This window comes from Pan paniscus, chromosome 7 (assembly GCF_029289425.2).
Source record: "Pan paniscus chromosome 7, NHGRI_mPanPan1-v2.0_pri, whole genome shotgun sequence".
NCBI classification, from domain to species: Eukaryota; Metazoa; Chordata; class Mammalia; order Primates; family Hominidae; genus Pan; species Pan paniscus.
Window position 1 is genome coordinate 126,224,505 of NC_073256.2, and position 144,179 is coordinate 126,368,683.

Genomic DNA, 144,179 nt, shown 5'->3' on the forward strand with positions numbered 1-144,179 from the left:
TACTTAATAGTAGAGTTACACAAATTACGGAGGCATTCTCTGGGGGCTACTTCATCTGTTAGCTCTTCATCAGTGCCAAAGATATGGCATCTAAAATGCTAGAACTTTTCTTAAAAAAATGGCTCTGGGCTGTTTAAAATGCATAAAAATGTGCTCAAATGCCAACTGATTGAACCATGAAAAAATGACCATTATTTGGAAAACAAGTCAGAGATCAACACTTAAGCAAACTATAGTAGAATTAGAATATAATCCTAATAATGGTAAATTTTGAGCAAATCTGCAATCCTGATGAACTTTGAGTCAGATAAGATAGTTCCATATTGCACTCCCAGATAATGAAATAAATTAACATGTTAAACAACATTTCTTAATTATGCAAGTATGACAACTTTATTGCAAATGTCTCCATTCTCTTCTGTACTTATGGCACACATTCCTATTGGCATTCCTCCCTGTTGATCTTGGAAGCAGCCTCTGAACTTCTTAACACAGTACTCCAGATATTGAAAAGAATAAGATGCTGCAGGTGAGTTGAATATTATTGGTTATTATTTGTATGTCTTAACCATCTAGATGAGAAAACATGGCTGCCGAAAATAATTTCTTCTCACTTATACGAAACAGACCACAGATCTCACAGTGTCTTCAGGCTGCTCCTGGGATACAGGATAAAATTTGTTCACTGTATTCAATACAGAGAACAAATGAGTGTGAAAATAGAATGAGATTTCCAACCTAAATCTAAGAATCACAAAGTTGTAAGGTTTTCCATCTGGCTTAAAAAAGTGTTGATATATGGAAATATGAGACAAATCTGAGGTGGAGGAAGATTCTTTACCTAAATGAATCACTTTGCCAGGAAGATAAGGCCCACAATAGATATAAATGTCCATCAAGTATTATAATAGCTATCATTTCTTTAATAAAAAGAAGGCAGCAGCATGACATAGCATGCCTCCCATTCAGAAGAATATTTCCAAAGATTCCTCACCCCACCAGCTCTCAACTCTCTCCACCATCTCAGCTACAGGTTAGTGTGGGACAGGCACTTAGAATTCTTGAAAATACGATTGGCAAAGAGAAAACTCCATCTGCAAATGTAACAAAAATAACCAGAAGATGAAACTCTTCCTAGATTATCTCACATTTTTCATCTGATAATATTAGGGTAGGACCTTCTCCATGAAACACAAATCACATATGTTATTCATTTCCCATTCTTAATTCCTGAAATGTCATGAGCTGCTACTGCTCAAAGAAGCAGCTCTGATTGTTGTCATGGGTGAGATGTACAAAGGAAAACATATATTCTATTATAGACTTTAAATGGAATCCTCTTCATCTTTAATGTGAGTAGATTAATAAAATGTTTGCAAAGTGACTAATAGTAATAGTAGAGAATATTAGTTTAAAATAAATGTATGAAGCTTCTTTGGAATAAGTAATGCTAAAACCAAATATTGATTTATTAAAGTTCTAATGTTATACATATCCTTTATGGTTTATAGATATTAAGTAATCATACATAGCTAGAAAAAATTAACAAGAGTAAAATCAACTGCATTTTAGGTCAATAGAGGTTACATAAAGAGAAATATTAAGTTGGTGCAAAAGTAATTGCAGTTTTTGACATTACTTTCAGTGGCAAAAACTGCAATTGCTTTTGCACCAACCTAATAACATAATCAAGTAGTTTAAGAGTTACTAAGTTAGATCACTGTAGACAGAGGTCTTTTTCATGAATAGTATGTGAAAATATTATTATTGTTTCAATAGCCCTCATCTGTTAGTCTAGTAATAATATATTTTATGCCTAAATTTCTTTCTGGTCATGGATAATTTTCAGGGAGATTAATTCTAGGTTACTGTTTTGTCAATTTTTTAAAAAGGAAGTAAATGTCACAAGCATAAAGAGAATCTCAGTTACTTCATCTGTGAAAATGAAAGGCATCCATTTATTTAGAGAAGTGTAATTCAGTGTGAATTATTTAGCACTTATAGTCATAAGCTGTTAGCAGTAGAAGGAACCTTGGGGATTTCCTAGTTCAAAGATTTTCAAGGACAATCTTTGGATTCCTTGAGCTCCTCAGTTGGGCCAGGGGCTTGCCCGCTCATCTCCTTACTTGGTTAGACCAGATATATAAATTATATATATATATATATAAATATAAATTTTACTTAAGTTCTGGGATGCATGTGCAGAATGTGCAGGTTTGTTACCTGGGTATACATGTGCCATGGTGGTTTGCTGCACCTATCAACCCATCATCTAGGTTTTAAGCCCCACATGCATTAGGTATTTGTCCTAGTGCTCTCCCTCCCCTTGCCCCCCACCCCCTGACAGGCCCCAGTGTGTGATGTTCCCCTCCATGTGTCCATGTGTTCTCATTGCTCAGCTCCCACTTATGAGGGAGAACATGCTAGGCCAGTTATATTTTTAACTGTTTTATGTAACGGTATTACTTGTAAGGTTGAATTTGAAAAAATAATTCTGCTACTAAAAAATAGGCAAATAGCCCATATATCCCCCCTCATTTTACCAATAATTATAGGATTCTCAAGAAATAAAAAGACTTCACCATGAAGATGCTGTTTTGGTAGTAGAGCCAAGTGCCGATGATCCTTCCACTGAAGTGTGGCACTTTTATCTGCACAGGATTTAGGAAAACAGCTTCTGCTCAAAAGTATGTGTATAGATTTTTAAGTTTTAAAGCTCAGTTAAAGAAAAAGAAATGAGTGAAAATTCTAAGTTTCGGTCAAGTTTTTATGTATGAATATTAGTTGTTTCAGAAGTCAGAAATTCTAGGCTATTTTGATAAATCTGATTAGTCCAGCAAGTTTGAAAAAAAAAATGCATGAGGAAATAAAGGAAAAAAGGAACAGGGAAGGAGGAAGGAAGAAAAAAAGTAAGCAAGCAAGCAAGAGAAAGAAAAATTAAGAAGAAAGAAAAGATTTTAAAAGATAACTTATTTTTTTCAATATAGCTACATTTGAGGCTGATAGCTCCAAATCTTTTTTTTTTATCTTAGGTAATTAAAATATTAAATTTCCTTTTACCTAATACCATACAGAAAATGAACATTTGATGATAACTACTTTTATTTGGGTTGTGATTATTCTACTTTTAAATTTTATGTGTCCTGTTCTATGTGTGTGATGGCATTTTATAAACTAAATGGCAAACTGTTCTAAAAGAAAAAATATGAAAAGTTAATATAACTAATATAACTTTAAAAAAGCTCCACATTGGACATTCTCAACAGAGAGAATATATCTAGAGCAAAATTAAAAACATAACTTAAAATTATCTAAGAATTTCAAGGACTGTTGTTATATATATGAATTAAGACTTCCAGTTTTTATGAAAAGGTGAGAGATGCTAAAAAACTGCTCTGCAAATCAAATAGCCTAATTTGTTCATATTATAATTCCTTTTATATTGCATTGATGTTATAGTGCTTCTTTACTTATTTGTCTCTCCTCAAAGACTGTAATTTCCTTAAGGTAAGTATATCTTACCCCTTAGTAATTTGTTTTCTATACCTCACAACTCTCACAGGCATGCTGTAGATGTGTTATTAATATTTATTTAGTGAATGAATGCATGAATGAATAAACATGAGTGACTCTGCACAATGAGGTTCTGGGTTACTTGTACTTTCTGGTATCTCTTTAAAAGTCTGTTTTGTTTAGACTATTCTCACTTCAAAGTAACTTGGTAACAAAAATAGAATTACATGTCCAGATTTCCTCACTATTCTCTACACTACTTTAGTGACTTAAAGACACTAGTGGAAACCAAATTCACATTTTTCTAAATCATTTATAATAGCACAGAGGAGTAGAATTCTAGCCCAATCAAGTACAGGTGGGTAATGTACTTAAGCACCTTTACTTTCAATTATAAAACAAAATACACAGATATAATCACACAAGTACATAGACACATACATGAGAGTAAGTCCAGTACTTCCTCTTTTTAAGTTCCCAACAGATTATTTACTTTAAGAGAAAATAATAATGTATATTATGTAATAAGTACATACTACGTGCCACATTCTATGTAAGCATTGACATATATTGCTTGATCTTTACAACATTCTTATGAAATATGATCCACTATTATTCCCATTATATAGTTGAGGAAATCAAAGTTTAGAGAGGTTAGTAGTCATATATTGCTTTTACATTGAAAGGCTTTGTTTCAAGCCCAGGTGTATCCAGTCTTGTACATTTTTACATATCACCTAAGCATATATCAGAGTCTTGTCTGGATCAGCAAAGAAGGAAGGTCTTAAAATGTCTGAAAGTGTTTGGAAATGCCTCACTTCAAAACAGAGTTGCAAGTCCAAAATTTTTTGTTTTTTGCTTTCTCCTGTTTGACTTCAGTGATTTTCTAACATCAGAGAAAAAAAAAAAATTCATGTGCATTTAAAAAAATCTCCGGTTGGCATTTCAACCAAAGCCAGGATAAACTGGTGGTCTTCTTCCCACATATGCACCCTTTAGATAGCAGCCCTCTGGCTTTTTTTAGTAGGTAGCTCAGTTTAGTTTCATTTGAAACAGAGTCATCTCTTTTGTTAATTTACAAATTTAAAAGATCAGTGAAGTGTGAGAGTGAAATGGATATAAAAATACAAGAACATATGCAGAGGGTGCTGAGAAGAGGCAGACAATACAGTGTTTCTCAGCATGAGGGCTGCTCTGTCGCATTACTACTTGGGACATCTGTGCCTGCACCAAGCTGTCTCAGAGATAGGCTTCAAGCCAAACCATCACGCAGACTTTGTCCTCCACACATAGTCATGGCAATTTTGCTATTCAGAAGCACCTGCCTGCAAATACAATTTGCTCACTGATGCTGCAAGGGGCATGAGAATTATGCACTGTCTCCATCTAATAACACCTTTGCAGTCTCTCCACAGCAGGGGCTCTGCACGGATCTTTTAATCTTCTCGCCCTCTGTAGGAAGTAAGAACTATGATTTCTCTTCCCCTCACACATTAAATTGTATTACCAGGTAGCAATGGGGCAGTGCCAGCTGAATAAAATTGACAGCAAAAGCAGACAGAAGAATTGCAATGTCCTCAGCTGACTTCAAGGGAGAGAAATTTTATTTCAAAAGCAATAAGTCAATGAGTCATGAGCCCCAGTGCTGTGCAAGCACTCTGGTGTTGCTCACCAAATCTGCAGCTAGGGATGGCGTGGGATAGACATCACCTGCTATCAGCCAACATAACTGAGGTGGCTTTGTCAGACAACTTACCTGAGGTGGCTCTATCAGCAATAGAGCCTCATCACCCTTGTCCTTTTGCAAACCTGTACAGTTGCTATCCTCCTGCATTTTTGGATTGCACTTATGCTTCAATAAATAGCTGCATTAAAACAGGATATTGCCTTCACTTATTTAAATATTCCTGAGCATAGCCAGTAGGGATGGCTTTTCGATTACTAAATTCAAGCTCATCAGGAAGGTGCATAAGTGATATATCACTGAGGCATATTGTGAGAAATGTTTTCTAATTGTAGGAATCCTGCTGCTTATTCCTGACAAGAAGCTGTTATAAAAGGTTGAATAATATCTTTGGGATTCATAAATTATGAATGCAGTCCTCTCTCTGCCATGGATGCCATGGTATGTATGTTGCTTATAGCCTTTCAAATGCCGCAGCTAATGTATGCATTGCCAGTGTCGTCACCACTATTTCAATTTATAAAGGATACTAAGATAACTTTCCCCAAAATACATTCCTTGGAACACCAATACTGCGTAATACGGTTCTACGGAAACATCATATCAAGAACTGTTCCTGTGAATTGGTAGGAGTAAGATAAACTCTATCTTTTGCATTTTTCAAAATTATTTAGTAAGAAACTTACTTTTCTCAAAATATCTTGAGGGATAAAAACCCATTAGAATCGCCATTTGAGGAAAGAATGTGAAAACAAAGAGCAACATAATTGTTACCATCCAAATATTCATGACGGGATATAGGGATGAGAGCAGCGCAACCCGTTCTCTATTTGAGTATTACTTTTCCTCCTCAGATTAAGACCCAGTACACTGATTTCCATTAAGTTTTCTTTATATCATAATAGACACGTAGCAAAAACAGCAAAGACTATGTCTATATTGTTCACTCTTGGATTCCCAGAATAAGGCACATACTAGGTGCTTAGTAGGTAAATGCTTGTTCAATAAATGAAGGAATAAATAGATGAAAGAATGGCTGAGTCTGCACATGGCTGTTTACATGTGTGGTTACTTATGATATCGCACTATTTTCAGAAATATGTGGGCAGTATTAGGACAGATGTTTCTAAGCCACCACAGTGGCTCTGCTCTCCTCCCTATAACTTGTAAATAATAAAATCACATGCACATTTCAAAATGTCAGCCTCTGTTGCTGGCTGTGTTGTTGCCTTGGCAACATAGACTATGACATTATAAGCTATGGTCTCTGCCATGCAGTTATTTGAGAGTTACCCTGCAGAGTTCCACAATGAGATATTGTTATTATGGATCGCTTACCACCCCCTGGTCTGAACATTGATGTGTGTGTGCCTGTGAGAAGGAGGCTTACCTTATGTTAATTCTCTTTATTATTTGGGCCTAGTATTCCAATGGCTAAATAATTATTTTATCCTCCTTCATTTGCTTCAATTATGCTCATAGTGGATAGCATACTGTGTATGAAAATATACTCGACTGCTGATGATCCGACTTTGGGATTTTACAGACCAGAAGAACTCATTAAACAGAGGAACAAGTCTATGCTTGTCCACTTTTATTATTGCTAAGTAAAGGCAAAAAATAAAAATAATTACCCAGTATCCTAGTTTTATTAAAGAACAGGCATTTTGTTTTCCCCAAAGAAAGAAGCATACTTTTAAAATAAAGGGCAGCCTTGAATTTGAAGAGCCCTATAAAATATCAATCACATTGCCTTTATTCAATTTATTAGACTTGAAAATTTCCCCATGGACAGACCATATTCTGCAAGCACATAAGTGACAACCTCTTTTAAAACAGGATAGTAGGAAAAGAAAGGTGACTATGAAATATAAGAATCATTATTCTAGATAAGGGCAATGTCCTGTACAACCTAAAATTCTATCCCGTCAGTGGCACCAGGGAACACAGAACAAGGCTCAGCTCATCATGCCAAACTCCAGACTGCATGTGTTCAAGTTCACAGGCATTAACTTTCTCCACTCTCCTCAAGGAGTCAGCCCACCTCTGAACTCTCCCTCTTGCTTATTCCCAACAAGAATAATATACAAGGAATATACAAGGAGTAAGGAGTATACAACCCCACTTCTCTCTTGAGAAAACTGAGGCCAAACATCTTGTGATTCCATAGGTACCAGTTACCTAAATCTCTACTCATCCTCTCCAGGCTTGGACCTTCTATTATGTCCACTTGTTTGAATTTTCTGACTCTTGGCTGACACCTGTGTTTTAGTATTTACTTTGCTCCACAGTGAAGTACTAAATTTGGTTTGTTTTGGTCCATATTGACTGTTCATGTAATTACTATGGCCCTGAAAGAAGATGTTAACTCCATTACCTTTCTCACAGTGGTTCTCAGGTAAGGTCTCCCTCTGGTAAACCCACCCAGGTGTGTGCCCTCTCTGTTCCAGCTCCTCAGCTCACCACGGATGGGATAAATTGGGTCAGACAAGTTCTTGTGCATCTGGTTTTATGTGGGGTCAGAGATGTATTTATGTATTGGGTCAGACAAGTTCTCGTGGATCTGGTTTTATGGAGGGGTCAGAGATGCACTGTGTTTTCCAATCTAGCTATTTCCAGGGATCCCTGAGTGAAGCATAAACCATGATCTCCATCAGGCTTCCTGTTCTTTGTGTATGTCCAGCACTTCCCAGAATCTTGGGGAGTCAGAGTTAAGTGGTAGGATTACGACATAAACCCCACTCCCAACCCCTAACAATTTCCATTCTCCAACTCCATTTCCTTACATATCTACCCACTGCAATCTGTCTTCACCACCCACAGGACACCCCAACCACTCTGGCAAAATTCATCAGTGTCTTTCTAATTGTCAAATCCAATGACGTGTGTCAATATTGTAATTTTTTTACATCTTCAAAATATTTAATTTTAAAAAAGTAAAATGTAACTTTTTTTCATCTGGAAATCTTTAAAAGTTGTTTAGCTCTTATTTTATTCTACATGATTCTGACACTCCAATCATTTTCTCTTGAAAATTCTACACCAAGTCTTTTCTTCCATATAAAACACTCTTTCTGAAGTGTACTCTAACCTACTTCTCTAACCAGTTCTTCCCAGATTCCTTTGCTTAAATGTTAATGTTCTTTTAAGTTCTGATCTTTACCCTCTTCTATTTCTGTTAGTCTTCTCTCATTACTTCTGTCCCTAGGTTGACTTCCAAATCTTCATAACCAGTTTAGGTCTGTTCCTTGACTCTCAGTTCTGTGCATCTTTCTGCCTGTGAGAACTCTTCACCCAGATAAATCCCAACTTGCATATTCAAAATTAAATCACTTACTCTCACATGACAGCATGAGGAGCTCTGCTGACCTGCTCCCTGATGAAAACTGGTGAAAATCATGTTAAAAAAGAAAACACCAAAAGCCTTTAGAAATAACATAAGAGCAAAACAGCAAATGAAAACAAATATTCAAGAAAATCTATAAAATTTCAGCAAGAAAAGCGAGAGTCTGTAATATTTGCACCAAAACAGCTCTACTCTTCCCCATCTCCCTGCTTTTTTATTTTGTTTTGCCTTTTTTTTTTCCTCCTGGGAAGAACAAGGCTTTGGCATTTCTTGTCCTGCCCCTGGCTGCCTGGTGCTGAGGCTAGTCCTGGTGAGTGTGGTTGAAAGGTGAGGCTTTATTTTTCTGCCCAACCCCTACTCAAGATTGGAGGGTCTACCTTGGGTGTGGCATGCTGAGAATCCTGGGGCATTAGTACCCTTTCCCCTGGCTTGTGTTGTAGTCCCTCCATGCCAGAGGGTCAAGCCAAGAAGACATTAGCCTATTGTTCCCTTTTTCACTGAGTGCTCTCCTCAAATGAGGGTTTTACTCAGAAAGAAAATTGCTGTTGTCCCTACTTGCCACTTCAGAGCTCTGGTTAAGAAATTTTTTCCTGGGAGGAGAAGCAGGCAGTAAAATAGTGACTTCATCTGCAACAGAGCAGTGGAGAAATTTAAACCTAAGGACACTCTCAAGATTAGTGTAGATTGTGCTGAAAGGCAATTAGGATGAGCTCTGTGAATCTAATGAAGATACAGCCTAGGCTGTAGGCCAGCTAGTTTGCAGGAAATAATAAGGGAATAGGACAGCTGAGAGGAGCTCTCCTGGGTTCAGAATAAACATCAAACACTGACATTGGAAGCCATTTCTTCAAAGGAGTTATAATTTAATTAGGTTAGTTTGTAAAGAAATGTATGCTCAGGGTATTGTAAACAATAAAGCAATTGCCAGCAGTGGAGCAAGGGGAAGAATTAGAAGAGAGGCCCAACAAATACACTGTTATCCCAGGTTGGCTCAAAGCTGTGTCTAGTTGAGGAACAACATCAGAAGCTTAACACTGTGTGTGGGAGGTGGGAGTGTACTTTGTTAAAATAATCCAACCAGTCACTAAATAAATAACTAAGCAATTAACAATAACAAACCATGGAAGAGAGTACCTAGAACTCCTACAATATGCCCAATATCTAGCAAAAAATATGAAGCTATGAAGAATTTTGAAAATATGATATATACTCTACCATAAAAAATAAAGCAACAGAATAAAAAATAAAAATAAAAAATAAGGTAATAGAAACTGCCCACGAGAGTGATGAGATGTCAGATGAATCAGAAAAAGATTTTAAAGTGCCATTATAAATATATTCATAGACCTAAAGGAAAGCATGATTAAAGAAATAAATGAAGGTATGATGACAATGTTGCATCAAATAAAAAATACTAATACAAAGATAGAATCTATATCTATCTACACACCAATATTAACATTTGTGTCTGTGTACACACACACACACACACACACGAGACAAATGGAAACTCTGGAATTGAAAAGTGCAATAGCTAAAATAAAAAATGTAGTGGAGACCCAATAGATTTGAGCTGTCAGAAGAAAGAATTAGTAAACTCGAAGATAAGTTGATAGAGATTATATAAGCCAAAGAACAGACAGGAAAAAAAAAAAACCAGCCTCAGAGAAAGGTGGGACACAATTAAGCACACCATATATTTGCAATGGGAGTTCCAAAAGAAGACAAGAAAAAGACAAAATAATTCAAAGAAACAATTGCTGAAAAATCCCCAAATTTGTTGAAAAACAATATCCTATACATAGAGGAAACTCAACAAACTCCAAGTAGAACAAGTGCAAAGAAACCAGCAAACAAACACATCAGTAAAAATACTGAAAATCAAAGACAATGAGGATATCTTGAACGCAGCAAGAGAAAAATACATCATGTACAAGGGAAACCTAATAAGATTAACAGCTGGCCTTTCAGCAAAAACAATGAAGGTCAGAATGTAGTGGGATGACATATACAAAATGCTCAAAGAAAACAAAAAGTCAACCAAGATTCCTGTGCTAGCAAAGCTATCAATCAAAAATAAAATAAAAATAAAGAATTTCCCAGATAAATAAAAACAAGAAAATGGTTGCTACCAGAGCCATCTTACAAGAAATACTACAGGAAATCCTTCAGGCTGAAAGTAAATTACCCTAAACAGTAATTAGAATTCACAGGAACAAACATGAGCACCAGTAAAGGTAATTATACAATTATAACAGACACTGTAAATTCATTTTTCCCTTTCTTAACTGATTTTAAAAGGCAATTTTATAAAATGATATGTGCAAATATATTGTTGGGACTGTAATAAATAGAAATACAATAAATATGTAATGTATTTGCCAACAAGAGCATAAAGGAAGTGGGTGGGAGCAAAGCTGTAATGGATTAAAGAAACAATGACAGATGGTTAAGCAGTAAATATATCAATGTATTGTTGTATTTGTAACATTAGTACATGTAATATGTATAACAATAGTACCACAAAAGGGGGGAAATGGAGTAGAGCTATATAGAAGCAGCACTTTATATATTATTGAAACTTAGCAAATATAAATCTGAAGCTATCTATGGTAAGCCCTAGAGAGACCACCAGGAAAAACAAACTCAAAATGGTGGAAAAAAAATTGATGAAATTATAATGCTACATTAGAAAATATTCACTCATTGCAAAGGAAAGCAGTAAAGGAGGACTAGAGGAGCAAAAAAGACATGTGACAAAGAAAGCAAGAAATAAAATGGCAGTTATAAAACCAATTATATCAATAATAACAGTAAATGATGATTAAACAATCCAATAAAAACCAGAGATTATCAAATGAGATAAAAAAGCATGATCCAACTATATGTTACCTGTAAGAGAAACACATAATATTCAAAGATACAAATTGATTGAAGTAAAAGGATGGAAAAAGATATATCATGCAAAAAGCAACCACAGGAAGCCTGAAGCAGCTATACTAATTGCAGATTATAACAAACATGTCACTTGAGATAAAGAGAGGTAATAAAAGGGTCAATTCATCAGGAAGAGATAACAATTATAAAAATATATGAGCCTAATAAAGGAGCACTAAAATACATGAAACAATCTTTGACTTAAGTGAAGACACAATTTAACAATAGAAGATGGAAATGTCCAATATCTAGCAAAAAATATGAAGCTATGAAGAATTTCAGTAATAATAGAAGAACCAGACAAATGAGCAACAAGGAAACAGAAGACTTGTGCAATACTGTAGTCCAACTAGACCTAACAGGCATCTATAGAACACTCTACCCAACAGAAATAGAATGTATTATTCTTCTCAAGTACACATGGGCCATTTTCCAGAATAGACCATATGTGAGGCCATAAAACAAACCTTAATAAATTTTAAAAAGAATAAAAAATACAAAATATTTCCTTCAGCTATAATGGGATGAAATAAGAAATCAATTATAGGGAAAAATTAGGAAAGAAACAAATATGTAAAAATTAAACAAGACGCTCCTAAATCATCAACAAGTCAAACAAAATCCAGACAGAAATCAGAAAATATGTTGAGATGAATGAAAATAAAGACATAGCATATCAAAACTAAGGGATGCAGATGAAACCGTGTTTAGAAGGAAGGTTATAGCTGTAAACACCTACATAAAAAATAAAGAAAGATCTCAAATCAATAACCTGACTTCTACCTTAAGACACTGGAAAAAGAAGAGCAAAGTAAAGCTAAAGGAATCAAAAGTAAGGAATGAATAAAGATTAGAGTTCAATTTAATAAAATTAAGTTCAACTTAAGAAAATAGGACAATGAGATAAAATTAATTAGGCCCAAACTTGGTTTTTGAAAAGAGCAAAAAAACAGAGAAACTTTTAGCTAGTTTAATAAAAAAAAAATAGAGAAGACTCAAATTACTAGAATCAGAAATGAAAGAGGGGACATTATTATCAACCTCACAAAAGCAAAAAGGAGTATAAAGGAATACCATAAATAATTTGTATTCCAACAAGTTACATAACTTAGATGAAATGGTCAAATTCCTAGAAAGACACAAACTACCAAAACTGATTCAAGTAGAAATAGACAATCTGATTAGCCCATAACAAGTGAAAACGTTGAATTAACAAAACAAATCAAAACAAAACAAACCAACAATCCACAAAGAAAATCCCAGACTGCGATGTCTTCATAATTTAATTTTACTACAAATTCAAAGAAGAGCACTTCCCAACTCATTTTATGAGGCCTGGTATACTGAGTATAATACTGATTTTGTTTCAGTATTATCCTGGTACCAAATCATACAAAGATATCATTAGAGAAAAAACGAACTACAGACCAATATATCTTATTAATATGGACACAAAATTCTCAACAGAATGGTAGTAAACAAAATCTAGCAACATATAAAACTAATTATACATCATGACCAAGTGGAATTTATCTTGGAGATACAAGGTTAGTTTAACATCTGAAACTCAATGAAATATATATATTTTATATATACATATATATATATATTCCATTCATATAAAAGCCCAGAATCTATAGAGACAGAGTATATTAGTGGTTGCTTGGGTGTTTGTGGCTGGTAGAGAAAGAAAGAGGGATATGGAGTGGGGGAACAGGTGAGAACTAAAGGATTTGCAGTTTCTTTTCTCTTCTTGACAAAAATATTCTAAAATTAACTATGGTGATAGTTGCACGTATCTTTGAATACACTAAAAATCATTGATTTATAAACCTTCAATGGATGAATTGCACAGTATGTGAATTACATCTCAATAAAGCTATTTGAGAATTAAACAATCATTTCCCCCCGATCTGCGTATTGTCCTGTCTTCCTCATGACATTCTGTTAACCACACAAGGCACTAAGTACCCTGGAAGTTATTCTAAACTGCTCTCTTTACCTTTTCCCCAGCATCCGATTCTTCATCCTATCTAGTCTGCTTCCTAAAAATCTCCCTGACCTACCCCATTCTCTCCGTCCCTCTAGCATTCCCTTACTTTATGGTCTTATAAATAAGATTTCCCTTGATAGGCCTTCCTGTGCTAAAAGTTGAGTATGAAGGGAATGGTATTGAAATTGATGGTGTGTGTGGAGGCAGGATTAATTGAGGGATACGTTTATTTGCAATCCAGTAAAGCTATTTATTTATTCATTTATGCTGTTTTATTTGAAGAGTTTTAGATAATGACAATGATATTGGCAGGGGTCTACTCCCATCTCTACACCACTTCTTAATATTGCTCACTGTTTTTCTACATTTGTGTGATATTCTTTGTTAGACTGATACATTTTAAGCTGAATAGGGAAGCTATGGACATCATCTAGCCCAATTTTGTACTTTTGATCATGTACTGGGTTCATTTTATTTCCTTCCTCTCATTACTCAGTTCCAAGCAACCAAAAATGTCTATTTTACTTTAATAGTGAAAGAATTAGCAAAATATTTATCTTCCTATATACATATATGCATAATTATTTGGCATGACAATTTATAATAATTATTTGAGGAAATTACAAAGCAAGAAAGGAGAAATCTTGGGAATAAAGTAATTTGGGGAATTTGACTTATAATTAATTTTCTGTAAAGGGGAATATTGTGAGAGTAAAGGATTTTACTAATATAGGATAATATTACCTATGAAAAAGGAGATGGTCAGAACTAACAACAATGATTAATACATTAATCATTAAAAGAAAATCATTTTACAATGAGTATTATTGTGGTCAACTTGTCTGGAAGATGAAATGTACAATGTTTAGTAGGTTGGAAAAGATTATTTGGCAAAACAGATGGCAGCTTTGGAAAGCTTCTATTCATTTAGGTGGTTTTAAGGAGAATACCTAGATTGGATTCACTACATCTGAAAAACAAGGATTCTCAACTTTGCAAATATAGAGACTGGATTTTTTTTTAATATCCAAAGATGATTTGACACTAGAAAAACAGCTCATTGTAAACCAACAGGAATGTTCCTACCCCCAGGTATGTGTACTCTCACAATAAGTAAGCTCTATGGGCAGCCAGCGTAAAATCAAAGTTTTGCCTGGTCAGTACAGAAACAGAACATAGGGATTTAGGTCATCTTAAGTCTCTCAGAGCTGAGGCAACCTAAAGTACTCACTTTAGGTTCCCCACTCCAGGGAGAGCCTGTCAAGAGCACAGTGCTTGGCTTCATCAACCAAGACTCTCCCTGAAGAGAGAATGCCTTTTGCATCTTCTCTTCAAGACTTCATCTTCCCTGCATGGCAATATATAGTGTATATTCATATACAAAACAGCACACAACCAAATTGATGTTGCTTCTGTCTGGAAATAACAACTGATTGTGATTAATCTAGTATCAACTGTTTCCTGTGTCTGATTAGACTGCAGTTTGCTTTGGTTATGACATCCAACATGGGTCCAGTACTGAGAGACATGAGTACTGTTCATTTCCTCAGCCACTAAGATGTCAGACCTTTATATATGTGTTTTATTAGCTAAACTTTTAGAGAACACATTTTTCTCTGTTTTGAAGGTATTTCACCTCAGGGTCATCGATATTCTTTTACCATTTTTTTCTCTTTATACAAGAAAATAAACTTCACTATATATTCCAATATATAAAGAATATAACTTGACCTGCACTCACATGAAAATGTTGACACATTATTTACTTTCCGTAAAACAAATAAAACTAATTTGCACATTTAAATAACTACAGTTACATATTTACAAGTAAGACTTATACTTAAATACATAGTGCTTAATTAATAGCCACCTCCATTAAAAAATAAACACTTTGTTAAAGGCCTAACCCAGCATCTAATATCTGTATATGATTTTTAATCATTTATTTGTCCTTACCTATAATAGAACGTTCTCAGTCTAAGGAAGCTATCTCACCAATTGTCAGAAAGGATCAATCAGGTACACTCAGAATGAACAATTCACGCAATGAAGGGCAATTGGCCGACTGCTGCATGCCTGAGATGGGTGACTATTCCAGGAGAAATTACTCTAGCCCCTGCCCCCTCAAATTTTTTTCCAGACTAATATTGCAGGAGACAAGAAAGCTAGACAAAACAAATCAATGTTTTGTCAAGATGTTACTGAATGTAACAAAAGATAGCAAATGAACAGGATTGAAAGCATAAAATACATGCAATTCAGTTAGAATTGATTTATCTTCAAAACAAAACCAGAGGCTAAAAGATGTGTCTTTTCTATATCTATATAGATGTGCTATATGCTATGTGCGGTGTGCTATGGCCTTCTGGCATCTAGGCAGTCTGTATCTTGGGTTCCTGGGAAAAAGGCAGAGTACAAACTGCGTGTGTGTGTGTGTGTGTGTGTGACAGGACTTTGGACCTAGATTCCTATGTGGCACTTCTGGTCCTGGCATGGGTCTTGCGACCTCCTGTTGCCCCTCTAGTCTAATACCCAAGTAAGGTTTTTCCAAACTTTATGTCCCAAGCAGCACAATTTACCCAAGAAAGTATAAATCATAATATTCAGTGCTCAAATTTGGAAAACAGTATTAAACAAAGGTAAGGAGGCTTCCTTAAAACTTTTCAAATGCATTTAGTTGCTATTGTATGTTGGGAATATTCACAGCTGAGATATTATATTTTCTGTTTACCTGAATTCTTTCTTTTAGCTCTGTAATTCCCATTAATACCCAAGTAAAATATCCAGTGGAACCTTTTGACCTAGAGTAAACTCTGAGCTCTTAGGGCCCTTTACCCAAGTCTCATCCACTGTCTTAGCACTTGAAGTTGTGCCGGTCAGGAGGAAAGAAGCATAGCACAACCAAATGAAGTTGTCCACCCTGAGGCCTTCCATGTCTACCAGTATGAGGTAGTCCCAAACCTATTTTACTGAATGATATGTGCTGGGAAACCCTCCATAAATGGAGCTGAGATCATAATCCCCAAATGAGGAAATCCAGACATAAAAGGGCATTTCAATAGAGACAAGGGTTCTTAAGTATTGCTTCTCATACTGAATCTCTACCCAGAAGCACTGTGGTGGTTGGCTTACCCCATACCAGCCCTCCTCCTCAGGCACTTCTACCTAGGGGGAATAGGTCTGGTGACATAGGGAATGTTTAGCCTTCCCTGTTGGTCATAAGACTGTCACTACAAATGTACTCATTCACGGATACTGAATTGCAGCTGTCTGTTCGCTATTATTCTGACCACAGCGAAAGATAAACTTTGATGCAGCCATAAAAAATGATGAGTTCATGTCCTTTGTAGGGACATGGATGAAATTGGAAATCATCATTCTCAGTAAACTACCACAAGAACAAAAAAGCAAACACCGCATATTCTCACTCATAGGTGGGAATTGAACAATGAGAACACATGGACACAGGAAGGGGAACATCACACTCTGGGGACTGTTGTGGGGTGGGGGGAGGGGGGAGGGATAGCATTGGGAGATATACCTAATGCTAAATGATGAGTTAGTGGGTGCAGCGCACCAGCATGGCACATGTATTCATATGTAACTAACCTGCACATTGTGCACATGTACCCTAAAACTTTAAGTATAATCATAATAAATAAAAAAAGAAAGATAAACTTTGCAATATACAGAGAGCTTTTAATGATATTTTATTTAATTAATATTTTATTTTAATAAAGGACCAGTAGAGGAACCCTGAAATGAGTATGTTCTAGCTGAAATATTGAAGAATATCCCATAAGGTATCAGGAATCAGCTAATGCTTCACTTACAAAGAGTGCCTGCTGGCATGCAATGCTAAAACTTTCTACAGATTGGCAGAAAAAATAATTATTGTGACTCCACTGTGCAAGATGCGTGGGAAGGAAGGAGTCCTGGTACATAGGACTTCATTTTCAATAAAGTCTCCTAAAGAGATAAAAGAGCAACAACTGAACACTCAATTTTATTCTTTGTTCAGCTTGCTGGATCACAAGCAATGCTTCTTTCTGGAGTATTTTTTCTTAGAAAATAATAAGACATAACGTAAAGTAGGCTGGAAGAGTAGGGATTACACTCATTTCAGAATCAAACAAATCAGGGATTGAATAATCATCTCTTCTACGTTCTAGCTACATACCTTGGGCAAATTCATTAACTTTTCTTAGCCTCACTTAGCCCACCCCATACATGAAGATAATGATGCCTAATGTGAATGATTAACATGTGCCTATCATCTTGAAATGTTTCTGGATCATAATAGGTATTCTATACATTAGGTCTCTACTAGGCTAAAGTGAGAACAAAGCAAATAAGAAAATACTAAAAGCAGAATAGCATGAACAAGAATGATCAGTCTTGTGTCTATGATTGTTGTTACTCCACAGAGAAATTTTACCTGATTTGATCATAGGTCATATCATAATCATCTTTGACAAAATACAGCATTTTATGGTGTGAAATGAGCGATATATCTGGCAGTCAGATCTAGCATTGATAAGGGATAAAACTAATCATTCCATTGGTGGATAGGAAGATGTCTTAGTCTGCCTGACTTTAGGAAGTTTTTGAAAGACAATAGATTCATTATCTGGGAAGCAAAGTTTGGTGTATTTTAGGTTTTACTTTAGAGCCAGTATTTGAAAAAAAAAAAGTTCTATACTATTTGCCAAATATAAGAAACTGATGAGATAAAATTGCAAATAATGATTGAAATGTTAGAATCAAATGCCCAGTAGCTAGTTTAAATGTCAATGACAGTTGTTTTTTAAACATTTCCACTTACAATTTTAGGATTGAAGAGGCCTTGAAGGTTGTTTTAACCTAGACTGCACTTTTAGTGTGGCCCTGAGGTCATTATCCTGACACATTTGATGCTCAATTTTTATGAAGCATAATAATGAATACCAGCATATTAAAGGTGAAATAAAACCAGACTGCTTGAAAGCAGATGTATTCTCCTGGGGATACTTCAAGAGAATTGGAATGTGGGTTGGGGTACCCTATATCAAATAAGTATTTGCTAGAAAACACATTAGCCAGGAGATATAATGTAAGTGCCAGGGTACTCCACTGCAGGGGTCCCCAACTCTCAAGGCTGGACCAGTACCAGTCAATAGCCTGTTAGGAATCAGGCCACGCATCAGGAGGTGAGTGGCGGGCAGCAAGCATTAGTGCCTGAGCTCCACCTCCTGTCAGATGAGCAGCAGCATTAGATTCTCATAGGAGCACAAACCCTAGTGTAAACTGTGCATGTGAGGGATCTAGGCTGTGCACTCCTTATGAGAATCTAACTAATGCCTGATGATCTGAGGTGGAATAGTTTCATCCCAAAACCATCCCCCGACCCCAGCTCCGTGGAAAAATTGTCTTCCACAATTCCTGGTGCCAAAAAGGTTGGGGGCTGCTTCTCCAGCACATCAGTCAATGTTTGATTGGAAAGCCAGAATCACCATAAGTATCAATGGAATAAGAAAATTAACAGAGGGATGAAGGCTTACACAAATGTAGAAGTCACTAGGGAAGTGGATGTTTGGCAGGCTGCAGCTGGAGGATTGGGAAACAGTCCCTGATGACTTTAGCCTGAAGCACTGGAGTGGGCAGAGAAGCTGGAGCTCACCCAGGAGTCTGAGCAGCTGCTGCTCCCTGTCACCATGATCCAAAACCAGGAACCCACAGAGTTGTCCATGGAAAGCTTCTCCACCACACCTTCTGGGAATAGGGTTGCCTCTTCACTTTGGCCCTCTAGTCGCAGTTCCTCTCTTTAGCAGCCTCTAAGCCAGAACCATAGAGGGAATGGGATTTTGGGAAATGTAGTTCTCAGTCTTGGAAGGGCATAGTGCTGCTGGTGCTGAGTTGGTAAGAAACAACCCAGCTCACCTGGTTACGGTATATGCTCAGATGTGCTGACTCTCTCTGGAGAGCAGTAAGAGTGTCACAGAATGTTTGGAAAGATGGATGTCCCATAGTATTTCTTTTAGGATTCTTCCTGTGAGAACTCAGTGGATAAAAGTAGAAGCAAAATAACTTGGTAAAATAACAAAATGAAGACAAAAGAGAAATCAAGAATGTATGGAGTAACATTTGTGTGGCAGGCATTAAGTTATTTATGGATATTATTTCATTTACTTTCACAACATAGATTCTCTTTCTTTCACTTTATGGACAATGCAACTTTATTTTAAAGGTGAAATAAAGATCTCCTGAATCATTAAACCAGTAGATGATAAAGTCAATGGAAACTAAGTTTGGGTTTAAACACACAGCTACTGCTACCACTTCATATCACATCCCATCAAGGGGCTAGAAAGATTGATATTGCTTTTGGTAAGACACAAGTATTTTCGCTACTAATTCAAGTCTACATTGGCATTTATTTAACTTTTAATGTGTATTTCGTGGCCTACCTGCATCAGAATGACTGTCAGAATCTGCCTACTTTTGTTTTTGAGATGGGGTCTCACTCTGTTGCCAGGCTGGAGTGCAGTGGTGCCATCTTGGCTCACTGCAAACTCCACCTCCCAGGTTCAAGCGATTCTCCTGCTTCAGCCTCCTGTAGCTGGGACTACAGGCACACACCACCACATCCAGCTAATTTTTGTATTTTAAGTAGAGACGGTGTTTCACCATGTTGGCCAGGATGGTCTCGATCTCTTGACCTCGTGATCTGCCCACCTCGGCCTTCCAAAGTGCTGTAATTACAGGTGTGAGCCACTGCGCTGGCTGAGAATCAGCATTTTAAACTAGCTCTCTGGGTGATTAATGTTTAGCTTTCAGTTTAAGGATTGCTGATTTAGACATTTTCTCAATCATCAGGGTGAACGCAGAATTTTGGTTAGGGGAAGGAGACAATTTTACTGCAACGAATATATAAGGATATACTAAAATACAGAATTATATAAATTTTCTGCAAAATACAGAATTAGAGGTAGTTCAAATTTTTGCCTTCTTTGTCAATATCAATTGCTTTATGATTGCCTCCTCGAATTAAATAACATGTTGTGATTATTTCCAAATAAACAGAAATCTCAAATAAAAAAGTATTAATGTTTCCTTTTTTCTAGGAAAAAGCAGTAGTCATAAAAGGCTATAATATTTTCAAATGTATATTAAAGTTGTCTGTGGTTCTTTTTGTCCCCAGCTAATTGTTATCCCTTTTGAAAGCAGCTGCATTGTTAAAGTCAATTAACAATGCACTTGAATCCATTTTGGCTTCCTACACAATGACCTAGTACACTCAGCACTCCGGTGACCCTGGCAGACACAACAGTACTTTGAAGTACTTGCAGTCATTACTCAGAAACTTTTAATACCACCTGTGCCACTGGTCCTAGTTTCCAAGTAGAATATAATAACCTTAATTGGAGAGACATCTCTTTTTGACTGAGATCTTTGCTAGATTGAAGCTGACGTTTGAAATGAATTCAGCAACATAAGGAAAATTATATTTAAGAGAAAAAATATGAAATTTCAAGTGCGTCACCTAGAGGATTTAAGCAGGTAACAAATTTCTCATTATTCTGTTCTCTGTAGAGCTAAATGTTTGTGCTTCTGATTTTCTCGTCTGATAGCCAATATATTAAAACAACAACAGTTCTTAGGCCCAGAATGCCTTCACAAACTGAAAGCACAAAATATTTAGATTTGATAGCCTAAAGAGCATATCAGTTAATTTAAGATAATTATTATAATTGAGAAACATAATGGACATGACTTTTTTCAAGGCTTCTTCAAAAATTATAAATTAAAGGAAGTTATTATAGATATGTCAAATTGGAAAAATGTGGTCTATCAGACAGTTAACTTTCTTCTTCCCAGAAATTCCACCCCTGACTCCGCCACTCTCAGTTGCTTGATTTCTGACTGCAAGATGGGTTTCTACCACCTGGAAATCATGAACAACCAGAACTTTGTTCCAGAACTGCCTTCCCAGTAAAGCCTTCTTATTGGTGATTTTCTGTGTGCTCATTGACACCATGTTCCCTCAATTCCTATAGGATAGGTCTTTTTAATAATTTAATATGGATTTCAGATTATAGATCTGTGGCCTTTTTATCTTCTGGTTTTCTGGGACCCATCTCATCTGACTTTTAATATCTTTGATTTTTCTTGATGCTCCTATTCATGCCCCAGACACCTGACACTTTGTTCTTCCCTGGAGGTCCTGGTGGTTTCTCTAACCCACTCAATCATCTTTCATTGCAGTGAGAAATATTAGGAAACCAGTCTTTCCCCAGACCTCAATTTTTCTCACGTGTAATGTAGGAGTTTTCATACCTTTCTCCTAACTTAGCTTTGAGAATTAAATGAAATGACACATGAAAGGCACCCAGTGTCTATATCCATACAGCACCTGTCGCTTGGCAGGTCCTCAAGAACTGAAGCTAATTCTTCCCCATTTTGTTATTCTCATAATGCTTTGATGCACAAAAAAAATTTGTAATTTTTCTGTTTCATGCAATAGTTCATCTACTGTTTCTAAATAAATGCAGCATCCAATAAATTTTTTAAATCTCCGGGGTAAGAATTATATGCTCTAGTTCATTTGAAAGCCCCATTGCCTAGCACCAGGCTGGGCGTGATAGTATGTGTACAATAAATAATTACTGAAATGAATTAAAGTGAATGGGGAGCTGGAAGGGTTTGGATGGCAGTTGCCAGGCTGCCTGTTACACGTTATTCCTGACAGAATGTATCCCATGAATTAATGATTCAGAACACCAGGTGGTCAGCCACAAGCTTCCTAAAAAGGGAAACAAGCAGGAGGAGAGGAGGATTTAGCACGAAAGCCTAAGTTTTACCACAGTGAATTCAAAATCTTTCTTTATCACTTTCAAAACTAGGCAGCTGGTGTCACAGCTTCATTCCAACTGTTTGTGATGGTGGCTGTGATGTTCTGGGGCACAAGGCAGGATGTTCCTGAGCCCCATCTCACTCCCACCCCGATTCCAGGTTCTACTGATCTCAATGATTCATTTGCACTTACGTTAACGTTAATAGGTACAATACTTGTAAAACTACATCTCTAGTGTTTTTTAAAGTCAAAGTTAATGAAAAACTGTGAATGATTTTTAAACTCCCTGGGCTTCAAACTTGGCAGGAACACACTAAGTTTGAAGGAAATTGTTACTGGTACCAGGACTCTCCTTTATTTTATAACTGTAGCCTTTGGAGTTCTGAGAGTCCAAGGGGTGGAGAGAACTTTGAAAATTTTTATTGAACTCATGCCTGCCCTGACAGTGAGAATTAAGCCTTGGATCTCTCAATTCAAATACAAAGAATACTTTTTTTTTTCTTTTAACTAATGCCTATTTAAGCATTCACAAGTGCACATACACATACATACATAAAACACTTTCCTCATTAAAATATTGAATAATATTCTTGCATGTAAGTATCCCTTTTCATAGCCACAGCAAACCATGGCCCAAGAAGATGAGCTTAAAGGGCCTAAAAATGCAACCTCCATCCAGAATTTGACTTTGGAGGTCTTACTTTAGCTTTTGGAGAGGTCTGGGTATCTTACGGTGTATAGCATCTGTCTATAAACATGAACATTTTCAGACAGACGGCACACTACAGCTGAGCTTCTGTCTTCTTTTATTTCTAGCAGAAGTAGACCACACAAATATACAGATTACACAAATCTACACAATAACTTGACAAATGGAGAAGAAAAATGCTATAAGACAAGAGATTATCACTAGCCGGTCTTATTAATTAAGAAATTATAGGATGGAGTACAATGGAGAAAAATTCACTGACTTATATTTGAACTCAGACACCTCAAACCTAAGTGAAGGAACAAACAGAGCTCCCTAATTCTAATTAAATCACTTTATTCAGTGGGAATTACTTCTGCAGCTATGTCAGAACTCCTGCAAATTGCTTCATATAACTCTATTCTGTACTGATACTGTAGTGGTGTATCTTGAGGAATGTTCTTATTGAATGTAAGGGAGTAAGGGACTTTGATCCAACACCCTGGTACTTGTATTTCCTAAGCAGTACTGTTACTGTCAGTATGTTTGAAATATTGATATGTAATTTTCAAAAATGAAGACACCAGATAGCAGCATCATACAATCAGTACAAATTCTGGACAAAGACCAACTGTTGGTAAGGATGCAATTGGAACTCTCCAACATTGACAGTAGGAATACAAAATGGTACCGCCACATAGGAAATAGTTTGGTATTTTTTTACAGTGAAATATACACTTACCACACAAGAAGAAACTATAATCCCATGTATTTACTCAGGATAAATAAAAACATTCTGTATGTTGATACAAAGGCTTATAGTTCAGTGACCATAGCGACATTATTCATAATAGTAAAAAAGAAAACTGGAAGCAACTCAAATGCCCATTAACTGAAGGATCAATTTAAAAGTCATGGTATATCCATTCAGTGAAATACTACCGATCAATATAAAGACAAACTGCTGATATGTGCAAGTTAGATAAATCTAAAAAGCATTAAGCAAGGGAATAAAGCTAAACACATATGACTGTATTCTGTATGATTTCATTTCTATGAAATTCTAGAAAAGGCACAGGTTTGTAGTGACAGAGCAGATTACTGACTTCTAGCAGGCAGGACAAAGGAAAGAGATTGAATTTAAGGAGGCACAAGAAAACCTTTCAAGATGATGAATATGTTTTACAGTCATGACTGTAAGTGGTGTGTATATATATATTTTTGTATATATATATTTGTGAAATATAGTATATATATTTACTATATACACAGTATGTATCTACTATATATACAGTATATATTACTACATATAATATGTATTTACTATATATACATATAATATATACTTTATATATTTATATATACTTACTATATATATACTGTATATATTTGTGAAAACAATCAAATTTGACACTTGAAATGGGCACATTTTGGTTTTTTGTAAATTATACCTCAATAAAGCTAATTTAAAAAAATATGAAGTAGTTATTTGTAAGAAAATGCATGGATTTCAAAAGTTTGATTACTGTAAGTCTCTAAGAAATACTTCATCTTATTAGGTGATGAGGGAGGATTTCCTCAAATTCTATATCTCAATTCAGTTTGTTCCAAGTTGCATGGAACTACTGGTGGACAATATATGGGGATAAATATGTATATAATCCTGAGGAGGTGTAAAATAAACATAGAGATAAAGAAAAAGCATACCAAATCCATGTTATTAATACTTTTCAGCTTCTGAGAAAAACTGAAATAATTATTGTGATTTTTTTGTTGTTACTTAAGATATTTGAAATGTTTGAGAATACATCACATTAGAGAATCTGTGAACTATCAAAGAAAATTTGATTGTTATTAGACTTGTGATTTATTTTAAAATGAATAAAAGAATTAATGTTATTAGATTTTTAAATTTTGATTCAGATTTTAATTTTTAAAAATAAAAACTAATTCTAAAATATAACCTAGGTCTTTGGGTACAAAGTCTTCTAAATTTATGGACTAAAAATATTCTCATAATTTGGCAATAGGCACTAATAAGAGTATCAATATCAGTCTGCAAGAGTAGGGTTCAAGATATATATATATGTGTATATATATGCATATATGTGTATATATATGCATATATATGCGTATATATGCGTATATATATGCGTATATATGCATATATATGCGTATATATATGCGTATATATATGTGTGTGTATATATATGCGTATATATATATATATTCAACTTATTTCTATACCAAGTTCTAATTGTAATGAAGTGGTGAAATTCCCTTCCATCTCTTCTCTTTCCCCTTTGCCAAGAATTATTTGTCTCCCTAAGGCTTCAGGCTTTTAACAAAAAAAGTAGCATTCCTTTTTTTTCTTTGTTTTCAGATACAAACACATTATTTCTTTGGGTGCCATAGCCAAGTAGCTTGAATGAAGTGTGAAGCAGGCAAGGAAGGAAGGCAAATACGTGGATTTTAAGTAGAAGGATAAATCTATACATCGAAAATATTATCCTGCTACAGTACAAAACCATAAAATTTTGTATGTTCATTTATTTAGCCATTCCACTTCTAGAAAACACTTTTCAAGAATTACTCACTAGTGAGAACCATGTCTTAGCTGAAGACTGTCCATTACAGATTACACTCAAGGACAAAAGCTATTAGCAATCTAAATATCCAATGAAAGACAATTAGTTAAATAACTATGAGACAATTGCCCAATGGAACATTATTCAATCATGAAAATAATGTAAAAGAATATTAAAGAACATGGAAAGCTTCAAGATATACATTTAAGTTGGAAAAATCAAGTTATGTATGATTCTCTACTGCAAAAAACATATAAATATTGAGCAAAGCTCTGAAATATAGCTATTTCTGGCGATGTATCTCCAGTTTAGATCTCCTTCCTAAACCCCAGATCTATGTTTTCAGTTTCCTGATAGACATTTCTGCTATGAAATCTCACAGCACCTCAAAATCAACATGTCCAAAACTGAGCATATCTTATATCCCTCCAAACCTGTTCCTTTTGTAGAGTTCTCTCTCTCAGTTAATGGTATTCAAACCAGACATCTGGGTGTCCTTGAATCTTCAATCTGCCACCCACATTCATGTTCAGCAAATTTATTCAGCACCTGCTGTATGCCAGAAACTAGTCAGACCCTGGGTATTCCATATGGAAAAAAATAAACATGGTACCTGAATTCATGAAGCTTATTGTCTAGCAAGGAAAGCAGACACTAATTATATCATTGCAAATAAATAAAATAGTCACGTTTTGATTCTTTTATGAAGGAATAAAATCAGTACTCTGAGAGAGTGAGGACGGAGACATTTTAAATAGGGTGGTCAGGAAAGTCCTCTCTGAGAAGATGACATGAAGCTGAGAGCTGAAGTTTCCAGCCATGTGAAAGGCAGCGTGGCATGGAGGAGAGAATTATTGATAAAAGAAAGAGAAACAAGAAGCCTCCAGAAAGAAATGTAGAATTAAATTTATTTTACCTTCTAAAAATTTATTGAATATGTCTTTTTCTCTCTATCATTGCAGGCTTAACTCTTTTCTAGATCAAAATTATCTCTTGCCTCAATTATTCAAACATCCATAAAATGGCATTTCTGCTTCTGGATTTGTCTCCATCCCATCCACCCATCACATTGTAGCCAAACTGATTCTTTTGAGGCAAATTGGATCATGTCACCCCAGTGCTTAACACCCTATAAAAGCACACCATCACTTCTGGAACTAAGCCCCAACTCTCCTCTGTGGTTTATAAGGCTCTGCAAGATCTCACTCCAGAATACTCACTCAAACTGTTTCCATTAACTGCCCTCCATTCTATACTTCAGACATATTGAACTTCTTTTATTTCTTCACACAGACTATTCTCTTACACCTTAGAGCCTTGCCAAAGCTGTACCCTCTACCTGAAGCACTTCCCCACTTCACTGTTTTATCTGATTAAATCTTTTACGTCCTTCAGGCCTCAGCTAAGATATTATTTCATTGAGATAGGCTTCCTTGAGTACCCAAGTTTGATGCCCTGGTTTTACAGCACACTCTCTTCCCTTCTCTTCCATTATCCTGTATTATAATCGCCCATTTACAGTCTGGTTCTTCAGACTGTAAATTTCACAATTTAGGGCCTTTTCTTTACTTTTTCCTGCTTTATCTTGCAAACCTAGCCAAGGTCTTGAAATACAGTAAGTGCAAAGGGATTACCTTTGCACTCTGGCAAAGGTGGGTTGATCGCTTAAGTCCTGGATTTCAAGACCAGCCTGGGCAAAATGGCAAGACCCTGTCTCTAAAACAATACAAAAAAATCATTTGGGTGTGGTGGCATGCACCTATAGTTCTAACTACTCTGGAGGCCATGATGGGAGAATCACTTGTGCCCCGGAGGTTGAGGCTGCAGTGAGCCGTGATTACACCACTGCAGTCCAGCCTGGGTGACCAACACTCTGTCTCAAAATAGAAGAGTATGGATGGCTTTGTTTCTTTTCAAAATTCTTCGTATTCTAAATATTTTAAAGATTATTTAAGTAGTACTATTCTACTGAAGAAAGAACACAGGCTTCAGATGGCTCATCAAGTACTGATATGGACATAAGTAAGACTTCCCTGATTATCCCAGGATATTAGGCTGAGCTGAGTCTAGGAACAGTCCCAAAATTCAAGGTCCTGAGAGTGAGCAGGATCTGGTACAGTGGTGCAACATCACCTGTTTCAGAGCTGAAATAAATAAGGCTGAAATGGGAGAGCCCAAGGGAGAAGAAGCCTGTAGGGAGAGACCTAATGCAAAGCCAGGGCAGCCCATCCAATAGGTCCTCCTTCCACAGGGACTGGGAAATAGACTGTATCCTATAGCCAGGCAACTGGACAAATTTTCAGATATCCATTGAAAGGAATGTGACATGAAGGGGTAAGTGGGAGAGCAAACCTGGAAAACATTCCTGAAGCAGGAAAAAGATCACATCAATTCCGTTTTTGTGGGGAATTTACATCCTCAGCATCGGTGGAGAGGAAACATTTAATGCTACTGACAGAAGAATAATTTTATGGTTCAAAGACCATGGGAATGGGTGTCATGAGACCAGTATTTAGGCTACTAGCTTTTTGTGTGATCCCCAAGAGAGAAATCTACCTCTGTGCCTTGCTTTCCTCCTTTGTAAAATTAATGGATTACACTAGCTGATCTCTTAGGTTTGTTTTTTTTTTTTCAATTAAAACATTCTGTGTTCTGTCATTCTGGGCTGAATGCCCAAGGCATTCAACAAAATACATTTGTTTTAAAGAGATAGAGGAGGGAAGTAATTCACCTGTACTTATTTATGAAGCACAAAGTAAATTTTCTGACTTTCAGATAACACCTTGACACATGCTTGATAGTTGCTGAGTAAACTTGCTTTATATGTGATGAAACATACTAAATTTAAATTGACTCTAGTTTAACCTAAAAGCCATGGGAATCTGACACATTTCCACCCATAGAAAATATTAGAAGGATTTCATTTACTGCTAATGCTTGGTGCTAGAAACACTTGAAAGTCAAACACAAGTCATTTATTTTATGACTCATTTCTAACAACTTGGGAAAAAATACATTTAGTAACTCTGCGTCAGTGCTATGAAAAGAGGCAAAATAATGCTTCTCTAAAACTTAGAGAAAGCCACCTCTAAAGGAATATTTTGGGCATATTCTGCACTGGCTCTTTACTCCCAAAGGCTACTTGTCCCTGAAACAATCCCATTATGAGGTATCTCCCTCTGGTTGCAGGCAGAGGAAAGAAATTAGGTTTTTTGTTCCAAGTTAAGACCATCTTGCTGCAAGCCTTGTTCTGATCTTAGAGACCTAGAGACACCTGCTCCAACACCTGTGTAGTAGTCTGTTCTCACATTGCTTTAAAGAACTCCCCAAGACTGGGTAAAAGAAAAGAGGTTTAATTTACTCACAGTTTCACGTGGCTGGAGAGGACTTGGAAACTTATGATCATGGCAGAAGGCACCTGTTCACAGGGCAGCTGAAGAGAGAATGAGAGCCGAGTGAAGGGGAAAGCACCTTATAAAACCATTAGATCTCATGAGAACTCACTATCATGAGAACAGCATGGGGGAAACTGCCCCCATGATTCAATTATCTCCATCTGGGTCTGCCCTTGACAGGTGGGGAGTATTGCAATTCAAGGTGAGATTTGGGTGGGAACACAGAGCCAAACCATATCAATCTGACATTCTAAAATATGCTCCAGTCTTGGTTTACAATATTCAAGGCTGGAATTTCCCTGACTCATATCCCTTCCCTAGATATGTTTTCCTGATTGGAATTTTCAGGATCCTTAGGGTCGCAAGGAAAAATTACACACAAATTACCTTTAGTAGGTTTATGTTAGGAATTCTCCCCATAGGGTAGCATGTACAGGAATGTTACATTGCACTCAGACCATGCAAGACTGAGATGTACAACGGCCATAATGAGTACCAGAACAATAGCTAAGCATTGGTTGGAAAGACAACTGCTCTTTCTTCTCCTCATCCTACTTTATCTATTAACTTTACCCTAATGAGAAGAAACAATGTGATTGGCCAAGTTGTTACCATTTAACTGGAGTCTCAGGGACACCTGACCTATCTTACCTTCAGACATTATAAACATTCTTTCAGATCATGTACCAAAACCTGGTGAAAATAGCTAGGGACCGAGTAGCAAGATTGATGTCATTTGACCCAGAAGACACTATCATATCATGTGAATCAGAAGAGAATTTAGGACCTCTTATAGAGAATAGGGCAATATAAATGAGCAGGTACTTTGAAGCTTTATGAACTTTCTCAGTGATAAGATTGCAGATAAATAGGAAGTACAGTTAGTAAACAAAAAGGTACCATGAAACCACTAATGATCTCTGCATGTCCACCCATCTGATATAAGAGCCACTTCTCCCCTCCTCAGGGGATTTGAAAATCTTGTATGCTGACTCCATTCTTATATATTTAGAGACTCTCTGAAATATTAGTTCAATTATATCTGTTCTGCAAAGAGATTTCACTAAGGAGAAGAAATTGTGAAATTATGCCCATATGTTTTAGGGTGTGATTTAGTCTACAGAAAATTATAAAAAATTGACATAATCCCATCAAAATCTAAACTATAAGCAAAAAATATACATTTCACTTTTTGCCACTGAAGTATAGAAGCCTTTTAACCAGAAGCATATCCAAGGCTTTCTAAATTCACTCTCTGAAAAATGAAATACCAGCTCCACAAAGTTGAGCCAGGCCTCCTGCTCAAACCAGCCATTACAATGATAAATCCATTATGTGGGTTGAGGTTGAAGTGTTGGAGAAATCGTGAGAGCTTTTTAAATAATCTGTATATAATCTTCTATTTATATTCTTTGTGATTCTTGATTACTTTTTTGTCTCATATTAAGTTTCCTATTTACACTTTTTTTTTGCTTCTTTTTTGGTCTTATTTTCTACTTTCTTTTGGATTTGCCAAGTTTTGATTTTTTCTTCTCTTTGCCTTAAATTCATTTGGGATATTATCCATGTTATTTCTACTATTTTGTGATAATCCTTACATTTCTAACATACAGACTTCACTTAAATATTGTCTTAGTCCATTTTGTGTTGCTATAATAAAATTTCTGAGAATGAGTAATTTATAAAGAACAGAAATTTATTTCTCACAGTTCTGGAGGCTGGGAAGTCCGAGATTAAGGTGCCAGCAGGTTTTGTCTGGTAAGGGCCTTTTGCTACAGTTTTCTCAATATGGCAGAAGGAAGAAGGACAAGCTAGCCAAAGACTGCTGCCTAAAGCCTCTTTTAAAATGGCCTTAATCCCATTAATGGAGGAGGAGCTCTCATGGCCTAATCACCTCTTAAAGGCCTCACCTCTTAATACTATCACATTGACAACACCTGAATTTTGAAGGGGAGTAATTCAAATCATAACCACTGTCAATATATCTTAATTTTGTCTATAGTTCTGCATTCATCCTTTATAAAAAAGGATCTTAAATTCCACAAATATGACCACCCTTCTCTGTCTTAAAAATATTACTATTGTCTTTAGTTGTACTTTACTTTGTTTTTAAATCCCTGTTAAAGCAAACTAAATATGGCCAGAGAAGGACTCTGTACTTCTATATTTGAGTCCTTGTGGATGAACTGTAACCTAGCTTAATAGTCAAACAAAACCGAAAACCTAACTTTGTAGTAAGTAGCACCTGTAACAATAGCTGAGTGTTGGCCAGTCTCAGCGGCTATACTTCAACCACTTATAGACTGCGGAATGTTCAAACTGCGTTCAAATAAGGCAAATACCGAGCTGTAACCAATCTCACTGTTTCTGTACCTCACTTCCAATTCCTGTATGTCACTTTACCTTTTTTGTCTATAAATTTGCTCTGACCGTGAGGCACCGTTGGGGTCTCTGTGAATCTGCTGTGATTCTGGTGGCTGCCTGTTCATTGCTCAAGTAAACTCCTTTAAATTTAATTTAGCTGAAGTTTTTCTTTTATCATCCATAATACTATTTTTACGTTGTTCAGACCTGTTAATATCTTTCTCAGTTTCTTTACTTATCATTGCTTCTTACATTCAGCCCCTTTCTTCTAGCTTAATTCCTTCTTGCTGAAATATACATTCTTTAGTTCTTTCAGTAAGTGTATGCAAGTATAAAAACTCTCATAGAAATGACCTTTAGCTTACATTCACTTTTGAATCATAGTTCCCATAGAATTCAACATTGATCAGTATTTTGATTCAGTAGTTTAAAAATATTCTATTTTCTTCACACATCTACTTTGCTGACAAGAAGTCTGTTGTGAGGTCTTATTATCATTCTTTAAAGACTGTTTTCCTCTAGTTCCTTTGATTATACTGTTTTTGTGTACACTATATGAAGCTTTATTTCTATACCTAGGGAGACAGGAGGAGTGTCTGAATAAAATATAATGTTTGGGATTAATTTTCTTTTCCTTTTTTTTTTGAGGCAGAGTTTCACTCTTGTTGCCGAGGCTGGAGTGCAATGGCATGATCTCGGCTCACTGCAGCCTCCGCCTCCTGGGTTCAAGCGATTCTCCTGCCTCAGACTCCCTAGTAGCTGGGATTACAGGCACCTGCCACCATGCCTAGTTAATTTTTTATATTTTTAGTGGAGATGGGGTTTCACTATGTTGGCCAGGCTGGTCTCAAACTCCTGACTTCAGGCGATCCACCCGCCTCAGCCTCCCAAAGTGCTGGGATTACAGGCGTGAGCCACCGCGCCTGGCCAATTTTCTTTTATTCACAAGGAAATCCGTCAATGTTTTTCTTTATGATTTCACTAGGTCTGCATTTGGCCTCTTCCATTCAATGCTTTGTAGTGGGTAGGGTCTATACCACAGCTAGGGTAATCATTTAAAATGTAAATCCAATTATTTCACATTTCTGCTTAAAATGCTGGAGATTTTCTTGTATTCCTAGAATAAAGATAAAGACCCTAACCCAAGCTAAATGCCATATATGATCTCTCTAGAATAATCTTGGGCCTTTTTTCCCCTTTGCTTTTTGACATACAGCCATATAGGCCTCCTCTTAGTTCTTTCCCACTTTCGCCCAGTTAATCCCTAGTCACACTTGAGATTTTATTTCAATGTTACACCTAAAATGAAGTCTCCTTTGATCCCTTAGAATACATTGGATCTCTTGGCCCGGCGCGGTGGCTCAGGCCTGTAATCCCAGCACTTTGGGAGGCCGAGGCTGGTGGATCATGTGAGATCAGGAGTTCAAGACCAGCCTGGCCAACATGGCAAAACCCTGCCTCTACTAAAAATACAAAAATTAGCTGGGCGTGGTGGCGGTTGCCTGAAATCCCAGCTACTCAGGAGGCTGAGGCAGGAGAATTGCTTGAACATGGGAGGTGGAGGTTGCAGTGAGCCGAGATCGCACCATTGCACTCCAGCCTGGGCAACAGGAGCGAGACTCCATCTCAAAAAAATGAATAAATAAATAAAATAATAATAATAATAATACATTGGATCTAAGATATGCTCTCACAACTGCCTGCATTTTGTTTCAAAAAGTGATAGAACTATATAAATATATGACTAGGTGATTGTCTATCTTGTTTCTTTGAGGGCAGAAATCACTTCCTGTTTCACCCAACCTTGTAATCTGAGCACCCAGCATAATTCTTGGCAGTTAGTGGTTATTTTAAAAGGCTAAATCTAAAGCAATACTTTTTAAAACTGCCAGTACATTCTTCTTTATTTCTCTTACACACATAGAAAATTCTATTGCCTATTAACATAAGAAAATTGTTTGCTAAAACTTAGAAGTCTTGATATATTATTTCCACCGGCCTTTAAGCCCTGCTACATTTTCAAATTGCATTACATGGAACTATGCTTTTATGTAGTTAATCACCACTTGTCAACCTAAAAAAGGTGAAGGTCAACACCATGATATTTTGCCTTGAAAAATGCTTCCCAAAGGAGATCACTGATGCCTTTTTCTTTATAAATATAATTCCTTGGTGTTTGACTTTATTTTTGTCAAGAATTCATGCAATTAAAAATTAATTACACACACATATAAGTAAATATGATTAAAAAAAAATCTACTGTGGTTATCATGGTCTCAGCTAAGCAGGAAGCTGCCATCTGGAGAAATGATTTTCACACTCTGATGACTGAAGTGGCCTCAAATCACTAAGTGTGACATGCTTCCTTCACTTATTTTCTAACTAAATGCAATTTGCTTTGAAAGAGTTTTTAACTAAAAATATAATTCTACTGATATAATCCAAGTAAAATATAGCCTGACAGATGGAGAAAGAATGGAAAGTAATTCTAATATCACCCTTTCAAAATAAAATGTGACCATCCAAAGATGTGGCAAATTATTATCCCTTGTTTTAAACATTGATTTTTCCCTTGGGTTCTACTCCTGTGGAAATTATAATTTGAAATCCCTAGTTCACTTATTTTAAAAAGTAAATAAAAATGGCAATCTGCATTTTTCCACTGACCAAATTTAAATGATTTCCTTCCTAAGGCTGAACACATGAAAAATAAAATCATTTTATTTATATGTTTTTAAAGTGAGCATTACTAGTGGCATGGCCAAAAAATTGGGATAGCACTTGTCACTTCAGCACAGCAAATATTCCACAGCAATTACAATTGGGTGACTAGGTCAAGTTTGTCCATCCTAACAATTTCAGGGGACATACAAAATAATTTGTATGTATGTATATAAATATATATGTGTGTGTGTGAGGTATACCATATATATTATATGGCATGTGTATGTGTGTATCTATGTATATGTGTGTACATTACATTATTACATATTATGTATACATATTATGTGTGTACATTACATTATTGAATGTAATGTGTGTGTTTGTGCATGTATTTATATATAATTTGTGACATCTGCCTCAAAATACCTTTTTCTTTATTACATAGCATGTTTGTCTCTGTCAGGATTTGCATTCAGTTGCTATGTCAGAGACTGGAAATAACAGTGGCATATACATAACAAAAGCTTATTTTTCTCTCTAGTAGTAGAAATCAAGAGTCAGGTGTTCTGAGGCTGACATGGCAGCTCCAAAGTCACCAGGGCCCCATATTCCTTCTATCTTTCTGTGCTGGCAATCTTAGTGTTATGGACTAAATATCTGTGTCCCCCACAAACTTGTATATTGACCCCCCAACCCCCAAAGTGATGGTATTTGGAGATGGCACCTTTGGGAGGTAATTAGAGTTAGATGAGGTTAGAGGGTAAGGACCTCATGATGGACTTAGTGCCCCATAAGAAAAGACAATAGAGAGCTTGCATTCTTTCTCCATATGCAGGAACCCAGCAAAGGCTGTAGAGAGGACCTAAAGAGAGGGCAGCCATCTACAAGCTAGGAAGGCGGCCTTCACCAGGAAACTGAATTGGCTGGTACCTTAATCTTGAACTTCCTGGTCTCCCGTACTGTGAGAAATAAATTCCTGTTGTTTATGCCACTCAGTCTACAGTATTTCGTTTTGGCAGCCCAAGCTGACTAATCCATGTGGTATGTTTTTCCACTGTCACCTTCCCTCATTGACCTAGATTTCTGCTTGAGCTCCAGCTTAGAAGTAGGGTAGTAGAAGAGGACAATGTGACCTTCCTGGAAGCCCCACTCAATGAGGTTTGAATTCATTTAAATTTCAGGTATGCAAGAAGGCTGGGAAATTTAGTTTATCATCAAGGCATTCTCCCTAGGGTTATATAAGGAAGAAAAACATGACTATTGGGCAGGCAGCTGAAAGTATCTGCAACAATGTGTATTTGTCTCTTCTCTAGAATCGATGAGGGCATGTGTTTACATGCCAGCTGAATTAGTCTTTTGAACAAATTTGATTCCAATCTTGAACTCTAGAAGACAAGTTTCTAGGAAACCTTGATCCAGGCCAATTAATTTGTTTTTCTGAACCATAGTAACATCTATTTTACTCATTAAATGTGGTCTCTGTGTCTAAATACATTCTTTTTGGTTATTTAAGTCATATTTAAAATGTACTAGGAAAACTCAAAAATCAGATAAATCTCATGAGAGAATCTTTTGAAAAATACAATTGATACGCTAAATTTCCTTTAAATTTTTTTCCATTTTTTTCTTTGTTTTAGTAAAAGTAAAAAATATTGGTTCAGGTACAGCAAACCAACAGGTTATATCAACTAAATTGTTAATGATACTTAATTTATGGAGTAAAAATGAGGATTTTGAATGCATGTATACATATTCTGGCTGATGCCAGAAACTTTGCAAATAATTATTTCCTATTCTCCCCATACCCCAGTAAATAATACAAAATAAAATAGGAAAATATTAATGTAATATTAAAACACAGATTTGATATTTAGAACTTGCCAACCTGGAAAAAGAAAACTTTCTACATCTTCATCATAATAAAAACATGTTCACATTTCTCTCTTTCCTTTCACCAATGACTATATCTGTAGATAACCAAAGAGAGTAATGACAGACCATTAGCACCAATAAGATATAAAATACTACATAAAATATGGAATGTAAGATAAAAATAAAATGTTGAGGTCTGTTCGTCCTGATAGAAAGTAAGATAATTGCTCTGATCAGCTCTGTCTTATGTGTGTCCCATATTTGTCCTTTGAGAAATACCCATTTCTTGCCCCAGAACAGTCTGTAAATGCTGTGTGGCCCCAAAGTCATCACCTCTCTTTTACACATTGTCAAAGCAGCCAGGCAGCCCTGGCCATTAGATTTTCTTAGTGTGACTCAGACCCCTGTCCACTGCATTACATGAGACACATACTGAGCTTCAAAAAAACCCCTTTTTTCAGTTTCAGAGAACAAGATCCTTCAGCACTCTTTCTTCAGAATCAATATGTAGATTTCTCTAAAGAAACCTTCTCATTCTAATTTCTAACCCTTAATATTTTTATACCATTGTTGAGTAAAGGGATAAGAGTCACTTAACTTGGTGTTAGGTTTCTTGGTGTCTTGCTTACACATTTTGCATGTGGTCCAGCATCTCCTTTGAAATGTGGTACTTTTAGTCTCATGGTATCTCAGCAAAATTTTTATTTCAAACTAAATAAGTATTAGTTGTTATTATTGTCCAAGGAAAAAGGGTATCTGTGTTAGCACTGAAGGTAGTAGCTGAATAAAATTTTAGTTTTATATGTCACATCTTTTTTATAGAATAATTAATTCATATATTATGTTTAAAATGAGAAAATATTTTTTAAAAGTAATCTTTTTCTACATGAATACGTTTTTCCAGTATTATTTATTAGCGCCTTCATTTTCTCAGAGTCTGCCATGTTACCTCTGCATATATCAAAATTCTGTAGATGTCAGTCTGTTTCTAAACTCTATTTCATTTTTTGTCAATTTTCTTGTTTTTGTGCCAGTGTTGCACTGTCCTAGTTATTATTGCTTTATATAAACATGATGTCTAATAGAGAAAATCCCCCCACTATAGCCCCTTTCTGCAAGAAGTCCTTGACTTTTCTTGGATGTTTTGTCCTTCATAAATGTTTTAGAATCAGAGTCTCATAATAATAATCAGTGATTTGAAGACCATCCCTTATCCCCAACCCTCAACTCCAGGAGATAAAGAAGAAAACAGTTTTTGATAATCAAACATATGGGTCCAACTTGTTTCTCTCTCTTGAAGTGGCTGTATCCCCCTTTATTCCCAGATAATTGATGGTGATGTTAGCCAATCACAAACTTTCTCATGGGAGACACTAAGCAGATTTCCCTCCAGTCTCAGGTAGACGTTAGTATAAAGGAGCATTGCATGTAAGAATGACTCATGACTTCATTCACAACAGAGGTAAAGGCCAGAGAAGTTCCCATGTTTGGTTTCATTACCCTTGTTACATTACATATGAATTACCATGTGGAAATAGAGTGTCCCATATCTTGCTATATATCAAACACTTTCAGTGACTGTCTAGCAAGCTCATATCTTCACAAATGAACAAAAAATTGTAACAAAGCAAATGGCTTACAAAGCCCCTAATTTATTTTTAAAAGATCTGCCAATAGTTCCTGGCATACTCTGTCTGTTGCTTTTGTCATTTAAAATCATGGTCATATTTCCAGGTCAACACATAAAGAAAAAGATTCAATTTATATAATTATGTGATATTCACAACCAGGGATATGGCAATTAATAAAATAGAAAGGTCCTCTGAATGCAATTCTGAATACAATTTTAATTACCCTCTTCTTCGAGATGCATTACCAGAGCCTCCCTTACTCCTCCCTCCTCCCAGGTAAAATTGATTGCCACATTCTTTCTTTCTTTCTTTTTTTTTTTTGTGAGACAGTCTTGCTCTGTCACGCAGGCTGGATTGCAGTGGCCCCATCTTGGCTCACTGCAACCTCCGCCTCCTGGGTTGAAGCGATTCTCCTGCCTCAGCCTCCTGAGTAGCTGGGACTACAGGCATGCACCACCATGAGTGGGTTTCTCCATGTTGGTCAGGCTGGTCTCAAACTCCTGATATCAGGCAATCCTCCTGCCTCGGCCTCCCAAAGTGCTGGGATTACAGGTGTGAGTCACCATGGCTGTCCACCACATTCTTTTTGACATTACTTTTTTATTCTCCGAATTTAGCTCCATGCTGGCACATTTGTCTTTAACACAATTAGTTATTCCATGCTTTGATGCTCACTTCATGAATTACCTCTCCGAGACCTCCTCTCTTCTTTTTCTTCCACTGAGCCTTGAAGATTATTTTCTTCATTGTGCCATATTTTTTTCCAAGTCTTTTTCAGTAGCTAATTGTGTTTATAAGGTCCTCTCTTGAGGGTCCTTCCTCAGGAGAGCGTAAACCTCGTCATTCTTCTTTCTACTCTCAATTTCTCCCCTAATGCAAAGAACATCAGAATCCATAAGTAAGGGTTAAATAAATTCTCTCAAGTTTTCACAAATCACCTCCAATAAGAGGACTTAAAAACCACATCTACAATATTTTAAAGTCGTATTTAGGTATTTCTATCTGGATGTCATTTTATCTCCAAAAATCCAATATCTTGAAAACTGAATTCATCATCTTTTCTCACCATTATCCTTCTCCCCTGCCAACTCCCTCTATTGAATTTTTATAATATTTAACCATCATTGTTTTGAGTTAGTCCAACTCATTGACTCTGTTTTCTCTTACCTTATATCCTGTCAGTTATCAAGATCTGTTGGTGATTTTTTGTCCTAATATTTTCTAAAACCATCCCTTTCTTTCTTCTCTGAAATGAAAAGCCAAATTGTAGTTATGCATGTTCTCAAGCCTGGCCTATTGCTATAGTTGCCTAACATGGTGACTTATAGACACTCGAAAGATGATTTTTAGTGGAGTGACCAGATGTCCACATTTGTACAGTAAATTATGTGGTCCCCATACTTTTGGAAATAATGGAAAGTTGTCACAAAGGTGTACATGAAGAGATCCATGGTCCTCATGTGTCAGCCGTGGCATCTGTCAAAAGCTGAAGAAACAGAGCCAGGTGGATTCCCTAGCGATGTTTTTGCCACCAAGCTGGTCTTAGAGGAAATTATATAAGTTCACTGAAAGGGACATTATTAGTAAATCTGGAGATTGTGGTAGTCCTTTTGACCTCATTTATTTACTTGTTTTGCCTTTTCAGGAGCCTCTCTCACCCTTTCCATGTCTGCAGAGTCTTCCCTCTTCTTACGTGCTCCCCTTAAGTTCTCACTATCCTGGGGTATGGTTCAAAGCTCAGGACTTCCCACGTTTCCACTGAGTTCCATCTTCTTAAGTTTGTGATCTTCGTATAAGACAATAGCTAGTCATATTCATTCATCCATCCATTCTATAAATACTTAATGAGCACCTAATATTACCAGGATTGTTTCAGGCACAGAAAATAAAAAGTAGACTTTGCAAAGACGAAACTAACTACTCTCCCTGACCCCCTCAAAACTTCAAATTCTTAGAAAGGCAGTATATCATAGTTAAGAGCATAATTGGAAGACAGATTGTCTGGGTTCAGATCTTAGCTGTACCCCTCTCAGTATGAGAAGTAGTGCAATTACTTAAACTCTCTGTGTTTCGTTGCATCATCTATAATAATAATAATAGTATTTACCTCACTCAAAAAGCATAGTGTAAGCATTGCATCAGAAAATATCTCAAACTCTTAAAATAATTCTGGTACTTATTAAGCACTCAGTAAATATTGACTATTAAGAGTATGCCCTAAATACTCTCGGCATTTCAGGTCTGGAGATCTGAAGACTATGCTGAAAATATGGTAGTCACAGCAATGTGTGCTGTGACAGTTACAACTTTTTCTCTGCCTACGTATCAAGTAAGCTTGATGAATATTGATTGTTTGATTGATCAGTTAATGGCTTTGGGATTTTGAGAGGGTTTCAGTCATTAATTGATACAGAGGTTGAGCACAACTGACCTTTGGTGTCAGACAAAACTGGGTTCAAATCTTTCTTTGCTGCATATGTGCCATATGATCTTGCAAGAAATTGGGTTAACGATTCTCCTGATCATTTATTCATTTAAGTGATGTTTACTTACTCTCTGCTGGACACTATTTTAGTCCCTGGGGACACAGCAGCGAACCAAACAGATGTGATCTCGGCACTGTGTTGCCTACAGTTTAGTGAGGTAAGGGGAAGAAAATATGCAAATGAGTGAAAGAAATAGTTTTAGCCATCTCCTATGGTAATTGTGAGGAGTTGTAAATTCTCCAGGAATGTAATTGCCAGGATAAAAGGAATTCACAGTTTAATGTAAGAACCAATCATACAAATAGTTATTTGTCATTCTATACGGAAAAAACAACAGAAGCATCACTATGGGGACAGAGAGAAAGTGTGATCTAGAAAGTGGAAGATTCTGGACCACAGGCAGGAGTTGTAGAATGGTGATTGGCTTCAGGCAGGAACTGCAGTAAGCTTCTTGAGACCAGTTTTGCTGTCAAAGACCATTCTTTCTTTCCTTTTGGCTTAACATTGCTGCCTGAATTGTTTTCCAAGTGAGTTTGTTTCACCATATTAGACCTCTCCTAAAATATTTCATTTTCGTAGCTCACTCTTTCTCAAATGCCCAAGGAAACATTTTTGTAGGTGCATGCTCTTTTCTTTTTCTTTCTGTGTTTCCTTTTCCTTTTTCTTTTCTTTTCATTTCTTTCTTTTGGAGACAGGGTCTTAATCACACAGGCTGAAATGCAGTGGCACAATCATAGCTCACCGCAGCCTCAAACTCCTAGGCTCAAGCAATTCTCCCACTTCAGCATCCTGATAAGCTGGGACTACAGGTGTCTGCAACCATGCCATGCTATTTTTTAAAAATCTCTCATAGAGACAGGGTCTCATTATGTTGCCCAGGCTGGTCTTGAACTTCTGGGTTCAAGTGGCCCTCCTGCCTTGGCCTCCCAAAGTGCTGAGATTACAGGCTAGATGTTCTTTTCAATCTTTCTGAAATGGTTATTGAATTTGAAAGCCCAAGCCAAAGGAGTTAAGAAATGCTAATCTGCAACAAAATTCCCTTTTAGTTCTGTCCTCTCATCAGGATAAATCTTTTTGAGGGATGCTGCCTTTTCTTTACATCTTTGTATCTCTTGCATTTTCTGATATCAAGTTCACTTTTGGGAAATTCCACCTGGTGAGAAATTACAGCAATTCCCGACCTAACACTTACGGCAAGAGTCCAATCTCCTAGCAATTGACTGATCACTCTAACCTCTAAGCTGGACAGTGCAGAGCCACCTCAAAGAGCTCTTACAGGAACCCCTGGTGGATATAAACAAAATGAGATCATTGAAATGAGTGGAATGCAAACACCAAAACCCACATCTGGACTTTAAAAACATGCACTATCAAGTTCTGTGCAAAGCCTCCAGGCCCACATAAAAATCTGAAATGATTTATAGGAAAGGCCTAGAAAATCTATGTGGACGAAAACCTGTGACATTAAGCCTCTTCTTTCTTCTTCAGGATGGGTTGAAGCATAAGAGTCTATTTCACGTAGAACTGTAACAATTTGTAATTTTGTAATTAACAAATGGTAAAACTAGCAAGATTTCTTCCAGATATAGATGCCAGGAGCCTTTCTCCCATTTTGACCCTCTCATGTTGATTTCAAGGCCTGCATGAATCTGTGGTTGGTTTTTCACCTTTTAACTCCACCCACAACATCAGATGTCAAATTGAACACTGTAGTCAAAGAGTGAGACAAAATTTAGATTGGAATATCTTCAGCTTGCTGAAAAGTTGGTAGTCTGTATGACTGCTTGCATTTTCCATCAACATTTCGTATTAACATTATGCAAAGTGCTGCTTTAAGGTTGCAATTATTGTAGACACATGGGCTGGAAAAGTGATGTCAACCAATTCCCATTTAGTTGAGTTTCTTGATTGTGTGCTCATGACACTGATGAGAAAAACAAGTAGATTGAAAGGAATACTTCTGTCTTCTCTCTGTCTTCCCTATCCCTGGGGGATTCTTACGATTGGCTAATGACTCTCAAATCTATGTCATCTGTATAACTGACAGCTCTCTCCCTTGAACTCCAGTCTACACCTGTAGCTGCCACCAGAGGTCCCTAAAACTCATCACATTCAGAACTCAAATCCATTATTTTTCTTACTAAACCCTGCCTACCCCCCTTCATGTCTTAGATTAATGCTATACTATTCAGACAGTTATACTAAACTGAAATCTGTTATTGCTTTCCAGGAATTCTGGAATATGTAACAATGTCCATATTCCAGCATTCATGTAAATAGACAATTGTAGAGGAGTAAAAGTGCATACAGTAGAGAAGACCTAAATATCTAACTTTAAAAAGTCCTTTGATTTGAGTAGCATTGCCACAATTCTCTGCAGGGTTTTGATAGTTTACTAAAGGGTGTAAATAATTAAGTACAATTATCACCACAATTGAAAAATCAACCTCAAGCTTGTTGTCCACTCTTATGGGTTCAGAAATGCATTTTTTAAACAATTAAAAATTTTAGCAATTAAATCCAGATTTATTTGAATTTCACTGGCTTTCCCCTTAATAACCTCTTTCTGTTCCAGGAGCCAACCCAGGGACCACACTGCATTTAGCTGTCATGGCTTGCTGTGTCTTCTGTTCTATGACAGTTTCTCAGCCTTTTCTTATCTTTAATGACCTTGGTAGCTTGAAAAATACTGGTCAGGCACTTGTACACTGTCTCCCAATTTGGGTTTATCTACTATTTTTCTCATGCTTATACTGGGGCTTTTCATTTTTGGAGAGAATGTCATAAGGTGAAGTTCCTTCCTCATTATATATTATCAGGGGATACATGATATCACTTGTTATGTAATATCACCTCGTGAGAGTGGTATTTGCCAGCTTTCTCCACTTGAAGTTTACTATTAATATTTTTCCCTTACCTTACTTTATCAGGCATGTACTTTCATGCTTAAAAGATTCAAGTTTTCTAACAATCTTTCATTTACTTACCTTTCTCTTTGTAATTCTCTAACACATAGCACTGTCTTTCAGATAAAAAGGAAAAAACAAACTTAATTTGAATTTCTTTCTGGACTCTAACATAATTCAAAGTAATCTTTGCAGCAAATATTTTTCAAATATAAAAATTTAACTCAACCTAGTGCTGACTGTTTCATATATAGCATTTACATCAATATCATGACTCATGGTTATAGTGCATTTGAGCTACTCTTGTCATTGATTGACTAGGTTTCCTAGAACTTATAAAAGCTCACTTATATGAATAGTCTTTATGACATTAATCAATCAAGAAAGCACTCAGAATAGCACTTATTGTAAAAATAAGAAAAGCATATGTAATACGTTTATGTAAAGTTTTTTAAAGATCTAACAAAAAGATATATATCTGAAATGAGTGATAAATTCAGATTTAATTCAGATGAAAATGTTAATTTAAAAGTATAATTTTATTTAAAATTATGTATAATCCCCAAAACTTCCTCTTGTCAGTGAAAAGATGCATATACAATAAAACATTTATATCCACCCCCTTCTCCCTAATGGTTGTCTGGCTCAAGGTTTGTCAGCCATGTTCAGCTGAGCTGTATCTGTGCACTTTCTGAACCTCTAAAGCTGAATAAAATATTTGCAGACACGGCTCAGACCTGATAGAAACAAGGTCAAATAACTGGAACATTAAATTTATCCTCATAATATTACACTTGTCACTGACCTAACATTTTGATAAGATCCTCAGGAAATATACGGTCATGTCTTCTTGTATCTGTAGAATATTTGTGTAATTGCTGCAACAACAGAATAAATTTTGAAACCTAGAGTACATGTGAAAAGTGTGGAAGATACACCAGCTTAAGACTAAGTGGTATTTACTGCTGGAATTTAAACATGTTGGTGATGGACTTCCAGGAATCAATTTCCTTTAAAGTTCTGTTAGACACTGGGGAGCAAGGCAGTGCTTTGATGTACATGAGACATTGTTGTATAAAAAAGAACAAGAACATCCTTCCAGCTTTTGTGGGTAATAAAGCATAGCTTCCATCAGATGTGTAGTTCAAGAACAGCGGGTCCACTGGCACAAAGAAGGTTTCAAGGCATTAGCTGTGGTTGAGGAAGCATTGATAATGCCCAGCCTTGGGAACATCAGCTGGTGGCCAAGATTTTAGCAGTGATGTCCTATATATGCTGCTTTGGGATAAGTGGCTAAAAGAGGCCTCAGCAGTACATAGGAGTTGAAGAAGATGGGGGGGAACCAAGTTCATCTGATGCTAAAACTAGTTTTTCTTAATTGCCATACTATAATGTTGGTTAGTTTGCTCAAAAGGGATCATACAAAACACTTGGCTTACTGTCAAGAAATTGAAAATTGATTACATCTTTCTAAAAGTACATGCTGACACCAGTAATAAAACTGGGAATAAAGGCTTAACGTATAGATATGAAGAACTTGATAATCACCCGCTGGTAACTTCTATAATAATCTTCAATTTTTAAATAGATAAATGGCAATAAATGATATCTTGCATCTCACAGTATGCATTTATTTTATTGGACTTTTCCTGTGGCAGGACCATTAGTCTTCAAAAATGTTAAAAGTAGTACATAAAGTGACCACATGGTGTCAGGAGCGACATACTGTTCTTACTAAGGAACCAGCTTTTCAATCTGGGAAACACAACGATATTTTAAAAATGATTTGCCTTACTAATTTTCTCCAATTTTGATGCTTCAATTAATCAACATTTTAATACAATTTCCAACAATTTGGCTCAAGATGTTTATAATTAAAGCCGTTCTGATTTTATTAAGACGACCAATAAATTTCTGTTGCAATTTAATTTTAAAGTTGTGTTCATCTTTTATTGGAGTCTAGCTGTACTAAGTAACCACTCTAGAGATACCCGAGCGTATTTTCTCCTCTTCACTATTATAGGGCTAACCTATAAGGAGCAGGGTATAGTAGAAAGAGAACTAGTTTGGAGTTAAGCACCCTGCCTTAATAGTCCAGCTATTTTCTACATCTATAATCTTAATTATGTAACTCGAGTTTCTGTCTTCTCATTTGCAAAAATTTCTGACTACTGTCCTAGTATATAGGTATAGAGGCATTTGCTGTGATTGGAATTTATTTAGTGATTCATATAACAGCTCATTAGTGATGGATTGAGCCAAGCTTGCCCTTTGATTTCTGACTAGGACAGTCTGCCCAGTTAAATTTGAATTTTGGATAGATCATGAGTTTTTGTTAACATAAGTATGTCCCAATTATTGCATGGGACATACTTATACTAAAAGATTCTTTGCTCTTTATCTGAAATTCAAATTTAATTGGATGTATTGTACCTGGCAACCATACTTAAACATTATATTAATTGTGTTTATATGTTAGTAAGAAATAACTATAGTGGGGTGTATCTGGCTCTTCTTAGAAGCTCCTCTAGCACCTAAGAAGAGGTATATTCATTCACATCAAACAAAGTTACAGGAGATTTTTCCACCAACAGATTAAGTATCTGGGCAAAGCAAATATGAAATAATAAAAACCTCTTTTATGAGGTTTTACAACAACATTGAGGGAAAACATCATAAGACATAAATGAAAAATCTAGAGAATTTTTCTCTCTTGGCTTATGATCAATAAAGAGAATGTTAAAGCTACCAAAGAAGTATAGCAATAGAATTAATAGGATTGGCTGTTGCCACTAATGTAATGAAGGGTAGGGAAATAGAAGAAGTTTGGAATGGTTCTCAAATTTCTGATTTGGCTGGACAAATAGTACCAAGAACAAGAAGAGAAAGGGGCTGATTTTGAAGGAAATATTGAATTCCAGTTTTAAAATGTCGACGTTGAGAGACGTCCTTTGGTGAACATAAGCATATGGAGCCCCGATGAGAATCTACGTTAGAGATATAATTGGCAATTGAAGCTGTAGAAATGGGAATAATCATGGAGGTAGAATGATAGACAATGAATAGCAATGGGCCAGTGACAAAGCCCGAGGGAACACATACATTTAAGGGGAAGAAAAAGGAAAAAGAGCACAAAAAGTAGATCAGAAAGAAAACGTAGACAGAAAACTAAGAGAAATAGTGTCATGAGAGAAAAAGATAAGAGCTTTACAAAGGTGTTCAATGGTGCCAAATCCTGATGAGGTCAAAAAGATGTAACAAAAAAGAAGGTCATTGAATTTGACAAATGAGATGCCATTGAGGATGTGTGCCAAAGTATTTTTATTGAAGCAGTGGGAGCCAAAGCCAGATTGTGGGGAATTGGTGAGTCACAAAAGTAAAGAAGTAGAATAATGAATGGAAGTCAATCTGTAAAGCAGGTTGGTTGTGGGTTGGAGGAGGCATGGCAGTACTTAAAAGACACATAGGAATGAAGGAGGGCTTCCTGTTCTATTTTAAAGGGAACATGGAATTGTGGCCTTTTTTTCTTTAATGGTAGATATTTGATCAATCTTATGTGTTGATAAAGTCGAAGTTGAAAGTGCAGAAGAGAGGATAGACCACCAACAGTGGTCACAGTACTGAAAGTAAAAGAAGGGGTGGGGGACAAAAGCACAGAGTGGGGAGGTTTTAGTCTCAAGATAGAGGTTCCATGTTTCTTGAACTGTGACTAAAAAGAAGCAGATGAAAGTCAGCAAAGAGTACAAGTGAAAGGGAGGTCGGAAGAGACAGGAAGAGAGAAGTAACTTGGAGAAACTAATCAGGTCGCCCTTTTCAGACTCAATCATAAATGAAGACATGTTATCAGGAAAAGATAGTCATGTTAGGAAATCTTTACTGAAATCTAAAGACAGGGTAGGTCAACCAGAAAGACTCAAGAGGGTGAGAGATACAGAAACAGGCCATGCCCATTCACAGGCCAAGGGAGAGAGTGCTCAGTTAGGTCTACCTGGCAGATATATCACTAGTGAAGTACAACACATGAGATACTAGAGTCTTTAAACATTCCAATATTTTTATGAATTTCCCTCATTCTTATTTTATTCTAAGAACCTTTTTTGAATACCATTTTCCTGGTATAGATGTTTATTCCATCTTCAATTAACTTTCTCTTTTCGAATGAGTCAATAGGCATTCTGATTTTAGTAGTTTAGTCATTTATAAATTAGTGTGAGTCAAGTTTCTTATGCTAAATTAACAACAGCAGCGTGAGCGGATCTGAATTTTTGACATGCATATCTGACAGCTAGATGCTTGATTATGGTGAATACATTCATCTTGTGAGGCTTCCTAACAATCGGTGCAGCTCTGCTGGAGACATTCTAATCCAGGTGCATAACTTTCCTTCTTCCAATTCTGTTTGGAATATGGCTTTTAACTCATATATATATGAATTATATATAACTCTTCCTCTGTGTGGTGTGGCCAGTCTTGCATCAATTAAACTCTTTCTTTACTGTAATGCTATGGTCTCAGTAAAATGATTTTGTCTGCGCAGCAGGTAGGAAGAACCCGATGAGTGATTACGTTAGTGTTAGCTCCACACTTCCCATTATCACAGTGTTATAATATAGTAGAGGGTATATATATCCACATAGATATGTATATTTAGTATATATAGTATAATATATAGTATATACTATATAGAGTATATAATATATAGTATATATAATATATACTATATGTATATACTATATAGTGTATAATATATATATAGTAGAGGATAATGGTTAAGTGCATAAGCTTTGAAACCAGACAAACTGAATTAGAATCCAAGCTCTTCTACTTAAGCTGTATAATCTCAAGCAAGTTAATGCACTTCTTGCCTCAATCTCCTTATCTTAAAAATGGATATAATGCCGATACTACCTATTAATCTTTTGTTTTTGAAATAAATGAATTAATGTGTGTAAAGCTCTTAGTACAATTTGTGGCACATGGCATATACTTAGATAGTGTTAACTACTAGTGAAACAGCTCTTGCAAAATTATGATAATAAGAGAAGTCTGACATAGTTGACTCCATCTTGCTTTTAACCTCCAAGCTATCCTTGATCATTCCCACCATACGCCAAACTAACTTTGGGAGAAATTTACTTTGTAGGCTAGACTTAAAGCAAGAATGATAATAGCCCTTCCCAAAACTAAACAACCTTTATAAAATTTATGAAATTCCATAGGTTCGAATTTTGAGAGGGGCCTGGTTTCTGCTAAGATGTAAGTATAGTTCAACAATTATCAGCCTTTGTTCTGGAGGTCATGAGATTTGTAACTTCCTCATTAACCCTGTAGATAACATCACTATTGTAGAACTTAAGATTAGCCCTTTGAGATTTCTTTTCAGACTTTTGCACTTCTGACCACCACTGACTCCATTTGGACTCTTGACTCATGAATCAACCAGTCCTGTGGTCCCCACCCCCCACCCAGAGGTGGACTCAGTACACAAGGACCATGTTCCACTCTCCTGTGACGGCTTCTCCAACCAATCAGCAGCACCTATTTCCTAGTCCCCTGCTCACCAAACTGTCCTTGAAAACCCCTAACCTCCAAGTTTTTAGGGCAACTGATTTTAGTAATAACTCTCTTCCGTATGGCATGGCCAGTCTTGCATCAATTAAACTCTTTCTTTACTGCAATGCTGTGGTCTCAGTAAAATGATTTTGTCTGTGGGGCAGGTAGGAAGAACCTGATGGGTGATTACATTAGTGTTAGTTCCACACTTCCCATTATCACAGCCATGATAAACTGTGTCCTAAATTATACTTATTATCTTTTTTCCATTTTTTAACAAATATTTATTGAGTACCTTTTTTTGGTGCTTAACCTCATAGTGCTGGATATAAGGGAAACAATGGTGAATAACACAGAAAAAGGCCCTTGCCCCAACACATTTACTACCTGATAGGATAGAAGGTTGTAAGTAAATAATCAAACACAATAATATATGGTGCCTGTGCCTTAATGCCATAACAAGCAGCCCACTCAAATAAGAAAACCACATTTTATGAGTTCCATTCTCTCCCTCATCATCTGTACCCAAATCACTCAATTGTTTTAATTGTGAATGTAGACGAATGTGACTTAGCATTTTGTCTAGATTTGAATCTCTGAGGTATTTTTTATTAACCTGTAGTGTCATCAGGCAGCCAGGATCTTTTCATGTTTTTATCTGCAATCTGCAATGTGTAGACTTTTACCCTTATCCCTATTGCTTCATGGTCACAAGATGAATGCTGCATCTCCAGGTCACATGTCTAGAGTCTGGGAAAAAAGAAAGAAAGAGAAAGGGATGAAAGTTTAAGTGGGCTTTGTTCTTGTAAACAAGAAAGGAAAGTCTTCCACAGCAACTCTATCTGTATTTCTTTGGCCAGTATACTACCACATGATTGCCTGCAGTTAGAAGGAGGCTGAAATATTAACCATGTAACTAACAGTCATGCTGCTGTCTTAAATAAAAAGGGATTCTATTAGGAAGACAGAAGTTTGTGAAAATGTCATGAGGTGACTAGCAATTAATTAGAAAAATTAAAATTGCCTTTTATGTTAATTTTTTGGTAAACACTGAATCTTTAAAAGTAATTAACATCTTTGTGTTAAAACTGAAATTTCCACAAAAAACAAAATTAGGGAAATGAGATATTTTAACTAAAAATGTTTACATTATAACTAAATTAGTTAAAACCTTATAATGCTGTAATTTTCTGAATTCTTATTTTTTTATATAAAGTTTTAAAGTTTTATTTTTTCGAGTTTCTATTGGAGACCATGTAAATCTCATACCAGTACTTTAACAAATTGGTCTTTATAAAATCCACACAATATTCTGACCACCAAGCTAATGGGACAGACTTGAGTGACTACACATTACAAAATTAGTTTTTAAAGCCACTAAACAGATAACTACAACCCACAACAAGAACCAACAGCAAGCTCCGGGGAAGGGAAATAATCTGTATTTCACAAGTACTAGATATAATAATCAGAATGCCAGTTTTTAACAAAGAATTATAAGGCATGCAAGAAGAAATGGTAGCATGGCAAACTCAAAGGGAAAAAAATTAATTGACAGGAATCCCAGACATCGGAATTACTAGACAAATAGTTACATCAAGTGTCTTAACTATGCTTAAATAGCTAAAGGATAACATGGACAAAGAAAGAAAATTGAGAGAATGATGCATGAGCAAAAGTACAATAATTGAAAATCAAAAAGTCACTGGAGGGGTTCTATAGCAAATTTGAGCAGGCAGAAGAAAGAATAACAAAACATAAATATAGGTCAGTTGAAATTATGCAGTTTGAGGAACAGAAAAAAGAATGAAGAAAATGAACAGAGCCTAAGAAATCATGGAACAACATTAAACATAACAACATATGCATAGAGAAAGTCACAGAGGCAAAGAGGGAGAAAGAGGCATGTTATAGTTTGGATATTTGTTCCCTGAAACTCCATGTTAAAATTTGGTACCCAATTTTGAAGGCGAGGCTTAATTGGAAGTGCTTGGGTCATGGGGGCAGTTTCCTCATTAATGACTTAGTGCAGTCTTCATGGTCATGAGTAAGTTTTCACTCTATCAGTTCCTGTGAGAGCTGATTGTTAAAAAATAGCCTGGTACCTCCTCTGTCTCTCTCTTGCTTCCTTTCTGACACAGTCTGGATACTTGTCCCCACCCAGTTCTCATATTGAAATGTAAATCACAATGTTGGAGGTGGGCCCTTGTGGGAGGTGATTAGATCATGGGGGTGGTTTATAATGGTTTAGCACCATTCCCTGAGTGGGGTCTCACGATAGAGTTATCACGAGATCTGTTTGTTTGAAGATGTGTGGTACCTCCTCCTCACTCTGTCTCTCTCCTGCTCTGCCATGTGAGGATGGTGCTTGCTTCCCCTTCACTTTCTGCCATGATTGTGTTTCCTGAGTCCTCCCAGAATGACTCCTGTACAGCTTGTGTGGCTGTGAGTCAATTAAACCGCTTTTATTCATAAATTACCCAGTCTCCGGTAGTTGTTTATAGCAGTGTGAGAACAGACTAATTCAAATGGTTTATCACCATTCCCTTGGTGGTGTCCTTATGACAGTGAGTGACTTCTTGCAAAAAATGGTTGTTTAAAAGTGTATGGCACCTCCCCTCTCTCACTCTCTCTCTCTTGCTCCCATTCTTACCATGTGAGATGCCTGCTCCCCCTTCATGTTCTGCCATGAATGTAAGCTTCCTGGGGCCTCCTGAGAAGCTGAGCAAATGCCAGTACTATACTTCCTGTAAAGCTTGCAGAACAATAAGCCAATTAAATCTCTTTCCTTTGTAAATTATCCAGTCTCAAGTATTTCTTTATAGTGATGTAAAAATGGCCTAATACACTTTCTCACCATGTCATCTCTACACACACCATCTCCACTCCACTTTCCACTATGAGTGGAAGCAGTGTGAGGCCCTTACCAGAAGCAGATGCTGGTAACATGCTTCTTGTACAGCCTGGAGAATTGTGAGCCAAATAAACCTCTTTTCTTCATAAATTACGCTACCTCGGGTATTCTTTTATAGCAAATGGACTAAGATGGGACAGAAAATATATTTGAAGAAACCAATGGCTAAAAATACCAACATTTAATGAAAGACATGAATCTACATATTCAAGAAGCTCAACAAATTCCAAATAGGATAAACTCAAAGATAACCAAACTTAGTCCATTTAGGCTGCTAACACAATTTACCATAAACTGGATGGTTTATATACAAGAGATACTTATTTGCAGTTCTAGATATGGGGGAGTTCAACCAAGATTGTCTGATAAGGGCTTGCTCTCTGGTTCATAGATGGTGCCTTCTTGCTGCATCCTCACAAGGTAGAAAAGGACAAATAAAGTCCTTTTGTCCTATTTTATAAGAGCACTAATCCCATTCATGAGGGCTCCACTTTCATATCCTAAGCACCTCCCAAAAGTCCCACCATTTAATACCATCACACTGAGGATCAGGTTTTAACACATAAATTTTGGGGGCAAACAATTAGACCATAGCACACACCAACATACATTATAATTAAACTGTCCAAAGCCAAAAGCAGATAAAATCTTGAAAGCAGAAAGAGAGAATGACTTTTCATGCACAAGGGATCCTCAATAAGATAAATAGCTAATTTCTCTTCAGAAACCATGGAGATCAAAAGACGATAAGATGACATATTTAAAATGTCAAAAGAAAAATAAAACTGCCAATGAAGAAATCTATATCCAGAAAAACTGTCCCTCAAAATTGAAGGAGAAATAAAGACATTTCCAGGTGAAAAAAAGCTGAGAGATTTCACTGTTAGTAGAACTGCCCTACAATAAATTATAAAGGTTTTGCGTTCTATATACTAACAACAAACTATCTGAAAATAAAATTAATAAAACAATTCTATTTATAAAAGCACCAAACAGAATAAAATATTTAGGAATAAACTTAACCAAGGAGGTGAAAGACTTGTACACTGAAAACTACAATATCTTGATACAAAAATTTTAAAAGACACAAATAAATGCAAAGATATCCTGTGTTCATAGATTAAAAGACTAATATTGTTAAAATGTCTATACTACCTAAAGTGATCTATAGATTCAATGCAATTTTCATAAATATCCCAAATGGCATTTTTTTTACAGACACAGAAAAAATAATTCTAAAATTCACCTGGGAAAACAAAAGACCCAGAATAGCCAAAGCAATTTTGATAAAATGAAACAAAGCTGGAGGCATCATACTTCCTGGAGTCAAAATATATTACAAAGCATTAACCTCACATGGTGGCATGTGCTTGTAGTCCTAGCTACTTAGGATGCTCAGGTGGGAGGATTGCTTGAGCCCAGGAGTTTGAGAGATATGATTGCACCACTGCACTTCAGCCTTGGTAACAGAGTAAGACCCCGTCTTAATTTATATATATAACAAATGTATATAATAAATTATTTATAACAAAGCTATATAATTTATATTTTATATTATAAATATATAGTATAATATATAATATAAATTATATGATATATATTATATATTATATTTCATATATTATATATAAATCATATATAACAAAGTTATGGTAACTGAAACAGTATAGTGCTGGCATAAAAACAGACATATATACCAATGGAACAAAATAGAGAGCCTAGAAATAAAATCATATCTATACAGTCACCTGATCTGACATAGCCACCAAGAATACACAATGGAGAAAAGATAGTCTCTTCAACAAATGGTTTTGGGAAAATAAATATGTATATGCAGATAAATGAATTTGGACCCCTATCTCATACCATATACAAAATCAGCTCAGAATGAATTAAAGACTTAAATATAAGACCAGAAACTATACAATTACTAGGGGAAACAAGGAAAAAACTCCATGACATTCGTCTAGGCAACAATTTCATGGATATGAACCCCAAGAGCACAGACAAGAAAAGCAAAAATAGGCAAGGGAGTAGCATCAAACTAAAAAGTGGGACTAGATTCTACACAGCAATGGAAACAGTCAAGAGTGAAAAGACAACTTATGGAATGGGAGAAAATATTTGCAAGCCATATATCTGATAAGGAGTTAATATACCAAAATATATATGAAGCTCCTATAACTTAATAGCAAAAACCAAAACAAGCATACCTTGTTTTATTATGCTTTGCTTTATTTTTATTTTATTTTTTCAGACAGAGACTTGCTCTGTCGCCCAGGCTGGAGTGCAGTGGCACGACCTCGGCTCACTGCAACCTCTGCTGCCCAGGTTCAAGTGATTCTCCTGCCTCAGCCTCCCGAGTAGCAGGGATTACAGGTGTGTGCCACCACGCCTGGCTAATTTTTGTGTTTTTAGTAGAGATGGGGTTTCAGCATCTTGGCCAGGCTGGTCTTGAACTTCTGACCTTGTGATCCACCCGTCTCGGCCTCCCAAAGTGCTGGGATTACAGGCGTGAGCCACCATGCCCAACCTATTGTGCTTTGCTTTATTGCACTTTGAGATATTGCATTTTTTACAATTTGAAAGTTTGTGGCAACATTTTCCCAAGTTTAGTCTTGGTAATGCCATTTTTCCAACAGCATGTGCTCACTTTGTGTCTCTGTCTCACAATAATTCAAACTTTTTCATTATTATGATATCTGTTATTGTGATCTGTAATCATGGATCTTTGATATTACTATTGCCATTGTTTTGGGGTGCTGAGGACCATGTGCATATAAGATGGCAAACTTAATTGATAAACATTGTGTATATTCTAATTGCTTCGCTGGCCATTCTTCCATTTCTTTTTCCCTCCTCAGGCATCTCTATTCCCTGAGATACAATAATATTGAAATTTAAGCCAATTAATACCCAAGCAATGGCCTCTAAGTGTTGAAGTGAAAGGGAGAATTGCATGTCTCTCACTTTAAATCAAAAGCAAGCAATGAGTGAGCTTAGTGATGAAGGCATGTCACAAGCTGAGATAGGTTGAAAGCTAGGCCTCTTGCACCAAACAGCCAGGTTATGAATGCAGAAGAAAAGTTCTTGAAGAAAATTAAAGGTGCTATTCCAGTGAACACGTGGATGATAAGAAAGCAAAACAATCTTGTTGTTGATATGGATAAAGTTTTGGTGTTCTCAATAGAAGATGAAAGCAACCATAACATTATCTTATGCCAAAGACTAATTCAGAGCAAGACCTTACCTCTCTTCAGTTCTACAAAGCCTGAGAGAGGTAAGAAAGGTGTAGAAACATAGTTTGAAACTAGAAGAGATTGGTTCATGAGGTTTAAGGAAAGAAGCCATCCCCATAAAAATCCTTCTTAAAAATGCAAAGGGAAGCAGCAAGTGCTGATGTAGCAGCTGCATCAAGTTATCCAGAAAATCTAGCTAAGTGATGGCAGAGGCTACACTAAACGATAGATTTTTGAATGTGGACAAAATAGCCTTCTACTGGAAGAAGATGTCATCTAGGATTTTCATAGCTAGATAGGAGATGTCAATGCCTAGCTTCAAAACTTCAAAGGACATCTAGGCTTTGTTGTTCTATGTAGGAACCCTGGGGATTTTTGGAATGGCAAATGAGCATTGGCTTCCATTTAAAATTACCAGCTGCATTAGCTTCTAGGAAGGGAATCAGCCTGTCCTTTGAACCCTCAAAATGTATAAAGAAAAATTTGACAGAATGGAAGGCAAAAATGGACAATTCAACAACAAGAGCTGATACCCCAACACTCCACTTTTAATAATGGGTAAAACAACTAGACAGAAGATAAATAAGAAAACAGAGGACCTGAACAACATAGTAAACCAAGCAGATCTAATAGACATATATAGAATAATCCACCCAATAACAGCAGAATACTCATTCTCATCAAGTACACATGGAAGATTCTCCAGGACAGACCATATGTTAGCCCACAAAACAAGTCTCAACAAATTTTAAAATATTGAAATTATACAAAGTATCTTCTCAGAAAAAAACAGAATGAAATGAGAAATCAGTAACAGAAGGAAAACTAGAACATTTACAAATATGTGGAAAATAACACTTTTGGCAACTAATGAGTAAAAGAAGAAATAAGGGAAATTAGAAGACACTTAGAGATTAATGACAACTAAAACACAACAAACCAAAATTTATAGGATGCAGCAAAAGCTGTGCTCAAAAGAAAATTTATAAACATATGCATTAAAAAATAAAGATCTCAAATCAAAACCTAACTTTCCACTTTAGGGAACTAGAAAAAAAAGGCAAACTAGGTTTAAATCTAGTAGAGGAAGGAAATAATGAAGATTAGAGTGGAGATATAAAACAATGTAAAACCAAAGAGCATTAGGGATTTGAGATTAGGTGAAAAGTATAACGTATGTGTAATTCAAATCCCAGAAAGAGAGGAGAAAGAGAATGGAGAAAAAAGCAGTATTTAGAAATAATTACAAGAATTTTTGAAAACTCATAGATTCAAGAAGCATAAAAAATTCCAATCAGGAAAAATGCAAAAGGAAGCACACTTCGTGTTACTCAGGAAACTATATACAGAAAAAAAAGTTAAAAGCATCTACAGGGAAAAAGAACATAAACTTAAAAGGAGTAATAATAATATTGACATTTTATAAGCATGAAATCCAGAAGACATTGAAGATCATTGAAGTCTTGAAACAAAATTACTACCAACTCAGAAATTCTATACTGAGTAAAATATCCTTCACAATTAAAGGCAAAATAAAAAACCTTTCGAAAGAAACAAAAACTAACAGCATTTATCCCAGAAGACCTATGCTAAAAGAATTATTAAAATGAATTATTCACATGGCAGGTATGTAATTCCACATGGAAGCACAGATATCTAGGAGGAAATGAGAAATGATGTAAAGAGTGGGCACAAGAGTAAATTTAAATGAATATTGACTATAGAAACAATTGTAATATGTTAGTCATTTTAAAATACTTGTTTAGTTAACGCATGAAAACAATTCTAAAATGATGAGAAGATGGTAAATGGAGTTAAGTGTTCCATGGGAACCATGGAACCTCTCATATATATGGGGGTTTAAAAATTCAAGGATGCATATTGTAGTCTCCATGGCAACCATCAAAATAATAGTAAAATATTACATGGCTAACAAGCTTATAGACAAGAAAAACCTAATAAGAATACTAATCAGAAAAACATAACTAACAAGCTAATAAATAGGAAATACAATAATAGAAATATTTAATCATAAAATAGCAAGAAGAGCAAAGGCATGGTAAAATAGATGAGATAGATAATTAATATAGATAACTAACAGATTTAACAGCAACTATGTATATTAATTTAAACAGGCTAAATTTTTCAATTAAAAGACAAAGATTGATTGGGTTAAAATTTTTTAAAAATAGATACATCAGAAATAGAAGAACAAGAAGAAAATATATATACCATGTTTTAAATTTTTAATTTGTGTTTATTAATATTGCCCTGCATGCACACACAAGGTTTCTAAAACAGAGATCTCTAGAGTTCTCTCACTATCTAGCCAATCATATAACCTTCCAAACTTGTTTCACTTCAGGTCCCAAGTTTGAGTAAGATTTGCTAAGAAAATCTTAACTACCCAGAATCATAAAAGAAAGTTTCTCTGCAACACTAACCAAAAGAAAGGCAGAGGTCGGGCGCAGTGGCTCACACCTATAATCCCAGCACTTTGGGAGGCTGAGGCAGGCGGATCACCCGAGGTCAGGAGTTTGAGATCAGCCTGGCCAACATGGTGAAACCCTGTCTCTACTAAAAATACAAAAATCAGCCAGGTGTAGTGGCGCACACCTGTAATCCCAGCTATTCCAGAGGCTGAGACAGGAGAATTACTTGAACCCAGGAGGCGGAGGTTGCAGTGAGCCGAGATTGTGCCACTGCACTCCAGCCTGGGCAACAGAGCGAGACTCTGTTTCAAAAAAAAGCAGATAGCTGTTCTAAAGCATACAAATAGCATACAAAAAAGCACACTAATGGGCTTTCAGAAAAACAGCATATTACAGTTAAAGAGGAAATTTTCATAAAGAGAAAGGTATCAAATTCACATGGAAAATATAACGATGAGCCAATAACATAAGTTTAAGATATATAATTCAAAAACTATCAGGACAGGTGTACATCATTTCTCAAATCCTATTGGTAAGAATTTAGTCACACACTCCAAAGGAAAATGTGGAGAATTGTCTGGATGTTTGGCAAGCAATATTGTCTCTTCCATGCCTGCCTTCTGAAACTTGCTCCAATTCATCCTTTACATTTCCAGAGTAATTGAAAAGTAAATATCATTTTATTACTCTAAAAATATTATCTGGTTCCCCCCAGTGGAATACAATCCAGATTCCTTAGTCTGTCATTTAAGGCCTTTCACATCCTGGACCCAAAGCCTTTTCAGTTTCAACTTCTGCTTCCTCCCCTGGTCACCTAGAAAATGACTTGTTCAGATTTTCTTGTTCATAATGTTTGTTTGTTTGTTTGTTTGTTTTTAACCAACAATGTCCTCCTTTGCCTTTCTGCATGTTGAAATCTTGTATTTCTTTGCAAAACTGAAATGTTTTCTGCATAGTCTTTCTAATCCCCTTTATCAAGATTAATTGTTCTCACCCCTGGAAACTCACAAGAATTTTGTTTATATTTCAAATGTAGCATTTACTCTAGTCTGACTTGTATAATCATCTCAGCCACCTCTCCATTATGCTACACTGTTCAAAGAAAGCTTTGTGACATATTTCTACCTTTCACTGGAAAAACATCAGCTAAGAAGAATTTATTGCTCAGGACAACTTATTAAGCCAAGAATCACAGAAGTAAGGGAGAGAAACAATCAAGACTCTAGTAGTCTTGGAGACATAAGCTAGATAAGTAAGGAAGTATAGTTACGGCAAAAGGAGTCTGATAACACCAAAATTATAAACTACTGGGGGAATGTGCAGATTTAGACTCTATCTAAGATACTATTGGTAACCCATTTGACTTCCTGCAGTGTATAGGGAACAGTATACATAAATTCTCCTTGCATTCACAGTCACATAGATTCTATTATTATATCAAGCCCCAAAATAGAAACCAAATCAAATACTGACTGGTATATCATTAATAAGAAAAGAAACTAGGCTTTGAAATGAGATACAGTTGTAAAACTTGTCTCAAGAAGTGGTAATTCTAGAAGAAAAAAAGAGAATGAGTGCTACTCAGGTAAAGTTTCCTCAAGACATCTATCACCATTAAAAATATTTATTAAGTGCCTACTTGTGAGTTATGAACTGATGGCTCTTATACAGGCATTTAATAAAGAAGATGTGCATTTAATTTGGAATCACAGCATTCATTGAATCTTTATAATTAACAAATTATTTCATAGATTTCAGTAGAATTCCAAAGTTAAATAATAAAATTTATTATTTGAAAAAAAACCATATTTTGTTGATTTAGCTATGGCAATCCAGTTCCTGAAATTAAACTGTACTAACCCTGTGAAAATAGCAAAATTTAAATGTAATGACATAAAATTCTTCCTTAGAACTTAGTCTGATTGTTTAGGTGAGGGATATTGCAAAATTGGAGTAAGAGAATCCAAAGGAAATGAAAGCTTTTGAAGGTTAAATTGCAAAGGTTTCATCCTCTTAAATTACCTGGAAATATGTGAGCAAGAAAAACACACATTCCTTTCCTTCTGTGACATTCTTTTAGTTAATTAAATCCCCATATGTTGCTCACTTGAAAGTACAGGTGAGGATCTGATATTAAATTGCCCTTTCAGAAGAATAAAAATTCACCCTAACTCTTGGTTTCTCACATTCAGTGGGGCTGTGAAGAATTTAATAAGGAGTAGAACTCAAATTGGGATGAGAAAGGATGTTTTGCTATTCAGTAAGTGATTTTTTATCTACTTTGGGCCTTGATAGAATAATAGAATCTGCCTGTGGGATCTCTGTATAATTTTATGCTCTGTACAATTGAGGAAAATAAACACTAAGGATACTATTGTTCTCTTAAATAGAGTCTAAACTACACAGTTCTAATAATTTATAAACTAGGGGTTATCACACTCAAACTTTTTTTATATCAAACTAGATCTACACTATAATCTATGGGGTCTGGATAAAAGTAGAAAATATCTCTGGAGATATATTTGGAGGATAAAGCACATGGAAGGTAAAATACACATTATTGTGCAGATTCACTTCCAAAACGTGTGTAGAAAACATCAGTGGTTTAGGCAGATTCCTTGGCAAGGGGCTGCCTGATATTTCCTCCCAGTGAGCTAAGAACATTTAGATTCTTTAGCATAGGTTTTTAAAATGTACAAATATTTTATAGCCAATTTCAAAATTAGGACCCTGATCTCAGTAGAACTCTTAAAAATTAAATTTAAGCTTTATAGCTTAAATGTATATAAAGCTATTCTGCCCATAGCTTTAAATGACAGAAACAATGATTAAAATCAAATAGATGGCAAATTAAGTACTATTTCTATGGAGAATGAAATGCAAAGACTGCTTTTTAGGTAACAGACCACTTAATCAATCAGCCTCTAAGGGTACTATTATGCTTTACAGTTAATGCCAATATTTTATACAAACTGTCAGGGCATTCTATATGCTAGTACTTCAAAATATCTCCAGAAACCAACCACTTCTTACCACCCTCATTGCTCCCAAGACACCGACACCTCTTACCTGGATTGCTGCAAGAGCCTCCTAACCAGTCTTTCTGCTTCCACTCTTTTCTCCCTTATAGTCTCTTCTCAACACAGTTGTGGGAAGAGCAATTCTAAATATAAGGCAGAACATGTGACTCCTCAAACCCTGTAATGACTTCCGTGTCCCAGAATACAATCCAAAGTCCTTACAATGACTTCCTTTGGGTTCTCTAAACACAGCCTGTGACAAGGAATCTTGTAAAAGTGATACGGTGAAGGTGCGATCCCACATGCAACCTGTAAGGGGGAGAGTAAAGCAGGACAAAGAGGGAGAAAGAGTCAAGAAACAAGGTCATCTCAAGTAACGTTGACATTGGCCTGATCCACACAGGAGGGCTCTGGTACATATATGGATCATAGAGGTATCTCCTCTTGAGGCAAGGAGACCAGACTTTTAGACCCTCCTATCTGTCAACCATTGGCTGAAGGCAAGAGGTGACTCCTCAGGTTATGTGGCTGCTGTCTGCCCAGCACTCACAGCAGTAGGGAAGCAGTGCATGGACCTGGTGAGAAGCTACTGCCCTGGAGAAGCTACTGCAGTGATCTATACAGCCTTACACAATGTGGCATCCAGTATCTCTCTGACCTCATCGTCTGTCACTCAAACAAAAAGACTTTCACTATTTCATTCAATAAATGACACAAATAGCAAGCACCGTTCAAGGTTCCAGAGGTTGCAGTAGAATAAGACAGGTAAGGTCCTTAAAGTCATAGAGATTACATTCTAATTAGAGAGACAAAATATCTCAAACAATTTGCAAACATAAAAAGATCTGCAGTGATCCAGTCTAGAAAGAGAATTAAAATAGCACAAGATGTAATAGTTACTGGGTGTTAGAATTAGATATTACAGAAGGGCTTTTTCCTAAAATATTACCTAACCTTAACTTTTAATAAAAAGAGCCAGCCAGGCTAAAAGCATTCCATGAGAAGTAACAGGTAGTATAAAGAATATAAATTAACAATAACACCAGCAATAACAACAAATAGGTCAGTATTTCTAGAAAATAGAGGTAAAGGGGATGATGGTATCAGGTAGGAACAGAAGTATAGATAGCGACTACAAATAATTCCAAGAATTTTGCTATAAAAAGGAGTCAAGAAAAGAGGTTGATTGTTGGAGGATCATTGGAGTGGGGTAGGTTTTTAGTTGTTTGTTTTGCTTTTTCACAGGATGGATGATATTTTAGCAAGTTTGTATGCTGACAAGAGTGAACAGGTAAAGAGGAAGGCATTGGTGGTGTGTGAGAGTAGCGATAATTTCAGGAATGAAGTCTTCAGAAGTCATTTGTGGTGATGTTAACTTTGATAACAACAAGAATTCCATATTCACAGGAGGACAGGTAGAGAGGTCATTAAATTTAGCTATGGAAATATTCGCTCATGAGCTGAGAGTTAGGGCAGGAAGTGGTTGTTTGAGGTTTGAGGAGAGAAAAAAGGTGTAAAATGGCTATGTAGATTGTGCAAAAGTGAGCAATTACAGAAATGTCAAAGAAAACAAGAACCTTCCTGTACTGTTGAAAGTGTAAATAATGTAGCTACTTTGGAAAGCACTTGGTAACATTCAATGAAACAAAGAATGTGTGTATATGCTATATATCTGCTATTAAATTATTTGCAATATATTCCAGAGAATATTTTAAATAGACACAGAAAGATGTGTGGGCAAAAATTTGCACCCAGCATTATTTCCATAGTAGAAATGTGTCCATCGGTTGAGAGATGGATAGATAAACTGTCAAAAATGCATGCAGGAGTCAAAAGAATGGGTAACTTACGGACATATTACAAGGCTAGATGTCTAATACATGATGTTCAGTCTAAAAAGGCAGAAGCAGAATGAGAAGCATAATAAAGTATCTTCAAATTAAACACACAAAATGATATTGCATATTATTCTTTTGACACAGATGTTTAAACATTGGTATAGCTGGTGGGAAAAAAAGAACGAGGTCTAGATAAAAGATGATGATAAACATTAAAGTAAAATAAAATGAGGGCTGGCATGAATTAATGATAACAGTTTGCAATAACTCTGATTAGTTTATTGTATATTCAAAGTCCCCCAAACACAACAATAAAAAAAATAAGCTGGGAGAAATGGCTCATGCCTGTAATCCCGATGCTTTGGGAGGCCGAGGTGAGACGATGGCTGGAGCCCAGGAAGTTGAGACTAGTGATATAGCCTAGAGAGAGCTTGTCTCTAAAAAAAAAAAAAAAAATTAAAAAAACACAGAATACTAGATATAGAAAATAAAATAGTGCACATATTGTTTACAAAAAGAACAAATTTATAAGCATCTGCTAGAAATTTCAGAGGAGGGAGATCCTCTAAGTTTTCCAGTGAGCAAGGAAGGATGAGTAGAAATTACAGGACTTCTATAGTACCCATTATTACTCATTTGAGACTTATGAGAGATCATTGATAACAAATTTATTTAGTGTGTCAAGTTTATTGTCCTATTTTAGTTAACTTAAATGTTGATGAAGACTTTTCTTAAGCTTCATTCTAACTTTTACTCCTGTCCATATTTTTCACCATGATTACCTCAACAGACATATACAATGGGTGTTTGGAGAAAGCTAAACTCCAAGATTTGGGATGTATACTTATATTACTGTTTTTTTTCCCCCTAATTAACTTTGTCTGGTCCCTTCTTGTGTTGAGTGCAGGATCTCCCAAGTGTGTTACTGTTAACATTTTGAGCTGGATAACTCTTTCCTGTTGGGGGAATGTCCTGTGTATTTTAGGATTTTAGCAGCATACCTGATCTCTACTCAACAGGTACCAGTATGACAACCAAAACTGTCCTCAGATATTGCCAGATGTCTTCTGAGAGTTTATCAGAGAGCTAAAGTAAAGGTTAAGTAATTCTTAAGAAGTTGATCAGATTTACTGTATATTCTTCCATCAACTGCCTAGTCTCTGCAGAGACTCAGTGCATATCGAATCCCATAAAAAACAATGTATAAGAATATTCAAATAACAGAAATGTATGTCATGAGTTTCTGTAGGGACACTTGAAAAAATACTTTAATATTTAGACAGTTAGGTCAAATCAGATGAAATTTTGATATTGAACCAACATGGCAGTTTCATATTGTTCCACCTAATATTTATCAAAAGCTGCTATTGTGTTGTTTATTTCCCCTGTTAGAACTTAGTTTCCCTGAGCATTCATTGCAATATCTCTTACTTCTAATACAGTGTCTAACACAGTGCGTGCACTCTGTAAACATGGATCATAAATGCTAATTAACACATACGAACATAATTATACATTTAACTAGAATAGTTATAGGAATATAAGACATTATTTAATAGCAGAAAACATCTTTTGCTGTAGTGACTTGAAAAAATTTTGACCTCCTCAAGATGTTCATTACATAATTTTAGTCATCTCATGCATTTCTTCATCCAATAGTTCTAATATGAGCTTCAGAGTGGGACATTTCAAAGTTTGAATTCCAGCAGCATTGTATGCCAGCTGTCTGGCCTGGTCTGTAAATAAATATGACAATACTTACATCAATGGATTGTTGCGATGATTAAATGTCACAACATATACAAAACACCCAGCGCAGTGTTAGCTCAGGTCTGGTATTCAATGAATGTTAGGTAATTTTTGTTTTCGTTTTTGTTTTTTTCCCTAGGTACCCATTCCTATTGATTAAAGTTCTTAGAATTTGCCTCTTTTTGGGGTTCTTTTTGTTTTTGACATTTTTCTTCAACTTGGATAATATTTTTCAGCTGAGGATTTATTCAAGCAAAGTAGGAATTCAGGGGCTATGTAGTATGCCTATTTCATTTCTCAAGCTAAAAATAAATTTCCATTAACTATACATATAGATGTGTATTTAATTGAATTCTGTACTTGGTTGATGAACAGAATTTTATGATTTGCTTATTATTAGAATTTAACATAATGACCTCCCACTATAGTCATACTTCTTAAGGTATTTAACATTGAAATGAAGTTTATTTAATCTTTGCACATAGGAAGAATAATTATATTGCAATTGCACAATTGTTAAAAGATATCAAGTGCATTTATGCATTTTCCATTTCAGTTAAATTATACACTAAGCATAATAGCTTAAAAAATACTTCTTTTTTACTTAAAATGTTTTTCCTTCTAAGAAAGCTTACAAATTAAATCTCACAAAGATAACCTGCTATCTTAAAAAGATCACACACGTTGTACGCAGAGCAAATGTCAGCGTTCCAGAATTTTATTTTTTAAAGGGAGCATTTAGTTAACACAAATCAATTTGCAAAAGTGTTTCATTCCCTTTTTGGTTCCAAAGTGAATTGAATTCTCCCTTATTATTTGATTCTAATTTATTAGCAGTTTCAATATCTGCTCCTACAAAAATGCCACCCTTTTGCAACCAGAAATACTTTCCAAGAATATAGGACAACTAAATCAGTTTAATAATATATTTCATATAGCAAGAAAAAAACCCTTCAAAAGTTGATTTTAAAACATCATAATACAAAAGAATTAAAAAAAGTTAATACCAAGAGTTTAAAAATCACACCAAAACCTACCTTCTTTGCAAAAAGGTCTCCAGATACCGACTCTACTTGCTTTGTCTTGCTCTGCAACTCTAGGTGATAATCCTGGCTTATTAAATGCACTCTAATAATGCACACTTCGGGGATAGATGTAAAACAAAAGGAAGAGTACATTTCAATATGTTGACACTTCTCTTGTGTACATTTCATTAGCCAAGATGCATTGTGCATGCGCACACACGCACACACACATACATTCAGCACTCCATTTCCTTTCCCAGCTTAGAAAAATTGAGTGTGCCATTCTTCCCCTTTCTGGCCTTTTTCATGTCCATTGAGATGAAAACCTTCCACACTTTCCCTTATTTCCTTATTTATCATGATAATATTGTCTTCAAGTCACCTTGCCCCTTGATCCCCTTAAGAAGGTGTGGCTCTTACTCCATGAAGACTCAGGGATTCCCCTTGCTTTATTCTATTATTGATTTGGCAGTTGTGGGCACATTCTAAATGGCAGATACTGGAGAAGCAAAGATTAACAAACTTAGATGAGCTTCATCTGGCTCTAGTCAGACTAATTATGTGTCTTCATCTGTCATGTTATATATATGCCCTGTCCCATTTACTTCGCACAAAAACAAAGATATCATTTTCTCCATTTCAGAGGGAAGAAAACCATTTCATGGAAGTTCAACAATTTCCCCAAGGGCACACAGCTAGTAAGCAGAAGAGCTGAATTCATAACTCACGTTTCTGACCCCAAAGCCTACAGTCTTTCTTCTCACTGCTGATTTCCCTGACCATCTGACCTATCCCACTGAGCCCTGACAGCACCGTTGTATCTGCTTGTATGACCGGTCATTAGATCTGTGCCCTAGTACACCCCCACTTTATCCCTAGGCTGTGGGGGTTATTGAAGGTCTTGCTTCCACCAGACATAGAATGGAGCAATAATTTCCTCCATGACCAAATCTAGCTACACATCTTCTCCCATACTTTCTGCTCCCTCCTCCTGAATGAGTTTTACCCATTTGATTTTCTGTAATCCCCTCCCACCCCACCTGCCACACACAATTATGTGTGTATGAAGTGTTCTTCATGCACTTTGCACAAGGTGAGGAAAGTTCAACAGTAATTCATTATATATGTGCTGCAATCTCAACTGTTGATTTTAGAGTCTCAAAATTTTGTTGTATAACCAGGACAAAAATGTTACTATACAAGTTTGGTCTCCAGAGGTTTATTAAGGAAGTGGCATCCTTTGTTGTCAGTAAGGCTAGTTTTTTTCTTGTGCTTACTAAGAGTTGTGAGTAGAAATCTAGAGCTTCTTTATGAACCCCCCCACCCCCCACATCTAACATCCCAACAGAAACCCAGAATTTACAAACTCACTCCCAAAACTTCCAGTTATCTTTACTATATGAGTAGATTTCTCCAGGTCCCTAGCAACTGCTGTCAATATGAATTGTTTTGCTATAACTTTTGAGTGACTTTGGAAACCTTAGTTTTCAAGGAAGTTTGGTTTGATTTTAATCAGAAGCAACTACCTATAGTGCTTTCTGACAGCCTGCTAAGTGCTTTGGCTGAAGTCCACTTTTTCTTTTTATTTGCTACCTTGATCTTAAGAGGTATGCACTTGGCATGCAAGCAAAGTTGTAGAAAGGAAAATAAAAGGCAGCTCAGCCAAAATGTCTCAGGATATTTTTTTAACTTCCTATTTATGGTTAGACATATATAAAGGCTTATGTAAAAGTAAATAAAAAAGAAGCTGAAAATACATAAGCATATAGAGAAAAAATGCCCTTATGTCATATTATTGAGGCAAACTACTTCAAAACTTAATATCCTTTCAGCCTGCTACATATTTCAGTGAAAAAGGGAAAAAAATGAACATAAATGGTAAAAGTCATAAAGTATGTTGGCTAGTGGTATGTGTCTGCCTTGGCAAGTTAAGGCTGCATTAGAAATTCTTTTCCTAGCAAGAAATATTTAGACAAAATCCAAAAGATTGATTTAATGAAACTAATGGGTACACTAGGAGAATTCCAAGTTTGCCTAGAGCTGGAGAAGCCAGCAGAAGGAAGAGGAAGACATTTATTTGATGCCTAATAATCCTGGACTCCTACTCCTCACAAAATTCTCAAATATTGTAACTCAAGGTGCTAACTTGGATCACTTTGCCCTCCCAAACCCACATACTAGTGACTTTATCTCCATGGCTTCTCTTGTGTAAAATAACTTTCAAGGAAACTTACAAACTAGTGGATGGGAATTTAAAAATTTACAATAAACATACTACAAGACAAAAGTCGGCTAGTACTATGAGAGGGATACAACAAAGTTAATTGCATGTTCAAAGGAGGGAAAGAACGCATTCAGTATTTTTATTGGGGAATAGAGAAAAAGTGTAGGGATGGTTGATGCAGAAGTACCTTTGCTACTGAGGTGGAGAATTGAACAGGAGAAATAATAAAGGAGGAAAAATTTCAAGAAATGTTCAGGATTTTTTTTCTTTCCCTGAAACACAGGTAACAGAGAAGAAACTACTAAAAACAGAGATATAGGAAAAATATTATAAAGCACCATGAATGCCAAACTAAAAAGACTCTGGTTGCATTTGTTAAAAAATATTGGAATATTTCTGAGGACTGTGTAACAAGATCAGACCATACTTTAGAAAAAATATATGGCAATGTCCTCAAGGAATGTGAAATATGAATACAAGGAGGCTTGCATTACAGAAGATGACATTCTTACACAAGTTGCACTAGAAAATAGAACACAAAAACCTGAAACTTTAAGACAGGCAAACCAGAAATTTTGACATAAAAAGACTCTAATATAGAGGACTGAGTAAGGAGCAGCTACTTAGGCTTCTAAACGGAAGCTTGCATAGAGATGCTTCTTCTCTTGCAGGTGGGCTGGAACTCCCTGCACTCCTGGTCACCCCACCTCCTGGGTCCTGCCTTTAATCCTTTTGTGTATAAGTCACTATGGGTTTCTGAGGTTGCATGTGGGTGTGCAGGCAGGGAATGAGTGATTGCAGGTAAGCGTCCCTTGGGTACTGAACATCCCTGTTCAGCAGGGCTCATCACAATGACAATGAAAGCCAACAATAAGAGCCAGTGCAAGATTCTATCAGGCATCCTCCCAGGCATAGGACCTCTGAGAACCCTCACTCAGCCTGTTAGTGAAAACCTAAAGCTGATGCCCACCTGAGGGAAGCTGCAGTATGTAGTGAGCCTGGCAGTAGCAATCAATGTTTACCTTGAATAGACCTCCTTGAGTCTACCAACTCCAGCAACCCACAAAGTCGGCCATGCAGGCCCTTCTCTTATGGTGAAACCTCCTCGCCAGGCTCCTCATTGGTAACCTCCACATCTGGCTGCCAGAGATGGGACTTGTCTTCCCTCCAGCATTACATAGCATGTAGGAAAACTATCCATAGCTGGGCAGAATGCAAAAGGAAGAAAAAAAGAAAGAAAGGAAAAGAAAGGAAAGAAAGGAAAAAGGAAGGAAAGAAGGAGAAAGAAAGAAATAAAGAGGGAGAGAGAGAACAAAATTTAAAACTACCAATATTAGTTCACTTGGATGGTGAAATGTTGGAGAAGAGGAAACAATTTTATCTAAATAGAAAAGATATATCAGTTTTCAACATTTGTATTGTTCTGAGAGCCATTCTCCCATAAAAACACATACAATGCACATATAATTGGGGTTTGATCAATATTTAAGTAGATAAATAAACATCTACTGAATAATTCATATTTCCAGCATAAAATAGATGCCACACTCATATAAAAAATTGAAAGAAAGTTTGATAAAAGAACTACCTCTAAAGATGTGAGCAGAGTTAAAACATTAAAAAGAACAACAACAACAACAACAACTAATGGCAACATTAAGGAGCTATTGCCACCCCCAGGCTGAAGAAGCAAGAAGCAGTTGCTGAAATTTAGAACTTTGTAGTGGATTCCCTGATGGGAGCTGTGACCTAAGGTGGAGGGATATAGCCAAGATGACTCCAAGGAGGAAAGCTCGTGGAATAATTACCCTGATCGCTCTCTCTTCCAAGCCTATTGATCTACCAGTACCTATCACTGGCCAAAATCAACATGAAACCAAATGGCCAGGGAGCCGCAATGATACAATCATTTCAGGCCGAACCCAGCACAAATTCCTAGACCATTTATTTATTTATTTATTTATTTATTTATTTTCAAATCTATCTAGAGATTTTTTTTTCTTCTAAGGTATGCTTGCTATCTTGTTATCATCTTTCAAATGGTAAATATACATATAATATGTATATTATATGTCTCATATAATATATACATAATATGTGTCTATTATATAATATATACATAATATGTATACATTATGAATACCTCGGCAGTTTTCCAAGGCCTGGAATGGAACCATAAGCAAAAAAACTAGGTACCCATCCTGAGTGAGCAGACAGTCTAGTGGGAGAAAGGAAACATCCCAGAGCTCCACAGATCCCTCTTTGTAAAGAGAAAATCATAGACTTTAGGATCAAACCAAAATATTGTTTGGTGACTAACCTATTTTTATGGAGCCTCCGTTTTATCTGTTAGAAGGGAATGGTGACACCTATTTCTTAGGGTTAATGTATGATTTAGAGACTATGTATGCAACACATGTAATATCGGTGCCAGCATACAATGACTAATTTTAACTTTAGAGATGACTCAGGGCCCAGGGCAGCCTGTGGATTGCGGCAGGAGATACCGAGGCATTATAGAGACCTCACTAGTGGACTTCTGCTTCCTTTCATCTCCTCTTCTTAGGCAGCTCCTGCCCATATCCTCTTCATTTCAGTGCTCAGCCTACAAATGACTTGGAAGCACTAAGCAAAACTACCTCTGGCACTTGTAAAAGATGACAGCTCTCTCTTCCCTTCAAAATAGACAATTTCTTCTCCATTTTATATTTAACATGGGAGCAGATGGTTGGTGGTGAGTGTAGCTTCATGTTTCCAGGGAACCCAGGAATGGAGGGGAGATCTCTATTCTAAGGTGTTTCCAGGTAGACCCAAGCCATGCAGTCTGTATGGGGAGAATATGAAATATGTCCATTTGGAGTGTAGTTGTGGAGGCAGCTGGCTCTTCCTCTGCTGGCTGGACAGGCCTGCACCTTCTCCTGAACTTTTCTGCTGTTGGGTTACTTATTAAGTGGATTGCATGCAGAATGACAGCCCAAGGCATTCTGAGTAATAAGCGAATAATATTTCTTTTATTAGTGGTGCATGACCTTGTTTACGATACTTCATATTACAAGTCCCAAGAAAGTTTTAGTTGAAGAATCAGTATAACTGCAATAAAAAATGAAAAATTTCAAATTGCAAGGCAGGAAAAGTAAAAAAAAACAAACAAAAAACCTCGGCAACAACACAACAATATAGGTTACCTTAATGATCCAAATTCCAGGGTGCTTTTCTTTTTTTCAAACTGGAGAATAAACAGAAGTTTTATTTTATTATAGTAATTATAAAATATAAATTTTTCCATACTGATATTTTCAACAAGAAATTTAATGTTTCTTTATTAACTTTAAAATACTTTCTTAGGTGTTGTAACTATGTATAAGAAAACAGGTCTGCAATCCTCTTGGTTTTTATTGGTCTTCCAGTTAAACACTGAGGGTTCCTCCCTACTAAATTTAAACTTAGTGGGATTTCTGACAAATAAAATCAAATTTTCAAAAAATTTTCAGTAATGCCAGTTAGGAATTACATACTGGTTAGCAAATACCCAGCAAACTCAATTTCTACACATCTCTTTTGCACTAAAGAATTCCGTGTGAATTATACTTTTGTTCAAAGTTGGTTATATATTTTTACCTCCTATAACCTTCTATGAAAGATATTATAAAGACAAGTACTGACACTTGTTATGAACAGATGACTAAAAAGACCTGTGCTATGTTTGTTGAATACCTGTATGAATATCCCAGTATACATTTTTAAAAAGTACACCAGGAAAATAAAATTGCGGCTTCAATCATTTAACAACATCCTTCATCCATTTGTTAATTCACCATTTATTCATTCAGCACTAATGTTTTTCATTTACATGTGCAAAGAATTATGCTAGAAACAGTGAAAGGAAGAGTTATATGCCATGGGGCCTGCCTTTTAAGAAGCTCATGTTTCTGCTAAGGTAACTATGGATAACCAAACTCAATCACAGTTCAAGAGCTATGAAAGAAGTCCCACTGTTTCTATTTAAAGATTCATATACGTGGTAATGTCACCTGCAACATGAAACCAACTTCAGAGATTAAGAGAATGAGGCACAAAATTATCAAGTTCAAGTGTCTTTGGATATCCATGTTTCCTTTCCAACAATTTCTAAAATTATTTGCATTACATATGCAGAAATTAATTATCAGGAAACTATCAACAAACACAAATACTTTTTTCATTTGTATGTATTGTGCGGTGTGACTTTGCCTGGCTATTGCATTACATTGTCAATATTTCATTTTACTCCGAGGCTATGGGCATGTGGATGACCTATTCTTTTTCATTTCCTCCATATCTAATATTCAATATTGTTTGTACAAATAACACCAAATAACCTTTTCCTTGCAGGAATATGTGAAAACAGATTGCTTCGTTCTCTTATGCTGTAGTGTTAACAGTTAAACAGCAATTCTGTTTCTACCGAGTACAGCAAACATGGAGGTAATTTAGTGAAGGTGTCTCCCTCCTGGCAATTGCATAGGGGACCAAGCCAGGTCTCTGTCCATACTGCAGCCAGATTGAGCTTTGTAAAATGCAAAGTTGATCTTGTTACCTCACTGTTTGATATCTTTCAACGGTACCCAATTACTGTTAGGAAAAAAACCAAATTATTTAACACAGCCACATGTCCCCTTTTCAGGATTGAGAGTAATCAGGAACAATGTGGCCAGCAGGTAAGTAGTAGGTGCACTACATCATCAAGAAAAGATAAACGAAACAGGTTGGAGAGGCCGGGCGCGGTGGGTCACTCCTGTAATCCCAGCACTTTGGGAGGCCGAGGTGGGCGGATCATGAGGTCAGGAGATCGAGACCATCCTGGCTAACAGGGTGAAACCCCATCTCTACTAAAAATACAAAAAATTAGCCAAGCATGGTGGCTTGGCCTGTAGTCCCAGCTACTCAGGAGGCTGAGGCAGGAGAATCGCTTGAACCTAGGAGGTGGAGGTTGCAGTGAGCCGAGATCGTGCCACTGCACTCCAAGTTGGGTGACAGAACAAGACTGTGTCAAGAAAGAAAGAAAAGAAAATAAAAGAAAGGAGAGAAAAGAGAAAAGAAAAGAAAGAGGGAGGAAGGAAGGAAGGAAAAGAAAAGAAGCAGGTTGGAGAGATGGAGAACAATACACTAGAGAACACGTTTGAAGTTTAGGAAGGACACGCACAGCACATTTTTCATGAAGGAATGAATAATTATTCTGATAGCGTCCCTGGAACTGAGCAAGGATTGCCAATCACAAATGGCAGAAGTACAGATGGAAAGTCCTACCAGACCTTTGTCTGGGTCAGAGCAAAACAATAGTCAAGTTGCTAAAGTATTCAAGAACCTCTTTCATAGCTTTCCCACATACGCATATTCTTTATAAGAAAGCCAAAGCATTAGTCTTTCATCAAGAACATTTCTGATCAATCTGTTTCTTCATGCTCTGTTCCTGAACGCTCTCTGCATTTATGTTTTCATCTCCTTCACTTTCTTATTTAAGGCAAAAATCAATTCTGGTGAACTCCACATATTTCTTAGGCTATATAGTCAATCTTTCTAAAAAAATGAATTGGTCTATCTATGAATAGCTTTCTGTTACTTCCACATATGAGGTTACCTTTCTTTTCCTTTTCAATGTTAAAACCAGAGTGATTCCATTTATTACCCTTTGCGGAGTTTCAGTCTTTCTGTACTATCCACTGTAGCCAGAAGATGTCAGTCATGCAACTCAAACCGACTCTTTGCTCCTCTCCCGGAGTAGCTCAAAAGCAAATAGCCTAAAATTAAGTATAAGGATGAAGACCTTTGAAATCCTCTAAAATTCCAAACAATAGGTATACAATTCTACGCACTTAAATATTCTTTATGACACTTAATTTTGTCTATTTGGGGTTTAAAGAGATGTAATCAGTAAGCAGTTGCTGTTCACAGGTCTTTTCTAAATAGCTGGAACCAAATCAGTGTTGAGACAAAGGAATCATAGAACTGTGAAGTTGGAAGGGCCTTGAAGTTCCTGTAGCTTAATCTGCTACCCTCCTACGTAAATTTCTTTTATACTGGAACAGAATAGGGAATTCTTAGTACAACCTGATTTCTGTATTCACACATTCACTTATTCATCAAAATTTTATTGAACATGTTCTGTGAGCTCAGCAATGAGATAATTACTAAAGATACAAAAGTGACGAAGTAGACATAATCCTTGCTGGCTGTTATGGATTGAATTGTGGACCCCTCCTCTGCAAGGATATTTATTATTTATTTATTTATTTATTTATTTATTGAGACGGAGTCTTGCTCTGTCACCCAGGCTGGAGTGCAGTGGCGCGATCTCAGCTCACTGCAAGCTCCGCCTCTCTGCAAAGATACTGAAGTCCTGGTATCTCAGAACGTGAACTTATTTGGAAATACAATCATTGCAGACATAAAGTTATTTAAGATTATACTGGAGTAGGGTGGGCCCTTATACTGGAGTAGGATGGGCTTATACTGGAGTAGGGTGGGTCCTTAATGCAATTATGATTGGCATCTTCATAAGAGAAAGATATACAGGGAGAAGATAGCCAGGTGACAACAGAGGCTGAGACTGAGGTGATGCATCTGTAAACCAACATTAGGAGCTATAATTGGAGAGGCAATGAAAGCTTCTCCCCTATAGTTTTCAGAGTGGGGTATAGCCTTGCTGACATCTTGATTTCAGACTTCTAGTCTTCAGAATTGAAGGAATACATTTCCGTTGTTTTAAGCCAGCCAGTTAGTGATACTTTGTTATGACAGCTCTGGGAAACTAACACAGCCCCAAAAGGATTGTACAAGACAAACAGGCAAATCTAATACAGTGTGATAAGTGCTATTATACATATGGGGTATGATGGGAATATATGATAGAAATGTCCATGGGTGTATATCAGAAGAAAGATGTCTGGAGGAAGCAACCTCCATCCCAAAAACAAACAAAAAGAGATGGCAAAGAAATGCCAAGTAAATTATTGGGAAGCAGTAGGATTACTTCCAAATGGAGAATAGCACCTAATTCTCTCATCTACCTACAGCCTTCATTGCCCAGCTCAAACTTTGGTCAACAATCAAAACATTAGTAGAGATGAATCCCAACCCAGATGTTCTGAGACTTCGATTGTATCAAACTTTATTTGTAATAATTTTTTATTCTTTTTACATTACATCACTAAGAGAAAAAAACAAACCTTTTTTTGAAACCTTTAGTGACTACAGAAACCAATTTGTACTAGAACCCTTACAATTCCGCTAAGCCTTCATGTTAACCCTCTCTTCTTCCTGCCAAACCCTGCCCTATGCTCCTACCCTGTCAGTGCTCTGGGTTTCCTGTATTTTCTTGGCTTTTGCTCTGCATCTGATTTGGCTGAATCTCTGCCAATCAGCCTCCAGTACTTCCTAATTGAACAGGAGTTTTCTAGAACCTCTCATGTGCTCACCAGAGTTTTATTCACCATTGCCCTTTTCTTGCTCCAAGATCACCATCTTCTCTCTACGACTCTAAGTCTCTCTGGGGCTTCCCATCACACTTGCTACCCCTGCTGTTCTTATGAAACTCCTCAGAATGCTGAGCTGAGGAAAGTACACAGTGTAGGGCTGCCCTGGGCAGGGCTCTCCAGTGCATCTGTCAGAGCCCTTCCCTTCAGCAACTTTCTTAAGCATTGAGGGAGGGAACATGTCCGCTAGCTCTCCCTTGGAGTGGGCCACTCAATTATTTAGGTCACTAACTTTAAGGCTTACTATGGTAGACAGTATTGCCCACAGTTGGAGAAATCTTGGTCAAAATGTGATTTGGGTTGGGGAGTTCATTGAAGGTGCTTAAATCTTCTTTTGCAGAACTTCTCATAGCATGAAGTGACCCTCAGAGAAATTGGGAAAGTGCAAACCAGACCTGGCTTCCTTGGCCCTGTATAAATGCAGCCACACTAAATTATAGACATCCTGCTGCTTCTTCTCAGCTGACCCAGAAATTGAAAGATACTGATACAGGATTTGTTATAGGACTTAATTCTAATATTGATAAAATAAGAACAATGGCTAAGTGATCAGTAAACTCAAAGTAATATTAGGCATCCATATGAAAAGTAATCATATGAAGACTTTATAGCAACCTAGAAAACATTTTTGCTATAAAACTAAAGGAAAAAAGTAGAATACAACATTGGCATACAGCTAAGATTAAAAAAAGAGAGTGAAATATTTTGATCATACAAATAGTATAAATCATAGCTTTCACTTTTTAAAAATACCATCGAAAATCATGTATAATCCTTTCCTAAAATTCCTTTTATAATCCTAAAATGAAGCATCAAATATTTTCATTTTTTTCTTGTCATTTTTGGCCCATTATGTACTTGCCAATTCTCTTTTGCTACTTTGCCTTTAGACAAGCTGTTCCATGTCCTTGGAATACATTTTATTATATTCTCTAAGCAGAACATTAATTCATTTAATCATTTGGCATATATATATGCCAAATGGTGTGTGTGTATATATATATATATATATATATATATATATATATATACACACACACACATATTATATATAGGTATATATATTTTTATATATAATAGGTATATATATATACACACCTATTAGAGGCCCTATAACATATAAAAGAATATAGTTATAAAATATTTAGAGGAGCGTTTACTCCTTCAAGTTCCTCTTATCAAGACAAATTTCAAGGGAAATTCCCTTTGTGATGCCGTCTTAGTCCCCTTTGTATTTAATTTGCCATTTCCTTCTCTGTACACACCACTTTAAAAGCATCTATCAAATTACATTGTTAACAAGTGTTTATTGCATTTCTCCTTAGCTAGACTCAGGATATTGAAAAAAAAAAAAAACATTGTCTTATTTCTTGTTGTAAGCCTTTAGCCTAAAAATGTGCCTAGTTTATGACAGATGTAGGTGACAGAAAATGGAGAGACAGAAAAAAGAAGGGCAGAAAGGAGATAAGAAGGACGTAAGAGATTGGTGCTAAAAGGAAATAAATGATTTCAACATATGCAGATACAGTCTGACTACAGCACAGGGAAAAGCAGCTTTAGTCATACAAAAAACAATGCTACTAGGCTTGCAAGGGGGCGACATCCATGCCCTTGGATTCATTAATTTGGTGCTTGTTAAACTGAACAGCCAACCCTATTGACCTACATTGTCAACTGTATTTATTTTATGATTCATCTTTAGCCAAAACAATACAAGTAGTGGAGCATCATTATGAGAATTTAATTACCTCTAATGATTAGTAAGACAGATGTTTTGAAGATAACTTTCGCCTCTTAGAATAATAAATTGCAGATTTTTTTCCTATTAGTTTGTAGCAGATAGACAAAATGGTGGTTTTTTACTATGATGTAACAACAAACTCTGATTTTAGTAACTATTGATTTAACAGGATTGCATGCACAGGGAAAAAATACATATACATAATGTCTCTTTCTCTCCCTCTTTCCTTCCTTCCCTTTCCATCCTCTTTCACTCATCCCCCTCTCACATACACACCTTACCTCAGTGTCAGAGGAAAAATTACTCTCTTTGTCAGGCTTCCCAAGAAGTCCGTAATGAGAATTCAATATCCCTTCCACAGCAAATGTGCACATATACATTTATATATTCATAATTCACTAAAGGGTTTCTCACAAGTTTACACTAGAGAAAGGTTTACATTGTCTATCCCTTTGTTAAAAGCAGTATTGCTTCATCCTTGCCTATGACAATGATTTGATTTTAGCAGTAAAAACAGTATTTAGAGACTCTTCTTACGGAAATTAGACATGTAAAGGTCTCATGATTTTAGTCTTTGAATTTGTGCGGAAGGTCAAGCATTCATTCATCCATCCATTCATTCAATTATTCATGAAACAAACATTTGTTGAATGTCAATGTACATGGCTGGGACTAGGATAGGGCACACAGATACAAATATTAATGAGATCAGATCACTTGCTCCTAAGAATCTCACAGTTGAGAAGAAAAGACAAATAAGTAAAATCAACACATAATTAGAAAAAGAGAAGCACATATAGGATGGCATAGAAGAGGGAACAATGAAGTGTTTAATTCTGCTTTTGGGGATCAAAGAAGGCATTGGTGAGACTTACCTGTTAAATCCAGATCCCAAACATATAATAAATTCATGGTGAGATTCAGCGGGTGCCTCATGAACTGCCTACTTTGAGAGTTGGAAGGGCAAAGATCTCTTTATGTGTAAGTGTGTTTAGTGTGGTGACAAATGTGAAAATTGGGCCTAGGTTTCCAGGAAATACCCCAGAGATGAAAAAGTTAAGCCAAGATTTTTTTTCATCGAAATGATACAGAAATAATTTGCAATAAGGATCCAAAAAAAGTGGAAAACAGGGAAGAAATATGATCGTAGACCCAATGTCTAGAATAGTTTGTGGATGATGATATATGAGTGAGGGCCAACCAGACTCTGAACTAATTTCCTGCAAGCCCATCCTTATATGTGTAATTGGAGCAGCCCAGGATGCAGCCTGATCTAGAAACACACCAGAGACCACCATTTCAGGGCCTCATGCAGCTAGTCAAGCTTAAGGTAATACCATATAGACTGAATGCCAATGGATCATACAGACTATTGAGGCTGGAACAGGCTCCTCATCCATCACTCTCAATTCTATCATGCAATAACAACTTCAGAGAAGTGCATTCATACATTTATTACTATGAAACTAGAATAAGATTAGTTCTCCAGATTTCTGGGAGGATCATGCTAAAAGGTACTTAGACATTCTTAGGGATTATCCTGCAGTGCATTATGAGGAGTGTGTGTGTGTGTGTGTGTGTGTGTGTGTGTCCAGGAGTCAAGGGAGGAGCTAGCCAAAGAAACATTCTAGAATTAGCTAAAGTAAAAAGTTGGGGAAGGGGGTGCATATTATAGGAGTACAAAGTAATCTAATAGAATGCAAGGGCAAAAATCTTGCTCAGCCTCATGAAAAGACTAGAACCACCAGAAGATCCCATCATCTCTTCTCATTGTGGCTTTCTCCCAATCTTTTTCATTCTTTATTATCAGTACAGAAACTGACTTTCTCTTCTTTCCAATTTATTGTCATCAAATTGCCCTCAGGGCTTATGAATCTCTCAGCAACTTTTACAAATCCCTGGGGAACAGATTAATTCATTCTAAATTCAGAGGTCCAAACCTGGTACATGGAGCCTACTTCACATGGATTAGGTTATGCAGTTTTGAAAAAAAGAGGTTGGATGTAAACATGGTCATGACCTCTTTATCTTTTCCCAGACTCTCCATACTCTTTTAAACACATGGAATAAATATCAAAAAACTCAACAATGACATTTCTATTATTAATCAGAGAGAAAATTTCTGTTTGTTTCAATCAGGTAATGGAAATGATTTGGAAAGCATCCACAGGTCAGACAAATTTAGTATCAGTTTTATTATGGAACTTGGGAACAAACCAATCTCAAAACTGAAAATTTAAAAATATATGTTTATAACCAAAATATGTGTGAGAAAACATGATTTAACAAGATGATATTGATTCCTGTGATATTGCATATTGCTACAATGATAGATAACTCTAATAACATATTCATTTATGCATGCATGCATTCATCCCCTTCTTATCTATTGAGTCTATTGTTGCATTTCATACCCTCTGCTAAGTGCTAGATATACAATGAGGAACAAGTTAGAAATCTTGGTCTTATGGTGAAGATGAAGGGAAATCTAATTTATCAGATAACTTTTCTCTAGGAGCTTTAAGGTTTTTCTCTTTACTTTGATATTAATTTTAGCCATTTAAATGGCTAGTAGGGGTATTTCATTTTTGTTTTAATTTGCATTTATCTGATGACTCATGATGTTGTGTACAAATGCTCACTGGCCATTTGTGCATTTGTGAATTGCCTGCTGTCTTATTAATGGCTTGCAAAAGTTTTAAAAGTATAGTCTGTGATTCATTAATCTTCATGAATGTGTGAGGTTCATTTTTTCCAATATGAATATCCACATATTCCAGCATCATTTGTTGAAGAACCTATACTTTCTCAATTAAAATAGCTAAACAGTTTTATAAAAAATAAATCGACCATATATTTTGGGTCTGTATCTAGACTTTCTATTCTATTTCTTTGATCTGTAAGTGCATTCTTCTACCAACAGCTCTCTGTTTTAATTACTGTTGCTTTGTAGTACGAGTCCTCTCATTTTTTTTTCTTTTTCAAAATTATCTTGGCTGTGTAGACTCCTTTGCATTTCCAAATGAACTTTAGAATCAGCTTGCCATTTTTGAACTAAAAAGGGACTCATGGGATTTTGATTAGAATTGCATTTAATATATAGATTAATTTGGGGAAAATGTATGTTATATCTTCTCATTTATGTAGGTATCCTTTAATTTCACTCAGCAATATTTTGTAGTTTGGAATATCTAGGCTATGCATATATTTTGTTAAATTTATCTGAACTTCATAATAACCTCAATAAAACAAAACTCACAATGGACAACAAACTAACCATATCCTTCTCTCTACCTAGTTACGGCTAACTTTAGAACAATCTTTACCCTTGTTCTTACTTCTCTTTCTAGTTCTTAACTGACTGAAGCGTAATATTCACAAACAAAAATAATTTAAGCTGTATGATTTTTGCTGTTTGACCTTTCACATATGAAAATCTTCAAGTGGTCATAGTTAAACAGAACTTGGAGAGTCAGACTTGTGCAGAAATGTATAAATGAGTACTTATACAATTATATCTCTGGTCATTTGGACTCTATTTCACTCTCCCATGTATAATTCTGTGGGAAACAGCATGGAATCTAGGAAGAAATTTTGCACCCAGAAATAAGAGGACCTAATTTCTACCCTTGTATTTTGTTGTTTACTATTCACATAATCTTCAGAAAACTACTTATGCTTTTTAGGCTTTTGTTTCTTCATCTCAAATAAGTAATAATAATATATCTTGTCCACAAAGGCAGGAGACTGTACACAATGACTTCTTGGTGGTATTTTTCAGTTCTACAACTCAGAAGACGATGTCAGTGACTTACACCAAGGAAATTTTTCAGTTTTTAAAAATTGAAATAAGTTACGCCTTGATACTTTATTTATGCTTATATTTGCAATGTATTATAATTAGTTTGGCTTGTGTTGAGGACTCATATTAGGTACTTAGTAAATGTTGCTGAATCAGATTGCATTTCTAGGTCATATAAGGTAAGACTTAGTTTAACAGCCTTTAGGACTGATGATTCAGAAATATAGTTCAATTTTGCCCTTCATCCTTGTGTGACAAACACATTTAGTCCTGACCATTGGACTGGTAGGAAGTAATTTCAGTGAGGCTGTAAAATTTAAGATTTATTCTGGTGTGATTACACATTTTATGCCCCATGACCCACCATTTAATAACAGTGTGCTTGATCAAAAACCAGCCTTCTAGTCTGTTTACCCATGTTGCTGTTAGTGAGAGATGATTGTGGGTTTTTTGGTCTACACTATGGAGATATCTATGGAGATATTTTAGTTGTGTCAAAATGAATAAAAATCTGTAAATACCATAAGCATTTGGCTATTTAGTTAATGTGATGGAATTGGGGAAAAGCAGACAGTCTGAGATTTGTGAGCCATTCAGTCTTGAAAGATGCTTCCTTCCAGAGTGTTTAAGGTCATGACCTAAGTTTGTTGGAATTTCAGAAACCCATAATAATAATTCAGTGGTCTTGTCAGTTCAAAATTTCTAGACAAGTCATTGATTGATATATCTCAGATTTTGGTGAGTCAAGGAGTAGCTTTATGCTACATTTATTCTTTGTTACACCAAGACTTAAGAGCAATGTCCCTTCCCTCAAAATGGATTTTAGGTTGCAGTTGAGTTTCCAGCTCTAAACTAAAGTTATTTTTCCCCTTCATTTGGTGAATATCTGTCAATAAAGAGAGAATAGTGCTGTTGATTTATGGTCAAGCTCTTCTGGAACGATTTCCTCAACAAATAAAGAAATGAAGCATAGACAGTCTAAAGTAGATACAAGTGCCTCAGCACCCAAGTTCTATGTAATGTTTTCCTTATTGTCATCAGCAACCAGTTCTTGTGCTTCTGCTGTTTCTTCTCAGGCATTCATTCACTTCATTCAACAAACTTACAAGGTGCCAGGAACTGACTAGGCACTGGACATACAGCTTTGAACAAAAGAGGTTTAGTTTGCCCCACGTCCACTTTGGTTTGTTTTAGTCATGACAAGGCTTCATGTTTGATTCCTTACTCTATTCTTCTAAAGTAAAACCATCCTTTCTCATGATGTGTTTGCCCTGACCATTGAATCCCATGGTTATATACTGGAAGGTTTTGTAACCTGAAAATCAGATTCCTGTGTCTTACAGAATCCAGATTCACATTACATTGTTTAACATATTTATTTAAAATTTTTAGATCTTTGGTTTTTGAACATTTGTGTTATTGATTACAATAACTGGCTTTATAGAATATTTCTGAGCTGTTGTGTTTCCCTAATCCTGTATGCCAAAATGTCAAATGCAGTAAGTTTTTATGTTTGGTACATACATTTTAAAATAGTACTTAGAGAGTTCTTTTGGTGGGTCTATTCTAATGTTCTCTCTCTCTCTGTGTATACATATGTGTGTGTGTGTGTGTGTATATACACACATAAACACATACATATATATACATACATAAACACATTATACATATTTAAACACATGTAAATATGTGTATATCTATGTAAATCTATACATGTTTGCATGTCTATCTGATATGAGAGGGCATACTGGCTTTGCAATTTACAAATTCTATGCTTTTGTGCAGGTCATTTCACTTCTTGTTTTTCTCATATGCATAAATAGTGTAGTAGGGTGGTAAAATCTATTTCATAGAGTTAGCTGGATCTTAATATATATTAGCCATTATTTTGTTCATTTTTATTATTATCATCAAGTTTGGCAATCTCTACCTTGGTCAAGTATTTTTAAAATGCATCATTACACTTTAGACCAAAGTTCCCACAAATATTCAGTAGAAATTTGAAAAGAATTAACTCCATCCAGAGTCTTTTTCCATCTTTTCCATGACAATCAAACCCATATCTCAGAATTTTGCCCCTATTATCATTGGCTCATAACCTTCACACAAGTTTAAATATTTTTCTAGAATATGGCTCTCATTTTCACAGTAAAAAGCCTAGTCTTGTGTGAAGAACAGACACTGTGCTAAGATTTATACAATTTTGTGGTTCCTTAGAAGAGCCTTCAAGGATATGAGATGGGAATATTGTGTCTATGAAAGAATGTAGAATTCATACAGACATTACATATTTAAGTAAGACTGTAACATAGTAAGCAGCAGAGTCAGGAATCTAACCTGTGTTTGTCTGAACTCGAGACCTACTCTCCCCTATATTGTACTACCCATGGAACCTCCATGTAAAGGCATTCCTACTTGCATTAAATCTGTTGACTTTAAGGAAAGGTTGGCAATATCCTTGCTTCCTACTGTCTCATTCAAAGCCATTAGATTTTCACATTGGTTCCACCATGCCTACTTCGAAGACCACATATTAACTTTGTTTGTTTGTTTGTTTTTGAGACAGAGTCTCACTCTTTTGCCCAGGCTAAAGTGCAGTGGTGATATCTCAGCTCAGATCCTGGGTTCAAGTGATTCTCCTTCCTCAGCCTCCCCAGTAGCTGGGATTATAGGCACCCACTACCACACCTCGCTAATTTTTGTGTTTTTAGTAGACATGGGGTTTCACCATGTTAGCCAGGTGTGAGCCACCACACTCGGACTTAACTTTTAAAAGTCATAATTCCACCAATTTCCAGGTGCCTACCCAGTATGCATAAATTATTTATGCCAGGACCACAGTTCTCTTTTCTACTTCATAATCTTCTAGATGCTTAAGTAACTTCATTCTTCAAATGGACAACCGTTTATATACTATGGACTCATAATGCTTTTACCTTCTCTTCATTCCACTTTAGCAATGAATCCACAGTTATGTCCTAAACAATGTCATCACTTTTCATCCGTTTTTCACATCTGATATCTTGAAACTTGAAATGTGTCTCTCTGACTATAATTTTCTTCCACATTTTCTTACTTCTAAGCAATATGCATTATACTTCTAATATTTCCATATCTCATTATTCTCTCAAATTATTGAGGCTTTGCTTTCCTCCTTATCCAGGCTGGAATACACGGTTCACTGATTTATCTTTATTTCACAGGCCTCTAGGATTTTGTTACACCTCCATATTTTATTATAATCACTTTGTCAATTTCTAGACCTAGACAAATCAGCTGCCCATTTTCTCTAGGCCTTTTGTTAAGCTGTGGAATTGTGCCAAATAACATAATATAATTTTCATGATTAGATCCATTACCAATGAATGAAATCCAAATACTGACAAGCCTTTAATATTGCTTTATAAACCCATTTATTCAATCTGACTTAAAGCTTCATTGAGCATTTCTCAAGCTGTCTCCTGCAAGATATTAGTATGTGTTCCTCTATATAGAAGCTCTAAAGTAAAATAATTTGGAAATGCTACATATTATATCTAATTCTTATAGATTCACAATTTTCATTTGCATATTCAAGGCTCTGAGAACTACTACAGCAAACATAAAACTTCACATAACATAAAACTTCACAAATTTATTTGACTTTGAAATCCTTTATTCATTTATTAATTTGTAGGAATCATAACATCTCAGTCAATACATTTTAGGAAATGCTGTACTATATAAAGGGTGAGGTCCTTGCCTGGTTAGTTCACCACTGTATTCTCAACAGTTAGAAAGATGCCCATCTCAGAGTAGGCTCTCACACAGATACAAATATTGGATGAATAAATAAATGAAATAACTAAAGCAGTTTCTGTGACTTTTTCCTGATCTTTTCAATTTTATTAACCACACTACTGCACCCTCATTATCAAGTGAAGCTGGACATGACTTTGTTTTCCTATCGCCTCAACATCTTTTCAAAACATTGAATATTTTTTCATAATTCCCATCTCAGAAATATGTTTGAGTTTTCATGCTTAATAATAAATATAGATGCTTAGGAGACATAGCTAGATGTCAATCTCTTTCAGATATTTCATTTAATCTCTTAATCCTGTAAAATAAGTAAAATGTTCTCTTTTATGTAGGTGATAAAATTAAAACTCATACACACCACAGTTAGAATTTAAACCCAGAGCTGTTGATCTCCGAGGCATAGCTTCTTTCCCAGCCCCATTGTTAACCCCCACTTTCCAAAGATAATAATCTCATTTTGTTAGATTCCATACTAGGTACAGCTTATGTAACAACTGGATCTACTAGTCCTTGAGCCCCACATGAGATTATAGCCCCGGCTAATACCTTAATTTCAGCCTGGTGAAACCCTGTGCAGAAGACTCAACTAACATATTCCTAAACTTTTTGGTTTCCAAGACTGTGAGATAATAAAAGGGCATTGTCTTAAGATGCTAAGTTTGGGGGAGGAGCCAAGATGACCAAATAGGAACAGCTACAGTCTACAGCTCCCAGCATGAGCGATGCAGAAGACGGCTGATTTCTGCATTTCCATCTGAGGTACCGGGTTCATCTCACTAGGGAGTGCCAGACGGTGGGCGCAGAACAGTGGGTGCAGCACACCGTGCACCAACTGAAGCAGGGTGAGGCGTTGCCTCACTCAGGAAGTGCAAGGGGTCAGGGAGTTCCCTTTCCTGGTCAAGGAAATAGGTGACAGACAGCACCTGGAAAATCAGGCCACTCCCACCCGCATACTGCGCTTTACCAACGGGCTTAGGAAACGGCGCACCAGGAGATTATATCCTGCACCTAGCTCAGAGGGTCCTATGCCCACGGAGTCTCGCTGATTGCTAGCACAGCAGTCTCAGATCAAACTGCAAGGTGGCAGCGAGGCTGGGGGAGGGGCGCTCACCATTGCCCAGGCTCACTTAGGTAAACAAAGGAGCTGGGAAGCTCGAACTGGGTGGAGCCCACCACAGCTCAAGGAGGCCTGCCTGCCTCTGTAGGCTCCACCTCTGGGGGCAGGGCACAGACAAACAAAAAGACAGCAGTAACCTCTGCAGACTTAAATGTCCCTGTCTGACAGCTTTGAGGAGAGCAGTGGTTCTCCCAGCATGCAGCTTGAGATCTCAGAACGGGCAGACTGCCTCCTCAAGTGGGTCCCTGACCCCTGACCCCCGAGCAGCCTAACTGGGAGGGACCCCCCAGTAGGGGCAGACTGACACCTCACACAGCCAGGTACTTCTCTGAGACAAAACTTCCAGAGGAACAATCAGACAGCAGCATTCGCGGATCATGAAAATCCATGGTTCTGCAGCCACTGCTGCTGATACCCAGGCAAACAGGGTCTGGAGTGGACCTCTAGCAAACTCCAACAGACCTGCAGCTGACAGTCCTGTCTGCTAGAAGGAAAACTAACAAACAGAAAGGACATCCACACCAAAAACCCATCTGTACATCACCATCATCAAAGACCAAAAGTAGATAAAACCACAAAGATGGGGAAAAAACAGAGCAGAAAAACTGGAAACTCTAAAAAGCAGAGCGCCTCTCCTCCTCCAAAGGAACGCAGTTCCTCACCAGCAACGGAACAAAGCTGGACGGAGAATGACTTTGACAAGCTGAGAGAAGGCTTCAGATGATCAAACTACTCCAAGCTACAGGAGGAAATTCAAACCAAAGGCAAATAAGTTGAAAACTTTGAAAAAAATGTAGACGAATGTATAACTAGAATAACCAATACAGAGAAGTGCTTAAAGGAGCTGATGGAGCTGAAAGCCAAGGCTCGAGAACTACGTGAAGAATGCAGAAGCCTCAGGAGCCGATGCGATCAACTGGAAGAAAGGGTATCAGTGATGGAAGATGAAATGAATGAAGTGAGAAGGGAAGTTTAGAGAAAAAAGAATAAAAAGAAGTGAACAAAGCCTCCAAGAAATATGGGACTATGTGAAAAGACCAAATCTACGTCTGATTGGTGTACCTGAAAGTGACGGGGAGAATGGAACCAAGTTGGAAAACACTCTGCAGGATATTATCCAGGAGAACTTCCCCAATCTAGCAAGGCAGGCCAACATTCAGATTCAGGAAATACAGAGAACGCCAAAAGATACTCCCCGAGAAAAGCAACTGCAAGACACATAATTGTCAGATTCACCAAAGTTGAAATGAAGGAAAAAATGTTAAGGGCAGCCAGAGAGAAAGGTCAGGTTACCCACAAAGGGAAGCCCATCAGACTAACAGCTGATCTCTCGGCAGAAACTCTACAAACCAGAAGAGAGTGGGGGCCAATATTCAACATTCTTAAAGAAAAGAATTTTCAAACCAGAATTTCATATCCAGCCAAACTAAGTTTCATAAGTGAAGGAGAAATAAAATACTTTACAGACAAGCAAATGCTGAGAGATTTTGTCACCACCAGGCCTGCCCTAAAAGAGCTCCTGAAGGAAGTACTAAACATGGAAAGGCACAAGCAGTACCAGCTGCTGCAAAATCATGCCAAATTGTAAAGACCATTGAGACTAGGAAGAAACTGCATCAACTAACAAGCAAAACAACCAGCTAACATCATAATGACAGGATCAAATTCACACATAACAATATTAACTTTAAATGTAAGTGGACTAAATGCTCCAATTAAAAGACACAGACTGGCAAATTGGATAAAGAGTCAAGACCCATCAGTGTGCTGTGTTCAGGAAACCCATCTCATGTGCAGAGACACACATAGGCTCAAAATAAAAGGATGGAGGAAGATCTACCAAGCAAATGGAAAACAAAAAAAGGCAGGGGTTGCAATCCCAGTCTCTGACAAAACAGACTTTAAACCAACAAAGATCAAAAGAGACGAAGAAGGCCATTACATAATGGTAAAGGGAACAATTCAACAAGAAGAGCTAACTATCCTAAATATATATGCACCCAATACAGGAGCACCCAGATTCATAAAGCAAGTCCTGAGTGACCTACAAAGAGACTTAGACTCCCACACAATAATAATGGGAGACTTTAACACCCCACTGTCAACATTAGACAGACCAACGAGACAGAAATTTAACAAGGATACCCAGGAATTGAACTCAGCTCTGCACCAAGCAGACCTAATAGACATCTACAGAACTCTCCACCCCAAATCAACAGAATATACATTTTTTTCAGCACCACACCACACCTATTCCAAAATTGACCACATACTTGGAAGTAAAGCTCTCCTCAGCAAATGTGAAAGAACAGAAATTATAACAAACTGTCTCTCAGACCACAGTGCAATCAAACTAGAACTCAGGATTAAGAATCTCACTCAAAACCACTCAACTACATGGAAACTGAACAACCTGCTCCTGAATGACTACTGGGTACATAACGAAATGAAGGCAGAAATAAAGATGTTCTTTGAAACCAATGAGAACAAAGACACAACATACCAGAATCTCTGGGACACATTCAAAGCAGTGTGTAGAGGGAAATTTATAGCACTAAATGCCCACAAGAGAAAGCAGGAAAGATCCAAAATTGACACCCTAACATCACAATTAAAAGAACTAGAAAAGCAAGAGCAAACACATTCAAAAGCTAGCAGAAGGCAAGAAATAACTAAGATCAGAGCAGAACTGAAGGAAATAGAGACACAAAAAACCCTTCAAAAAATTAGTGAATCCAGGAGCTGGTTTTTTGAAAGGATCAACAAAATTGATAAACCACTAGCAAGAATAATAAAGAAAAAAAGAGAGAAGAATCAAATAGATGCAATAAAAAATGATAAAGGGGATATTACCACTGATCCCACAGAAATACAAACTACCATCAGAGAATACTACAAATACCTCTAAGCAAATAAACTAGATAATCCAGAAGAAATGGACAAATTCCTCGACACATACACTCTCCCAAGACTAAACCAGGAAGAAGTTGAATCTCTGAATAGACCAATAACAGGCTCTGAAGTTGTGGCAATAATCAATAACTTACCAACCAAAAAGAGTCCAGGACCAGATGGATTCACAGCCGAATTCTACCAGAGGTACAAGGAGGAACTGGTACCATTCCTTCTGAAACTATTCCAATCAATAGGAAAAGAGGGAATCATCCCTAACTCATTTTATGAGGCCAGCATCATCCTGATACCAAAGCTGGGCAGAGACACAACCAAAAAAGAGAATTTTACACCAATATCCTTGATGAACATTGATGCGAAAATCCTCAATAAAATACTGGCAAACCAAATCCAGCAGCACATCAAAAAGCTTATCCACCATGATCAAGTGGGCTTCATCCCTCGGATACAAGGCTGGTTCAATATACACAAATCAATAAATGTAATCCAGCATATAAACAGAACCAAAGACAAAAACCACATGATTATCTCAATAGATGCAGAAAAGGCCTTTGACAAAATTCAACAACCCTTCATGCTAAAAACTCTCAATAAATTAGGTATTGATGGGACGTATCTCAAAATAATAAGAGCTATCTGTGACAAACCCACAGCCAATATCACACTGAATGGACAAAAACTGGAAGCATTCCCTTTGAAAACTGGCACAAGACAGGGATGCCCTCTCTCACCACTTCTACTCAACATAGTATTGGAAGTTCTGGCCAGGGCAATGAGGCAGGAGAAGGAAATAAAGGGTATTCAATTAGGAAAAGATGAAGTCAAATTGTCCCTTTTTGCAGATGACATGATTGTATATCTAGAAAACCCCATTGTCTCAGCCCAAAATCTCCTTAAGCTGATAAGCAACTTCAGCAAAGTCTCAGGATTCAAAATCAATGTACAAAAATCACAAGCATTCTTATACACCAATAACAGACAAACAGAGAGCCAAATCATGAGTGAACTCCCATTCACAATTGCTTCAAAGAGAATAAAATACTTAGGAATCCAACTTACAAGGGACGTGAAGGACCTCTTCAAGGAGAACTACAAATCACTGCTCAATGAAATAAAAGACAATACAAACAAATGGAAGAACATTCCATGCTCATGGGTAGGAAGAATCAATATCATGAAAATGGCCATACTGCCCAAGGTAATTTATAGATTCAATGCCATCCCCATCAAGCTACCAATGACTCTTCACAGAATTGGAAAAAACTACTTTAAAGTTCATATGGAACCAAAAAAGAGCCCACGTCGCCAAGTCAATTCTAAGCCAAAAGAACAAAGCTGGAGGCATCACGCTGACTTCAAACTACACTACAAGGCTACAGTAACCAAAACAGCATGGTACTGGTACCAAAACAGAGATATAGGCCAAAGGAACAGAACAGAGCCCTCAGAAATAACACCGCATATCTACAACTATCTGATCTTTGACAAACCTGAGAAAAACAAGCAATGGGGAAAGGATTCCCTATTTAATAAATGGTGCTGGGAAAACTGGCTAGCCATATGTAGAAAGCTGAAACTGGATCCCTTCCTTACACCTTATACAAAAATTAATTCAAGATGGATTAAAGACTTAAATGTTAGACCTAAAACCATAAAAACCCTGGAAGAAAACCTAGGCATTACCATTCAGGACATAGGCATGGGCAAGGACTTCATGTCTAAAACACCAAAAGCAATGGCAACAAAAGCCAAAATTGACAAATGGGATCTAATTAAACTAAAGAGCTTCTGCACAGCAAAAGAAACTACCATCAGAGTGAACAGGCAACCTACAAAATGGGAGAAAATTTTCCCAACCTACTCATCTGACAAAGGGCTAATATCCAGAATCTACAATGAACTCAAACAAATTTACAAGAAAAAAACAAACAACCCCATCAAAAAGTGGGTGAAGGATATGAACAGACACTTCTCAAAAGAAGACATTTATGCAGCCAACAGACACATGAAAAAATGCTCATCATCACTGGCCATCAGAGAAATGCAAATCAAAACCACAATGAGATACCATCTCACACCAGTTAGAATGGCAATCATTAAAAGGTCAGGAAACAACAGGTGCTGGAGAGGATGTGGAGAAATAGGAACACTTTTATACTGTTGGTGGGACTGTAAACTAGTTCAACCATTGTGGAAGTCAGTGTGGCGATTCCTCAGGGATCTAGAACTGGAAATATCATTTGACCCAGCCATCCCATTACTGGGTATATACCCAAAGGACTATAAATCATGCTGCTATAAAGACACATGCACATGTATATTTATTGCGGCACTATTCACAATAGCAAAGACTTGGAACCAACCCAAATGTCCAACAATGATAGACTGGATTAAGAAAATGTGGCACATATACACCATGGAATACTATGCAGCCATAAAAAATGATGAGTTCATATCCTTTGTAGGGACATGGATGAAACTGGAAATCATCATTCTCAGTAAACTATCACAAGGACAAAAAACCAAACACCGCATGTTCTCATTCATAGATGGGAATTGAACAACGAGAACACATGGACACAGGAAGGGGAACATCACACTCTGGGGACTGTTGTGGGGTGGGGGGAGTGGGGAGGGATAGCATTAGGAGATATACCTAATGCTAAATGACGAGTTAAGGGGTGCAGCACACCAGCATGGCACATGTATACATATGTAACTAACCTGCACATTGTGCACGTGTACCGTAAAACTTAAAGTATAATAATAATCAAAAAAAAAGATGTTAAGTTTGTGGAAATTTGTTACACAACAATAGAAAACTAATACAGTTAAAAATGACAGATGTGACAAATAGGACACAAATAGCCTGACACATTTAAGCATATAAGTAATTACCTTAAATGTGAAGAGTGTAAATACTCTGACTAGAAAATAAGATTGTAAAGCTAGATTTTAAAAAGCAAAAATATATATGTGATTCATGAGACACAATTTAAAAATAAGATTAAAGAAAAAAGGAATATAAAAGAACTGAAAAATATATATTATACAAACACTAACCAAAAGAAAGATGGCACATATATATTAACATAAGACAAAGAAGACTTTAAAGAAACAAATTTCAAATACAATGCAGGTTTTTGTCCATAAAGAATTAAATTAGAAGTCAACAACAGATAGAAAAATAGAAATTTTTAAGTGCATGTAAATTAAGACACATACTTCTAAATAACTCATGAGTAACATAGGAAATCACCATGAAAATTATTTGGTATGGAATTATCATTAAAAATATTTTGTACTAAAAGTATAACTTACAAACATCTGTAAGATGTAGCAAAAGTAGTGCCTAGAGGGATTTTATAGCTTTAAATGCATGTTATTAGAAAAGAAGTAGAGAATCAGTTATGTAAACACCCAACTCAAGAAGGTAGAAAAAGAAGAGAAAATTATTCCCAAAGAAAGTAAAGGAAGAAAATCTAAAAAAGTAAAAGAAGAAATGAATGAAGTTGAAAATAAACACAGAATAGAGACAATCAATAAAATAAAAGTTATTTTAACATTTATAAAAATAATTAATACCCCAGGAACATTACTCTTTTCAAATCATGAATATTAGAATAAGAGGGTATTATGAAAAGTTGGTATCTTTGACAACTGAGATGAAATGAACAAGTTTCCTGAGAAATGTCAAATATCCAAACTGAAAAAAGAAGAAATAAAAATCTGATAGGCAACTTTGGTTGCTAAAGAAATTAAATCCGTAATTAAAAACCTTCCTACAAGAAAAACTGTCCCTGGTGAAACAATATTAGTTTTATACAAATCCTTTCAAAGAATAAGGAAAGAGAAATACTTCCCAACTTATTTTGTTATTCTTCTCAACTTAGAATAATGCTAATACCAAAATCTAATAAGACATTATAAGAATGAGAAATTATAGGCCACTAATTCTCATGAACATAAATAAAAACAAAATATTAGCATATAGGGCCAGGCATGCTGGCTCATACTTATAATCCCAGCACTTTGAGAGGCCAAGGCAGAAGGATTGCCTGAGCCCTGGAGTTTGAGACCAGCCTGGGCAACATAGTGAGATAGCATGCTTATGAAAAATATAAACATTATCCAAGTATGGTGGTGCATGCCAAAGTACCAGTTACTTGGGAGGCTGAAGAGGATGATTGCTTCAGCCTGGGTGTTTAAGGCTGCAATGAGCCATGATCACACCACAACACTCCAGCCTTGGTAATAGAGCAAGAGAGCCTTGATAATAGAGCAAGAGACCCTGTCTTTAAATATATATATATATATATATATATATATATATATATATATATATATATATATATATAATTTTTGGTCCTCACATTTGGCTCAGAATCTCTTGAAATATTTTACAGATCTTGGCTTTTTTCATCAACACAGTGTTTCACTGATGGTTTTAGTCAAAGCAAGAAAAAGAAATAAATTATGTTAAGATTGGAGAAGAAGAAATTATTTACCAGAATATTCTGTCATTATTTATGAAAAATTACTGGATACAAAGTCAGTATTAAATAATCATTTTTAATATAACAAGTGGAAAATTAAAACCTTAAACTTTCAGTTAAAACAGTATCAAATAATATTAAATATCTAAGAATAAATCTAATAAAGGACCTCTGCAGTAGAAACTATGAAATATTTCTGTGAGAAATATAAAAAAAAGACAAAAATAAATGAGGTGGTATCCTATGGTCATGCACTAGAATATTCTACATATTTAAAGGTGTCTATTTGTTCAAAACTGACCTATAGAGTCAATGCTAGTTTGATCGTAATCCAAATTGTTGTGTATGTATAAATTAACATTCTAAAATGTATAAGAAAATGTAAGGAATTAAATTAACCAAAACAATCTCAAAGAAGGAGAAAATCTGATAGATTTACTCTACGTATAGAGTGATTATTTTTAAACCAAAAGTAATTAATTTAGTGTGGTTGATTGAAGGATGAAGGATGAATTCAGTCTAACCAATACAAGAATAGAGAAAGAGATCAACAGAATGGCATAGAGTCCTGAAACAAATCTTTCACGTGTTTAGTAACTGATTTACAACCAAGTTTCCATTACCAATCAGAGGGGAAAGGTGGTCTTTTCAAAATATGGAGCTGAGTCAACTGAATAGCTAAAATATGAAATTTGACCCCTCCCAACACCTTAGATTATAGATCGATACAATCAAAACAGATCATGATGTAAAAAGTAGAATCATCAGTCTTCTTGAAATAAAAAGGGGAATATCTTCATGATCTTGGGATAAGCAAATATTTTTTAAATGGGATAAAAAAATCACTATGAAATAAATTTTTTATTGTTTATTGAATTACAGTACTTAATATACTAGAGAGGAAAGCTACTGATTGGGAGCAGAGATTTACAATACATATATTTGTCAAAAAGCTTGTATCCAAGATATATAAATAATGCATACTAAACTATATGAAAAGGAAAAACGTACAGTTTTTTTAAAAAAGGCAAGAGACTTAACCAAATACTTCACAAAAGAGGATAATAAAATCAGTGCTATATATATGAAGAGGTGCTCAACATCATTAGAAATCAAAGACAAGCTTAAAGCCACAAAAAGGATACAAAGACATACTCAGCACCAGAATAGCTAAAATTAAAAATATAATTTCAAAGTTGCTGAGGTTTTAGACCATCTGGCAGTCTTTTATATTGCTATTAAATGTCTGAATATGCACGTCTACCATTTTGCAGTATCTGCTAAAGCTAATCATATGTGTACCCTTTGACTAAGCAATTATACCCTTGAGTATGTGTCCAACAAAAGCAGGTGCTTATGTCCACTTAAAGTCATGTAAAAATGTCCACCGCAGGTTTATTTATGATAGCCAAAAGCTGGAAAGAACCCAAAGCCCATTAGCAGGAGAATGAGCAAACAAATTACAAGATATTTATATAATGAATACAATTCTGCAATAAAAAAGAATTAATAACCAAGACAGCAAGAGAAGACCTAAGTAACAAGAATGGAATAAATATTCATGGTTATAATGATGCAAAATTTTAAAGATATCATTTCTCTCCAAATTGATCTATAAATTCAATGCATTTTATTATACACTCCTGAAAGTTTTTCTTTGGATTAAATAGACAAGCTGATCATAAGACTTATATAAAAGAGTATACTGCCAAGAGAAGTAAATGACACTGGCAGGGCCTCAGATTTTAAGTCTAGTAAAGCTAGACTTATAAGTCTTCTATCATATAGTCTTGTATGGGTGAAAGAATAAGCAAATGAAGCAATGGAACAGAATAGGGAACACACAAATGTACCCATAAAAATATGAAAATGTCATGACAGTTGGTGTTACTAATCAAAAAGAAAAAGACACATTAATCATAATGTTAACCACAAATACTATGATGAATGATCGTATTAATCAAAACGCTATGGGTGATGTAGCTTTTCTTTATTGATTAGTAATGCCAACTATGGTTATGTGTGGTTACCAATATGAAAAAGAATTAAATTAGACATATCTCACATTAAAATTAAACTAAATTCCAGACAGATGAACGACCTAATGCTAGATCTTTTTTTTTTTTTTTTGAGACAGAGTCTCACTCTGTCACCAGGCTGGAGTGCAGTGGCACAATCTTGGCTCACTGCAACCTCTGCCTCCCAAGTTCAAGTGATTCTCCTGCCTCAGCCTCCTGAGTAGCTGGGACTACAGGTGTGTGCCAACAGACCCAGCTAATTTTTGTATTTTTAGTAGAGACGGGGTTTCATCATGTTGACCAGGATTGTCTCGATCTCTTGACCTCATGATCTGCCTGCCTCGGCCTCCCAAAGTGCTGGGATTACATGCGCGAGCCACCATGCCCAGCCCTAATGCTTGATCTTTAAAACTTTTTGAAGAACATATTGAAACTATACTTTTGATTTCAGGAAGGAAATGGTGACAAAATAAGACACAAAGAGCAAAATCTATAAGCAAAAAGTTGTTACATTTACAACATTAAACTTTCTGTTCCACAAAAGATCATAAACAAAGATAAAAGACAAACCACAAACTGAAAAATGATATTTGCAACTCAAATCCATTCAATAGAAATATGGGCAAACATTATGACCAAAGCAATTTACAGTAGAGACACATCAAACTCCAATCATCATATTCAAAGATGCTTTACCTCATTAGTAATCAAAGAAATGGAAATTAAATAAAAAATAGAATACCAGTTCCCTGCTTCCCACTTGCATGTCCTTAACCCCAGATGGGCAAATAAGTAAAGTCTGTTAATGCAAATAGTATCACAAACATGAAGCAAAATATCTGTGACATCATATAAAAATACTGAGATTTGGAACTGGTATAGACCTTTTGGAGAATGATTTGACAATATCTAGCAAATTTAAATATGTACATAGTTTTCAACCCACAAATTTCACTTCTACATATATATCCTAGAGAAATTCTCACATTTATGCACATGATGATATACACAAGATTAATCACTGCAGCATTGTTCATAATGCTGAAAATTTAGGCAGCAATCTAAATGTTCATTAAAGCATGCATAAACATTTTTTTCTATATTTTATACACTGGAATACCACAAAGAAATTAAAATACATGAACTGTAAGTCTATGTACTATGGATAAATCAAATAAAAATAATGTTGAATGGTGACTATTTTCAGAATGATATATACAGTCTGATAACATATACATAAAATGGCATGAAAAATAATATTGCATAATATTTATAGACACATAATTACGTAGGAATGGTATGAAAGCATATGTAAGATTTTTAAACATCAGTTTCCAGAAAATGGTTATTTTGGGAGAGGAGACAGTGATTTAAATATTAAACCCTCCTTTAAGGGAGGTTTTATTTTATCTCTAATATTACCTAAAATACTGATTTAAGTCATGTATGATAAAGTATGAAGACCTAATAAGATTTGATGATAGTAATTGTCTTTTCATTACTATAAATGACTCAATTTTCTAAATAATTTATACTTAAAATATATAAAACTGAGCACTGGCCAGTACCCTGGTAATTTGTAAAGTTTCATTATAATTGAAAAATATCTTAAGAAGAATTTTTACTGAATTTTGCCAGTATTTCTTACTTGAAGAAGATTATTTCTATGTTGCGGGAAGTCAGGGACCCCAAATGGAGGGACCGGCTGAAGCCACAGCAGAAGAACATAAATTGTGAAGATTTCATGGACATTTATTAGTTCCCCAAATTAATACTTTTATAATTTCTTACACCTGTCTTTATTGCAATCTCTGAACATAGACTGTGAAGATTTCATGGACATTTATCACTTCCCCAATCAATACTCTCATAATTTCCTATGCCTGTCTTTAATCTCTTAATCCCATCATCTTCATAACCTGAGGATGTATGTTGCCCCAGGACCCTGTGATGATTGTGTTATCTGTACAAATTGTTTGTAAAACATGTGTGTTTGAACAATATGATATCTGGGCATCCTAAAAAAACAGGATAACAGTAATTTTCAGGGAACAAGGGAGGTAACCATAAGGTCTGATTGCCTGCAGAGCCAGGCAGAACACAGTCATATTTCTCTTCTTGGAAAAGCGAATAGGAGAAATATCACTGAATTCTGTTTCTCAGCAAGGAACAGCCCTGGGAAAATAATGCGTTCCCAGGGAAAGGTCTCTAAAATGGCCGCTCTAGAAGTGTCTGTCTTATGCAGTTGTAGATAAGGGATGAAATACACCCCGGTCTCCTGCAGTGCCCCCGGGCTTGCTAGGATTGGGAAATTCCAGCCTGGCGAAATTCTAGTCAGACCGGTTGTCTGCTCTCAAAGTCTGCTTCCTGTTAAGATGTTTATCAATGACAATGTGTGCACAGTGCAACATGAAACCTCATCAACAATTCTGATTTTGCCCTGGCCTTGTAATCTTGCTCTGCCCCTATTTGCCTTGTGAATTTTATTGCCTTTTGAAGCATGTGATCCTGTGATCCACACCCTATTCATACACTCCTTCCCCTTTGAAAATCACTAATAAAAACTTGCTGGTTTTGCAGCTCAGGGGCATCATGGAACCTGCTGACATGTGATGTCACCCCTGGAGACTCAGCTGTAAAATTTCTCTCTTTTGTGCTCTTTCTCTTTATTTCTGAGACTGGTCGACACTTAGGAAAAATAGAAAAGAACCTACGTTGAAATATTGGGGGCTATTTTCCCGAATATTTCTATGGAATAAACTCATTTATAAGTTTTTTAATAGTGACTTCTTAGTTTCTTTTTGAGAGTTAAGAAATATTCCATTGCTATGAAATACATTCAAATAGAAATGTCACTATTACACAAATGCATAAAATCCATAACAAAATTGAAACTAAATTCTCTGTACTCTCAGGCCAGTTATCTTTCCACTGAATCAAAATTGCCTTTTATTAAAAAAAACTTTACATATGAAATATGGCAAAAAGAACAAAAATTCATAATAATATTTTCTTTTGTGGTTGGCATTATGAATTATAATAATATGAGACATTTACTGAGCTCTACAATTTGTTCAAAACCCTACAACATTATCTCGTCTAATCATGAAGCACTGCTAAAGGTTGAAAGTGTAGGTAATTTGGGTCCATTACTTCCCTTCATTTTCTCTCCTGCTGCTTCTTTTTTTACTGATCACTGTATGACAAGAAAGAAAAAATAAAAGCAAAATTGGTGAACTAGAAGTTGTATGAAAAACTTGGTTTCACAAGAGATTGTCTAAAAATGAACATTTTAATAATATGTGCCAAATCTTGCTTTTACTACCAAGGTTTATGTGGTTTCCAGTAGAGATTTCAAAATATGAGAGGACATGAAACAATATGAGGAATTTCAATTTTTGTTTTAAATAAAAGGGAAAATATGCTTTGCCAGGCTGTCTGAACATCCTGATTCAGTCACAGGAACATCTCCAGGGATACTGTCTGAAGCTAGCATAGAGAAAAACCTATTTAGTTTCCTTTTTGGTTCTTAACTTGGACATAAAAGTTTTCTACTCTGTGCTAGGATGGAATTGAGCATCCCCACTGATGAAATTGACTCAGAGGTAGTCAAGAAACTGGGCAAATTGATAACAAAAGCTCTCTTTCTCTTTCTCTTCTATTTTTCCCTTTAATATTATTCCCTGAAAGGGATTTATTTTATGTTTCTCTCTTGCAGAAATCCTGGACTCACAGATCATTTACTCTTTGTAACAGCTATAGTTTCCACACCACAGCATAACTCAGGACATTAAAGGTACTACAGACAACTCAATGTATGGAAACCACAGTGACTAACCCTGGAACCCTGGAAAGAATGTACACAGTAGCAGGAGCCTACAGAAGACTGCAAGAAGATGGGGAAATGCAAAAATGAAATATAAAATGAAACAAAGTAAAATCTAAATGGATACCTGAGATGAGTAATGAAATTTTCATTGCCATTTTTGGATTTACTCTCCTAACTAATCTCCAAGGTAATGCAAACTAAGTTAGAAGAAAGCTTTTCTGAGTCAATCGGGGTCCCAAGAAGCAAACTGAAGGCCCACTGTGTGTAGGCACTGGTTTTCTGCACCACACCCTGGCTCACTGCCTTCTCCAAGCCCTCCAAAGACTGTTGGTTTAGGCATCTAGGAGAAAATATTTCAGAACTTGTATGTCCCAACATCAAGCTATTTGAAATATCACTTTTCTCAGAAAAAGTCTTGGAAGGAGATCTGATTTAACCAGATAGGTACTGGGTTAGTGACACAATATGTAGTGTTACTTCTTCCAATGAAGAAGAAATGTGTCTGGTGTTCAGAATACACACTTAGGCTAATATTCAGGCTCTGCCACATGCTAGCTTTGTGGAGACTGTGGTTAGTAATATGTATGTTGTAACCCATATGCAGTACAATGACAAGTTCCTTAATCTCTCTCTACAAAATGTTTATATGCTGTCACTGCATAAATTAGTATGAAACAGCCTCTAATAAACATTTCCCATCTGAGGGCTCTCTGATTTTTGGTTCATGATCATAGGCCATTATTCTATTAATACTTGGATAATTTCTAGGGTTTCATAACTCAAAAAAAAAAAAAAGAAAAAACAAAATTTCAAACCAAGATAGGATATTTTGCAAATAAGCAGACATCTTACATCATTCTCTTTGCTTCTGTATTCCTTGACAAATAAGATAATTATTAATTTGTTGGTATATAGCCTTTAGTTACCTGCTTTCTCTACTTAGCAGGAAGATTGCATTTAGCGGAACTTTCTGAAGAATTTCATACTTTCAAATAGTTCATTTTTCTTGATTTTTCTCCACCCTAATATTCTTAACTTTCTTAATATTCTTATGTCTCTGTTTATCTCCTTGCAAATTCTAAGTCTCCATCATGATTTCTTTTTGTTCTCTCACTTCTTTAAAAAAATTAGCTTCCTTCACTGGTCATCCTCAAGGTTTATCGTTAACCATTTTCCATTCTCACTCTACCAGATTCCTCTCAGTCTTTTTGAGTCATGAGCCTCTTTCAAAAATCTGTTGAAATGATGAACTCTTTCAGAGAAGTGTGAGGACTGGGGGGTAGGGGGCATATTCACAAATTTTACATATCATTTTGAGGGACTTATTGATCTCCTTGCTTTATGACTGCTGATAGACAAACACCTGCTCTCCAACTTCAGTATCTAATCTGTGTTGATTGTCCCAAATCTTCATTTTTAATTCCCAGTCTCTATCCAGTACTCAAGACCCATATGTACAACTAACTAGTAAATGTGTCCATTTGGAAATTCCATAAGCACCTCAAACTCAACATGCCTAAACTAAACATATCTTCTTCCTATCTAAATCTTGTATTCTCTGCCTTGTTGTCTGACAGAGTAAATATCACCATCCACTGAAGTATCTGAGGTTAAAATCTTGGTCACCCTAGACTTTTCCTTCTGCCTCATTTTCTACAATTATTCACTAAGTTCTACAAATCTGAAAATTTTTTTTTTGCAATTGTCATTGATCAGATCCCAATAACTTCTTGCCCATATTAGTGACATAGACTAAAATCATGTTTAATTACATAATTAATAAAAAAACTTTCTCCTTGTAAAAAATCCAAATAATATAAAAGTACAAATGGTGAATTTTCTCTTTCCATAGCACATACTAATTCTCTCCTTGCACATATATATCCACTGTTAAGCATTTGGTGTATATCCCTTTAGTTCTTGTTCCTTTATATTTGCATACATGTATATGTATGGATGATAAGACATAAGTTTTGAGTATTTCTTTACACAAATGGGAACATGCTGTATTCGTTTGTTTTCACGCTGCTGATAAAGACATTCCCAAGACTGGGCAATTTACACAAGAAAGAGGTTTATTGGACTGACAGTTCCACTTGGCTGGGGAGGCCTCACAATCATGGTGGAAGGCAAGGAGGGACAAGTCACATCTTTCATGGATGCCAGCAGGCAAAGAGAGAGCTTGTGCAGTTAAACTCCTGTTTTTAAAACCATCATATCTCGTGAGACCCATTCACTATCACAAGTACAGCACAGGAAAGACCTGCCCCCATGATGCAATCATCTCCCACCTGGTCCCTGCCACAACACGTGGGAATTACGGGAGCTATAAGATGAGATTTGGGTGGGGACACAGAGTCAAACCATATTACTTGCTTTACATAATAGTCTCTCACTTAATCTTTTTCACTTAATAAAAGATTTGGAGAGATTTCTATTTAAGTATGTGAATATATGTTATATTTTTAATGGCTACTTAGTATTTCATTATAAAGATGTAGACTACATGATTTAACCATTGCCTTTTGATGAGAATGTAGCTTGTTTCCTGTTTTTATTATGCCCCACTATCATCCTTGTGCACGTGTGAGTATACTTTCAAAGGTGAGATTCCTAGCAGTGGATATCAGAGACTCCTATCTGCCCTCCCTACCGCTAGTCTCAATCCTCTTCAATCCTCCTTCACTTATTCACCAACACTCAACAACTATCTGAGCATCTACTGTTATCAGGCCCCATGCTGGGCATTTGGTAATAAAAAAAACCAGTTGACACAGCTCTTGCTTCCAGGGAGTTCAAAATAAAATGGAAGAGAGACAAACAGATGCAGTATAATAGTGCAGTATTATATATATATATATATATATATGTATATCTATATACCTATATATAGTATATATGTAATATATACAGTGCACTATAAAGTGCAGTATAATAAGGTTGAAATAGAAATGTGTACAAGGTACTCTCTCAAAGAACAGTTTTTAGGAATCACCTCAGTTGGGCGCAGTGGCTCACACCTGTAATCCCAGCACTTTGGGAGTCTGAGGTGGTTGGATCACCTGAGGTCGGGAGTTCAAGACCAGCCTGACCAACATGGAGAAATCCTGTCTCTACTAAAAATACAAAATTAGCCGGGTGGGTGGTGCATGCCTGCAATCCTAGCTACTCAGGAGGCTGAGGCAGGAGAACTGCTTGAACCCAGGGGGCGGAGGTTGCAGTGAGCCGAGATTGCGCCATTGCACTCCAGCCTGGGCAACAAGAGTGAAACTCCACCTCAAAAAAAAAAAAAAAAAAAAAAAAAAAAAAAAAAATTTACCTCATTCTGAGAGCAATGAGGAAGTAAGAGAGATGAATGGAAAGTTTCCTAGACACCTCTTGAAGGTTGGAATTGGCTTGGTGCAGAAATGGTGGGACTTTCCAACAGAAGGAAAAGCCTATGATTTATTGATTGGGTATCAATGTGTGTCATGCTCTGTTCCAGGCACAGAATTACAGGCGTGAACAACACAGAAAAGGTCCCACTTTCATGCAGCTTTCTTTCTACTGGGGGGAAGGAGATTAATTCAAACACAAACAAGAAAGTGTATGATACAAATTCAAATTATGGTAAGTTGTTAGGGGAAAACTATTAAGAGACAGAGTCAGTAAAGGCTTTTTTTCTGAAGGTTACATTTGCCTTGAGACCTGAGTTGTAAGGGCCATCACAACAAAATCTTGGAGAAGAGGGGCTAAGCAGAGGGAACAACATGTGCAAAGATGCAAAGAAGGAATGGGCCAGACGTATTACAGTAATGAGAAGAAGGCCAGTTATAAAGTTAACAGGGAGATTGGTGGCTATGGACTAAATGTTTATGTCCCTTCAAAATTCATATGTAGAAACCAAATCTCCAGTGTGATGGTGTGTAAAGATGGGATTTTTGCGAGTTAATTAGATCATAAGGGTGGAACCTCCATGATGGGATTAGTGTTCTTATAATAAAAGACACACAAGACAGCATGCTTTCTCACCCTAGCCCATGTTAGAATACAGGTAACCATCTGTGAACCAACAGGAGGACACTCACCGACAATCTGACCATGCTAGCACCATGATGTCAAAATTCCAGCCTGCAGAATTGTGAGAAATAAATATTTGTTGTTTAAGCCACCCAGTCTATGGTATTCGGTTATAGCAGCCCAGACTAAGATAGTGCTACATTCAGGAACTGCAAGCATTTATGTGTGGCTAGAACCATAGCCTGGCAGAGAGAACCCTTCATGACCCTGTTTCCACCCTGGCTCCACCTCTGCCCACTCTTCACACGATCCTTAAGCTCCAAACACATAGCATATTTTTAGTTAAATAAAACATTACCTTTTCTCTTGCCTTTGCTCATTGTGTTTCCACTGCCTGGAATGACCTTCCTTGCCTTGCTAACTCCAATTTTCCCTTCCTGGCTTAGCTCAGGCAGCTGGAATCCTTCCCCAGTCCTCCCTGGCTGTGTTAGTAAGCAACCCTCTCTACAGCAGAGTAGCTTGTGCATAAATAACTCTTGTGGTTAATTGTGTTTCCCTGAAGGCAGGGCTTGTTTAACTTGCACTTGTGTCCATAGAGTTGGCACAGAACCTGACACTCAGTGGATGAGTCTGCTGATTGGGGTTGGCACCTGGCCTATCTCCCAATGGCTTTACTTCCTCTAGTTCATCTGAGTTATGAGTCCTATCTCACAATCTTTCCTGTAGATATCCAAGGAGTATCTTTATTTTTCCTGTCTCTGATCATAGCAACACTTTAGCAGGAGTTCTTTGAGTGTCTCAACACACATTATGCTTTGAGAATTATATGTATATATTATAGGATTAATGCCTTCTAAATATGCAACTTCTCTAAGCTTGCAAGCCTTAGTTTTTGTATTTCTTTTCTTTTTCTTTCATTTTGCACTTTTAAGAAAGATAATAAAAACAACTTTGTTTTTAAATTTTTTGAATGACAATAATTGCATATATTTATAGGGTACAATGTGTTTTTATACATGTACACATTTTGGGATAATTAAATCAAGCTAAGTGACATAGACATCACCTCACATACTTATCATTTTTTTGTGGTGACTACAGTTAAAATGTACTTCCTTGGCAATTTTTCAGCATACAATACATTATTATTAACTCCAGTCACCATGCCATGCAGTAGATCTCAAATACTTACCCTCTTGTCTACGTGACCAACATCCCTCCATTCCCCACTATCCTCCAGCTCAAATAACCTTCCTTGTGTTTTCATGTATTATGTGCCAGCCTACTGGCTAAGTCTTTGCCTGTTACCTTATTGAATCCTCAAAGCACCACTAAGAAGTAGTTGTCTCCAACATATAAATAGGAACCTGAGGTTCAAACAAATAAAAAAGCTTAGTTACAATTGGGACCCAGGTCAGTCTGATTGCCTCCTGCAGTGACAAAACAAGGAGCTATGTCTGAAGTCAGAACGTCTCCTTATTTTTGTTTTAAAAAATTCTTAATTTAGTACTTGTAAAATGAGAACATTAACACAAATAATAAACACAATCTTGATGTAAAATTTTCCAAGATTGAATCATTGAAAAACTAGGGAGATTTGGAAAAGAATAGAATTGACATTATGTAAAAGTAAATTAATTTTCCTATCTCAAAATTTTATCTGTAAATACAAACCAGAGCTAAATGCCAAACTGAGCAACAAACCATTACAGACCAAAAGAATATTTTTTTCCTATAACTCACAATAAAATGTAAACATGACTATAAATACTGCTCATCATGAGGGCTTATGGATTCTTTATTACATGTGGGAGGAGCAGTCATCTTGATAAATGTCTAGAGTTGGATTCCACTTGAGTAGTACTTCTTGTTCCAGAAAAAAAAATCATCTTCACATTGTTACTATTTTTTGATCCTAAGTAACACTGTAAAGAGAGTATCTTACAATTTGTTCCATTCAAAATCTCATCTGAGAGATTTTGAGCAACACATGCCATTGCTCAAGAATTTCAACATTACTTAAAGTATCCATGGAGGATTCTTCATTTTGCAAAATGCATTTCAATTTCACAAATCTTTTTGAAGTACACAAAGCCTGTCTCAAACACAAAGTCAAGCAAACCATGACCTCTGTTCTCCAACTAGACTCTAGAAACTTAGAGTTTTATTAAAGATCACTACCAAAGGAGCTGAATGTGATTTGAATATTCTGTATAAAATTTGGCCACATATTTATTATAAGTTGTTTCTTTTATAGGGCCATTTTTCTGAGGCCCTTAAGGAAAAACATTTGGCACTTACGAAATAAGACCAAGTTGCTATAAAGACAACATCCAAAGACTATTTGGAAGTTTAGTTTCAACTATTTATCACATTATGTTTTTTTTTCTCTCAGGCTAGAGGAATATAATATATTATATGATCTCAATTACTTAAATACATTCAGTTATGTCTTAGAAAAATAATTGAGGAAATACCTCCCAAATACTACCAAAGTTATTTATTTGTACTGATACTACAGACTTTTTTTTTTTTTTTTTTTTTGAGATGGAGTTTCGCTCTTGTTGCCCAGGCTGTAGTGCAGTGGTGCAATTTTGGCTCAGTGCAATCTCTGCCTCCCAGGTTCAAGTGATTCTCCTGCCTCAGCTTCCCAAGTAGCTGGGATTACAGGCATGCGCCACCATGCCCGGCTAATTTTATATTTTTAGTAGAGACAAAGTTTCTCCATGTTGGTCAGGCTGGTCTTGAACTCCTGACCTCAGGTGATCCACCTGCCTTGGCCTCCCAAAGTGCTGGGATTACAGGCATGAGCCACCGCACCCTGCCTGATACTACAGACTTTTTAAAAACATATTTTTTGTATTCCAACTTTATAATCAGATAATAACAAACATTAATAATAAGATTAAGAATCTGTCTTCCAAAATATGGCATAATAATTAAAAGCTAAGACTTTAGAGACAGGCAAAGCGAAGTTTTAATTCTGTCTTTGCAAGTTAATAGTTGTGTGATCTTCAGCAATTTACTTCAATTTTCTAACCTTCATTTTTGTTGTATTTTATTATTTTTATTATTTTGGTTTTTGAAGACAGGGTCTCACTCTGTCGTCCAGTCTGGAGTACAGTGGCGCGATCTCAGCTCACTGCAACCTCCACCTCCCAGGCTCAAGTGAGTCTCCTGCCTCAGCCTTCCTAGTAGCTGGAATTACGGTCACCCGTGACCATGCCTGGCTAATTTTTGTATTTTTAGTAGAGACAGGGTTTCACCATGTTGTCCAGGCTGGTCTCAAACTCCTCACCTCAAATGATCTACTCACCTTGGCTTCCCAAAGTGCTGACATTACAGGTGTGAGCCACTTGCCTGGCTGTTTTTGTTGTATTTTAATAGAGTAAATAACATCTAGAGTAGAGTTATTATGAAAGTTAGATGAGATTATCTGGGTGACATGCTAAGAGATACTGAAGAAATTATTAAAATTCTCCCATTCTTTGCCATTCAAAGTGTCTGAGTTCTAAAGAAGATCTTTTGGATTTGTTGATCACTGTCACAAAGACACAAATTATATTCCAAACAGGACAGTTTTGAGAATAAAACAGGACACTAAGATCAATAAAATTATACAATTTTAAATATATATAGACTGGCAAATGGGTTTAAATATAACTATGTTGTAGGCTAGTAAGAATAATAAACCAATTTTCAAAAATAAAGTTCTTTCTAAAATAAAATACTATATAAGATAATACAAAATTTAAAAAAACTTGTAGTTGATTATCTGACTAATAGAATACAAGCAGAAAAATTATTTTGCATAGATAAGGCTCATTCACTTTAATCAGTTTCTTAGCTGTATCCATTTTTAATATTGCTTCTGTTATTCTTCTGATTATATTTTTATCCCTATTATAGAATTGTATTATTTTTAATTGCCTTCAATCTTCTTTAAACTTGCATTTTAGGATTAATAAATTTGATATTCTGATGGCTTCAATTGGCTCATCTCTGTAAAACATGAAGTTTTGACTGAGAAAAAAATAAACTTCCTCTCTTAGTGCTCTGCTACCTACTAAGCTCAGAAAAATTCTGCTTAATAGGGAAAATGATCTGTTCTATATTTTTAATGTGTAATACTTTAGCCAAAATATTTCCATAGATACTACCTTTTTGCCTTTATTTAGAGTATCTTTATTCAATGAATATTCGTACAGGATAAAACTTGTCAAGTAATTTGTCACTATTTACAATACTTTTGAACATTTCACAAAACTTATATGATGTAAAATCATAGAGCTTCTCAATTTCATTCTATTTATGCAAAATATACATATATCCAATTAAAATAGAAGCTCTATCAAAAGATTATTTCCGTAAGTTGTGATGCTTGAAAGTATGGGCTTTGAATTTCAAAAAATAAATCTCTTACATTGAGCTCAAAAAATTAATTTATTCAGGTCCTCTCTTGCTATGGAAGAATAAATTTCAATGTCTCCCTGCTTACAAGTTTTGTTTTCAATGATTACAAAATGCTAAAAGCTTCAAACACTGGAATTTTTGGCAGTCCGTTTGTGAACATATTGATTTAAATTTTCTAATTTTGGACACAATGTAGTTTAGAGGAGTCATTCAAAATAAGTTGAATATCACTGTAGAACACTTAATTTGCAAAGTAGCTATTCAGAGATTCAAACACTTATGAAATGTGACTGACATCGAGTACAAAGGGAGACTACTGTAAGTGGGGCTATTATAATACTGCTTATAGTGGATATGTTTCTTCTTTTTAATTGCAATTTCAACACAGCTCATTTGGATGCTGAAGAATTGGGGCAGGCTTTGGCAAACTATAGTCCTCTGGCTAAATCTGAAATGTTGCCTGTTTCAGTAAATAGTTTTATTGGAACACAGCCATGCTCTTTTATTTATGAATTGTCTATGGCTGCTATTGCACTAAACAGTAGTTGCAACAAAGACCATATGCCCGGCAAAGCCTGAAATGTTTTCTATCTGGACCCTTACAAGACACAAATTTGCCAACTTCTGAATTAAGAATACACTACAACAAATTCCAAGTATATTTCTGTGTCATACATTTTTTATTATAATGGAGTGATAATATCATTTTTGCAATGATACTGTGATCCACCAACATTTATATTCATATTTCTCCGTTGAAACAAATAACGTTATCTTTAATGGGGAATTTCTTAACTGAATTTGCACTAGCATTCACAACTTAATGGAATAAACTCTCAAAAGTTTTACTTTGATTCCATGAAATGAATGAAAAAGGATAATCAGTTATCGGAACTAACTGATTTTCCACTTAGTAAAGCAGTTGATAACTGTTCATGGAAGCAGACTCAGGCAATTTCAATGAGTGGAATGTTTACTAAAGAGTATTCTTGAAATCAACTCCTGCGGAAGAGAAAAAGAAGCAGGATTGGACAGATGGAGAAGTCAAGCTGTCCCAAAGACAACCATTCCCAACTCCATCAGACTTATTCTGCCTTGGGCCAACATGGCTGAACCTTTCAACTTCTGCTTGATTAGTCATTCCCGAAAGAGTGTGACCTTGCCCAGGCAGCTCTCTGCAGCTGAGGCAATCCCTGAAGGGACTGACAGGTGTAAGCTGTCTGCCAGCAGCCCTTTTAGTAACCGAATCAACAAGTCCTTCCCTGAAGTGGGACCCAGAAAGTACATCACCATGTCTACTGCAGTCCACCCCTAGCACCATGCTGATTCACTTCTTCATATATGTTTAGGGAGCAACTCCTTCAAGATTCTGGTGGGCCTGTCTTCCAAAGGGAAACTTAGAAGTGGAAGGTTAATGATATGAACTTTAATTCTTCCAGCTGAAGCTGATCTAAGTTTCTTTGTCTTCCTTCTCTTATCCATTCCAAATTCCCCTCACCCTCAGATAGCAACTCTGTCGATCCCGGCTGGTCACAATGTTTCTTTACAGGCTGAGATTGCCTGAGAATTGTGATTTTTCTATCAAAATTGGGCAAAGGGGGTCCAAGCAGTGCCCAAACAGGTCATCGAGGTGTTAATAATATTCTGCCATTGTTTAACAGCAGCCCTTCCTCCTGCTGATCAGAATCAATTATCCTCACCAACATGGTGACTTTTCTTCTTGTTTCATGACCCCTGGGTACAAAGGGACCTGAAATTATAGTTTTCTTTGTTATCTCGAAGAAGAATTCTCCCTTAAGGGACCAGGACATATAGGCTTAAAGAGCCCAGAGTTCTGGGGGCAGAAGGCACAAATTCTCCAAGATGTTCACTGTAGTAGTAAGTAAGGCTACTCCTGCTTCTACCCCTAGATTCATGGACCAATCTTTTTTTTTTTTTTTTTTAGTTGAAGACATAGTTCCATGTGAAGGTCTTTGATTCAAGCTATATATAGTGACCTGTAGGATGGTGCTCCATCCTCATAAAATTATCACCTCTGAGCTGGTACTTAAGCTATGCTTCTAAAATACTGTTTCCAAAACTCTTATCAGGTGGCAGTTTCTGGATGCCATGGTATGTGATATGACCAGTGAATTCTGTGGTCAGGCCTACTTCCATATATCCTTTTCTCTGAAATGAGTCCCTATTCTGACGAGATCCTGTGCTGGTGAAATCAGACATGCCATACACCTCCAGAGAGTAGTGTCGGCTGAAGTTCTGTGGGTTGAACTGGCAAACCTATACAGACAGAGTATGTCTATCTTTGCTTGAATAAATTACTGGCCCTTCCAAGGTGGAAAGAGCTCAACATAGTCCCCTTGCCACCAAGTGGCCAGTTGGACTACTTGAGGGATAATGCCATATGATATGGTTTATCTCTGTTGCCAGCAGGTTAGAAATACAGCAGTAGTAACCAGATGGGCCTTGATAAGTGAGATTCCGTGTTGTTCGGCTGATTGATAGCCAACATGACTAATCCATTTCTGTAGTCAGTGACAGAGCCTGACTGACATCCACGGACTAGAGTGAGACAAGCAAGGTGCCTAGGGCACAAACTTTAAGGAAGTACTCACTCTAGGGTTGTGCACATGCAGGGTCAGCACCTAAGAGTGAGAGCCTCCTTAAATTTTTACACCCTAAGTGCTTCACTTGTCCTAATGCTAGTTTCAGCCCTGCCTAAGTCATTTTGTTTACTTGGTTGTTAAGTGCATCTTTCATGGTAGTTACTCCCTGTGATAAAAACCATTAATTCATTTTGTGTCCATTCCTGTATGCCTAGCCACATGCCTCTACTCTAGACCTTCTTGTGTTTCGTCCTCTAATCTTTCTCTATTTTCATGATCAACCAGCTATGCCATTCTCCACTCTTCATGATTCACTATCTGTAGATCTCCTAAGTGTGAGTAAATTCTCTGTCCGACAAAGTGGATAACCTGTGCACTATCCATGAGAAGGATTATCATTTCAACTCTGTCTCTCAAGGCTGCCTTGATTAAGCCTTTAATACTGTCACTGTCTGTTTTATGCCTGCATCCAAATGCCAACCTAATTCATCTGTGAAAGACTCAAACTTTCCCTCCTCCATTAGCTGGTCATATATGACCTTAGGTGTGACCTAAAAGAGGGGTACCAGTACAACCGTGTTGGATAACATCGGAGTCTGGGACTACCTGCTCATGCAGCCTGTTTTTACCCCCTCAGCCTAATCATGTTCAATCCTGATGTAACACTTCCATTTAACAGTAAATTGTTGCTGGGCCTGCTTGACCTAATGACTTAGGATGATACCCTCTACGTAGTTGACAAGTGATGTTTTGTGGCATGGACCCACACTCCTCATGGATGGCTGGCAGTTTTGAGTGGAGCCCCTAGGAAAGTGTTCAACAGCAGGTTCATGTTGAGGTATAAAAAATCCTGCCACTTGTGCCATGCAAACCTGACTATATTAGAAAATTGTAGAAATGATCACAAGGTACATGTGTGGTCCCAGTGGACTGATGTAAAATCTACCTTAGAAGGATCACATTTATTACATGGCCCTTATGCTTCCACTATAACCAGAGGGTTGGAAGGGAACATGATGATGCTTTGGGTCTTCTGGTATCAATGTGTGTTTAACAGCCCTCAAAATGTTTGGTAGTTTTCCTTTCTCTGGTGTATAGTTACTGAGTAAATGGCCGTAAGTCCCTCTGGAGGAAGAATTGGGTTGATCTTTATCAAATGTACTTGCTGTAGTTCCTTCTTTTTAGAAACCCAACCTCGTTTCAGTCAAGACATTCTGAAACAAAAAAAAATTGCCCAAGGTCTAGAAACTGGGCAGGAGATGATTACTCTTTTTGGAGACAACTCCCCTTAGATTCCTAATTATCCAGCCTGATTGTCTTCGGATAGTATAAGTTGACTTCCAGCTAAGAAATTTGAAAAGAAAGCCATGGACTGGGAGAAAATATGTACAATATTTCTAACCAAAAAAGGAATTTTAAATATCCAGACTGTATAGAGAACTCCTGCAAGTCAATAAGAAAAAGATGAAAAAGAATAAAGATGCTTGAACAAGCACTTCAATGAAATGATATATATGTAGCCAATAAGCATATGAAAATGTGCTAAGCATAGAGAGACTGCTGCTTTTGCACATACTGGAGTAACTAGTGTTAGACTGCCAAGCTGCCACAAACAACTTTAAAACTGGACAAAACATATAAAAAATGGCTTTTGGACATTAGATGACAGATAGAAAAGTGAGGTAATCCCTTAGAGAAGAGAAACTAACAAGGTTACCCTTACAATTGCCCTCACTTTCCTTTTCAAGGCAATTTCTGGACAGAGGCCCAGAAAGGAATCCCCAGTAGAGAACAAGAATCTCTTAGAGCTATGGAGACAGCATTTAAAGTTTTGGGCTGCTGCATAGACTAAGATTTACAAGGCAGGTTATAAGAGATAGAGAGTGGTTTTGAGGAGGTGGTGCAGAGGGGTCCCCTTGAGTCTGGCTGAATACTAAGCTGATCATGAACAGGTTACGTACAACACTGAGAAAAGGAATCAACTATGGAAAGAACTACCACCAAAGAGCTGTAAGCCAAACAACAACTGGAACTCATACAGAGCTGTGAGATATAAGAGTTACAGTTAGAGTTGGAAACCCTGATTGAATACCATCATTTTTAATAGAAAACCTAGAAAAATCCAGGCCTGGGGAGTGGAGCTTATCTAGTCTTGAATAAAGGCTATTCTAGACTCAATTAACTTAAAGATGGGTCTCAAAAGTATCAATTTAATCTGTAAGCAAATTAATGCCTGCAGAGAAAAGTAATATTCTGTTAAATAAAATTTTTAAAAATCCACTCAACAAATTAGAAACTATAATGTCTAACATACAATAAAAATTACTAAAAATGCAAAGAGGCAAGAAAATGTGGATAATAACATAAAAAAATCAGTCAGACAGTTATACCCAGAATGGCTGAGAGAGATGATCAAATTAGCAAATGATGACTTTAAAACAGCTATTATAAATATGTTTAAGGCCAGGTGCAGTGGCTTACGCCTGTAATCCCAGCACTTTGGGAGGCTGAGGCAGGTGGATCACAAGTTCAAGAGATGGAGACCATCCTGGCCACCATTTGGTGAAATCTCGTGTCTACTAAAAATACAAAAATTAGCTGGGCATGGTGGTGTGCACCTGTAGTCCCAGCTACTCGGGAGGCTGAGGCAGGAGAATTGCTTGAACCCGGGAGGTGGAGGTTGCTGTCAGCCGAGATCATGCCACTGCACTCCAACCTGGTGACAGAGTGAGACTCTGTTTCAAAAAAATAAATAAAAATAAAAATAAATAAATAAATATGTTTAAGGCTATAAAGAAAAGCATGAACATAATGAGAAAAGAAAATTTTGATAGAGATAGTATAAAAACAAATAAAATGTGAAGTCTAGAACTGAAAAACACAATAACTAAAATGAAAAATTCATTGGATGGCTTACCAACAGATTAGACACTGAAGAAGAAACGATCAGTGAATATGAAAACAGTACACAGAATCTATACAGATTGAAGCACAGACAGGTGAAAAGTCTTATCAAATAAATTACAATGAGATAGCACTACAAACTTGCCGAAATGACTAAAATTAAAAGATTTACCAAGAAGAGTTGCTGAGGATATGGACAATAAAAGCATTGCTGGTGTGAGTACAAAATGTTTCCACGTGGGGAAAGCGTTTGGACATTTTTTAACTTTTTAATAAAGTTAAATATACGCTTAACACATAACCCAATAATTCCAGTCCTACGTAAATCCCCAAAAGAAACAAATGCACGTGTCCACACATGTGCATGCACACACACACACACACATGCACTTGTATAAGCATGTTCAGAGTATTTATTTGTAATAGCCTTCAGTTAGAAACAACCCAAGTGTCCAGCAAGCAAATGGATAGGCGATGTGTGGTATATCTTTTTAACGGTATAAATGGAAAAAAAAAAGAGCTACTGATACACAAGACAACATTAGTAAATTTCAGGGACATTATGCTTAGTGAAAGAAAACAGAGAAAAAGCACTATATATTCTTCAAAAAGCAGTGAAACTAATCTATGATAATAGAAGTCAGAGTGCTTTCCTCTTAAGTGAGTCTTCACTGAAAGGCCTGAGGGAACTTTCTGGGGTTTTGAAAAATTTCTCAGTTTCTTTCTAGGTGATGGTGACAAGGATGTGTACATATGTAAAGCTTTATCAAGCCACATTCAAAATTTTTGCATTTTACAAAGACATGAATTCTCCTAGAAGAATCTTAGAGGAAATAAAAAGACCCAGGCGTGAAAAAAGTAGAGAAAGGGTATACGAGCAATTATTATCTGCAGAGGTGCATTTTTCAAAAGAAGAGATAACTGTGAAGGATTTTTTGGAGGTGTTCTTTTGTATGTGCTACATAACACCCTCCTTACAGTCTTTAAGAAAATATTAGTAAGGACTTTTGTGTGTGTGCATATAGGAGGGTAAGAGAGAGTAAGATTTACATTTTTTGGACGTGTATTATGCTGAGAAGCTTTAATATATTCTTATTAAGTTTCATATGTCAAGTCCTCAGCACCATTTCTGGTACATATATGATGTTCAAAAATTATTTTAAATTATTGTTATTGTAATATTGTTTATTAACCCATTTCTAGGTAAGGGATGGTATCCTGTCCTATTTCCTTATCATCTTTTGCATAAATATTCATATAGCCAGTCAACATACAACTGAAACCTTATATTCAGACCCATAACTTACTTAATTTGAAGAAATGTTCAGACTTCAGTATGACAGACTACTCTAGTAATTGTGCTGAGCCACAAATCTTTACCATATTTTTGATGATGGTTCTTCTAGGCTATGTTTTTGTTGGGGATGGGATGTCTCTTTTCTTTAATTCAAAGAATTTGGGCAGTTTGTAAAAACAAATGTGATAATTTGGCTCCAAATAATCTATGCCAAGCATTTAGTTAGGCATCTGCCTATTTTTTCAACCATATTTCCAATTAAGAATATGAGACTATTTGTGCCAAATTGTCAGCTAACTCTGCCCTTTCCCTGCATAGAGATTAAAATTCTTAATAAGAGTGTGGGTATTTCCATAGAAAGATAATTCTCACTCTTTTCTGGAGACACATGTCTTTGGAGGCATATCCTGACTTTCCAATCTTACATAATATTCTAGTCACATTCTACACACCACCCAGTTTTATTTTCACTCTAGCACTTTTTACTAAAATTATCTTCCTTATTTACTTGGGATTTTCTGGCTTATTTATTTGTTTTTTTGTTCAATGGCTATCTCTCATATCTTCCTTGATTAGGGCTCCCCTCATCTTTCAACTACAGTTACATTTATAGTCCCTACAACCTTAATTCACTGTTTTCTTCTTTTTATATTGAAGTGGTATCATTGTCTGGGGTAAATACCCGAGGTTCATGATCTCACACCAGAGAAATCAAGGACGCAAACACACAGGAAGTGAGTTTAACAGTGGAGGTTTAATAGGCAAAAGAAAGAGAAGAGAGTAGCTCTCTCTCTCTTGCAGATAGAAAGGGGCTCCCAAAGAGGCCTTCTGGTTTCATGGTGAAATACACGGGTTTTTATAGAGCAGCTTGAGGAGGCAGTGTCTGATTTACATAGGGCCCGAAAGATTGCTCAGACCAGGTATGACGTTTGCATAGCCCACAAAGAAGCTGGCCATCCCACTATAATCTTTCATTATGCAGATGGTTCTCTACCTGGCCGCCACCATGTTGTCTGTTCCTTACCATACACGTGGTTGACAAAGAAAGGGGAGGATGGAGGCACCATGCTGAATGTGTCTGGCCGACAGGTAGTCTTTTCCTATTGGCACAGCTGCCAGCATTTACCTATGCAAGCTTTTAGATAGCTTATCTATGTCTGCAGCTCGATTTTACAGGCTGCTCTTTGTTAGAAAAAGAAACGATTTGGGGGCTGCTTTTTATTAAAGGAGAAGCCTTACCGAGGGCTCTTTTTCCTTCACTGTCTAAATAATTTCTTTTTAGCTCCTATATCCATATTATTTGTAGTTTCTCTATGTGTGTTATTTACTGTCATCCTCCCATCTGGACTCTAAGTTCCTTGATACTCTTGTATGCTCCAAAAGACCTATCTAGCACAGTGCTGAATATATAGTACAAAGATTTCACTAGCTCAGATTTCTAAAAGGATTCCTATGATTCCTCAAAGCATATTTACATAAGGCTTTTATTTAAAGGCAAATGCTACAACCGGTAAGAGAAAAGAACATCAGTCAGCATTGGGAATCCAAAAAACATCAAGATGTTAGTTTATTAGGGTTCTTTTTCATGCAGTAATGTGCTTCATCTCTGGATTGAACTGCCAAGTTTTGTATGATGAATCTTAATTCAGGTGAAGTCAAGTTCCCAGCAGGGTCTTTTATAGTCCCCTGGTCACAAAGCGAATCCCAACTGTCTAAACTGGTTGAAACAGCTAAAAATGAACAGTAAATAAACCAGTCTTAGCTGTCCTCAGGGGAGTTTTGGACTTTAAATAGCACATTATAAGTCTCATTTCCCTTTTCTTGGTCAAGAGTCAAAGTCAGACATCCAGGTATCCTCAGAATCAGGGCAGTCTCAGTTCTCCATACACAGGTTCTCGGCAAATGCTTCTTGGTTTATTAACAAGTTCACATACCGAAAAATATAATTTGGTCATATGTCTAATCTGTTTTCACCTATATAAAGCTATAAAAAGATATTTTGTGTTTTTTTTCCATAAACTCTTAAAATACTGTTTCCTCAGGTAGGGAAAAGATAATTGATTTCTCATCCCAAATCTTGAATTATTTCTCTCTTGTCTCTCTTCTTAGAAAAGAATGAATTTTTAATATTGTTACATATATTCCAGTTCACAAGACATGATTGTCTGTGTGTCTGTGAATGCTTCATTTTAATTCAATAGATTCTTTTTAAAGTCTTAGATTATTAAAGACATAATAAGGAATGGCCAGCATGCCAGTGGCAAAGTGCCTTCACTTAGAAGCATGAAATTAATTAAAATTGTCTTTTGTTTGAAGATGGTACTACTACTAAGAACATGCCACAGAGTATATATTTAACAGTGACTGTAAATCCAGACACCTCATTGCTACAAATATATCAACCTGGCAAATGCATGGCTATTTGAGAGTTTGGTGGCCAAGCTGATCTAGCGTGATACCTTGGTGTGGAGCAGTATTTTCTGAAACTGGGGAAGTAATTTTAGCTAGTTGGGTCCAGGAAAAGCATGCCCTAGAATCACATGTAGGTCAATAGACTAGAATATCTGTGAGGATGGAAACCTCTGTCTCCTTTATGGTTGTACCTTTGGTGCTTAACATAGTGATGGCACATAGTAGATAGTCAATGTAGAGAGTCAATGTATACTTGTTGAATGAGTGAAGGATAAACAACAACAACAAAAATGAATAAAGACTCACTTACAATTGTGAACTACATCCTCACTCAAGTTGAGGCCGGAGGTTCTAATTTTTATTTTCTTCGAGAGAATTTTTACAAGTTTCAGATGGTCTTTTTATGGGGCATTAGAACTGGCTTCAGAGGCACACAGCCAATTCCACTCCACAGATGGAGCTATAATGGCATGACCATTCCCCATTCTTTAGTGGAGCCAGTTTCCAACTTACTCAGATTTTGGTAAAGGCATGACAAATGTGGAGATTGGAGAGATAATGATTTTGGCAAAGAAAAGGATAAAGATAATATCCACTTAAAATGCAAATCAGAACACCCCTCTCCCTGTTCTGACCATCCAATGGCTTCCTTTCTATGTATTATAAAGTCCAGAGTTCTTACCCTGATCTACAAGGCCCCATTCTGACCTTATCTCCCAGAGCTCTTCCCTGTGCTCCTGTGCTCAGCTTCATTGGCCTTCTTCCTGCTTTTCAAACACACTGAGCCCACTTATATTCAGAGCTTCTGACATGGGTGTCCTCTGTCTGTATCACTTCCTCCAGGGCTCCCTGGCACTAGTTCCCTAGCTTCCTACAAACTCCTGCCCAAATGATACTCCCTCAGCATGACTTTCTCTGAATGGGCACAGTATTTGTGATTCCTGGGCTTTTTGTTACGGATTTATTTACTTACTAAGTGTGTGAATTTCCCTCCGGAACTTCTCAATGGCAGAAAGTTTGTTTTTTGATGATGTTGTTTTCCCTTTTGTTTGTTTCCTTTATGCTGTTTCTCTAGTTCTTAGAGCGATGGCTAGAAGATACCAGACACTCAGTAAACACTTGTTGAATAAATACATGAAAACTGGAAGAAATGGATGAATGAATGGCGTGATTTGATGGGTTGGTTCTAAAACAAATTAGAGAAATCAGAGAAAATTCCCCTTATTTCACATAAACACTAATATACTGAACTATGAAATCAAACATAAGAATAATGGGGGAAAATTAAACATTTTTCTTTAATTTCTCTTTCTGCATATACATCTGACCTTCATTTGTGCTTGAGTGTTGTACCTCTGGGGTAAAAATTGGTGCACAGTTCTTGGTATAGTTCAGGCACCTGAGGCTAATTAACATTTCATCCAATAATGCTGATACAAAGTTGTAGATTTAGTAAAACAGTTTAAGGCGAGACCTACATGCCTTTTCTTGAGTGATAGTATTGAAAAATTAACAAGAAGCCAAATAACTAATTTTCTTAAAAAATAAAAGAAAATGAAAATATACCTTTAGTTGATTTGCTGTTGCTGAATATTTTTTCTTGCAGAAATCACTTAAATTTTACTGAGGAATAGAAGGACATTTGTATGGGGCATTTATCAGAATCACTAAAAAGCAAGAGTAAACAAATTCAGCATTTTTTATAATAAAGGCAAATTACCAAACTATCTCACATTTATAAATTCCTTTTAGATATAACAAATACTTCATTTAGTTAAATCTAAACAACAATTTGATACCTTAATTATTCTCATTTAATAGAAGATAATTGTTTCTGAAGCACATATAAAGAATGAAGAGTGAATTTCAACAAATATGTCCTGCTCCTGCTACCCTTAAGAAAACAGATAACACCTATTGAATCATGGTCTGTGCTGGGCATTATTCTAAATTATTTCATGAACTAATCAGTTTAATCTTTACAACCCTACAAAAACTATTATCCCCATTTTAAAGTTAATTGAGGTATGAGAAAATAATTTTCCCCAAATTACAAAGCCAGAAAGTTGTAGACATGAGATTTGAATCCAGGTGGTCTTAACCAATGTTCCATACTGCCATGACCACAACACTCTATGCCTCTCAATGTGCTACAAGTACTCACTGTACAAGGCTTTATTTATGCAAATCAGAGATGAGCAAATTAAGACACAAGGGAAGGTGTGTTATTTCCCTGGAACAAATTAAGAAACAGATAGGAAAAAGATAAATATCTGTATATATAGCAGAAAAAGCATGACAGAAAACAATGCAGAAGGGCTAGAAACTGATGAATACTGCAGTGGTTTTCAAGTTAGTTCAGTTCATATACATACATATTGAATATGTTATATTTTTAAACATATAACATTTTAAAATATATCATTTCTGAGAAGGAAAAATAAATATAAATAATGTAAGTATACAAATATTATCTCCAAATTAGTATTAAACTAAAATTTAATTTATGGCAGACTACTCAAATGATTTTTTTGTTTGGTATTTAGGGTGCATATAGGATTTTAGATGAAATGATGTTAAATTTTACATTGAAAAAAATTGCCAAAATAGTCAAAAAAGGAATGAAGTAGGGTTGAAGTCCTGCCTCACCAATATCAGAAAACAGTAGAAAGCACTCGAGATCATATTGGCACAGTAATAGACACTAGATTAATAGGTCAGAAAAGAGGATCTAGAAATAAATCCTAGTCTTTATGATGACTTAGTAGATCTATGTGACTAAGTCGGTAGTTCAATTGGGGTGGGGAGAAAATTAACAAATGATGTCATCTATCATCATTAACCATGTGAAACAAAACACAATTCTACTTCAAATATGAAAATAAATTACCTATGAGCTTAAAACTTATCTAAAATAATAAGAAAAATAGAATTCCTACAAGAAAATAGAATGGACTTTATATCAGATCAAATGCTAATGGAGACTTTCTAAATCAATTCTGGAAACCCAGAAGCTAAAAAATATAAGATATAGATATGTGCTTATGAAAAATTAAAAAAAAGTATTTCATAGCAGAAGATACTATAAATAGAAATAAGCAAATATATATATATAGAAAAAAATGCTGCAATACAGAGAAGAGATGGCAGCATGACAATACATGTGTGTACCACACTATTTTTCTCTTCCTAAGCACATAGAAAGGCTACATTCTCAACTTTCCATGTAATTTGGTTTGGGCCATGAAACTGAATTCTGGCCATTGGGATGTAGACAGATATGATATAAAACACTTGCTGGTCTTAAAAATACTCTGCTCTATTCTTTTATTGCTACTTTTTGATATATAACAAACTACCTTACAATTTAGAGGCATGAAACAACATTTATTATCTCACAGTTTCCGTGGGTTAAGAATCTGAATGAGGCTTCACTGGGTCCTCCAGTCTGGCTTGGGGGGTCTCTCACTGGCTGCGGTCAGGGTTTTAGCTGGGGCTTTTACCTCCTCTGAAGGCTCCACTGGGGAAGAATTCACTTCTAAGTTTTTCCTTAGAGCCTCCAGAAGGGGCATAGTCCTGCTGACACCTTCATTTCAGCCTAGTGATACTTACTTGGTCTTGTGGACTCCAGAAGTGTGAGAGTATAAATTTCTGCTGTTTTAGGTCACCAAGTATGTAGTAATTTGTTACAACAGTCACAGAAAACTAATACACAGGTAAAAGAAGACTCAAAGAGAATGAGAACAGTGATAGACCTTAAGTCCCAGAGAGCACAGAAGTGAGGAGACAGAATTGCAGAGGATATATGAAATCATATGAAGCAAAGTCAGGAAGGATAAACCTGGTGTCCTTGAGCTACTGGTGGTTACCAATTAAATAGGGATAAAGAGGTTGATGGGATTAGCCTTGATGACCTAAGAGGCAGACTTTGAAGGTGAGTGTTGAAGGGAGGAAGTGGGTGTATGGCAATGACCTGAACATGTGTGTCTCCCCAAAACTCATATGCTAAAATCCTAATGCCCAAGATAATGTATTAAGAGATTAGACCTTTGGGAGATGATATGGTTTGGATCTGTGTCCCCACCCAAATCTCATGCTCAATTATAATCCCTAATGTTGGAGGTGGGGTCTGGTGGGAGGCAATTGATTGGACCACGGGAGTGGTTTCTCGTGGTTTAACATCATCCTCTTTGGTGCTGTCGTCGTGATAGTGAGTTCTCATGAAGTCTAGTTGTTTAAAAGTATGTAGCACTTCTCCACCTCTCTCTTCCTCCTGTCCTGGCCATGTGAAGTGCCTCACTCCCCTTTTGCCTTCTGCCATGATTGGAAACTTCCAGAGGGCTCCCCAGAAGCAGAAGCTGCTATGCTTCCTGTACAGCCTGCAGATCGTAAGCCAATTAAAACTCCCTTCTTTATAAATTACCCAGTCTCAGGTATTTCTTTATAGCAATGCGAGAATGGTCTAATACAGGGGATAATTGGGTCATGGGGGCTGAGAGCTCATGAATGGAATTAATTCCCTCATAAAAGATTCTCCACAGCGTTCCCTCACCCTTTCTGCCATGTGAGGACATGGCTAGAAGACCACTGTCTCTGAACCAGAAAGTAGCCCTCACCAGTCACCAAATCTTCCAGCACTTGATCTTGGACCTCCAGCTTCCAGAACTGTGAGAAGTAAATTCCAATTGTTTATAAGCCACTCAGTATACAATATTTTAATATAGCAGCTCAAGCTGACTAAGACATATATTATGCCAGGATGTGGAGTTTTGGAGTCCCCCTTTCATTTCTACAAACTGAGGTGTGGAGAGCACAGAAGGAAGAAGTTAACTGACGGTACAAGATATATATGTACATACAAATGTGTATGTATATTTATAGTTGTGAATATATGTGCATATATTTGACTATGTATGCATAATTTGTTTATATTTTATGTGTACATTTATTTTTAGGTTCATATAAATACACCGACATATATGTATATATTTGAATATTATTTTTAAAGCACAAAGTGGAAGGATAAGAGTTTGGCTAGGATAGCAGAAATAATAGGGATGAAGAAGTAAAGAGAAATGCTGGTCCTGAGGAAAAAATAATAAAACAGGAAAAAATGATAATATATGCAACATATAGGCATTTCTGTAATGCTACAAAGGTCTGTATATGTCTAAGAAATTTTAAAAATAAATTTACAAAATATCATTTGTATAGCATTGGAAGTGCCGAAGGACCTTGTTAGAAGTTAAATCCAGACGTCACATGGTGCTAACACTTACGTAGTAGTTTCCCCTGCATTTGCTCTTTCTTATTTTTATTTTACTGGGTTTATGGTTGTAAGTCATTCAGCATTGCAGACAATTCAACTTACCACAGCTCCAGCTCTCACTGTGAATCACCTCTTGAATCTTCCTTTGTGTCTTTGAAAGAGGGAGGCTGCCAGTGCTCAGTGCGCTTTAAGCCCTTGCCTGAGTTGACCTTAAGGAAGGTCTATTTCAAGAACCTGTTATTTTGATACAATTAAAATGTGAATAAAAATGTCTTTAAACATTTTTTTTCAGTAAATGGGTGTCGCCTGACCATCCAAATTTTTCTTATTATCATTTGCCACCATATGATTTTTAAATCCAGCATCTTTACATGAATGAGTACTAACCAAGCTGTTCTACTCTTAAACTGGGATGCTAAAGGCTTTTTTTATTTTTATTTTTAGCCTCTCCCAGCCCCAAAATCTCACTCATGTCACAATTTAATACAAGTCTTGGAACTGTGCATTCTTCCCCTGGATAGTCTTCATTCAGAGAACTGACCAAGGGAAAGAAAAAGCATGGAGGTTTGCTAGAAGTTTCTGTGGGGTTATTATACATCACTTCCATGCATATTGTTTTGAATAATCCATTATTTGTATACTAGTCATGGATTCTGAAGCCTGACTACCTGGACTCAAATCCTGGCTTTACCACTAACTGGCTGTGTGTTCTTGAGAAAGTGACTTAACCTCTCTGTGCTTCTTTAAAATGTGGATAATAATCAATAGCAATGACCTCATAGGGTTGTTGTGAAAAGTAAATGAATTATCCATGCACTGCACTCGGTTCCTGGCACATAGTAGATAGTAGGTGATACGGTTTGGCTGTGTGCCCACTCAAATCTAATCTTAAATTGTAGTGCCCATAATCCCCACGTGTCATGAGAGGAACCCAGTGGGAGGTAACTGAATCATGGGGGCAGTTACCCCCATGCCGCTGTTCTTATGACAGTGAGTGGGTTCCCATGAAATCTAATGGTTTTATAAGGGGCTTTTCCCTTTTTTTGCTAGGCACTTATCCTTCCTGCTGCCATGTGAAGAGGATGTGTTTGCTTCCCCTTCCGCCATGATTGTTAAGTTTCCTAAGGACTCCCCAGCCATGCTGAACTGTGAGTCAATTATATCTCTTTTCTTTATGAATTACCCAGTCTCAGATATGTCTTTATTAGCAATGTGAGAACAGACTAATACACTAGGCAACTGTGAACTGTTTATTATTACTGGGAGTGTTGGGGGGTATTTAAGTGAACAATTTCCACCAAAAGTGGAGCATGGAGAAGGAGGAAAGGGTGAGATGAAAAACTAAAAAGAATAAGGGAAAGAAAAGCCTATGACTTTGGTTAGAATGTGAGAGTGCTTTGGAAGCAATGAAGCACCCTAGAAAAACCACATTCAAGGTTAAGAGTAGGGGCCTGGGGACTTGAATGCTATGAATATGCAGAGTCAGTACAGTAAATACTGCAGTCAGGGAACTTAGGTATTGAGTATGTGTGGACAAAGTTGTAGGGTTCAGGAAAAATAAATCTATAAAATTACTTTCATTAAGACTAAAAATGTATCTCAGGGAAAGTTAGAAAACAAAAACTACAATACATACTTAAATTGTGCATAGTAAATATAAAGTCAAATAGGAAAGCAGTTATCTCTTTATACATATTTTTCAATGACTTACTGGGATAACAAAACTTCCACACAAATAGCTAAATACATATTTCCTTCCTTATTCATGCACCCAATAGCTTGACAATAAGAAAACTTGGCTTTTAACCTCAGGTTGCTCAAGGACAACTTTCTCATTCTGAAAAGAGGTTTTAGTCTCAATTCATAAAAGCCTCTGCCTGTTTTTAAAATTTTATTTCAGAGAACACAAATACATTTCTAACGGGCAGTAGGTTACTAATGAGACATATTGGCTCACAATCTTCTTATCAATCTTTTAAATTATTAATCAAATGAATTTGTCGAAGCACATTGAACACCTCACACAAGAAAATACTTTGTTATAACGGAACTGTTTTATTCAGATTTTACTATTTCTGGGTTTTTCTAATATAAAGTACAACCTGATCTGAGGAAATACAGTGGATTTTATATAGACTTCTAAAATAAACCTCTCAGCTTTATGTTTTTGTCTTTTGAAACACTTTCTTATATTTTGTATTGATACATACTATTTGTACATATTTATGAAGTACAAGTGATATTTTGTTACATGAACAAATGTGTAGATCAAGTCAGAGTATTTAGGGTATCCATCACCTGGGGCGTTTATCATTTCTATGTGTTGGGAATGTATCGAATCCTCTCTTCTAGCTGCTTTGAAACACACAATACATTGTTGTTAACTATAGTCACCCTAGTCTGTTATCAAACATTAGAATATATTCCTTCCATTTAACTGTATCCATTAAACAACCTCTCTTCACCCCCTCTGCCTCCCCTACACCCTTCCCAGCTTCTGTTAACTATCATTCTACTCTCTACCTCTAGGAGATCAACTTCTTTTTGTAATCTCCCACATATGGGTGAGAATATGTGATATTTGTCTTTCTGTATCTGGCTTACTTCACTTAACATAATGACCTCCAGTTCTAACCTTATTGCTGCAAAGGACAAGATTCCATTCTTTATTATGACTGAATAGTATTCCATTGTGTACATATGCCACATTTTAAATCTATTTATCTCTTGTTGGACACTTAGGTTGATTCCTTTTCGTTGTTATTGTGAATAGTGCTGCAATTGTTGGGGATGCAGGTACTCCTTTGATATAATGATTTATTTTCCTTTGGATAAATACCCAGTAGTGGAATTGCTGGATTGTATGGTAGTTTTATTTTTAGTTTTTTGAGACATCTCCATACTGTCTTGCGTAATGGCTGTAATAATTTACATTCCTACAAACAGTAAATGAGTTCCCGTTTTATGCATCTTTTCCAGCATCTATTTTATTTTTTTCTTTTTAGCAATAGCCATTCTAACTGGAGTATGATAACATCTTATTGTGGTTTTGATTTGCATTTCTCTAATGATTCGTGATATTGAACATTTTTTAATATACCTGTTGGCAATTTGCGTATCTTTTTTGATAAATATCTATTTATATCCTTTCCTTATTTTTAAATGAAATTATTTGTTATTTTTTTCTGTTGGGTTGTTTGAGTTATTTGTATATTCTGGATATTAGTCCCTTGTGGCATGAATAGTTTGCAAATATTTTCTCCCATTTCACAGGCTGTCTCTTTGCACTGTTGATTAATTATTGTTTCCTTTACTGTGCAGAAGATTTTTGGTTTAATATAGTCCCATTTGTCTATTTGTTGTTTTTGTAGACTATGCTTTTGGGGTCTTAGCCATAGTCTTTTCCTATTTAGAGTGTTTTCCCTATTTTTTCTCTTAGTAGTTTTATAGTTTCAGGTCTTATGTTAAAGTCTTTAATTCATCATGAGTTGATTTTGTATATGGTGAGAGATAGCGGTGCAGTTTCATTCTTCTGCATATGGTTATCCAGTTTTCCCAGCATCGTTTCAGTATCCTCTGCTCATTGTATGTTCTTGACAGCTTTGTGGAAGATCAGTTGTCTATAAACGTGGTTTTATTTCTGGATTTTCTATTCTGTTCCATCAGTCTATGTGTCTGTTTTTATAACAATATCATGCTGTGTTGGTTACTATAGCCTTGTAATATATTTTGAAATCAGATAGTATGATACCTCCAGCTTTGTTCTTTTTGCTCATGATTGCTTTGTCTAGTCAGGCTTTTTGTTTGTTACATACAAATTTTTGGTGTGTTTTTTTTCTATTTCTGTGAAAAATGTCATTGGTATTTTGATGGCATTGAATCTGTAGATTGGGTAGTATGGTCATTTTAATAATATTAATTCTTTCAATTTATGGGCATGGGATATCTTTTCATTTGTTTGTGTCTGCTTCAATTTCTTTCATCAGTGTTTCTAGTTTTCCTTGTAGAGTTTTTTCAGCTCTTTGTTAAATTTATTCCTAGGTGGTTTTTTTTTTTTTTTTGCAATTATTGTAAGTGGGATTGCTTTCTTGATTTCTTTCTCAGCTAGGTTGCTATTAGTATATAAAAACACTCCTGATTTTTGTATATTAATCTTATATCCTGCAACTTTACTACATTTATTTATCAGATCTAAGAGTTTTTTGATAGTCTGTAGGTTTTTCTATATATAAAATTATGTCATTTTCAAAGAGAGACAAGTTGACTTCCTCTTTTCCATTTTGGATGCATTTTATTTCCTTCCCTTGACTGATTGCTCTGGCTAGGAGTTCCAGTTCTACGTTGCATAAGAGTCATGAAAGTAGGCATTCTTATCTAGTTCCATTTCTTGGAAGAAAGGCTTTTCAGCTTTTCCTCATTTATTATAATGTTAGCTGTGTGTTTGTCACATTTGGCCTTTATTATGTGGAGATACTTTTCTTCTATGCCTAATTCATTGAGAGTTTTTACAATGAAGAGATGCTGATTTTATCAAATACTTTTCTACATCTATTGAGATGATCACAGGGTTTTTGTCCTTCATTGTACTGATGTGATGTACCATATTTATTGCTCAGGTGGCGGCTGCAGCAAAGAAAGAGAGAACCTTTCCTCAGGGTGCATGCATGTGCAAGGGGGCCCTGCTGCTGGAGGAGTGGGACAGGGGAGGCAGTGGTTTGTGGTGGATGCCCCAGACAGGTGGCTCTCAGGCTCTGAAGAGTGTGCCTTTTGGCCCCTGGTAGCAGTGGTGGTGGTGGTGGTGGTGGTGGCGGTGGTGGTGGTGGTGGTGTCAGGGAGCACGCAGGTGCACTGTCGCCTCCTACTGATAAGGGTGGGGTTGCTGTCAGTGGCAGTCGCCACATGCAGACAGGTAGGTTTCCAGCTCTGGAGAGTGCTCTTTGCCTCCCTTTGTCCTGGAGGCACCCTCCTCAGTGTGCTGAACTGCCCTTTCCCCTGGGTGCAGGAAATTGTGCTGGGGATCCTGCCACTGCTCTGCGGGGTAGGTCCGACCAGTGTCATGACACACAGCCTTCCTGGTGGACACGGAGGGATGTCAGTGGGGCTCCCAGGATGTGGATTGAGCCCGGGGCCAGGGTGCAGTCTGTTGGAGGCTGCACTCTCAAAATGGTGCCATATTGCTGCTGCTTGGGTCTCCAGGGTGTGTGGGATCCAGTGTGAGCTCCCTTTCTGCAGCAATGCTATTACATGGTACCTACAGGCAGCTCCTTCTATTAGTCTCAGGGCTGCCAGGGTCAAAGGACTATCCCATGGCTAGGATTGCAGGAGTCCACAGTGGGAATGTGAACTGCTGGGGATTTCTCACTTGCCCTTTCCTGGCACAGGGGAGCCTCCCCAGGCTCCTGGCTGATCCTGGCTGGGCTATTTGCCTGCTTCTCACTCCTTCTGTGACTCAGGTGTTGTTTCCTATCACTTCTTTGCTCAATTCCAGCATTCTGTCTTGGATGCTCTATTTGAATTGTGGATCATCTACTCGCTATTTTGGTTCTTCTTTGTGGAGGAGGGAGTGTCTGATGCCTCTAGTCAGCCATCTTGAAGCCTCCAGAATTCTGAAACACTTTGAAAGAGCTGTTTGAGTGGCATTAGACAGAGTATTTTAAAGGTTGATTTTTGTGTGTGTGAATGCTGGCCTATTAAAAGAGAAATGCAAAAATAGAACAACAAAAATTGTCATCTATATTAAATAATATTTGTTTCATTAACACTTGCAGTGAAAAATTAATACAACTATGGAAGTTCCATCACAATTAGTGATTTTTTTTTAAAAAAAGGCGTATACTGATTTGCACCTCAAGATGATGTGTTCTTATAATGGAGCAAAAGTTAAACTTGTGTAATGAATATCTTTATCTTTCAAAACCATAATCCCTGCTAAGTAACCCCATCCTCCTCCTTCCCCCAAACCTTATCCATATGTCCAACTAATTCTTCAAGCATTGAGTATTCACTTACTACTCTTGTTGGTGCTGAGGGTAAGAAATGAGTAAGATATGCATTGCTCTTGAGAAATGCAAAGTTTTCAGAAAATGGTTGGATTGGAGCTTTGGGAAGTAAAGTTTCCTCTAAGAAGGATGTGGTAGAGACAGCAGCAACACAAATAGAAAGTCAGTGTTAATGAGCTGAATTACACCTGCGAGCAATGTGTATGTTGAATCCTGAACACACCTCCAAATGTGACGTATTTGGAGACAGGATATTTAAAAGGGTGATTAAGTTAAAAAGAGGTCATTAAGGTGGGCCCTAATCAAATTGGAATCATCTCCTTATACAAAAAGGAAACCTGGACACACAGAGAGACACCAGGCATGCACACAGAGGAAAGACTATGTGAGGATGCAGTGAAAACACAGCCGCCTAAAGGCAAGGAGAGAGGCCTCGGGGAAAAAACAAACATTCCACCATCTTGATCCTGGGCTTTGAGGCTCCAGAACTGTGAGAAAATACATTCTGTTGTTTCAGTCACTCAGTCTGTGGTGTTTTGTTATGGCAACCCTAGTAACTGAATGTCCCTAGTTTGATAAATGACTCTCAAGATCCTTACCATGGTTTTTTGCATTAGGCCTTATCAAAGTAAAATTGCACCAGACAAAGTTAAGCAGACCAGGAAGGTTCTTTTGAAGACTATTGCAATAAACGTGAAAGGCTGAATTCAATTATGTTGAGACAAATGGTGGGACAATCTTTTAAGCCTTGGGGTGAACTAGTGGAAAAGTGCTGAAGAACAGTAGGGAGAGGCTGATCAGTGGGATGTGTCCAGCATGATGTGTTATTCCTGGGTTTGTGAAAGTTTCTCTCTGTAATTGGACCACCTGTGTTTGCTAATGGGCTCCTATTGAAGTTAGGCCCTTACTCTCCCGTAGAGACAAGGAGTTATGATTGCTATTTCCCTCAGTATTGACATTTCAAAGAGATGGTTCTCAGCTCCTGGAGAAAGACATTCCTGGGTTGTAAAACTTACAAGAGACTGGGAAAAGATTTACATATATTTCGAAGGGGCGGAGAAATAATTTACAATTGCTAGTTTCCTTAAGTAAATGCTCTAAGAACAGGGAGGTCAGAACCTATAGTCAGAAAGAAAACTGCTGTCAAGTGGGGAGATTATTAAAGCCATATTACTCAATGTCTTTGGGATGGAACAGGCTGGCTTCTAGTCCTGGAAGGACAGCAGGTTCCTAGCCATTGATTTGCCTGTGTACCTGCACAAATTGACGTCACCAGAAGACATTTTTATGGAATGGAGAAGCATCCCACAATACCTTACTTCGAAAATTCTAATCATTCCACAGAGACCAAGCAGGAGCCATCAGAAAGCATGAAATAACTCTCTGCTATTGCCATTCTGGGCTTCCACAAATGGTGCCCTAGGCTGGATCTCATTAAATCTGCATCCCTTTTTCCACCTCAAATCACTCAGAGCCCAGCAATTACCCAGTAAGTGCTTTCTCAAACAGCAAATGCAAGATTCATTTTCTTTTAAATCCTCCATCTGTTTCTTTGTTTTAAAATGGCTCTGCTTTGAAACTGGTGTCTTCACACAAAACAGGTAGTGGTTTGTTTTCATTCTATTTCTTCTGTCAGGGGTTGTCTAAAGATTGAGAGAAAATTCTCCTCTGCCTTGCAGCCCTAGGAAACTGAGTGCTGGTGTGAAAGCATCCACAGGTAGACACAAAATTATCTGTAACTGCTCTATACAAAACACCAGTGGGACTCAACTGCTAGAGAGGCACATAATCATGATCTGAGTTACAGGCTTGAGGAATAGCCCATGCTAGAAGGTATACCAGCTGTCTTGTGCTGCCTGACAAATTTCCAACCCTTTCCTAAAGCCAAGTCTTCATTCGTAGGGGAAAGTTTCTTGCTGAACCTTGGGGGACAGTCCGTTCTTTAAAATCCAAACTAGCTATACTAGCAACTTTCTCTCTTCTTGGGGTAAGGAAACAAGTGAATTAAATAGAATAACTTATCCTTCCTGAGTGGAATTACAAAGGCACAAAGCTTAATGCTGTGATCCTGGCCTGTGTGTTTGGTGGAGAGAAGAATATGGATTAAAAGGTAGACACATTAGACATTTAGATATACGCATAATCCTTTCTATTTTATAAATATATTCATTCTAATAGCTGACTTCCTGTTAGGATAAATGCATTCATGCTTTGCTTTGAATGGCACAGCTGGCTTTCTGCCTTTTAGGTAGATGCAATTTTGCTATCTCCAAGTATGTTATAAGCAGAGGAGCAAAAGAAAAAAGTGAAAGAGAGATAAGAGTAGAATCGTGGCAACAGTTTATTCCCGTGTTGAGCCCAGACTGAAAACACCATGGAAGTATATACCAGCACCATGGAAGTTTATACTCCCCACCACCCTCAATACCTCCAAAACCTCTTAAATGACTTACACACCTCCCCTCCCCTCCCTCCTCCCTTCCCCTCCCCTCCCCTCCCCTCCTCTTCTCTTCTCTTTTTTTGAGACAGAGTCTCACTCTGTTGCCCAGGCTGGAGTGCAGTGGCATGATCTTGGCTCACTGTAACCTCTACCTTCCAGGCTCAAGCGATTCTCCTGCCTCAGCCTCCTGAGTAGCTGGGATTACAGGTGTGTACCACCATGGCTGGCTAACACACTTCCCTTTTCCTGCTCAAGGTAACTGCTACTTCCAAGTTACCCTTTATTCGTCTCTTCCTCTTTCACATATTTTTCATATTAGATGATTTTGGAGATACAAGACTTATTGACTGAATTATTTGAGGCATGCACAGCATTCCTTTCACTAATACAACCAAGTCAGAGCATTTCTAATCTTTACAAGGTACACTGCCTCAAATCCAGATGGTGATTTTTTTCCTCCACAGAACTGTAGATCTAAAGGTACAATATGTATGACAAGAATAATCATTCAGCAGACATTCATTGAGCACCTCCAATGTGCATGGTGCTGGAAATAAAGCCTTGAGTAGGACAGACAGGGCCTCTCCTGCAAAGAGCTTCCAGTGTTTCAAGGAAAACAAGTAATTACAATAAAAAATAGAAAAGGTCTAAGATTCCTTGCAGGTGGTCTAACCTAGTCTTGGCTGAGTGGAGTTAAAAAATGAAGAGCCTGGAAAGAGTGATATTTAATTCAAGAATTAAAGAGGAATTAGCCATATGCAGTAATGTGGGAAAAGGAGCCCAATAAAGAGAATAGCATGCAAAAGTCTAGACTCTAGAGGTAAGAGAAAGCCTGGCTTTTGGGGGAAACTGAAAGCAGCTCACTATGGCTAGAGAAAAGAGGAAGAGAGTGACAGACACAGAGACAGTAAAGAGGAAGACAAACCAGAAGAGATAAATGCAGGGAAATTTCTAAATAGCCATGTAAACCTGTCCAAGGAATTTGGGAAATATCTTTAGGCAACAGCAACCAGCAGAAAATGGATGTTCCATGAGGATGCACCCCAGTCACCAAAAAGAAAAAAAAAAAAACCCAAACGAACAAACAAAAAAACCCCCATGTTCTCAGCATTGATAGACTCTGACCTACAACGGACCCATTTATGATCCTCAACATGTTGCCTCTTACTGCTATTCTTCCAAGAATCCTTTCTAGAAGAGAAAATGAATAGAAACATTTAACAATTTTATAAATCATTAACTAAAGACTGAAATTAGCTGGATAAAGCAAAAATGGCATGCCCAAACTGTGATCTTTTATATAGAGCTGGCCTCTCTGCAGTGTCCTTTGCCTGAAATTAGCTCATCTACCCCAGGGATCATTGCTAGCCATTGCCACATCTTTGTACAAATTAGAAAAAGGAGTCTACCCTCTCATCTGAAGATACTTGGCACTTGGGCTCAAGACTTGACTAGGAGAACAGATAGATTTAATCCCCTACTCATACCTCCTAATCCCACCCCCACAGCCTTGAACCTGAATGACTTAGGGAGTAGCTGTGCACACACAGACACAGCTTGTCTTTTGCTTTAACTTTACCTGTTATATGTCCTGAAATTCCACCTACTGTATGTTAATTTGGGAGGATAATAGTTTTTTGCAGAAGTGAAAAACTGTTAGCTGGTAAAATCATAGATAATTCGCTTCGCTACCAATTAATTCAACCGTCTTGTTTATCCCTAATTGAGAAGAGTGGCACTGAGGAAACAAGAGTTTGACTTGGAGATGAAGGGAAGGTGAGTCATCCTCATGGTAAAGCATGACGGCTTCCCTGGGAGAGACAGGGAGAACAGGGAAACTTAATAGGATGATATGGAGTGTTTTATTAAAAAGCAGTATGTGAGGCCTGGGAAAAGAAAGATTAGCGGTAACTGAGAAGTGCTGAGTGGAAAATGTAAAAGGGCCAAATTTAAACTTGAACTGTTTTAACAATTTTTCTTAGCTTTCTGCCCCCAAGGGTCATGGTGCTTTCTCTCCAGAATGCAGACCTCAGAGTAGTACTATTAATCCTACAGTTCAGGGACTTTGTGACTTGTATTGATTTTAGGTTTTTTCCCTTTTGGCTGTCCTGGAGACCTAATCAACATGACTAATATTGCTTCTGTGGGTAGATGTGCTTGGAATTCCAAATGAATGTACAATTCTATGTGTCGACTTGGAGCTACCTTAAATAGAAATCAAGGAATATTCTTTTTAAAAAAGTGACTTCAACCTGGTGTGTCTTACCATTGTATTTCAATAGATTAAACAAAAACAAGGAAGCAAAAACACAAAATGGAACATTTGTCTTGGATTATAGCCTGTGTAAAGCAGGTTGCATGGCAACCACCTAAATTGAATTTAGTAGATTTAAGCATGTGCTGATTAATGTCAGGGGGACACAGGCACAGACACAAGGCTGATTGCTTCCTAAAAATTTCACTGTAATAGTGTTATTAAGAGACATATTTGAAATGTAATACATTGAGATTTTTAGAAAAGCCACTTGGGCTCCAGCTTTCCAGTGAAATTCAAATTGATTCAACTTCAATGGGTGTCATACCATCAAGTAGACACTGTGTCAGGTGTTTTATGCATGTCATCTTATTTCACCTCCAAAACCACTCTTTATGGTAAGGACTATATTTTCACTAGTCAAATGTGGAAACTGAGGCACAGATGCAAGGTCATGCATCTTGCATCTGAGGCACAGATGCAAGGTCATGCAAGGTCATGCAGCTCATAGGTGATGGATTCAAACCCTGATTTAGGTAGCTCCATAACCATTACTTTTTCTAACATACCATTTTGTTTTCTTTTTTCCCCAGGAATTCCTTAGATGCTTACACACACCACATACATTCACATACTTTGTCCTCACTTCATCTTCACAGCGTAATTCTGGTGAACACATAGTTATTTACACTTTCTACAATTAGGAAAGTGAAGTTCAGTAATGTTAAGTACATTCCCAAGGTCATACATTGAGTACATGGCAGGTCCTATCAAGAATTTAAAGCTAAGTTTCCAAAATCCAACTTCAATCCTTCTCCTCCCCCACAGCTTCCTGTAAAGATGTTCTGTCCTGACTTCCTCAGCACATCATGATTCCACTTGAAATAAATTGGCCCTTTCTCATTTTCAAAACATACCTGTCTCTTGACCTCACCTCAAAAATCATGTTCTCTTATTCCTACACCTGTAGAAAAATAATCTTAGCTACTAATCCAAAACAGGGTATTGATGGTTGATTAGGGATTTCATTCACTACAGCTGGTACGTGCATGTTTCCTAGGAGACAGCAGAAGACAGAGAGTCCCAACCCACTGACATGACCCTCTCTTGTTGGAATATTAGCTACTGAGGCAGTTAGCAAAGGAGATATACAGTTGAGCAAAACAGACTTTACCACATCCCTAAAATCATATGATAAGTAATCAAACCCAGAATATGCATGAATATTTTGGTGGAAGATTCCTGTGGTATATATTCAAGTATATATTCACATGCTCACATTAGTAATATATAACCATAGACCGAAACACCAACAGAGCAAGGTCTCATGAACCTCCAACAGATCTGGAACATTCTTTGATTCTAAATTTTTTCTCTTTTTCTTTAGAGGAACATGACACTGTGGTTACAGTCAGGAATGTTTCACATACAAGTAATTTCTGAGAAAAAAGATATAGAAGTGCTGTTGAGCAGGGTGATAGTCCTGAATTGTGGCACATATTTAAAATCCAACACAAAATGCTCTATATAGAAGGTATAGTAATTTCCACATTTAATTAAACAAATATACATAATTGCTAAAAATATTGAAAGGAAAAACGGCATTTCTTTGGCACTAGCAATACTTACTCAATTTCTTAGATTGCTTCTAAAGTAAAGTTAATGATATTTTTGTCTTGTCTGCTGGATTTAAAAAATTGGCCTACTTTTGTCCTATATCCACTTTTAAACCAATCACTCTGGCTAAAAGAAAGCTAATGCCCTGATGGACAAAGCCTGGGTCATTTTTAACCCTAAGTGCTGAAGTTGGTATCAACCCAAGTGGAACCACAGGGACTGAGAAAAGGAGATGGTAGTTTCTCAAAGAAATGCTGTGCAGATGAAAAAAAAATGAATTAATACAGAGGAAAAATAAGACATAAAATGAATTAGATTAAGGAAACGTCTATCAAAGGCATAGCTGTTGATTGAAATATGATTGAAATAAGATGGCTTTGATCGTGTGCGGAGAATTAGGGGTAGACCAAAGAAAGCAAAGAACACCTTTTTCTTTGAAGCACAGTTAATAAGTGTCAGATTGTGTTGATCAGGTTGGCAGGGGAGAGTGTTGATTGAACAAGCTTTGATTAATAATGCAGTGACGGCACAGCCATGAGTAGGAAGGAACTGCCTGAGCAACACTCTCCAGGTTTGTATGACCCCTATGGTTCTTACTTCAGAGCCTGTCAGAAGAGAAGCATGTGTCCAGGGATAATTCCATTTATTTTTATTTTATTTTTTATTATACTTTAATTTCTGGGATACATGTGCAGAATGTGCAGTTTTGTTACATAGGTATACATGTGCCATGGTGGCTTGCTGCACCCATCAACCCGTCATCTACATTAGGTATTTGTCCTAATGCTATCCCTCCCCTTGCTCTCTACCCCCCAACAGGCCCCGGTGTGCGATGTTCCCCTCTCTGTGCCCATATGTTCTCATTGTTCAACTCCCACTTATGAGTGAGAACATGTGGTGTTTGGTTTTCTGTTCCTGTGTTAGTTTGCTGAGAATGATGGTTTCCAGTTTCACCCATGTCCCTGCAAAGGATGTGAACTCATTCTTTTTTATGGCTGCATAGTATTCCATGGTGTATATGTGCCATATTTTCTTTATCCAGTCTACCATTGATGGGCATTTGGATTGGTTCCAAGCCTTTGCTATTGTGTATAGTGCTGCAATAGACATATGTGTGCATGTGTCTTTATGGTAGAATGATTTATAATCCTTTGGGTATATACCCAGTAATGGGATTGCAGGGTCAAATGGTATTTCTGCTTCTACATCCTTGAGGAATCACCACACTCTCTTCCACAATAGTTGAACTAATTTACACTCCCACCAACAGTGTAAAAGCATTCCTGTTTCTCCACATCCTCTCCAGCATCTGTTTTTTCCTGACTTTTTAATGATCGCCATTCTAACTGGCATGAAATGGTATCCCATTGTGGTTTTGATTTGCATTTCTCCAATGACCAGTGATGAGCTTTTTTTCATGTTTGTTGGCTGCATAAATGCCTTCTTTTGAAAAGTGTCTGTTCATATCCTTTGCCCATTTTTTGATGGGGTTGTTTTTTTTTCTTGTAAGTAGTTTAAGTTCTTTGTAGATTCTGGATATTAGCCCTTTGTCAGATGGATAGATTGCAAAAATTTTCTCCCATTATGTAGGTTGCCTGTTCACTCTTTTGATAGATTCTTTAGCTGTGCAGAAGCTCTTTAGTTTAATTAGATCCCATTTGTCAATTTTGGATTTTGTTGCAGTTGCTTTTTGTGTTTCAGTCATGAAGTCTTTGCCTATGCCTATGTCCTGAATGGTATTGCCTAGGTTTTCTCCTAGGGTTCTTATGGTTTTAGGTCTAACATTTAAATCTTTAATCCATCTTGCATTAACTTTTGCATAAGGTCTAAGGAAGGGGTCCAGTTTCAGCTGTTTGCATATGGCTAGCCAGTTTTCCCAGCACTATTTATTAAATAGGGAATCCATTCCCCATTGCTTGTTTTTGTCAGGTTTGTCAAAGATCAGATGGTTGTAGTGTGTGATGTTATTTCTGAGGCCTCTGTTTTGTTCCAATGGTCTGTATATTTGTTTTGGTACCAGTATCAAGCTGTTTTGCTTATTGTAGTCTTGTAGTATAGTTTGAAGTCAGGTAGCATGATGCCTCAAAGCTTTGTTCTTTTGCTTAGGATTATCTTGGCTATATGGGCTCTTTTTTGGTTCCATATGAAATTTAAAGTAGTTTTTTCTAATTCTGTGAAGAAAGTCAAAGGTAGCTTGATGGGAATAGCATTGAATCTATACATTACTTTGGGCAGTATGGCCATTTTCACATTATTGATTCTTCCTATCCATGAGCATGGAATGATTTTCCATTTGTTTGTGTCTTCTTTTATTTCCTTGAGCAGTGGTTTGTAGTTCTCCTTGAAGAGGTCCTTCACATCCCTTGCAAGTTGCATTCCTAAGTATTTTATTCTCTTTGTAGCAATTGCAAATGGGAGCTTGCTCATGATTTGGCTCTCTGTTTGGTTATTACTGGTGTATAGGAATGCTTGTGATTTTTGAACACTGATTTTGTATCCTGAGACTGCTGAAGTTGCTTGTCAGCTTAAGGAGATTTTGGGCTGAGACAATGGGGTTTTCTAAATATATAATCATGTCATCTGTAAACAGAGATATTTTGACTTCCTTTCTTCCTATTTGAATACCTTTATTTCTTTCTCTTGCCTGATGGCCCTGGCCAGAACTTCCAATACTATACTGAATAGGAGTGGTGAGAGAGGGCATCCTTGTCTTGTGCTGGTTTTCAAAGGGAATGCTTCCAGCTTTAGCCCATTCAGTATGATATTGGCTGTGAGTTTGTCATAAATAACTCTTATTATATTGAGATATGTTCCATCAGTACCTAGTTTATTGAGTGTTTTTAGCATGAAGAGGTGTTGAATTTTATCGAAGGCCCTTTCTGCATCTATTGAGATAATCGTGTGTTTTTTGTCATTGGTTCTGTTTACGTGATGGATTACATTTATTGATTTGTTTATGTTGAACCAGCCTTGCATCCCAGGAATGAAGCCGACTTGTTCATGGTGGATAAGCTTTTTAATGTGCTGCTGGATTTGGTTTGCCAGTATTTTTTTGAGGATTTTCGCATTGATGTTCACCAGGAATATTGGCCTGAATTTTTCTTTTTCTGTTGTGTCTTTGCCAGGTTTTGGTATCAGGATGATGCTGGCCTCAAAATGAGTTAGGGAGGAGTCCCTCTTTTCCTATTGTTTGGAATAGTTTCAGAAGGAATGGCACCAGCCCCTCTTTGTACCTCTGGTAGAATTCGGCTGTGAATCCTTCTAGTCCTGGGCTTTTTTTGGTTGGTAGGCTATTAATTACTGCCTTAATTTCAGAAGTTGTTATCGGTCTATTCAGGGATTGGACTCTTCCTGGTTTAGTCTTGGGAGGGTGTATGTGTCCAGGAATTTATCCATTTCTTCTAGATTTTCTAGTTTATTTGCATAGAGGTGTTTATGGCATTCTCTGGTAGTGGTTTATATTTCTGTGGGATCAGTGGTGATCTACAATTTATCATTTTTTATTGTATCTGTTTGATTCTTCTCTCTTTTCTTCTTTATTAGTCTGGCTAGGGGGTATATCTGTTCTGTTAATCTTTTCAAAAAAACAACTCCTGGATTCATTGATTTTTTGAAGGAGTTTTCGTATCAGATCTCCTTCAGTTCTGCTTTGTTATTAGTTATCTCTTGTCTTCTGCTAGCTTTTGAATTTGTTTGCTCTTGCTTCTCTAGCTCTTTTAACTGTGATGTTAGGGCGTTGATTTTAGATCTTTCCTGCTTTCTCCTGTGGGCATTTAGTGCTGTAAATTTCCCTCTAAACACTGCTTTAGCTGTGTCTCAGAGATCTTGCACATTGTTTGTTTGTTCTCATTGGTTTCAAAGAACATCTTTATTTCTGCCTTCATTTCATTATTTACCCAGCAGTCATTCAGGAGCAGGTTGTTCAGTTTCCATGTAGTTGTGCAGTTTTGAGTGAGTTTCTTATTCCTGAGTTTTAGTTTGATTGCACTGTGGTCTGACAGACTGCTTGTTGTGATTTCTGTTCTTTTACATTTGCTGAGGAGTGCTTTACTTCCAATTAGGTGGTCAATTTTAGAATAAGTGCAATGCGGTGCTGAGAAGCATGTGTGTTCTGTTGATTTGGGGTGTAGAGTTCTGTAGATGTCTATTAGGTCCGCTTGGTGCAGAGCTGAGTTCAATTCCTGGATATCCTTGTTAACCTTCTGTTTTGTTGATCTGTCTAATATTGACAGCAGGGTGTTAAAGTCTCCCACTATTATTGTGTGGGAGTCTAAGTCTCTTTGTAGGTCTCTAAGAACTTGCTTTATGAATATGGATACTCCTGTATTGGTGCATATATATTTAGGATAATTAGCTCTTCTTGTTGCATTGATCCCTTTACCATTATATAATGCCCTTGTCTTTTTTGACTTTGTTGATTTAAAATCTGTTTTAGCAGAAACTGGGATTGCAATCCCTGCTTTTTTCCCTTTCCATTTGCTTCCTTCCTCCATCCCTTTATTTTGAGCCTATGTGTGTCTTTGCACATGAGATGTGTCTCCTGAATACAGCACATCGATGGGTCTTGACTCTTTATCCAATTTGCCAATCTATGCCTTTTAATTGGGGCATTTAGCCTATTTACATTTAAGGTTGATATTGTTATGTGTGAATTTGATCCAGTCATTATGATGCTAGCTGGTTATTTTGCCCATTAGTTGATGCAGTTTCTTCATAGTGTCAATGATCTTTACATTTTGGTTCATTCTTGTGGTGGCTGATACTGGTTTTTCCTTTCCATAATTAGTGCTTCCTTCAGGAGCTCTTGTAAGGCATTCTTCGTCTGTAAAGAATTTTATTTCTTCTTCACTTATGAAGTTTAGTTTGGCTGGGTATGAAATTGTGGGTTGGAAATTATTTAAGAATGTTGAATATTGGCCCCCACTCTCTTCTGGCTTGCAGGGTTTCTGCCAAGAGATCTGCTATTAGTCTGATGGGCTTCCCTTTGTGGATAACCTGACCTTTCTCTCTGGCTGTCCTTAACATTTTTTCCTTCATTTTAACCTTGGTGAATCTGACAATTATGTCTTGGGGTTGCTGCTTTTGAGGAGTATCTTTGCGGGGTTCTCTGTATTTCCTGAATTTGAATGTTGGCCTGTCTTGCTAGGTTGGGGAAGTTCTCCTGGACAATATCCTGAAGTGTGTTTTCCAGCTTGGTTCCATTCTCCCCGTCACTTTCAGGTACACCAATAAAACATAGGTTTGGTCTTTTCACATAGTCCCATATTTCTTGGAGGCTTTGTTTGTTCCTTCTCATTCTTTTTTCTCTAATCTTGTCTTCACTCTTTATTTCATTAAGTTGATATTCAATCTCTGATATCTTTCTTCCACTTGATCAATTCGGCTATTGATACTTGTGTATGTTTCATGAAGTTCTTGTGCTGTGTTTTTCAGCTCCATCAGGTCATTTATGTTCTTCTCTAAACTGGTTATTCTAGTTAGCAATTCCTCTACCTTTTATTAAGGTTCTTAGCTTCCTTGCATTGGGTTAGAACATGCTCCTTTAGCTCGGAGGAGTTTGTTATTACCCACTTTCTGAAGCCTACTTCTGTCAGTTCATCAAACTCATTCTCCAGATTTGTTCCCTCGCTGGCGAGGAGCTATGATCCTTTGGAGGAGAAGAGACATTCTGGTTTTGAAATTTTCAGCCTTTTTGTGCTGTTTTATTTCTCATCTTCACGGATTTATCTACCTTTGGTCTTTGCTGTTGGTGACCTTTGGATGGAGTTTTTGCGTGGTGCTCCTTTTTGTTGATGTTGATGCTATTGCTTTCTGTTTGTGAGTTTTCCTTCTAACAGTCAGACCCCTCTTCTGCAGGTCTGCTGGAGTTTGCTGGAGGTCCACTCCAGACCCTGTTTGCCTGGGTATCACCAGTGGAGGATGCAGAACAGCAAAAATTGCTGCCTGCTCCTTCCTCTGGAATCTTTGTCCCAGAGGGGCACCCACCAGATGCCAACTGGAGTTCTCCTGTATGAGGTGTCTGTCAACCCCTGCTGGGAGGTGTCTCCTCATCAGGAGGCACAGGGGTCAAGGACCCACTTGAGGAGGCAGTCTGTCCCTTAGCAGAGCTTGAGCACTGTGCTGGGAGATCTGCTGCTCTCTTCAGAGCCGGCAGGCAGGAATGTTTAAGTCTGCTGTAGCTACTCCCACAGCCACCCCTTCCCCCAGGTGCTCTGTCTCAGGGAGATGGAAGTTTTCTCTATAAGCCACTGATTGGGGCTGCTGCCCTTCTTTCAGAGATCCCTTGGCCAGAGAGGAGAAATCTAGAGAGGCAATCTGGCTACAGTGGCTTTGCAGTGCTGTGGTGGGCTCCGCCCAGTCCAAACTTCCTGGCGGCTTTGTTTACACTGAGGGGAAACCACCTTCTCAAGCCTCTATAATGGTGGCTGTCCCTCCCCCAGCCAAGTTCGAGCATCCCAGGTTGCTTCAGACTACTGTGCTGGCAGTAAGAATTTTGAGCCAGTGAATCTTAGCTTGCTGGGCTCTGTGGGGGTGGGATCCACTGAGCTAGAACACTTGTCTCCCTGGCTTCAGCCTCCTTTCCAGGGGAGTGAACAGTTCTGTCTTGCTGGCATTCCAGGTGCCACTGGGGTATGAAAAAAAAAACTCCTGTAGCTAGCTCAGTGTCTGCCCAAATGGCTGCCCAGTTTTGTGCTTGAAACCTAGGGAACTTGTGGTTTAGGTACCCGAGGGAATCTCCTGGTCTGCGGGTTGTGAAGACTGTGGGAAAAGTGTAGTATCTGAGCCGGGTAGCACTGTCCCTCACAGCACAGTCCCTCAAGGCTTCCCTTGGCTAAGGGAGGGAGTTATCGGACCCCTTGCCCTTCCCAGGGGAGGCGATGCCCCACCCTGATTCTGCTTGCCCTCCATGGGCTGTACCCACTATCTAACCAGTCCCATTGAGATGAACCGGGTATCTCAGTTGGAAATGCAGAAATCACCCGCCTTCTGCATTGGTCTCGCTGGGAGCTGCAGACTGGAGCTGTTCCTATTCGGCCATCTTGCCCCAATCATCCCCAGAGATAATTTTAAATTGGGAAAAAGCTGATTCAATATATGGGAATCATTTCATAGGGTGAATCATTTCCAAGGCCCAGAATATGCCCCCATTCACTTCTAACTGGCCTGAGGCTTCTTTTTCAGATATAACCTGTGCTAACAACCTACCTTAAGAGAGCAAGAGGCTTAGGGATGATCTAGCCTGGCTGAGGCACTGGCAGTTAAAATTGACTTTCACTTGTAGAGCAGAGAGAAAACTGGAACTATAGTTGTATTGTGGACGAGAGCAAGCTTACGAAAAAAGAAAACACTATAAAGACTTAAATCTGAATATAAAGCAGTGATCAGATCTGAAGAAGAGCTCACCAATAAAGGGCAGAAAAGAGAGGTAGGGCAGATTTGGGGAGAATATCGTGACTAGATGCTCGGAGCCCATGGAGCCTGGGAAGAGAAACCCTTTTGTTGAGAACCTGTTGCCCTATGCTCATCAGCTTTGAAGAGCACTGAATCAACTGTCTTCTTCAGAAAGCCTTCCCAGCCTGTTAACCACAAGGAGACACAGAAGTCCTTGATTTCAGTGTCACCCACCCTATCATTGATACAGGGAAGAAAGAACCCCAAAGCATTAGTGTTGTATCCACAAGAAAAGAAGAGAATAGATCATGGACATAAATAAATAAATAAATAAATAAATAAATAAATAAATACCACAAAAATGGATGCCCTTTAGATGGTTTTGCTAACCACAGGCAGAAAATGGCTTGTGTTTAAAAAAAAATGAGTGGCATTTCTTATCTTCCAGATATATTTAAATATTTATATAACCCCTATAGAGCGTAGTGGGCTATGTGTAGTGATGGGACTCTGTCATCTTTGATTTACAAGCATTTCCAAAAGATACAGAAGGAACCAAGTGCCATCAAGAGATAGTTTGCCATTGAGTACTTACAGACACAAAGAAGGGAACAATAGACACGTGGCCCACTTGAGGGCAGAGGGAGGGAGGAGGGTGAGGATCAAAAAACTACCTATCAGGTACTATGTTTATTACCTGGGTGATGAAATAATCTGTACACCTAGCCTTCATGACATGAAATTTAGCTATATAACAAACATGCACATGTATCTTTGAATCCTAAAACAAAAAAAAGAAAAAATAAATAAAGTAAAAAAAAAAGAGATGTTTTGCTTTGTTTCGAAAGGCCCTCTCTCTTCCTAGGGGCACTACCAAAACCTCCAAGTATGACTGCCCAAATGGAAGGAATTTAAATAACTCAGTCCACCAGGAACAGAGTCAGAAAGCAAGCCAAGAAGAAAAAAACAGCCTGGGCACAATAACTCACACCTGTAATTCCAGCACTTTGGGAGGCCGAGGTGGGTGGATCACCTGAGGTCAGGAGTTCAAGACCAGCCTGGGCAACATGGTGAAAACCCATCTCTACTAAAAACACAAAATTAGCAGGGTGTGGTGGCGCATGCCTGTAATCCCAGCTACTCAGGAGGCTGAGGCAGGAGAATTGCTTGAGCCCGGGTGGTGGAGGTTGCAGTGAGACAATACTGTACCATTGCACTCCAGCCTGAGCAACAGAGCAAGAAAGAAAAGAAAAGACAAGAAAAGAAGCAAGGAGAGAGAAAGAGAGACAGAAAGGGAGAGAGGAGGAAGGAAGGAAGGAAGGAAGGAAGGCGGGAGGGAGGGAGGGAGGGAGGGAAGGAAGGAAGGAAGGAAAGAAAAAGAAAAAAGAAAGAGAGAAAGAAAGAGAAAGAGAGAGAGGCAGGGAGGGGAAGGGAAGGGAAGAGAAGGGAAGGGAAGGAAAGAAAGAAAAGAAGTAATGTTTACAAGGGCCTCTTAGGCAAATAAGTGGGCAGGGAATGAGATGGGTAAGAGTTAAGAGAGAGGTTGCAGTGGGAGCGTGATTTTAAAAGAGAAAATTTTGAAAACATTAGGCTTTTAATCTAAGCCCAACCAGCCCTGCTAGTAATAGCAAAAGGTGATTTTTAAGATAGTCAAAGAGAGATTCTACAACCTTTCTCTAAAATATTTATGAGAGATGCTAGAAGAGATGATAACCATGTATAAGAGCAGCATCAATAGGGGGAAAAAATGGTACACATGGGAAAAGCACAGTAAATTATGGCCAAAAGGCTGAAGATAACATGAGCAAAGAACTTAAGCCTCTAAACCACTGAGCAATAGAACTACCTAGGAAGAAATGACCAGTAGCTAAACTTTAACTCAAAAATATAAATTTATTTTTAAAGGTCTCTGAAATTGAATTATAGTTTTAGTTTAACCATAGGCCTAAATCGTGTAGAGCATTTTATTCATCTTAGTTTTCTTCTGCTATTCTTAAGTGAATTCTTTTCCTTAAAAGTTACTCATGAATAACCATGACAATGTATTCTCTGAGGCAGAAATATCTGACTCATGCCAGACCTGTGGCAGAAACACCTGATTCATGCTAGATCTGATGCACTTTCTCTTTACCTGGTTATTATCTGACCCTCAAGTAGGTAGAAATTATAGCTTCCATTTAGCCCATTCACTTTTGCCTGCTATATAGAGGGGGAAAGAGAGTCAATAGAATTACTATAGGATAAGAATGATGATAATAATAAAAATACAGGGTAGGCTAATTTGTGAGCCTATATAGATACAACATTCTATCCAGACTGTTTTCTACTTAGTTGAAAATCCATGCTAAGAAATCTTTAGCAAATGAAACTCTAAAACTCAATACAAATATCTGATACAAATATTAGCCCTGGTATTTATAAAATCTTCCACACAGGTTTCTCTTCCTTGAAAAAGCAAATGGTGTGAGTGTGAAGAAAAGGGTAGGTGGATCAGAGAAAAAGGATAGAGGAAAGAGTCACCGTTCTAGAAACTTCTTCCTATGACACAGCAACACAGATCTTAGTATTTGCCAATCAGGAGACTAGGGTCCCCTCTGTTAACTGGTGTGAGCTGCAGGCAGATTAATAAATGTGGAGATGTGTTGCTTTGCACGGTAAATGCATTTAGAAATGAAAGCATCATGCCCTGGAATTCTACTCCTTCTTCTAAAGGAGCTTTGAAAGCTCATGCCCTCTACATTTCTCCATTTGCACAAAAGAAGCATCTACCTCCAAGATGTGTTCTCCGAAATAACCAACAAATCTATTTGCCTTTTACAAGTGAAATGTGATAAAAACACTAGTAAGACTAAGACTCAGGTTTTTCTTCTTTTGAAAAATTTTTTTATGATATTGAAAAACAGGGCTACATATAGTCCTCCTTTAAACTTAATTATCAAAGTATTTATTAAAAAGTCAGGAAACAACAGATACTGGCGAGGCTGTGGAGAAATAGGAATACTTTTACACTGTTTGTGGTTGGTGGGAGTATAAATTAGTTAAACCACTATGGAAGACAGAGCAGTGATTCCTCAAGGATCTAGAACCAGAAATACTATTTAACCCAGCAATCCCATTACTGGGTATATACCCAAAGTATTACAAATCATTCTGCTATAAAGACACATGCATACGTATGTTTATTGCAGGACTATTTGCAATAGCAAAGACTCGGAACCAACCCAAATGCCCATCAATGATAGACTGGATAAAGAAAATATGGCACATATACACCATGGAATACTATGCAGCCATAGAAAAGAGCAAGTTCATGTCCTTTGCAGGGACATGGATGAAGCTGGAAACCATCATTCTCAGCAAACTAACACAGGAACAGAAAGCCAAACACTGCATGTTCTCACTCGTAAGTGGGAGTTGAACAATGAGAACACATGGACACAGGGAGGGGAACATCATAC

At 36.9% G+C, this 144,179-nt stretch overlaps 1 long non-coding RNA gene across 2 annotated transcripts; it reads right to left on the reverse strand.

Annotated features, from left to right (window-relative positions):
- Positions 1–24,428: 24,428 nt before the first annotated feature.
- On the reverse strand, positions 24,429–102,613 carry LOC129398640 (uncharacterized). Of its 2 annotated transcripts, XR_010113007.1 has the most exons (7): positions 102,480–102,613; positions 72,560–72,671; positions 71,471–71,474; positions 70,080–70,120; positions 49,070–49,203; positions 28,948–29,015; positions 24,429–26,134 (listed from the first exon to the last, which is right to left on the reverse strand). It is a non-coding gene; the product is annotated as an uncharacterized LOC129398640 (long non-coding RNA). The 2 variants fall into 2 exon arrangements; XR_008626472.1 differs by lacking the exons at positions 24,429–26,134; positions 70,080–70,120; positions 71,471–71,474; positions 72,560–72,671; positions 102,480–102,613 and adding an exon at positions 60,108–60,173 and having other exon boundaries at positions 28,942–29,015.
- Between the last annotated feature and the right edge of the window lie 41,566 nt (positions 102,614–144,179).